At 44.3% G+C, this 142536-nt stretch overlaps 5 protein-coding genes across 7 annotated transcripts; 1 reads left to right on the top strand and 4 right to left on the bottom strand.

The window, feature by feature from the left end:
- Positions 1–63837: 63837 nt before the first annotated feature.
- Positions 63838–70508, bottom strand: PSMG1 (proteasome assembly chaperone 1). 2 transcript variants are annotated; one of them, XM_082278284.1, is made up of 7 exons: positions 70371–70508; positions 70015–70112; positions 68666–68817; positions 68253–68315; positions 66080–66278; positions 65082–65218; positions 63838–64019 (listed from the first exon to the last, which is right to left on the bottom strand). In XM_082278284.1, the coding sequence occupies exons 1-7, from the start codon at positions 70490–70492 to the stop codon at positions 63945–63947; spliced, it is 846 nt and encodes a 281-aa protein (XP_082134410.1). In that variant the 5' UTR covers positions 70493–70508; the 3' UTR covers positions 63838–63944. The 2 variants fall into 2 exon arrangements, with proteins under 2 accessions (XP_082134410.1, XP_082134411.1); XM_082278285.1 differs by having other exon boundaries at positions 70047–70112; positions 70371–70506.
- A 2328-nt stretch (positions 70509–72836) lies between these two features.
- BRWD1 (bromodomain and WD repeat domain containing 1) lies at positions 72837–114050 on the bottom strand. Of its 2 annotated transcripts, none has more exons than XM_082278508.1 (41): positions 113959–114050; positions 113778–113836; positions 113603–113632; positions 113367–113426; positions 110166–110316; positions 109248–109346; positions 108875–109035; positions 108445–108666; positions 106971–107071; positions 106295–106365; positions 105139–105239; positions 104486–104526; positions 103676–103774; positions 102105–102255; positions 101518–101652; positions 100525–100653; positions 99128–99353; positions 98625–98810; positions 97531–97714; positions 96678–96768; positions 95596–95736; positions 94101–94186; positions 93007–93202; positions 91707–91823; positions 91500–91607; positions 91037–91161; positions 90848–90930; positions 90378–90489; positions 87327–87388; positions 86396–86551; positions 85675–85795; positions 84229–84354; positions 83611–83686; positions 83089–83133; positions 82845–82991; positions 82029–82181; positions 81587–81756; positions 79923–80161; positions 78959–79150; positions 77518–78495; positions 72837–75032 (listed from the first exon to the last, which is right to left on the bottom strand). In XM_082278508.1, the coding sequence occupies exons 1-41, from the start codon at positions 114014–114016 to the stop codon at positions 73906–73908; spliced, it is 6915 nt and encodes a 2304-aa protein (XP_082134634.1). In that variant the 5' UTR covers positions 114017–114050; the 3' UTR covers positions 72837–73905. The 2 variants fall into 2 exon arrangements, with proteins under 2 accessions (XP_082134634.1, XP_082134635.1); XM_082278509.1 differs by having other exon boundaries at positions 78959–79147.
- A 3139-nt stretch (positions 114051–117189) lies between these two features.
- Positions 117190–122097, bottom strand: HMGN1 (high mobility group nucleosome binding domain 1). The gene is made up of 6 exons (XM_082277679.1): positions 121946–122097; positions 121615–121647; positions 121471–121500; positions 121337–121387; positions 119377–119508; positions 117190–118076 (listed from the first exon to the last, which is right to left on the bottom strand). Exons 1-6 carry the CDS (start codon positions 121958–121960, stop codon positions 118029–118031), a joined length of 309 nt encoding a protein of 102 aa, XP_082133805.1. The 5' UTR covers positions 121961–122097; the 3' UTR covers positions 117190–118028.
- Positions 122098–122192: 95 nt separating this feature from the next.
- GET1 (guided entry of tail-anchored proteins factor 1) lies at positions 122193–127955 on the top strand. The gene is made up of 5 exons (XM_082278282.1): positions 122193–122352; positions 124223–124388; positions 124876–124943; positions 126174–126288; positions 126938–127955. The coding sequence occupies exons 1-5, from the start codon at positions 122263–122265 to the stop codon at positions 127009–127011; spliced, it is 513 nt and encodes a 170-aa protein (XP_082134408.1). The 5' UTR covers positions 122193–122262; the 3' UTR covers positions 127012–127955.
- A 1067-nt stretch (positions 127956–129022) lies between these two features.
- On the bottom strand, positions 129023–137380 carry LCA5L (lebercilin LCA5 like; the record flags this gene model as incomplete). Its single annotated transcript, XM_082277861.1, has 5 exons — positions 129023–129747; positions 131271–131394; positions 133967–134068; positions 135698–135835; positions 136838–137380. The coding sequence occupies 5 exons, from the start codon at positions 137378–137380 to the stop codon at positions 129023–129025; spliced, it is 1632 nt and encodes a 543-aa protein (XP_082133987.1).
- Positions 137381–142536: the final 5156 nt, after the last annotated feature.

The raw sequence follows: 142536 nt of genomic DNA, 5'->3' as shown, positions 1-142536 counted from the left end.
AGAGCAGTGGGAGGACTCCTGCATGGCCATGGGGTGGGAAGAGGGTGTTGTGGCTGCCCTGTGCATGGCACTGCTCCTCAGGATGGTGAGAGGGGGCCTGGGAAAGACCTGGCTCTGCCCACTGGCCTGGGCAAAACCTGGCTTTGCCCACTGGCCTTTCTGTCCTGGTCAGGGGTTGCTGCCTCTGTCTTTCAAGCAGGGATGGGGGGGGGGGGGAAAGTATCTGGAAAGCCCAGCTGGGACAGCCAAGGAGATGGGAAAATCCTGATTCCCCTGCTGGGACAACTTGGAGCTGGGTCAGGATGCTCCCAAAGACAAAGCAGAAAGAAGCAAATGAAGAGTTAAGTGAAACTAAACTGAAGATGAACAAAAATAGTCCTACACATCTGATGCACCATAAATCCTGTTCTTCAGTGAAATGTGAGTGCTTTGTACGTCTGAACCATCTGTTAAGACCTTTCCCCAGTCAGATCTGGAGGCCAGGCTTGCTCACACAGTGTCCATCAAGATAAAACTCCTCGACATCTGGGTCACTGGGGCTCGAGCCTGAAGCTTGGGCATGAGGAAGGAGCCCAAAAGCACGTCCCCAAGCTCTGCAGGGTGCAGGCAACCACTGACCCAAGTCACAGCAGCACCCACACAGTGACCTGACTCCCTGACACCTAATTGAGGGCCAAGCTGTAATTTAGACAAAGCTGGTGATTTTCTATCATGTCCAGCAGGCTGAAGGGGTTGAACCCATGAGCTCACACGACTTGGCATCATCTAACTGAGCTGACAGCACCAAATGGATGAACTCCTGGTGCCCTGTGCTTCAGCCATGGCAAAGAAAGCTGGAGAAATAACACAGCAGGGTGGGGGTCAGCCTCTTCTCACAGGCACCCATGACAGAACAAGAAGAAATGGCCTAAAGCTGTACCAGGGGAGGCTCAGGTTGGATATCAGGAGGAATTTCTCCATGGAAAGGGTGGTCAGGCCTTGGAAAGAGTTGCCCAGGGAGGTTTGGAGACCCCATCCCTGCCCAGGAAGGCCTGGATGTGGCACTCAGTGCTCTGGTTTAGTTGACAAGGTGGGGATTCATCAGGAGTTGGACTAAATAATCTTGAAGGTCTTTTCCAGTTTTAACCATTCGATGATAGTGTTTCCTGGACAAAAAAGGTGTTGCTGTGACCAGGTAGGATAATCCTGCTCATGGGTCTATTTCTGCCAGATGTGCCCATTCACATTCTCCAGTTCAGTGCATCTCCTCCAAGCCAGCGCAAAATGAATTCCCACATTTCCCCCACACCGCTTCTACACGCACGCTCCATTCCACGCTTCCCATGGGGCGTTTCCCACTGGATCTGCTCTGGTGTAAAGGCAACGGATGGTTGCCAAAAAATATTAAATCCAAGACAAACAAACAGAATAGCCCCAGCAGCATGGCTGGAGTTGGTGTGCTGCAGCTGCAGCACAATGTGGTTCGCTGACCGCTCCATCCCTCCCTGTCATTACTGGTAAATTATTCAATCTGTTATCAAGGAAAATGCTTTAAACATGCAATCATCCATTGTTTATCTCGTGTTCTAAAAGTCTGTGTGGCCCTGCCAGATATGTCCTAAATTCTTTCATTTTATCTGCTCAGTCGTACACAGACGCCAACGTAAATAAGTACCAGGTACACACACACACCTACGAGTAATGTCATGGACTCAATCCTCTTCTGATGTTTCTCTTTTGTTTCCAAGGAAAGAGAAGGGGGAAAAAACACTGTTCCACCTCCACTGTGCTCACACAATCCCATCACCACCAGCTTTCCCTGCTCCAATTCCAGCAGGGATTTTCCTGAGCAATGTGGGGCTGGGATGTTTTTTAGCACAGATTTACCGAGTGACCTTAGTGACTGAATGGCATCAAGGCTTCAAGGGGTGAGTTCCCAACTGGGAAGGTTTTCAAGGGAATTATCTGTATAACTGCATCACTAAACTGGAAAAAAAGAGGTGTGGATATCTTGGAGCTGAACATGTGTGGCAACATTGCTGGAGATGGGGATTCTTGGCTGGGAAAAAAACCAGTTTTTTACTGGTTACTCAGGAGGCCAGAGCAGGTGGCACTGGACCTTCTGTGCCCAGGCTGGTTCTCCCCCTCCCTGCCTGCTTTGAGCTGCCCAAGAGTGATGTCTCCTTGAGCAGCAGGAATTGCTTTCCCCTGGGAGCAGCTCCCAAACACTCCAGCACTTGGAATCATTGCCCTGCTTGCAGAGGTTAATGGGACGGGCTGATTTCCAAGTGGGAAGCTTTGCCCAAAAGTGGGTTAGCAGAAGGGTGGGGAGGAGACAGGCCCTTGCAAAAACAAAAATTCACTTACCCAGCAGTTGTAACTGGGCAAGGCCACTCGCAGTGTGACAGAGGTAAAGCCCAGCGTGGCAGATATTATTTAATATGGGGAAGTGGATCAGGTCACTCATCTGCAGGGAGGAGCTGCTGCTCTGGCATGGGGCTGGTGGGAATCCTGCAGGGACGGGTGTCCAGTTCAGGACAGGGCTTTATAGCAAGGAGCAGGACTGTCCCCCGAACAGGAACATGAAATCATTGAATGGTTTGGGTTGGAAGGGACCTTAAAGATCATCCAGTTCCAAGCAGTGGGCAGGGACACCTTCCACTTGAACAGGTTGTTCCAAGCCCCATCCAACCTGGCCTTGGACACTGCCAGGGATCCAGGGGCAGCCACAGCCACAGCCCTGTGCCAGGGCCTGCCCACCCTGCCAGGGAACAATTCCTTCCTAGTATCCAGTGTAACCCCAGCCTGTGGTAGTGGGAAGACATTCCCTGTGTTCTGTCCCTCCAGCCCTTGGGAATTGTCTCTCTCCAGGTTTCCTGCAGCTCCTTCAGGCCCTGCAAGGCCACACTGAGCTCAGCCCAAAGCTTCTCCTCTCCAGGCTGAACAATCCCAGCTCTCGCAGCCTTTCCTCCCAGCAGAGCTGCTCCATCCCTCTGCTCATCCTGCTGCCTCCTCTGGCCTCTCTCCAGCAGCTCCACGTCCTCCCTGTGCTGGTCCCAGGGCTGGGGCAGCTCTGCAGGTGGGCTCTCACCTGAGCACAGGGACACAGGGGCACCATCCCAATCCCTTCCCTGCTGGTCACAGTGTGGGATCAGCCCAGGACACAGCTGGCTTCTGATCCCAGCACACACAGACAGGCCATGTCCAGCTCTCACCCACCAGCACTCCAAGTTCATCTTTTTTTGCATTGGAAAATGCCAGGGCTCAACTTTGATTTATGCCTGGTGTGAATAAAGTCACCTCATCTACTTCCATCCCATACTTTAAAGTGCTTCCCCACCTCAAGACACCTTCCCACAACCCTTTTTTATTCCTTCTCTTCCAAGTGTATCAGAACATACAGGATGGGGAAGCACTGCCATGACCTCTCTGCAGGTCACTCACACCAACAGAAGGGAAAAAAACCCCACCATTCCTGGAAAACAAGGACTGAAAGTTCTCTTCCAACATGAACTAGCTGCAGCTCCCAGTAAACATAAAATGAAACACAGAATGCCTTTCTCTCCTTTGACAAACACTGCTGCACATGTCTGCTCAGATCTATTTCAGGCATCAGCGCTTGTTCGAGGCAAATCTCAGCTCTGTGTGGGTGTGGCAGGGATGATTCAGCAGAGGAACATGCATGGCTGGAAACATTCCAACAGAAAACAGAAATTTTGTGGACCACCCGCTGGCCAGATGACAGAAATCTCCCCTTTTGTCCTCACAAGGTGGTTCTGCTGTAACCAGCTGCTCCTCCCAGCAGAGCAGGGGGTCAGTCCTGCGGTCTGGCTTCAATAAAAAGTGCCACACGACCTGAAAATACTGATGTCTGTGTGGTGTTTTACTTTCATGGGACAGCACTGAGTTTTTCCACAGCTAAGAACAGGCATCACAGCACTTTGGTGACAGATCTGTAATGTTTCCTTAGGTGTATCCATATATTTACATAAAGAATATTTAATAGAAGTAGGGAAACATACTTATGTAATGCCTTTTGTACCAGGAAACCAATCTATGAGTTTGATCAATCAGTTAGATTTTTACAGTTTGATGATTAAACCAAATTAACTCCCACTGTTACATGCAGTTCTTGCATGAGACGTCTCACACACACCCAAATATATACAAATATTTACTGCTGAGAAGAGCTGACCTCTATTAATGCACAAAGATTCTGTACTACTCAGATTTAAATGTCATATTGTAAAAAAAAAAAAAAAAGTCCTGGGAAAACACACTGCAAATAGCCATTATGTCCATGAAAACATCCCATTATCCAAAATGGAGTTGTGTTTAAAATTGTCTTGTTTATTTAAAGCTCGAGTCCTAGAAATAAATTCCACATTTCTCATTCTCTTCAGATAAATACTCAATTACTTAACTTGTTTATGGCACTGGAGTGAATACTGGAGTGTTCTGTTGTTTTTAGAAAACAAAAATAATTTTAAAAAAAAGTGTTGCAATGACAACCAAAGATTTAGTAGCCATTTTATTTGCTTGAGTTGACCTCATAGGATGTGATCTTGGAGAAAGGCAGGCTTTTAGCAGGGCAGTGATTTAATACATTGAATTCATTGCAAGATAAATAAGCAGGAGTCACACTATTTTCAAATCATTCTATTTGTGCCTATGTGAGATCTCCACAAGGAGTAAAATTACATGGATCAAGAGGCATGCAGCTGACTTGTCACGGGGCACTGTGGGAGAAGCTCTCTCCCCCAGCTCCGTTCTCATTAGCTGTGAAGGGCTGACGCTTGCAGTTTTTGCATGGAGTTGCAAAAGAGAGTTGCTTTTGCCATTAATGTCACAGGGTCCAGATGTGAGGAGATGAGAAGCAGACTCCTCGCCACACTGCAGCTCTGGCAGAGGCTTCCAGCTGACAAAGAGCCTGAAAGCACAGGGTGATGTTTCCAGCATTTCAGGTCTCACACATCAGGAATTCCACCAAAGTGCTCTGAGGATCTTCCGGTAACTGGCAGGGAAGTTATTCCTGTGTTTCCCACCAGATCCTTTTCTGCAGGACTTTGTCAGGGTTAGAAGTGATTCTCCCTGACTTAGATACTGACGTGCTGTAGCTATTTACCTTCCATAACAAAGATCAGAGAATCCCAGGATCCTTGAGGCTGGAAAAGCCCTCCCAGCCCAGCCAGGCCCAGCTGTGCCCGATGCCCACCTTGTCCCCAGCCCAGAGCACTGAGTGCCACCTCCAGCCCTTCCTGGGACACCTCCAGGGATGGGCACTCCAAACCTCCCTGGGCAGCCCCTGCCAAGGCCTGAGCTCCCTTTCCATGAGGAAATTCCTGCTGCTGTCCATCCTGAGCCTCCCCTGGCCCAGCCTGAGGCCGTTCCCTCTCCTCCTGTCCCTGTTCCCTGCGAGCAGAGCCTGCCCCCAAACTTGCTACAACCTCCTTTCAGGTAGTTTTACAGAGTGAGAAGGTCCCCCCTGAGCCTCCTTTTCTCCAGGCTGAGCCCCTTTCCCAGCTCCCTCAGCCTCTCCTTGTATATCCTACTCTCCAAAGATCTAAGTAGATCCAGCACCTTCCCTCGGGGAATCACAGAACTGAGGATCAAATACACCTGTGCCAATCTGGACTCTGGAGCAGAGCATTCCCAGAAGCACTGAGGCATTTGAAACCCCTCTTATGGCTTATGCCTGAATGTGATGCCAACATCTCTGGGAAGACATGTCTACTGTGAAATTGTGATGTTTTTCCAAATTGATTTAAAAACACAAGATGGGCAAAATCAAATTAAAAAAAAAAAATTAAAACAACTTCTTCTCAGCCTCACATTCAGGAAGGGAAGTTGCCACCTTAAGACATCAGCAGCAGCCCTAAAAATGTGTGCAGAGGACAGGACATCAGAAGAGCCATCGCTGGCCATGTCCCCAGCTGCTGGAGGAAGCAGCCAGTGAGCACAAACCCTCTCCAGTCAGCCCTTCCCCTCACTTAAAATTCCAGAATAATGAACACTTCGCACAGAAGGGAAAATTTTCAACTCTGACTCACAGGATTATTGCTTTTTGTTTATAAGACACACCCACTAATTTTACATTGGATGCACGACGGATCCATCCTGAACCATGAGCACGTGACAAGTGCTGGGAGTGCTGGTGTTGCACAGAGCACAACAGGATTAATCCATCCTGTGTTTCCTTGGAGTCTCCTTGGAGCTGAGGGACAGACCTTAGCATGCCATTAGGCTGCTCCTCACAGCTGGAGAGAAAGCTGGCAGCACGTGGAACATGAAACACAGGAAAGTTTAAGTTTTCCAGCAGCTCCAATGCAGAAACTGCAAGCAAGTGCTTCCTTCATCCCCAGCATGTCTTGGATCAGTGGGAGCAGCCAGCAGGCCCAAGGCTCCACAAACTGCAGCAATAAATCCCAGCTGACATTTTGCACCTGGTTTTCCATGCAGCAGGATCACAGAGGATGCTGCAAGCTGACTCAAAACCAGAGGAATTGCATAACACGCAGCCCCATGCGATGGGGATGGCTCCCTCCTGGATCCACGCTGCTCCAAATCCTTCCAACACTCTGGGAGAAGAAAAGGACCCTCAAGTGGGTGTGAAGGTTTGTGCTGCCAGAGTGAAAATGAGAATCAGGCCTGACAGCTTTTAAACAGCACACAGCAGTGCACAACCAGAGGGGAAGGCTGTCCAACTGAAACACCAGGGATTTAGGGAACCAGAAATTGGGAAGCAACAAAACAACTGGTGGGACTGAGGTGAAGACTGATGCTAGCAGATCTGCCAGCTCCAAAAAAAGAAGCAGTAATAACAAAAAACCACGACCCACAGCTCAAATCTTGAGGTTTCTAAACCATAATCCTGACCAGTTAATTTGGTTTATTAACTCTGCAGGCATATTCTGGTCACCAGTTTGAGCTTTCCCCCCAAAATTTGATATCTAGAAGCAGGCTTTGTTGGGACCAGAGGCTCCTGGGCAGTCAGTCACCTGCCTGAGGTCCCAACACACAAGCCACGGCTCCCTGGGTGACCAGGAGCACTGGGTCCTGGGCTGTAGGATTCTTGTGGGAAGCCACTCCCGCTTTCCAGCCCCACTTCCCATGTTCCCACCTGCAATCAGAGGGCAGAATGCCACCTAATGAGCTGCTCTTCCTCCTCCTTTTCCTCCTGCTCTTCCTCCCCACAGCTCCCCAAGCCTCCCAACCCTGCCCTGCTGCAGGGGGACCCACAGCAACTATCCTGTCTCCTCATTTCTATTACAGCTCTGGCAGCAACTCCCAGATTTTCCTGCTCACTTCCAGACTTCCATCAGTGCAGGAGTCACTGCTGCTTGCATGGGAGCTGCTCCTGGCTCCATAATGCCCATTTGGGATCAGCTTGCCCAGTGTCCGTGTCACAGAGCAGGGCACCTCACAGATCCAGGACACAGGCCAAGGAAGCAGGCACAGCAGAGCAATGGGGACCCTTTAAAGTGGCATCCTTGCCGATCCCATTTCCATAGGAGGGTTTTGGCAGGCAGAAACAAGATTATGGAAGGGACATGAGCTGCCTTGTGAGGCCCCATCTGATGTAACCACTACATTCTTGAGATGGATTCTTGGTGCTAATCACGGCCTGGCTGTAGCTGGAATGGAGGTTTGCCCACTCTCCCCAAAACCAAATTCCTGCAGGCATTTCAGGAATCTCCCTATTTTTCTTTTTTCCTTTGTTTTTTTTTTTCCCCAAACCAAACATAAAGAGAACAGGTCTCTCTGTATTTTATTTCTGGAAGTTGGAGACATTATTGAAGCCATCCTTCACAAGGAGGAGGCAAGCTCAGCAAATTATGGAATTCCTCCTCTCCTGAGAGGCCTGAGTATAACAAAAATGCAAAAAAATGCCTCACTGAATATGTCTGAAAGTAACAAGCATTTCTAACCAGTCATTCACCCTTGTCCATGATGTGGCATCGTAAAGGAGCAAATAATGGAGCACCAGGGGAGTAAAAACACCTCTGAGCAACATTTAACAGAGTCTTATTCCTAGGAAATATGCTGGACAAGCAGGAAAAAGAGGCAGTGTGGAAGATGCTTGGAAACCCAAACACAGCCAAGGCAACAGATCCAGGCTCAGCTGACCCTGCTCGTGTTGTTGTAAAATAGGAATGACACCTTGCACAGGTAATTAAAGCACTTAAACCCTCATCTGCATTCCACACAATGCAGCCAGGGAATAAACATAATTACCTCCTTGTCTGGAGCTGCTGCCCAGGTTAACCTCCCACTCCCACCAGCCCAGCAGCCACCTGCCCAGTTAAAATGATTAATATTTAATTTAAAAACCTTAAATCCACTGCTAAATCCAGTGTTCAGCAACTCCCCAGTGGATCCTCTGCGTGCCCAGTTTTGTTGTGGAGGACCAGCAAAACATCCCACACCCCAAACATCCAAACAATCAAATTTATGAGCATGTAGGACACAAGAGAAGGGGGAATGGCTTCAAACTGACAGAGAGCAGGGTGAGATTGGATATTAGGAAAAAAATTTTTACTTTGAGCATGGGTAGGCCCTGGCACAAGGTGCCCAGAGCAGCTGGGGCTGCCCCTGGATCCCTGGCAGTGCCCAAGGCCAGGCTGGACATTGGGGCTTGGAGCAGCCTGGGAGAGTGGGAGGTGTCCCTGCCCATGGCAGGGGGTGGAACAAGATGATCCTTTAAGGTCCCTTCCAACCCAAACCATTCTGGGATTCTATGAAAAAAGGGGTCAATCCAAGGGCAAAGCAAGCTAAAAAAATAAAAAAGATGGATGTAAGAGAAAGCTTCCTGGGAGGAAACCAACCTATACCTTCTGTTGACTAAGAAAAAAGTGAGTTTTCCAACTTGCTTGGGATAATTCTCTAACTGTTCCTCACTCCAGCCAGGCCTGATGTACAGCAAGAACCCAGCTGGCAGTGGCTGGGACAGGGCAAAGTGATGGGAACTTTCCATCCTGACTTTCTTGTGCTGATACAAGTCGGTGCAAGACCACTGGAGCTGGTGGAGGTTGTGTCTATTTATATCACTGGACGATCTGGCTGATGAATCACCCCCTTGCTGTGGCTGGAAAATACTGCCTCACCGGGAAAATCCCGCTGCCACTGACACGAAACCTCAATGGTGAGGGAAAGAGCTCCCTTCCAGCCCAGAGCAAATTCACTTCAAATTAGGCGGGGCCCTGTTCCTGCAACAATGAGAACTCACTCCAGCCCCTCCGTGGCTGCTCAGCTCAATTGAGGCTGTCAAAACATTTCTTACGGGGTCTTTCCTACCGGTGTTTCTTTTGTCTCTGCCTCTCCTTCATGCAGGCTCTTATCTGCCTGCACATGTTCAGCCTCACGAGAGAAGGACCATAACAAACCCTGATTTATGGCCCACTTGGAGAACGCGATGATGTCTCGGGCTCTGTTTGAATTCCTTCACGTTTGCAAAGTTTAGATGTTGTCCCAGGAGCTGCCAAGGAGTCCAGAGCAGGAAGTCAGCAGAAAAAAACAAGGAGGATAAGGGGGCTGCAGGGGCTGGAACAAATCCCCTAACCATGTGTTTTGTTTTCATGCCTTCTCATGGTTTAAAACTGAAGTAGAAAGGCTCTTCTTCAGCTTCTTCTTCCCCTTTTCCTTATCCCAAAAAAACGCAGCCTCAAGCAGAAGTGATTGTTTTCTTAATGAAAATTAGGCTAAGGGAAGGAAGGCACCCAAATTACAGACAGTTTGCATTTGATATAAAGTCTATTTTTTAATTAAATTTGCTAATCATTCCAGAGCCCTGGTTACATCACATCCCACCCCAGGCTGAAAAATCCCAGGGACTGGGAGCTGCATCGGCCCTTGCACAGGTGAGGCGCAGTGGGGCCCCTTGAGCTGGCTCCATGCTGGGGAAATCAGCCCTGCACACAATTCCCCCCTGTCCACAAGGAGAGAGCTGACACACGGGGCACCTGCACCCCACAGATCCCCCCAAAACCCTGCCTCACCAGGCCAGGAGAAAGGGGGCATCCCTTGGATTCACCACAAAATGATATCAGGGTGATGATATCAGATCATGTCCAAGGGAGCAAAGCTGTTAAAAAGACACCAGAATTAGTTCTGGAAGTAAATTTCATGGAATTTATAGCATGACCCTCCCGTGAAAGGAAAACTCATCTTTTGTCACTATTTTGCACTCAAATAGTGAAACCAGCTCTGTGCTCAGCACTTGCTTGGTCTGGGCCATTTTGCCAGTCAAGTGTCTCTGAGTTGACCTTGTGATTGTTTTTTAGAAGGTGGAGGGGTCTTTTCTGAGGACACAGTGTGTGGGCATTGGGCCTTTTCCCAGTGCAACCCAAATGGTAGCTTGACCTGAAGCTGGGATATCCACTGCACTCATATTGAGGCATTTATGTGTCTGTGACACATAAGACACAGAATTTTCCACATTTACCCAGCTGTCCCAGCCCTGCAGGGCCGCAACCCCAGCAGTGCTGCATCCTCTGCCACACTCACCTCACCAGCAGCAAACCCTGAGGGCAGAGAGACCTCAGGCCCTGCCAGGACACTCTGCAGCAGCAAGGAAAATTAATGGACACCCCAGGAAAGCACCGTGGGACTGAGGCTCAGGAGCTTGTGGCACCCACCATAACACACTTGGTGGCCACTTGCCACTTTGCTCGACGTAAGAGATTACCAGAGGTACACAGACAGCTACAACTGGTTTCAAGAAGTCTTCCACCAGCATTTCCCCTCAGAAAGTTGGAGTGAACTATAGAAAGAGTCAAGCACGAAGCGCTTTTTGGTGCAAAGTTTTCTTTGGAGAGCAGATTGTTTGCAGAGAGATGAAAAGCATCGCAAACACGCTGACGATTTGTGAATCTGCATCTGTACACATATTTCCAGCCGTGCTCACGCAGCCTTCCTTCCAGCTCCCTTGCAGGTCCGATGAATCACAGCCTGCAAACAACCCCACTCAGGCAATAGTCACGCTGAGTGGCTCATGACTAACCCCCCCGAGCAGGAGTTTATTCACAAAGTGTATGCAAATAGCAAACACATCTGTAAGCAGCGGCAGCAGCGGGCGCTTACTCCAGGAGAATTTGCAAACAAGAAAAGGGGTTAAGTCTGTCAGCTGATTGCTTACAGAAAGTAGATCACTCAGCCTTAGTCATTTGCATCTCTTTCTGGATTGCAGAGTCCTCCTGGCACAGAATACAGCAGGCCCTTTCATTTGTTTTCCTGCTGCTCGTCCTCCAGATGTTCAAGTCAGACTTGTTTTCTGCAGTTGGTTTTTTTTTATTTAGGACTTCTCAGCCAGATAATGAAACCTACTGCAGTCACTACTTAGCAATATTCAAGCTCTGAAAACTCAAATATATATTTGATTTATTACTTCCAGTGATCACAGAAATGCATTAAGCTTTTCCAAAGAAGAAATTCATAGAAACGTATCATAGAATGGTTTGGGCTAGAAGGGACATTAAAAATCACCTCATTTCACTCTCTGCCATGGGTAGGAATACCTTCCACTAGACCAGGCTGCTCCAAGCTCCATCCAGCTGGACCTTGAGCACTTTCACAGATGGGGCATCCACAACTTTCCTGGACAACTTGCTCCAGGGCCTCACCACCCACACAGTAAAAAATTTCTGCCTAATTTCTAATCCAAATCTACCCTCTTTTCTTTTGAAATTGTCACATGAATATTCTGCTTCAGCAGCAATGCAGGGTGAACACTGGAATTCATCTGCAGAACAAAACAGCAAAGCAAATTATTTGTTTCTCAGCAGCACAATTATTCAACAGTATCATGTTCAGTGGGCCCTATGAAAAGACCTATGCTCAGACTTTAAAAGAGCAAATATACCCCAAAAAACCTTCCAACGGGTCAGAATCAAACCCAGAAATAACCCTCCCCAATCTCCCTTGAGTAAGTGTTTAAATAACTTTTTTGATGCAGTATTGCCCACAGGACTCCACCTATGGAGCCCCAAATTTCAGAAACACCAGTTCTAATTCCACTTCAAGCAAAGGCAACTTCCTGAACTCCTTTCTTTTGGGTCTGGAATGGTAACAGCTGCAGTGCATCAACAAAGGGTTAATTTAGGCATGGCTCTAACTCAGAGCTGCTGTGCCGAGCTCCTGGCAAACAGAAAATGTAGTAGGAGGATCCTCCACCCCCAGCAAGGAGCAGGTGAGCGAGCAGCAGACACTAAATTTGTACGAGATGTGGGTAAAATCGATAGACAGGCACCAGGCTTGGAAGGCTGAGCACATTCCCACTCCTCTGGCTGCCTCTCGTGACTGCTGAGGTGCCACCTCTTGTTTTACAGCTTATGCAACGTCTTCACATTCTGTCAGATGGTGTCTGACTGCTGAGCCTGCTCCTCTTACTGCTCCATGACACCTTTCCTGGTGTTTTCTCAACGCTTAACTTCAGCATTTTTGAATTACAGGCTACCTGTGCACATGCTATCCAAATTCAGTCTCCGTGTCCCCCTGTACTATGAAAAGTAACCTTTTAGGAGCAGATTTGCACTTTACTCTTTGATTTAAATCTGCCCTCCAGAACATCTGTAGACAAAGAATGCCTCTACACACTGCTGTACATCCCATGATTTATTTTGCAGGGAGTTGCCCCTTTCCCTGGATTTGGGAAGTTATCAGGAACAAGAAATGAGCCACTCTAAAGAGCTGCTGTGAATATTCTGTATATCTTTTATTACAAATCCCTCATCTTGCCCAGGTCACAAATGAATAGCTGTGAGCTTCCTTTGATGCTCACTTGGTTAACAATCCCAAGGCAGACTGGGATAAATAATTCCCATATCATTCCCATCATATCTTACTCCATCCTCACCATCCAAGGGCTTGGAGTAGCAGGGGATGAGGTTTCCAAGTAGGAGAAGATTGTGGAAACTCTGTACTCCTGATCCCTCTCACTGGATTTGATTTCAGAGATTTGGGAATAGTAGCCAGTGGGGAGTTTTTCTGGGTTTAGGGAGCAGGGATAAAGGCTACATCCAACTTTCAGTGTACCCTAAAAATGTTCAGGCTGGTGTGAGCAAGAGCTGCTGCCTCATCTCACTGACCCTTTCCTAGCAACATCTTTAAAATAAGCAGTGGTGCTCCAGGGGAGCCTCACTCTCCTCAAAGAAAGACTCACTTCTAATTACCAAATAATAACAAAGCCATTTTCACTCATTTCAGCTGCCAGAACACGTAGATAATGTAACACATACTCATAAATACCCTGGCAATGGAGACACAAGGAGAGGGAGATGCTGAGTGCAGACATGGGTGCATTCCTTTGGAAAGGGTGCTACATCCTTACCACGAGGTAAATGCTACATTATATGAGCCAAAAGTGGCAATAAAAGGACTGTAAAAGTTCTCTGTTTTGTTTAGTATATGTACTAAACTTCTTTGTGTATGACAGGTTTATAAAAAATCAGCAAGTTAGAAGTAATATGAGCAGAGTGTTTATTTTTTGCCTATCCAAAATTGTAATTGTTGATACTCCTGTTTCATTGACATAAACAGCTTTTCCTACCTCTCTTCATTCCTGACTCATTTGAGCATTTGGAAATTATTTTGGACTTGTGTGATGCAGCCAGTTAGACCTGATGATTTTATCATTTTTACTTCTCTGTCCTTTTTCCTAACTGGAATCAAACAGCACAGTGAACATCCAGTGCCAACCCTGCCATGGCAGGGACACCTCCCACTGTGCCAGGCTGCTCCAAGCCCCAATGTCCAGCCTGGCCTTGGGCACTGCCAGGGATCCAGGGGCAGCCCCAGCTGCTCTGGGCACCCTGTGCCAGGGCCTGCCCACCCTGCCAGGGAACAATTCCTGCCCAATCTCCCATCCAGCCCTGCCCTCTGGCACTGGGAAGCCATTCCCTGGCTCCTGGCCCTCCATGCCTTGGGAATTGTCTCTCTCCAGGTTTCCTGCAGCTCCTTCAGGCCCTGCAAGGCCACCCTGAGCTCAGCCCAAAGCTTCTCCTCTCCAGGCTGAACAATCCCAGCTCTCGCAGCCTTTCCTCCCAGCAGAGCTGCTCCATCCCTCTGCTCATCCAGATGAAATCCCTGCTCAGGAGGGCTGCAACCATGCTGTCTGTCCTGGGAAACGCTGTGGAGATGGGGTGGAAAACGCAAGACCCACCAGCTCCAAACCTGCCTTTGATCTCTGCCAGCCTCTTGCGCCAGGGAATTCTCTGGAGCAGCCGGGCTGGCCATGGGGACGCTCACGAACCTGCGCCCTGGCGTCTGTTCTGCATCTGCTCCGGCAGACAAACAGCCCGGGACTGTCACCGAGCAACAGGGAGATGCCGGTAATTTAGGAAATGGCCAACCATTTGTGTGTGTCTGCACGCTGCAAAACGCATCCGGGAAAGGTTAAATCTGCCTCTGCAGCAGCACAAAAGAAACGGGAGCGAACATCGAGCTGGGTGTGGTGCCGCTGGAAGGAGACTGGTGCCCCTGCTGTGGAAAAAGATGCTGCCATGTAAAACCTCGTGTCACATCCTGCAGTGTGCTCGTTTGTCCCTACCGTGTTACAGTGAAGTCCGGAGGTTGGGTTTGGTTTGGTTGTTGTTTTTATTAATTTAAATCAAAAGAATTCTGGAAGTAAATTTCTTCAGATTCCTCACTTGATGGATTTTTTTGGCAGTTGAGACAGAAATAAAACACCACTGGATGCTACCTGAAAAAGTGGCGGTTTTCTGTTTTATGTGTGTTCGGGGGCAAACCTGGCAGTTACTCATCTCATGCTTGTTTTTAAAAGGAAAAATATCATCTCTGACCTCAAGTCCTCCTAGAAGACTCTCGTCAGTGAGGAGGGAAACAGCACAGCTCGTGGCGTTTCAGGCACCAGCAAAGCACAGTTGATACAAGCACTGCTTAAACCATGGTTCTGTTCCCACAGGAATTCCCAGCATGCCCATCTAGCCAGGGATGGAGATGTATCATTAAACAACTGAACTCCTCTCTGGAGGGCAGGGAAAAGGCGATTGGTGCAGCTGCAGGGCGGGATCTCTGTGTGGCCGCAGAGCAGAGCCAAGCTCATGCCTGGGCTGTTCCCCAGGTAAAAATACACACGTGTCCAGCTGTGAGCCTGCTGGACTCACCTCCTTGCAAGCAATTCCTCTGCATATATTTTAAGGGAGGAAATAAAACATGCAGCTGAAGGCACTGAGGTGGATGTGGCAAGATGGGAGACAGGTTCGCCACAGATTATTCTTGGGGCAGATTATTCTTGTCAAACCTGGTATCTGATCTTCTAGAGATCAGATCTGTGATAAACTTCTCCTCCCTCAGTTCCAACAATGCTGCAGGCCAAGGTATGGGTTTACCTGGAGAAGGAGGAGGCTGAGATGGGCAAAACTAAAGGGATGGGGCCTCAGGCAGTGGGGAGAAGAGTCAGAGCAACAGAGGCTCCTTCCCCAGGGTTGTTTCCAAGGCTGATCTGACTCAATAATTGTCCTCATAGCCCTGGCTCAGAGCGTCAGCATGTGCTAATAAAGTTTGCTGATGACACAAAACTGGGAAGCAGCTCCAATTCAGAATGTTAGAGCATGTTACAGTTAAGCCTCATGATCCGAAGGAGCAGAAAAGGGAGGAAGTTCAGTAGCACAAGGTCAGGCATCTGGGAACTACTGATATTTTTGCTGCAAGCAAGGAATTCATCACCTGGCAACAACAGAGCTTTTTCCCCTGAGGTAAGAGAAGTTAGGAATGATAACACGATGCAGATGTGAAGAGAGAACTTCAGCCTTAAAATGCTTCCAAAGAGGTGCCTCTGCTAGGGATCCCTCAGGAAGGGTTGAAGTAGTGCCACTGTACAAGCTTTTGGTCAGATTTCCTTTGCAACTGCAGGTACAATTCTTGCTTCCAGTTCCCAGCACGAATTCCCAAGGGGCACAAAACGGGGATGGAGAAGGGTTATCAGGATAATCAGAAGAAAAAAGGCTTCATTACCAGAATACTTTTGCTAAAAGCTTTGCCTTGGGAAAAGAGCAGAATAAAAACTGAAAAGGGGGATCTGTGAGAAGGGCATGGAGCTGTTTCAGAGGAGGCTTGATTTGGAGAGCAGGGAAAAGTTCTTCCCCCAGAGGGTGCTGGGCACTGCCCAGGCTCCCCAGGGAATGGGCACGGCCCCGAGGCTGCCAGAGCTCCAGGAGCGTTTGGACAGCGCTGCCAGGGATGCCCAGGCTGGGATTGCTGGGGGGGCTGGGCAGGGACAGGGGTGGGACTGGATGATCCCTGTGGGTCCCTTCCAACTCAAGATATTCTGTGATCCTGTAATTCTGTCAGTCAGGTGTTCTCTAAAACATGCTGGGCACAAACACTTGGGAAGAGCTGCCAGGATAATTTCCTTGTAAGAACATATGGATACACACTGGCCATCCATTTATTTAGGATGTAAATCAGATGAAATGTTTAAATCACTGGGATAACCAGATTTTGGAAGAGGCTTCCTGTGGGATCACACAGCCAAATAATCCACCTACTCTTTGATGAGTTAGAAAAGGGAGAATATACTTGGGCCAGGTGATGCAACAAGTCTTTTTAAATCCCTTCCCCTGTCCTAGCTGACTCTTTCTCAGTGCTATCCATCAATAACATGAATGATAAAACACGGAGCTTTGAAACTCCAACTTTTTCTCTGCTTTCAAAAGACAATTGAAGGCATTTGCAAGCCTACACTCCACACCCTGCCTGCAGAGGATTACAGAGTGTGGACTCAGGTTTCTGAGTATAAATTAGCACACGGAGTATGAAGTGAAATTTCAAAGGCAGGTCCAAACCACTTATACTGAAGAAAAGAAATCTGACTACAGCAAGGTCTTTAAAAAACCCCATTGAAAGAACTGGGAGTAGTAAAGGCTTTGAATGCTTTTATTTTTGCATGCTGTCCTTGGCCTTTTTCCACAGCAAATTTTGAGCCCAACAGATTTTTCCCGTTCACCACTGAGTCACCTGCAAGAGGCTCAGAAGTTGTTTCCCATCTGTCTGGTTGCATTGCTGTGGTTCCACAGAGCCCTACAGGTGTACAGTGGTGATAATAGATATAAAAACCATTTTTAGAAATTCTTCCCCATGGACTCACAAAAGCTGGAGTGTCTTGACCTGGCAGGTTTGGCAGGAAAGGCATTTTTCCTTGTGCAGCATTCTTTTTTTTGATGCCTACAGCACTGTCCAACAAGAGGGAATTGCACCGTTTTTCATTCTTTCACAGTGTTCTATTTAAAATAATTACAAACCCCATCCATTATTATCACTCAACAACTGTGACTTCCTGCCCTAAAAGCTCTTTGTTTATAAGTCATCACCCACCTCTCTATTAGTGAATTCTCCGGTAATCCAGTGTATTTGAGGACTACCTGGAATGCCATGACTAATGCCTCCTGCTCATATTTTCCCACTTTCCTGGTAAATCAGGAACGAGAAGCAGCCAGAGCATCTCCATCTGAGCACGGTCCAGCTCAGGGGCTCCTCTTGTTTTATCGTATTTTCTGCATCCTGTCCCTCTTTCCTAGCATCCAGCCCCACCCCGCCCCTCTGGAGTCTTTCGAAAATCGAAGAGAGGCCAGTTTCAGTTTTCCTTCCCTCCCCCAAGACTCCCTCTCTTTCATCCTGGGCTGAGTCATCTCGGGAGACTTTCCTACACCCCTACAACAGCCTGCAGGCCCGCTCTCCTCAGACTCGCACCTTGCCAACCCTTCAGCGCTCCAAGCGCTGCAGCTTTTGAATGGATAAGCCAATGACTCCTGGAAGTGCATTCTTAACCATGCTCCTCACTCAGCTCCCCTGGAAGCAAGCCCTGCCTTATCCCCACGGATCTTGCTGCTGGAGATCAGAGCCCACAACAAGAAGCAGTTAACAAAGTCCCCAGGGGACACCTCAGGTGTATTTTCACTCCTCCCAGCAAGCCCGCACATGTTCATGGCTCCAATTCCAAGCTCAAAGCCAAGCTTTCCCCAGAAGTTTTAATTCAGAACCACTTTTGTTGTTTTTGTTCTGCCTCACCGACATCACATGCAACCACCACCACTTTGCTGATCCTATTGATTTTACAACAATAATAAAAAAAAAAAAAGATAAGAAGTTGTTTTATGTTATGCTGAGAGCCAGGGCTTGTCTGGGTAGGCAGACAGAGGGACCCATCATTTCCCGGGTATTAAACCACTTTTTCCTACTCATCCCAGTGTTCTACAGAGCAGCAACTAAGTCCTTGCTGCTTTTCTCCATTCTGAAGTGTGTTTCTGTCTCCCTGCCACCGAAGTGAGGAGGATTTAGCCCCAGGTGAGACCAGCCAGGAGAGCAGGAGTGCCAACAGGAACACGGCCAGAGGGGTAAAGTTGTCTCATCTTTCATGATCCTCAGCACAGACGGCTCTTGTGGCAGGGAAACAACACCTCTCCTTTCCCTGAAGTGGTGTGGGGAGGGCGGAGGGGAGACTTTTCTTGAAGGGTTCTTCAGCTGGTCTGTGAAGGAGACCTGTCTTATTAACACTTTCCTTAAATACTTCGCAGCAGCACTGAAAAAAACCACCTTTTATTCCACACATAGCTGCCTTCAAAGAAGGATGGTTTGTGGAAAGAGGAAATGGCTTTTCTTAGGTTCCCTAACACAGCTGGAAAACACAGGTGAGGTTTTGGGCACAGAGCCCTTTTTATGGCTTCTTTCTCCTATAATTGCTTTAGGATGTGTAATGGATGTACAGCACACCTACAGCCAAAAAAAAAAATTCCCTTTGAGAATGTCAGCGTGGCTGTGAGCTTTTCAGCAGAACCACCCTTTCCAGTTCTGTGCCAGTCTTCTGCTGAAATTAGGAACTGCTTAATTACAGCTTGAATGGTGCTGGTCAGCTGAACAGGGCCAGGGGAACGTGGGCAGTGCCCCAGCCTGGCCCACAAAGCAAAGAGTAACAGGCACAAAAGGATGGTTTTCCCCATGCAACTACCTCAGGCTCTTTATAGACTCTCTAGGTTGAATTAATTAACAAATCATTCTCAGACACCTCTTACAACGCAAACAAAGGAGCCTCGAAATCTTTCCGGAGGTGGTTCGTAATGCATGCAGAGAAACAGAATTACCATCTTGGCTTTTTCCTCGAATATTTCATCCGAAATATTCTGCAAACAAGTAAATCTGTTGAATTAAGCTGAGGAACGGAACACACTGAAGCCCTTCAAAAACACTCTGGGAAACAATGGCACTTGCAGTGACTTTCCTCCAGCACATCAAGGAGGAGAGAACAAAGGGCCGATTTAAGGGGCTCGTGAAGAATGGGGTTATTGTTCCTTTATTTCCCATACATACCCACCCAAACCGAACCGAGCCCTTCCTCCAAACAACACCAGGCCGTGGCTGTCTCAGCTGATGTGTCTGTGCCACCAGGCAGGAACACAAAGTGCTTTACCCGATTGCTTAACAAGCGCTGAGCCAGCAGCTGTAACCCCTGGCAAATGTGTAGGGGCGGGGGGTGTTTAAGCCAAACTTCCACTTAAGTGTAAAGACGTGGCTCTGACTTGTCTCCACCTTTGAAACCTCGTTAATTTTCGTTTTGATTCATTCATTCAGTTACCTGTTAGCACGTACCATGCTGCATGCTGAAACTTGACCTCCAAGGCTGTTCTAAGCCCAGCCAGGAGGGCTGGCTTGATCAGCATCTCCTTAAACAACAAATTTCCAGTAAGAAGAGAGATTTCTGCATGATGACTGTGGCAGGAGCTGCTATGATGTCCTCCAGTGATGGCTGTACGACTTGGCCATAAATCACCACCCCACAAAGGCTCCTTTCCAGGTCAGGGCTTCACCTCTGGCCCCAGTGGCTGCTCACTGAAGCTGCCCATCCTCCAGGAGTTTCCAGCAGGAAAACATCAAACGTGTGATCACCACCAGCAACTGCTGCTGCTTTTGTGATGAATTGGGCTAGGAACTGTCTGCGTGCTGCCTCACACAGTGGTGTCCTAACCCAAGCCTACCCGGTAATAAACTGCAGCTGCAGCACCAGGAATCCTGGATACCCTCATCTCTGCACTCTGGCCGTGGCTTCCAGCCTGATGGGTAAATCTAGTGGAAAAGTAAAAGCAAATGAAGGCAGAACAAAGAGAGCTACCTCTGAAGTAATTCCTTCGCTTCCCTCTGTGTTATTGTGATTTGCTGTGAAACTCTTCCCACCAAAACGCTCGGAGAACCTTTTAACAGAAAAATCAGATTAATAGGAGGGAGCATGGCAGCATTGGCTTCCTCACAGCTGGCCTTTGGTTTCTGAACCACTGATTTGTCCTCTCTTCACACTGAAATAAAAAATAAGTTGTCACAACTCAGGGATCCCTACAGGCGCTCTTGCAGCATGAGTAAAGCTAACTGAGGTTGTGTTTGCCCAGGTTAGGGGAGGGCACATGGGCAGCTAACACTCAGTAACTAACTTGGGATGGCCATTCATCAACCCACTGGAGGCATCAGTTTATCTGAGCTAATGTCCCTTAATAGCCAACAGAAAGGAGGAGGAAAATCCAGAGGAATTCACCTTACCTTACCGTAAGACAGAAGGCAAAATTAGGCCAGTTGACTCATGCCCATAACACACCCATTTCTCCTGCTGCCAGTAAAGGGAGCCTTGGGTGATGGAGGCAGCCCAGGTAGGTGAGTCAAATACACGTCCACTTGGGAGCCTTCAGCCACCAGAGCCTGGTCCAAATCCTGCCCCCGAGCTGGCTGTGAAAGGAGAATATTCTCATCCCTTCTCACACTTCATAAAGAACAGCAGAGGGTCTTCATTTCCCAAAGCAGACATTCCCACACCTCCAGGAGTCGTGTGGAGAGATTTCCTACCCAGCTCTTGCCCCTCTGCCACCCTCACTGCCTGTGCCCAAGCCTGGCTACTGGGAGAAACCTCCAAGGGACGCAAGGAACAGAAATGTCTGAGATGGCACCTGGTGGCACAGAGCCACTGGGATCCCCTGCAGCCTGGGGCTTGGCAGGCTGTCCCCTTGGAAGGATGTAGCAAGCCAGAGAGGGTGTCCACACTCACTCCGTGCATGTCCCAGCTCTGCCAAGCAGGTGTTGGGGTGTGCACACTCACACTATTAATTAATGTAGGGAAACAAACACTGTACATGAGCCAGAGACCCACTAACGGGAACCTTCTCAGTCAAGTAGCTGAGACTTCAGCTAAGAGCTAGCAGGGCAAGGAGGGGGGATATCACCCAGCAAGCACACTCACCACCACGACCATTCAGCACGGAAAAGGAAAAAAAAACCAGCTGCTGCGTAGTTCGGAAATATAAAAATAGTTTGGCTGCTCCCTTACCCTTTCCTTTCAGTCATCGCTCTGCTGCAGCCCCGGGGTTTGTTTGTCTCAGTTGCCATGGGGAGGCAGTGGCTGCCAGGCCCTGCTGGGGAGCAGCGTCCTGCTCGTCCCTGAGCCCAGGGAAGTGGTTCTGTCACAGCCCCAAGCCCGGCTTGCTCCCTGTCCCTCTGAGTGCCCGACTCGGTGCCTCCCCATGCAATGAGGCATCATCGCATCTCCCCTTCCCACCAAGCATTTTCTGCCCTTTTAGGAGAGCTCTGGTGGCTGGGGACAAGGCTGTTGGGCTGCCCCTTGCTAATAGTGCCACCCACCCCAGGAAATCCCTGTCGCCACCACAGAACTCGTGGAAGAATGTGCACATGGCCATGTCCAACCTGGGTACCCTGGGGAACACCACGGACCAAATTCTGCTCCCTCAGGCTGTGAGTGTGCTGGGACAGTGACCCTGCCAGGGAAAGCAGGACAGGGAATGACTCCTGTCCCTCTCCTCACACTCAGGGCAGGCTAGGGGCTCAGCACAGCAGCCAGCACATCCCACAGGAGCAGTGCCAGCTCCGCAGGGCACGGCGTTGGGCGGTGAAGTGGCGGCACTTGCAGCCCTCGCCAGCCCTGCAGGAGCACAAACACCTCTCACACATCCCTGATAGCGAGTGCCTGCAGGCAAGGGCTGGTGGCACCCGCTGCTCAGCTCTGGCTCGGTTCTGAGGTGATTCCTAGGGCACATCAGCCTCCTTTCCACACTCCCTCACCCCTGCTCAGTCCCCTCCCGACCATCCCGTGCCCCAGATCACCGTGCTGGCGGGGTGACAGATGTGACAGCCCACGCAGGTTAGCCATCCACCTCTCCCCCCAGTGCCACTGGTCAGCAGGGCCGTGCTTTATGGCGTGCCTGCAGTCCATCACCTCCTCATAAGCACATTTTGGCACCCCCTGTATTTGCGAGTTTAAACATTCCTGCCTGCAATAAACCTGTCATGCTCACCCCACAAGTGTCTGAGCACCCCATTTCCCTTTCCTGCAACGTTCAAATATGCTGCCTGGAACCTAAAGGCTCCACATTTTTCTAACACCTTCTGTGTTTGCAGCACTGTGCAGACATTCATTGCCATCTCCCAACAGCCCGGCGAGGGAGGCGAGCAAATATTATTCTCTTTTCTTGGGTGGGAAGACTGAAACAAAGTGAAAGCAGCTTGTCTGGGACCACAGGGCTGAGCCTGGTAGCTCCTGAGCTCCTCTCCCTTTATGAGAGCGCTGTGTTTGCTCATAACCCACGGACCCTCTCACACCTGGAGCCCATCCCTGCTGCTGGCAGAGGCATTTGCTCTCCATGAGCTTGGCTGCTGGGCAGAGTAACTTGTGAGCAGAGCATGAGTAAGAAACGTTTCCTGCTGGGGATTTGGGTTAGGGCTGCTTTTTCATAACCCATGGTATGGAAACACCCAGCTTTTGAGAGCAGCCCCGACCTTCTCAGCCGGCTGGGCTGGAAGTGCTGGAGCTCAGCTTTTTGGAACGCTGAGTGTGAAAAATGGGAGAGGACTTTGCAGAGCTCGTGCGTGGTTTCGCTGCCGAGGGGCAGGAGGGGGGATTTACAACCTCCCCATCTCTAGTCCTGTGCTCCTCCAGCCCTGCCTCAAGTGGATCTAGCCCCAAAAGCCAGGTCTTTGCTTGCTGTTTCACAGAATGAATGGGGTTCTGCACCTTGAGTTGCCTGCCCATTTGAATTTTTAATTGCCATTGCCTAAGGATAAAGTGTCCGCTGACTCAATGAAACAAGAGGAAAGCTGCAGTGGCTGTCCCGCCTCTTCTTACACACTTCCATTCATTTCTGAGCTCTGTGATCTCAAACGCCAAACCCTGAGTACCTCCAGCCCTTGGCAGAGCTGTGCTGATAAGGAAGGTGGCCATCAAAGGGAAGCCAGGCTGTAAAAGGAGTGCTCTGACTTTCTCTAATGGCTCCCAGGCAGGGAAAAAGACCAACTTCATTGTTTTTCTGTCGGGAACAGCGTTTATACAAGCTGGCAAAAGACCTAAGCTCCCATTCCTGGCAAAGCCCCTGGCAGCTGGGCTGGCACAGGTGAGCAGAGCCCAGCTGGCACAAGGCGTGCCCTCCATCAGCACCAAAGCTTCCCTGCTGGGCTCAGAATTCCAAGCACTTTACAGCTGGAAACTCTGAACAGGCCACACTTCCATGGCTTTCTAGGTTGGTTTTTTTGTTTTGTTTTGGTTTTTTTTTTGGTTTTTTTTTTTGTCTTCACGCTTTTTCAGTTCAAATGCTTGGTTTGAATGTATGTTCAAGGGACTTTTTATTTTTTTAATGAGCAACAATCCCACCCTTCCGCACATCACTCTCCTGTAGCTCCCACCCAGGGGTCAGACACAGGTTTTGGACACATGGCTGCAGCCCTGTCCATGAAAACTAAACGGGAGATAATACACCAAATAATGCCCCAGGAAGTTTTTCAGGAATTCTGGTGGATCAGCAGAAATTTGGTGGCATATCCATGCCAGCAATAAATTTACCTGTGCTGGAGTTAAGGGTTTCAGATTCCAGGGCACATTATCTAGGCTGGGGCACTGGTTCAAGTTATTGCTTTTACAGCCTGCCTGTAACTATGGAGAGCAATTTAAATAATTACAGCCTGGCCACAAAGAGCTCAAAAACTCAGGTGGCTGGGAGAAAGGGGAATAGGAAGGTGTGACAGCACTGCTGGAAAAGAGATTAACTGGGGAAGTGGGCCAGAAGTGTCTGGGAGACACCCTTGGCTGCTCAGGGATCTTTGCTGACTGGGCACCTCAGCTGTGCTGTCCATCCATTCTCCCTTTTCCCACCTGGTTCCTCTCTAGGAACTGTGCTCAGGGCTTGAAAAGGGGTGGTGAGTCCTCTGCCAGGGCTCTGTCCATCCTTCCCCCTCCAAGGCTGGGACTCAACAAGCATTAAGCTATTTGTGGAAAACTGGACAAACAAGTAAAAGATCTGGATACAAGAAAAATGGAAACTACGAGGTGGATGTTGAAGAAATCTGGAGCAAAACCCAGCTAAGGTGGCACTGTCTACAGGCTGGGGGGAAGCCTCAGAGAGTTCTGAAGCCCTTCCTGTGCCTGTCTCCAGCCTCTCCAGCTAGATAGAACTCCTGCTTTGCACTATTTGCTTTCCCAAAAAGCCACAGGAGCATGCTGTAGCCATTCCCCACAAGCATCATCCACCTGGGAGGCTCCTGAGCAGGGAGGGTAGCAGTGAATAATCCATGGAGAGAAGTGGTTAAGATTGCAGCTGTGCTGTCCCAGGCCGGGAGAGCTTTCCTTGCCTGGCCATTTCCTCTGCAGTGGCTGGGATGAGAGGGAGGGGACACTGGCCTGGCCAAGGTCACCTGAGTTACAGCTCTGGGTAGTGCCAGCACCTCATCTGCCAAGAGAAAGGCACTAGGACCATTCAGTGGAAAAGATGAGGGTTTATCCTACAAATCTCTGTTTAGGGCAGCATTAGTCATCTGCTGTGGGTGTGATTCAAGGCCCAAGTTAGCTGACCAAGTTCCCTATATAGTCAAGAGAGAGACCAAGAAAGAGGGTGGTGAGATCCAGAGTGTCTCTGTTTCACACCTGAAGTCAGAGTCAATCCTGCCATTGTGGACAGAGTGGTATTTTCGTTTCTGGCTGCAGAGAGGTTTTTTTGTGGAAACTGTAAAAGTAAACCAACCTTTTAATACTTCATCAAAGTGGTTTTCCTTTTTTTCAGCCACCGGCGGGAGGTATTGCACGTGTTTTGCTGGTATGCACTGCCTCACCAATAAACAGCACTATTCTGGCCATACTTGCCAGGTGTTCTTGAAGCTTTCATTGAGGACCAATCCAAAAAACACTCCAGGAGCAGCATTTCTGTCCCCCACCTCCAAAGCAGGGCTGGCAAGGAGAGCTGCAGGGCAGATCACAGAGGAGGGTTTTTCAAAGGCGTTAGAAATCCAATGGAAATACACAGAAATTAAAGTAGTGGAGTGAGGAGAGAGAGGAAAAAGCACAAGAGCCCTCTAAGAATTCAGATCATGGCAAACTATTGGAATGAGGGAACCCCTGGGCAGTCACAGTCACTGCACAGGTGAAGGGAGCAGGAGCCTGGGAGATAATAGGACTTAGGATTAGTGAAACTCAAATGACGAAATAACTGAACCAAAAATACATCTGCAGGGACAGGGGTCATTCACTACCAGCTGCCAAGGGACTGCGTAGGAAAGAGTTCCTATCTTTAGTCACCCATCATCTGAGGAGGCAGAGAAAATGATGCAGTGATGCAGCAGTGCTGGAAAGAAGCAAACACCATAAAAAGTTCATCCACGAGGGAGGAAGGGGCAGGCCAGCAATCCTAACACTGGTGAAACAACAGGCTATCCAATTCCTGAGCACTTCTGCGGTTATAAAGAGCACAGCCAGAAGTGGGATGCCAGTTTCCTTATCAGATTTCCAAATCCCCTTGTTTCCTCCCCCATCAATCATTTTGCCTTCACAGTATACTTCAAATTCTGATTTTTCTTCCCTCCACATCACCATTAACCCCACTGTCCCCCAGCAGAAGGTGTTTGCCTGTTTATGTCAGCTGAAAGAGTGACACCATGACTTTCTATCCTTTGAATAACCATCAACAGGTCTATTTCCATCGATGCTTTCGTGACTCAAAGTGATGCAATCTCCCAGTTAGCATCCATCAATTGTTCTCAAACTGCTCCCTGGGACTATTTGCTGTTGGCAACGAAGTTTTGTTGGTCACATAAAGTTGTGTGCCATTGTTTCCATTTCCTGGCTGGAGGAAAAGGCAAGTCAATGCAGTGCTAACATTAACACTGATTTTTCCATTTGATTTTGCAGATACTGGTACCTGCAGTTTTGGTGGCATTATGGCTCAGCTGGCTGAACGCTCATGACTGGCACATGCAAATGGAAGGCAAGAACAGATCAGCAAATTTCCTTAATTGCACGCCCAAATACGAGTGGATTTTTGGTTTAATACTCTTTACCCAGATCTCTATCACAGTTGTTAGCCTGTTTTCCTATATCTGTGTTCCCTCTCTTTGTTCAGCTTCATTTCATGGTGGTTTCCTTTTCTTCCCATACTCCCAAGATCTCCGCTATTCATTCCGCTACCTAGTGAGCTTTTCTCCTTCCTGAAATGACTTATCCTTGGCAACCCTTAGAGCAAATACTCTCTATTATAAACTCTGTTACTACTTGAAATCTAATCTGCTGTTCGGCAAAGTTTGTTTAGGATGGGTCTGGCGTTTCCCCTGGGATTTGTTTGGCGCACTTTTTTTAGCAGAACATTTTAACCAGTTGGGAAAGACCTCAGCTGAAAATTCCCTCTAAAACAGGGACAGCAGCCACATTAATGAAATCAGAGGTGGCAATGGAGGAAAATTGTTGTTACAAGTAACAAAGCAAGCGTGTTTCACCATCCATTCTGCTTTTGCATCAGAAGGGATCTTGTGTGCAATGAAACCATCTCACTTGGTAAAATGGGCAATTTTCCTGCATGTTTCCTTTAAAAAATTGTGGACAGGAATCTTAAGAGTTAAACATCACTACAGAGGAAATATCTCTTTTTTCTTAGGGGAAGAGGTGTGACTTGCAGAATGAATGCCCTTCAGATAAACACCTTGGATGATGCCCCTTCTTCCTTCCCGCCATGCCCCACCTCAGCAGAGTTATATTTTCTGCCCAGTCAACAAGTGAGAGCTTGTGGCATCCTCTTCCTTGTTCAAATGAGACACTCTCCAAACAGCCTGAGCAGGCAAACAAACCCCTGGTGTCGCGCTATCAAAGGAGAGAGGTCTGCACGCACACCGGTAAAGAACCGCGTTGTGAAATACCCGATGTTGACACACACCAGCTGAAGAAACACACATGCACCAAATGGAAGGAAATCAAAAAGGAATTGCCCAACAGTGTTATCTCCCTGCTCATTCAGCTGTGTTCCTACCCAATCTTCTCCCAATTCATTTACAGTGAGACTCAGTGCAGATACATACTCTAGTTATAGCTCCTTTCTGGATTTTAGAGCTTGCTAAAATAGTTATATTAAAATAAGAGTCTGGTTTAAGAACCGTTTTCATACCCTTACTGCACAGTCACATTGAAATAGTGTCTGGGGATACAACATCATCTCTTTGTATCTTTTATTTATCACAAATTCAACACAGAGAAAAATATAACAGACCTATTATTAGAAATCAGGAACTTGAGACAGCAGTGCAAATCCCCGAGCTCAGTAATGTGATAGGCACTTAGAAGATGCAAATTTGCTTATTTGTTGGGGCAGGCAGTCTGCCCATGACTAGGGAGGCAGGCCAGGGCTGCCAGACCCACACCAAAATTCCCAGTCCAACCACAGCTTCCTGCATGACCTTGTTCCAGTCACTTAATCCCGTAGATCTGTTTACAGTGGGTAAAAGGAGAATGCATGCTTTCCCTATCACAGGGTGAGTATGGAGACAAAATCCCTCAATTGCCGTGAGGAATGAGAAGGGTTTGAGGGCTCTGGCAACCTCTCACTGGATTTTAAACACTTATTTCACTCCTGTGTCTGCAGGAGTGGGATAGATGAACAGGCTTGCGGTCAGGCAGAGCCTCGGGTCTCAAAGGGTGTGGTCAGACACGCTGCTCTGGCTGGACCTGCTGTGGATTTAGAGGTGACCTTGCCACTTTTCAGACTGGGGCAGTTGTGCCTGTGCAGACACAGAGTTCAAGGAGGGCAGTTTGGAGATGCACAGCGCTGGAATTAGCAGTGATTAGTTAAACTGTTGCGCCATCTATGTTCAGACAGGCTCGTGTTCGCAGCGTGCTCCATCAGCCCCGAAATGGCACAGCGAGGTATTTCCCATCACAGCTCAGTTCTCAGCCATGGAGCATGGGGGGGGTGACACCCGTGTGGGGCACCTTCACAGAATCAAACAATCCCAGAATTATTTATGTTGGAAAAGACCTCCAAGGTCATCACATCCCAACTTTGATCCCCACCTTGTCCCCAGCCCAGGGCACTGAGTGCCACCTCCAGCCCTTCCTGGGACACCTCCAGGGATGGGCACTCCAAACCTCCCTGGGCAGCCCCTGCCAAGGCCTGAGCTCCCTTTCCATGGGGAAATTCCTGCTGCTGTCCACCCTGAGCCTGCCCTGGCCCAGCCTGAGGCCGTTCCCTCTCCTCCTGTCCCTGTTCCCTGGCAGCAGAGCCCGACCCCCCCGGCTGCCCCCTCCTGTCAGGGACTTGTGCAGAGCCACAAGGTCCCCCCTGAGCCTCCTTTGCTCCAGCCTGAGCCCCTTTCCCAGCTCCCTCAGCCGCTCCTGGGGCTCCAGCCCCTTCCCAGCTCCGTTCCCTGCCCTGGACATGCTCCAGCCCCTCAAGGTCCCTCTTGCCCTGAGAGCCTGGAACTGGACATAGCCCTTGAGATGCAGCTTTCCTTTCACTTGGGTTATGCTCACGTTTGGGTTGGAAAACTTGCAGGTCACATTAATGCTGTGATTGCCGTTCCAATGCCCTGACCAACATCAGGGAAGATCCATGAGGCTCCGTGGCTGGCCACCTGCAAGAGGGAAGAAGTACAGCTTGATCCATGGAGGTAGAGCTCAGAATAAACAACTGAGGGAGCTCTGCCTGTAGCTGGTAGGAGAATCAGCCTCTCATTCCTCAAAACCAAGAGATACCCAAGCGCATTTTTTTCTCACACCACTGCCCTTCTCACCACCTGCTTTTTAAAGTACTGTGGTTTCATGTTCTCTTTCCTAAAATGCCAGGCACTGCAGGGCTAGGTGTCTCTATTTTGGAAGTCCAGACCTTTTCCTCACTGTCCACCTTCTCACAGCTGAACTCGGATCACTGCAACAAAAGGGTGTGATAAAGGAATCACTGCTTGTGCTGGTTTTGGCTGGGGTAGGGTTAATTTTCTTTACAGTAGCCAGTGTGGGGCTGTGGGTTGGATTTGTGCTGGAATCAGTGTTGATAATTCAAGGATGTTTTCATTATTGCTGAGAAGAAATTACACTTTTTCTGCCTCTCACCCCACTGCCCTGATGAGTGGGCTGGGGTTGCACACAGATTTGGGAGGGGACACAGCCAGGACAGCTGACCCCAAATGATCCCAGGGATGTCCCATACCATATAGCATTATGCTCAGAGTCTGGAGATGGGAACAGAAGAAGGAAGGTGGGTGTTTGGATGTTGTAAAGTATTTGAACCTTGATAGTGTGCCCCAGCCAAACCATTTTTAGTTATTTTTACCAGAGCCCTCAGAGTGGGATCAGGCTGGAATTACCCTCACCAGCTTCACCTGGCCTTTCCAACTTCAGCTGCAGCACATCAGCCCCAAGAGGGTTTTTAAGCTCCAGTCTGAAGGCTTTAGGGGAGAGGTGGGACAGGTTTATACTTGTTCCCTGGTCTTTGCTGTCTTGTTGGTTGGCTCTCCTGGAATAATTTGGCTGCTGATCACTGGATGGGTTTTTTTGCTGTCATCATCTTGACTCTGCTTGCTTGGATCAGGAGCTCCACCTGTTAGAGCCCTTGGGAATTCATCAAGGACTGAAAGGTAAACTCTGCTAAACTGGGAAAGAAGGAGCTGAAAAACTAAATATCAAGACAGCAAGGAATAGATAAAAAAAGGACTGTGCTGCCCTGGATTAAAACCAATCATATTATCAGAAAAGTGTGTGTGGAGCTTGTGGACAGAATAGAGAAACCAATCAAGCAATGTGAAATCTCATGCACAGCAGTTGCAGGGTAAGTTGTAAAATGTGTAAGTAGAGTATCATGAAAAGGTTGTAAGATGTGTAAGTAGAGTAACGTGTAAGTATGTATAAGTAAGTAGTATAATATGTGTAAGTTCTGTTATGTAGAAGTTGTAAAAAGCATAAGTAAGTAAAAAAATACATAAGTAGAGTGATGTGTTCGTGTATAAGTAGTATAAGATAAGCAAGTGAAATGTGTAAGTAGGCAGAATGTGTAAGTAAGGTATTACATCAAAGTTGTGAGATGTGTGAGCACAGGGGTGTTTTAAACAATAAGACGCTTCTGTGTAATCCTATCGATTCATTGATCAGAAGGTGTGAGTCCCTGCAGTTTGGGGTGATGGCATTTGTCTCCCCAAGTCACTGTTAAAGGTGATGGATCCTGGCTTTTCAGGGATGGCTGAACAGCCGCCTGCCCAGGGGAATTGGGGAATGGATTCCAGGATTTGCTTTGCTTGTGAATGTGGCTTTTACTTTACATATTAAACTGTCTTCATCTCAACTCAGAAGTTTTCTACTTTTACTTTTCTAATTCTCTCCCAAATCCCACTGGCAGGGACTGAGTGAGTGGGGCTTAGGCGCTGACTGGTACAGGCTGTCCTTCCCATCTGGGAAGGCAAGGGGTTCCAGCAGATGCATTTCAGAAATTTCCTTCTTAGGAAAGCTCTCCACTGGGTTTTCATCCTGAAAAAAAGGAGGTGGTTCAGGTCATGCCACCTGTCAGTGCTTCATTTTAAGTGTGGACAGAGTCTCTTCCAGGCACATCCCACCCCAAAGCCAAGGTAACCACTTGCAAATACACTCAGCAGAGTAACCCTTTTGTCTCAGGGCTCTGCACACACCCAGAAGTGATTGTGAATCCCATTCATGGAACTAATGACCACTTTACCTTCAAATGAGCAGGCTGGCTGTGGACCTGGCTCCAAGTTCAGCGATTCTTTCTCTTTGACACTGACCCTGGGTCTGCAGCACCCTCCCCTTCACCTCAGACACTCCCTGGGCAGTGGCAGCACCTCTTGGGAGCACACATGGAGCTCTCTGTACTACTCTTGGAGCCACATCCTCCTCCCTACAAACCCATCAGAGAGATTTTGAGAGCAGTGACCAAAAGGAGAAATAGGATAACCCAAGCTGAGTTCAGTGTGCTCACTGTTACAGTGCAGCCTATTCACAGCTGGGGTCCAACACAGCCTCCTCTTGGAAGAGCAGCAACCAAACCACTTACCCCTCAATCCCCTGCTTCAAGAAGAGCTTTTTGCTCCCCTGTCTTACTCTCCCAGCAAATCCTTATCTTGATTTCCAGCCATTTTTGCAAACAGCTTGATCTCACTACTTCTCCTCCCTCCTCCGCATCCCAAGTGTTAGGAGAGCCACACAGACAAAGGAACACCTACTCCCAGATCTCAGCATCTCTCCATTTGACATGCAACAACCTCTGGATAAAATCCAGAGGAACCATTTGGGTCAGCAAAGAGATCCCTAGGCCAGGTGCAAGCAGCAGCAGTGGCTCCTGTCCCACTGTCCCTTGATCTATGGGAGTGGAGCATGCCCGGTGCCTCCAGGCAGAGGATGAACAGACATTTCCAAGGTCACAGCTTCAAACGGAGCCCTTAGATGGATCTTGAGCTTGTGTTTGCCTCTCAGCTTTAGAGCTCCTGCCAAAGCAGTGCCCCTGCAGCAGAGCTGGAGTTGTAAACAAGGCAGATTTTCCATGGGAACTCCCCCCAGCTCCAAAGGCAGTGAGGCACCCAACCCTCGGCGGCTTCCATCTCTGCCCCTTGCTCCAACGTGGTGCATTCCAAGGCATATTTCAAAGAAGGGGATTGTCCTGGAAAGGTACTGAGTCGTTAATTATCCGACAGTGGTTGCAGGGAGGGTTTGCAATCCATTAATGACTGCGGAATCACTCAGCAGCAGCACATCCAAAGCAGCCTGGGAGATATATGAGGTGTTTATGAAAACTGTTTAATTGTGAGAAGTGTCAAAGGCGTCCTTTAAACTGCTCCTCCTTGGAAGGTTTTTTTAGCAATTCATTTCTGTCACACCTCAGGTCAAGCTACTGTAGGTTTTTGCAGCGATTTTTGGGGTTTTAGCATGTTTTTATTTAATTGCTGTCTCGAAGGTTGTTTTGAATCCTGAGGGTGCCCTGTGAGGTGCTGTCTGGGTCCTCTTCCAAGCTGACCTCCGCAGTGAAGCCTGAAACTTAACTGTGTTTCCCTTTGCTAAAGGACCACTGCCACACTCTGGCAAACTTTGAAATATATATTTTCCTAAAGTCCTGCTGATGGTTTGAGGCTTTTTTTCCATCCATCATTTTTTCTTTCCAAAGGATCTGTTTGGAAACAAAATTTCCTTTTTTTTTAAACCAGATTTATCCCTCTGCTGGATTCTACCAGGGATGCTGTACAATTTGCTCTGCAGGTGACACTGTCACAAAAGTTGCAGGTAGGGGGAGAGGTCTGGCATGACAAACAGAGAGTTTACACACAAATACTCCTGGAAAAAAATCAGCAATGACCAGGACAGCCATAAAGGGAATGCTGTGACTGCTCTATGAAAATCTCTGGCTTTCAGAGAAGTTGAGTGTTCTCTGTGTCCCATCAGCTTCTGAGAAAGTCCTGGTGCCTTTCCACAAAGCAGTTCAAGGGTAAGGCTGGTACAGAAACCTCCTGCAGGCTTTCAGCGCTGTCTCTGCTCCTGGGAACATGACTAAATCTGTCTGAAAGGAGGAGATGTTAACACAGCTTGTCAAGAAAAACATCACTCAGGCTTCAGGTTCAGCTTGTGCTGACACCTCTCAGGCATTAGTGGAGGCCAAATCCTGCACTGGTCACAGGGGCAGATGGATGAGGCCGGCGTTTTCCTTCCACATCTCAGCTCCATCATTTTGCTTTTCCTCCAGCTGGGCACTCAATGGCTCTGTGGTCTAAAACACAGAGCTGAAAGCACAATTCTGTTCTCCCTTTTACTACCTTGAGCAAATGTCCCCCCAGTCATAATTACAGAAGTTTGGGTGAATTGGTTTTGATACCCTGGGATGTCCAATTTACATGTGACTATTCTGCTTTATCTGTTTTCCAGCTGGGCTTTTTTCTTCCTTGAAACTCAAGTTCAGGACTTTCTGTTTTGTAAGAATTCCTCAGAGCTGTGTGCTGTTGTGGTTTCCAGTAAAAGCTTAGCCCATAGCTATTGGAAGTTAACAGGACATGGACTTGATGTCCATTTTGAAATATTATCACTTCAGCATCTACTTTAAAGTATTTTCAGGTGTATTGTGGAGTTATTTTCTTCTCCTCAGGCAAGCTCTTTGAGGCTGGAGCCACTTCTTTGCTCCACTTGGGAGAAATTTCACCTGATTTTTAGATGAATTTAAAAGCTGCAGCTCTTCTCTCATTCTCTGCAAACACAGACCAAACGGCTCTGATTCAAGCAGTGCCTCAAGCCTGATTAAATGCCTCTCAGGTAGAAAATATTTCTTCTTCTGTGGCTGCATGGCAACAACTGTTCAAGGCTGCTACCAAAAAGGGGGAAAACTGATGAGAAGTGAGGTTTCAGAAGTTGTTGATTATGCCCCAGAGATTCCAGCCCAGCTGAGTGAGAGGTGGAGGGACCCCTCATGCCTGTGTCTTTGTGATTCAGTACAAGATACACCAAATAACAACTGCAATAAGCTCCTAAAAATAGGAGGTAAGGTTTCTATTAATCACTCCTAAAGACTTGGAACGATGAAGGTATCTTTTATTTCACTAAAAAACATCTTTCTATCCTTTCTTCTCCTTCTTCATGTCTCTCTCATCAAACCCTTGAGCTGTTCTGACTTGCAACTCACCTGCCACAACTCTTTCAAAAGCACATCCCAAAAAACTGATGCTGAGGCTGAGACGTGAGGATTTTTAAAAACTAAATGGTCACATAGAGCTTTTGCTTAATAATTGTGGTCAGCTTTAGCTGATGGGATTTTGTTGCTCTTGTTACAACATTTTTATGACAGCAAAAGCCTTAATATAGAACCAACCCTTCAAGCACACAGAGGATTTACTTTTGTGTATCCTGTCTTGGTCACCGTGTCTGCACACCCACAGGGCTGACTGAGGCAGAAATTTTATGTCTGAATGATCTCCAAACTCCTCAGCTCCCAAAATCATTTGGTGGAGTCAACAGATCTCACGTGCTTGAACCCTGAACTCCTGGAAAACAGGAGCAGACTGGAGGCTTCTTTTCCCCTCTGGATTTAGTAATTTCATTTGGCTATTCATATTTTTCTGTAGCATGTCTAGAAGGCAAACTGCACTCCTCTGCTGAAGACTGTCAATTTTCCTGCTTGTTTTTTCCCAATTTTTGCTACTTCTTGTTTGTGCCATGGTTTCCTGGGAGCCCACTTTCCTTTTGTACTGAAGGACTTTATCCCTTTTCTTTTTAGAAGAATTTTAGTTGAAAGATTTCATTTTTCACCAGATTGTGATAATAGGTGTTTGTGCAGTCAGTTGCTTAATAATTAATTATTGCTGCTTAGTAATTTAAGTAGACAATATATGGAAAGCCCATTTTTCTTGGAAACCCCTTTCACCTAAAAAGGCAAATCAAGGAGCAGATTTTCATGCAGCATCAGCATGATGGGACCCAAATTCCTTCAGCAGCACACCTGGGGTACAAGAGAAAATATCACTGAGATAACAGCAATCAAACCAAGAGAGCTCTGAACTGTTGAAGTGGGAAATTGTTATTTTTTTTTTTTAATCTCGAGTACTAATGGAGCAAAAAGAGGAGAAAAGGGAGCTACAGAGTGTGAAATAACCACCCTCTCACAGAACCATTCCTTCCAGAACCACACATGCCCACACCAGCAAAGAGCAGGGACTATTATTAGAGCCCAGACACTGACACAAAGATGTTTTCCATGAATGACAACACTGCAATTTCACTCAGAGCAGTCTGGATGCCAACGAGAGATGTGCATAAAAATACTCTTAGACCAAGCCCAAGCAGCCTGACCCATCTTGCAGGTCCTGGTCACAGAAATGCCTTTTTTACACATGGCATCAGTACAGTTTTTTTGCAGCATCACTTTTATGCTCAGCTTTCTGAACTCTACCTGACACACCGATGCATTGCTGAACATCCTTTCCTCAGCTCCTTTTGCTCTGTTCCATTCATGCTCAGCAGGAATGTGCAGGCACAGCTCTCCAAAAGCCTCTCAGCTTTCCTCAGCCACGTGGCAGGAATAATCTCCTGCTCGTCTTCCCACATAAGGAGCTGATCCTTTTAGGTCTTTTGCAGTATGATACAGCTTTTTTACAGTTTTCACTGGCTTGGGGTAACTGGGCAGCCCCTGGTGCCAAAGCTCCCTGCCCACAGGGTGAGATGGGAGGCTGTGAAACCTCCAACCCAGCATGTGCAATTTTCCCATGACCTGGAGTCAGAGGAAAGTGCTGGAATAAGTGTTTTAAGCTGGAATGTCGTATCACAACAACATTATTGAATTTAGTGAATCCTGCCTCAGCTCTGTGCCCTGCCTCTGCTGTCCCCTTACCTGCTGGGATAATTTCTAGTCCTTTTTGTTGTTTTATCCTTCTTACAGCATCCACTTTCCCTGCAATGCTCAGAAATCCTCCTGTCTGTCTGTGCAGGAGGCACCTAAATGCCAAATAACAAATTGTTGTGCTGTGCCATGCCAGGACTGTCCCTGGCATTTCCTGAGGCATTTTTTTATGTCTGACTTTTAATTTACTACACTGAAGGCTGTCTGATGCAGACAGCACATTTTCCCTTGTTTCTTACCCTGGAACCCAGCAGAGCACGAGGCCTTTTTACCCATGAGGGGCTGCCTGGGGTGGGAGCTGGATTTCCCACCTGGTTTTGGAGCATGTGCATCTCCATACCTCGCTCTCCCCACAGCTACAACCCAGCAGGGGAGATGGTATTGCCACAGAACTCTTCTTTGGAAGAGTTTCTGCAGAACTTTTTCAATCCTGCTTTGCAGTGAGGTGCATTTTTCGTGAGGGCAGCATGACCGCGGGCCCACCTTTCATCCCAAGCGTTGTGCAATGCTTGGAAGAGCCTCCTGCTTTTATGAGTCTGCTCTTCATAACTCATCTGCCAAAGAGAGCTCAGCACAGCCAAGCTCAATAGAAAATATTCCCCTGGGGAAACAGAGGCATTCTCCAGGCTTTGGGTATATTTGCAGCAGGCAGATGAAATGCATAAATTAAAAGGGTAGGTAGAGGCTCTGAGGAGTTTCAGCCAGCCAGGGTACTCAGACACTACGCACATTTATTAGGGATAGGGTTTGGGGGTTTTTTTGCAGGGAATGTTACTGTTCCACGTCTGACTTTCACAGCTGTCGTAAAACACACGGTGGCATTTTGAAAGCAGCGGGACCGCCGTGAATCCCCTCTCCTCCCTGGTAGGAGACCTTGGCAGAGGTGAAATCCTGGAGCAGACTGAGAGCTGAAAGCAGGCACAGCTAAAAAGCACAGGATTTAAGTGCCGTGAATAGGGAGTTTGTCTCCAAAAGAGTCACACAGGCCTTTATCCAAAGGAGATAGCGTGGAGGCGGTGAGGTCGTTTGGGATCTTCATCCTCTTTTGCCAGCACAAAGCGACTTTCTGCCCCCAGTAAGCACCCTGGGTGCAGGCTGGAGGCTGATCAAAGTAAATCAATAATTAAATAAGTACATAAATGAGCAGTGCCTGTCAATCCCAGCACTCTGAGGGCCCAGCAGCCCAGCTCCCAGTGCCGGGAGCCAGCCGTGATTCCACACACGGCCCGCGGGCGAAATGGAAACCAGACGGGAACCTCTCCAGCCCCACTGGGCTCGCCTTCCACCGGGTCTGCAATTAATTAAGACTGAAGGGGAGGTTTTGAATAACCCCTTTGTGGACCAAAATACATGCAGTCAAAAACCCAGCTGACAAACACAACAAAACTGACTTCATGGTTTCTTATGAGAAAACCATTAATGGCCGGAGAAATGAAGAAACACTTTGTTCAAGGCACTGGTGTGAATGCAGCATATTCAGATTACAAAGCAGTCTTGCCCTGCTGTAATAAATATCATATAGCTTTATCCATGGGTAACCAGGTATCTAAAAGCCAGGAATAACACATTAGGTTTTTAGTTAGCATACAGTACCTACTATTGCATGTTCACAGAGTTCACTCACAAAGAGCCAGCACTTCGATGCCTCTGATGCAGCAAGAAACGATGGGGCAGTTCCCCTGACCCCCCCTGCCATGGCTCTGGCTTGATTTCAGCTCTTTGTCCATGCCCTCCTCTTGTGTCAGCACCCAAGGGAGAGCAGGGCTGCGTGCTAAAAGGAGTATATTTCTTTAATAAAGAAATCTCCTTTACCTCAATGGCATGTCACCTTCTTTTCCACAGAGCTGATGAACTGTGGCAGGTTGCTCAGTCAGGCAGGCAGGAAGAAGTAGGGAAAAAACATCATATTTGGGGAAAATATTTGCACTCTCCAGACCTCAGCTGGGTGACATTTGACAGTCTGTTACGTGGCAGGTCAGAGAAAAGGCTGTGACAGGTTTCTCTCCCTGTACAGGCAGCAAAAGCAATACCCCTTGTTTTACTACCAGCACCCAAAACCAGCTCAGGAGTGTCCAAGCCTGGCTGATTCCTACCACAGATCCCTGTTGCAAAGGTTGGTCAGCCTCTCTCTGTGATGTTTGTGAACCCATGAGCCAGGGAGTGTCGGTCCATGAAGCACAGACCCAGCAAGTGCTGGTTCAGTCTCACATCACGTTCTCCCTTTGGGCACCTGAAATCCCTTTTTGCCTGCATGAGCCCCTCAGCTCTGCCTGGAGGCTCCTATCCTAAGCTGCAGCTCAGAGACCTGCAGATGAGACTGCAAAACTCATTGCTCTTCCAGACCTAATCCAACCAGGAACCCGAGTTCCTCGTGGGAAAAGGCAGCCACCATGGCAAGTCAGCATACAGTCACAGAGCCAGGTAATTTTTGTTAATACCATTGCTAACATCCAGAAACACAAAAATTTTTAAGCTTAGATTCCTAAAATGAGAGAAATTCTGACCAACACACCATATTTTCATTAGGTTCTCAGATAAACCAGCACAGCCCCATGTCATCTCCATGGTTTGACAGCAGCTGTAATTGACTGTCCACATTTTTCTCCATCATTTGGAATACTTTGATGCCCCAAGCATGCCAGGTGGGATAACAAATAATTGGTTCACTTCTAGAACATGGAAGGAATCCACTGCAGTATGAATGAGAAAATCCTGTTTCTACACCTTCACCAGCCCTCAGAAACATGGAAGATTCAACTTGCTGGGATGGCAAGAATGCAAATTCAGCACCAGTTTCTTTGGGCTGTATTCTGAGTATTTTGCTACTTCACAGCGAGCCTTCTTTACACATTTATGACCTGGAGCCATGGCTAACCTTTCCCAGGTGAATCCAATCCCAGGTGAAACCCAATCATGAAGTCAGCCCTGCCTCTTCACCTTGTCCTGCCTGGTACAAGACTAATTCTCTTCAGACCCCTGAAATATGAGATGATGGTACCATCCTCTGGCTAAACATGATGTGCTGAAAGCAACCATGACCATAAGGCTTCCAGTCCTGAGAAACTGGCTCCAAATCTCATTTCACATCTGACCCACTGAGATCAGACCATACCACAACTCTCACAGGCCTTTGCTATCTTTTCTAATGCATGCAGAGAGCTCTTCACACCTGGTAAGAGGTGTCTCCTTCCTCCCTCCCCCTCATTTGAAATGTGTGATCCTAAAGGCTTTGGTTTATAAGGAGGATCAGGTCAGGTCCTCCACTAGGTGTTGTAGGGACAAGGATTTTTATGTGGAGTCCCTGTCAAAACCAGCTGGGATTATTAATATCAGCCTTGCTTGATCAGCCACCTTTGGATTTTCACCACAAACCTCTCCTGGCCTCTCTTGAGAGACAACATCAGCTTGATCGAAAGAGAAGGCCTGGACAGAACAGATGGGGATCACTGCAGAACTGAAAGAGCTGAATTTCCTTCCCTGGAGTCAGCAAATTAGCTGATATGTGGGTGGCCTTAGGAAGATTTCTCACTACCAGCCATCCATGGCTGTAGATACCCAGAAGTGTTAAGGATGAAGCCAAGCTTTTTATGAAATGCCATTTAAATTTGAAAGGGAACACTGAAAAGCCAAAGAAGGAATGACCCAGATCAAAGAGGAGCATTTCTTAAGGAACACCAACACTCTTCTTCTCTACCTAGTGCAGTCTTGGTCTTCAGATCATTTAAGGTGAATGGTTGCAGCTGCCACCCATTGGTGACATGGGACTGCCAGGGCCATTATTCCTCCTCCAAATGCACAAGATACTTTATTTCACTGATTCGCCACTTCGGGCACTTTCTCGAAGTTCAATTAAATTAAGGAACAAATTTCCTTCCACTATTTCTTCTCACTCACCACACCTTCGGTCAGAGCTGTTCTTCTTTCTCCTGGTAAATTTGGGTCTGAGTTTCACACTGTGGCTTTCTGCTCCCATCCTCGAGGAGCCACCTTGTCTTCCAGCCCCACCACTTCTTTAGGCCCTTCAGGGAACACTAAGGAACAGGTTGTTGCTTCTTCCCACTCCACTTTGACCAAACCACAGGTTTTTTCTTAAATATCTGCTCTGGCAATGACAACACCACAGGAGTTGCCTTCTCCTTGGCTCTGACCTCTAATTCTTGGGGTAGGCCACTGCATCATCCTCTGTTATAACCCACTGAATGCAAGGACCTACTCAGCATTTTACCTCACACCGTAGTTTCTTGCGTATACTGTGAGCCAACAGGACACACCCAGCCCTAAGAGAGACCAAAAAACTTGCCAAATTTACACACTCAAAACTTTAAATTAAAGTTTCTGGATAGATCTGCCAGCTCAAGCACACATTTGATGATCAAAGAATAAGCCAAGAATGGTATTTCTGCCTGAAGATTTTAAGTGCTATCCACACACAAAATTTCTCACCACGACCTCTTCACCACAACAGAAAGGATAAATTGTGTTCTGTCTGCTCAAACTTCACAAAGAATTTCCCTTTTGTTTAAAGAGACCAGCACTGAGTATTTTGCTCGAAAAACTAGATGGACAGATCCAGGAACTGATGGGGAACTTTTTCTGTGACAGATTTGTTAAAAGACCAACAGCCTCACTAAGAAGACAATAAAAATGTCTGTACAAAAGTAAACCTCAGTTTTCCCACTGAAGGGAGCGTTGCTTTCTACAGCTCACTGACTCCCCAAACCAGGAGAATGAAACCAGGAGGGAAAGGGAGGAATCTAATAAAAATGTGATGGGTAAAAAGAGGGGGGGAAAATAAAGAGCTCTTTAACTGATAAATCTTAAGGCACAGTAACCTTTACAAAATTTAATATTTTTCCTCTGATCAATCCTTATGCTGTTGAAGACTGAAGAACTGACCTGGGATAAAAAAAGACTTCATCACTTTGTAGAAAAAAGTTCACAAAAACTCCACAAAAAGGGACTTTTTAAACACAAACCGCCACATTGATTTTGTCCAAAGCAGTACCAATAGCACATAAATATTGTTCAGTTTCTGTAAACGCAATAGTTTATTACAGCAATTTCTCTGTTGCTCTGTGTGAGGACATTTCCAATGTCAAGGCAAGAAGGCTGCAGAAATCCTGCTTGGAAGCATTTTCTTTTGTCCATGGATCATGAAAAACCCATGTTCCTTAGAATTTTAATGATTTGATGAGAGCATTGGATCTTAGGTTTGAACACACAGCAAAGTGTGATGACTTTGCCCATTCGAAGCCTCAAGAAAGCAAAGGGTCATCAAAGAGCTCCTGAAATCCCTGCAGGAAAAGAGATTCCCAAGGTCAGGAAAGAGTCCAGTTGCCTGTGGCAGACCTCTCCTTGGGCCTGGGGATTCTGCATCGTGCCAAGCACCCATCCAGGGGCAGCATTCCCTCACCTGGCATTTCCTCTTGGATTGAGTTTGGGCAGCTGTGACAATCTCCACACTGCAAAACTCAACCAGAAAGCACTCGAGCCACCTGGATTTGCAGTCACCCTTACTGGACGTAGGGATGGGGATAGGGGCCTCCAGAGGACCCTTGCAAGAAAAAAATTCTTCCATTATTCCACCAAAACATTGCATTTCTTCTCTTGTATCCAGTGACATTTGAGCCCCATTCGAAGCAAGCTTCCATTGCTTTGAAATACATTTATTTTTTTCCTGAATCAACCCTAAAATATTATCTCTCAGCCCTACCCATTAAAACCTTCAGTTCAACTGAACACCTGCTGCCTCACTGCAATGGAGAGAGAAGCACTGTGAATTACAGGCTGCTGTAAAAAGAGGAAGGGACTGAAGAAAACCCATAAAAAATCCTGTGTGTCCAACTTCTGAGAAATACACTCATTATCAGGCTAGAAACATTAGCTGTCAACTAAATGTGACTTGGACACATACAGGAAAAAACAACTTGGAGCATATTCCGCTGAATATCTGAGGATGGTTATTTCCACACCTTTGAGAGCTGAATCATATTTTGTTTCCTTTTACAAAGCTCCTACTCACTCCAGTAGACAAATATGCTCAGGAAGTGCATATTTTAGGAAAAAAAAGGTGGTTTTTTCTAGACAGGTGAACAGCAAGGCAAGAGGTTATTGATTTGCAAGTTGCCAGTAGAGCAGAGAGAGGTGGACTGGAGACCACAATGAGCTTAGCACCAAGGATTTTGTTCCTTCCTTTTAAGAGGCTCTGCAAAAGAAATCCATTCAGAGATGTGCGGTTTTGACCTCCCTTGATAAATTAAGAACACTGTATTTGTATTTTTACTTGGATATTACAATAGATCGTGTCCTGGTTTCCACCTGTCCATGATCTGTTCAATATGAAATCAAATTCGTCTCAGACACACAAAAGTAAAGAATGATTTCTCTCCCACAACATGGGGTAAGTCATTTTAGGTTTCAGCACAATTAAAGCCATGGCTTCCTTGCTGTTAGGAATTCAGAATAATAAAATGGCTTGGGTTGGAAGAGACCTGAAAGAAAATCTAGTTCCAGCCCCCCTACCATGGGCTGGGAATCACCCTCTGGAAGTTCTGGCTCTCTTCATTGATTCAAGAGGGGGTTTAATGTGAGGCATCACAGTGAGCAACAGCCTTTTGTTGTGACAGCAGAGTCCCGTTGCAGACATTACCAAAACTCCTGTTTAATGTGGTGGTCAGAGAGGGTTTCCCCCAGTGTTGCTATGGGAAATACGGGTTGATGCCACAGCCAGTCCATGAGGAGGATGGATGGATGACTTCTGCAGAATCTCCCGTGGGGCTCCAGCTGAGTCAGAGTTGCTCATCAAGCAGTTCCTGATGGCCAAAGAGGCACTTTCCTCATCCTTTTTTGGGTATGATCTGCACTTCCCACCCCACTCTCCCCAGAACTTCCTCTCTGGGCAGGCTCTGTGGTGCTCACACCACCCATGAGCTCAGCTGGCTTTTGGTGTGCAGGGAAGAGACAGAAATGCCAGCCAAAAGAGCTCCTCCATCGTTGGATAGAGATCCTGATGGCAGAAAAGCAGGAGGAGTACAGGAAATGCTTGCTCCATCCCCACAGCCTGCACTTGCTTGCTGCCTTTTTCAGCCATACTGGGCTGTAGCTGATCACAACAACTGTGCAGGAATCCCAGTTCCTTCTGGAGAGCACACACCTCCCTCTGGCAGAGGGAAAATTCCAGCAGGAGCAGATATCCAGGTGCCTGAGCTCACATGGCTCTGTCAGCTGCTCTGCAGAAGGCCGTGCTTTGTGTTCAGGGATAAAATGCAAACAACAACAACAACAACAAAAGGGCATTTTCAAACAGAAACACCTGTTTCCTACAGGACCACAAAAATCTCCAGGGCTGCTCCCCTCACAGGGAGCTGCAATTCATTAGCAGGGACAGCCTGGCAAAGAGCATTTGAAAACAGATGAGCAGATGCATGAGCAGGCTGTTAAGGTGTTTGGAAAACACACCCAGAAAGGCACTGGTTCTTTGAGATTTTTCATAAAGAGAAAACTAACTTCAGTCCTGAAGCTCACGAGCTGCAATGAACTTGGCAAACACAATCCTCTGCCTCCTCCAGGTGCACTCTGTGGGGAAAAACAGGTTCAGTGTGCAGGGAAGCCCAAACCAGTGCCTTTGGCAGCAGAGTGGGAGTGCACAGCCAGGGAAAGAGAGGGGAGACAACAAAAACTTCTCACGTTCTGCTCCTGTTTCAACCCAAAACCAGCTGGTGGCAGAAGCATTGTTTGTTTGTTTGTTTGCCTGGCGTTTTAAGGGCAGATGTCACAGGTACACCAGCAGAGCTCAGGATCCACCACAACCAAAGCAGTGGCACCTTGGAGGGATTTCCTTGGGACAATCATGGATTCTGGTGGGAAAATGGCCCTTCCCAGTGCTGGTGTTGGGGGAGCTATCACCCAGCTTGCCTCTCTCTGGCAGTTTAGTCCCTCACTCCATGTGGTGCACACGGGGAAGGTGACCCACCTCCGTCCCTTCCAGAAACCGTGTCCATGCTGACATGTGTCCATCTGCCCAGTGCAGGGTCCCCATGGGAGCCCTTTATCCTCCTCAGCCCGAACCCCCAAAGCTCCTGAACCCACCTCACAGTGGGGTTTCCCACTGCCTTGCCCCCAGCATAATGGGTTTTCCCTGGCACATCTCTGACCAGCTCTGCTGCCCCCTCCCCACCACCCAGATCTCCTCAGTGACCCCACACAGCCCCTCACCACAGCTGTCCCCACCAGGACTCCTGCAAAGCTTCATTAAGGAAATCAGAAAGAAGCACAGACCCTTCCCTGGGGTGCCCCAGCATGGATCCCTCCTGGCTGGGATGCAGCATCCACCTTGGCTGCTGAAAGCTCCCGTGGTTTGATGGCCTGTGGAGCCACTGACCTGCAAACAAGCAGTGCCAGATGCTCATCCTGCAGAGGAAAGTCCTAAAAATGCCACCTCTTAGGGGGTCTACCTGGATAGCTCATGAAATGTTCAAGGATTGGGGTTTTTTTAATACTTTGAGGAATAACACTGCTCTATAACCCTGTCCCAACCTCCCTGGCAGGTTTATTTTTGTCTTGAAATCATAGTATCCTTTGGGGAATTGCTCACTTCCAGGAATATTGTCCTGAAAGGGGAAAAATGTGCAGTGAGAGACACCAGACCAGGACCCACCTGTAAAAGAACATCATCCCCACCACTTTATCAGCTTTTAACAGCAACACACGTCTGAGAGAAACAAAAAATAAGAGATGTTTCTTTTTTTAAGAGCTAGGGACCCACAAGGATCATCGAGTCCAACCCCTGGCACTGCACAGGACACCCCAAAAATCCCACCATGTGCCTGAAAGCATTGTCCAAACTCTCCTTGAGCTCTGGCAGCCTTGGGGCCGTGACCACTGCCCTGTGTTGATATTATGGGAATTACATGAATGGCATTTGATGCCAATTTGGTCTCCAAACTGATGAGTGTGGACTAAGAAGTCACACAAGAGCCCTTCCACTTTTCCCAGTGTGCTTCTCTGGTTGGTGCTGTGTCCTGCACAATAGTCCATGAGAAAAAAATAAATTTTTCCCTATTTTTGTCCAGCTGTGGACAGCACAAAACTTTCCAGGGAGACATTTGGGAGAAAGGAATCCTGTAACCTTGTTCGCTTCGTTCAAGGCCTCTGTTGCTTCCCTGCCCAAATAACACGTGCACAACTTTTTAATTGGTTAAAAGGAGTTAAATGGAAAAAAATAAAGGCAGGGAAAGCCCACTCCCAAAACCCTGGGTGAAACTTTAGCAACCCAGCTACGACGAAGACATGCACGCCTTCGCTTTGAGCCGCTAAAACCCAGCTCTGTTGGGTTCCACGGATTACTGCAGCACCCAAATTCTTCCAGGAATCTCAGACAAGTTTACCACAGCAATTAAGCCGTCTGCCATCTGCAAAAGATTTGCCCAAGAGTTTTCCTAATGTTTTCTTCCTCCCCCCGCCCCACCCCGAAATACATTTAACTTAATTCTTTCAACATTTTGCCTATCATTCAAGTCCATGTACATTAAGCATTGCGGAGCTGGCTGGATTTTTGAGGGCAACTTTCCCTTCTAAGGATTAGTTGTGCGCTGGTGCACTGAAATTTTATATACGGAGTAACACTCTGAATATGAATTATTTCTTGTGGAACACTGCGCCTATTCTTGGGGAGTGGAGAAGTAAAAACTTTACTGGGAGTTCCAGCCAAGGAGCTGAGATTAACACCCTTTATTCTCCTCCCAAATGGTGAGTTATTTCGAGAATACTGGCCCAGGCTCCAGCTTGATGTCTCCATCACACTGCATAAAAGTGCCCTGCGAGTAAATACGTGCACTCAGCCAGTGACAATGAAAGACGTGGATCTGAATTCTTCGCAGCACTGGAGAAGGTTTCCACTTTTCCCAGGAACATTCAGCGTGCCTCACGGTCCAAGGAAAACAGTGGTTGGGAAAACTGAAGGGTATTCTTTATGTTTCTCCTCCTTGCACACAAACTGGTTGTTCCCAACTGCCGAATGCTGGTGGGTGTTCTCACTTTTCACTATGGAAACTATTTTTTTTATGGAGCTCTCTAAATACAGATTTGCTTGTGTGACAAATAATCAGCCAGTCTGCAGCACGTTATTTTCTCTCCCTCAGCGTTTGTGCTTGCACGGCAAATTCTGTTCTTCCGTCGTGTACCCAAATATTGAGTTCTCTAAAATAACCTCCAAAAAAGTAATTTGTTAACAATTATAAGGCAGGAGGGCAGGTGGCACAACCTCTCTGTTTTGGAGACTGATTTCGACAGAACTGGGAACAATTTGAGGGCGGTCAAGCACTGGAAGGGGCTGCCCAGGGAGGTTTGGGGTCCCCATCCCTGGAGGTGCCCAAGGAAGGCCTGGATGTGGCACTCAGTGCTCTGGGCTGGGGACAAGGTGGGCATCAAGCACAGCTTGGACTCAATGGGCTGTGAGGGCTTTTCCAACCTCAAGGATTTTTTTTGTGAATTTTATATGTTCTATGACTTTGCAGGAGCACAAGATAAGGTAAGGCCTTAGAAGAATTGAGAATAAGAACTGGAGTTTTAACAAAGCCCAATAAAATACTACATAACTGAGAAGAGTGGCAAGTATGAAAAGAAGTAACTCCACCCCTTACCTGAGTTCAGTGTAGGGCCTTTGGAATCCTTGACTGACAAGATCTACCAGTAAAATGTAAAACTTCGCCTTTGGAAGCACATACTGAATTTTAGGATGATGAATCTGCATTTAGAAACCATCCATCAGCCTCCGAGGAACCATTCTGTGATTCTGTGATTTCATAGAGAATATTTTACATTCATTAAACAAATTAACTACTTGGCTTCCTCTTTCACTTTCTTATGGCATGCTTTTCCTATTTCTGAGTGATGAAGCCCTTTGGAGATCTTGTCCATTCCCCAGAGTCCCAGAATGGTTTGGGTTGGAAGGGATCTTAAAATTCCAACCCCCTCCCACAGACAGGGACATCTTCCACTATGCCAGGCTGCTCAGAGCCTCATCCAGCCTGGCATTGGACACTTTCAGAGATGGGGCATCCACAATTTTTCTGGGAAAGTACCCAAAAGGTGAGAAATCTGGTCACAGAGGAGTAGTGATCTGCATGACCAGCCCCACCACACTCACTGGGAACAATGGGGCAGCAAAACACTGTGCAGAGTCCTTAAACTGGGTTTTGGCCAGCAGCAGCACCCACAAACTCTCCCAGCTCCCTTCCCCACGTCCTCCTGTCCATCCACATCCCATCAGCCCAAACCTCACTGCAAAGCCAATCCCATCCTCCTCCTGCTCCAGGGCTGCCACCTCCTCCATCCTCCACAGCTGCAAGGTGGAGCTGTTTGTTCTTCTTTCTATACAGAAAGTCAAATTTACAGCATTAAAACAAGGTGTCTCCCCACCCTCCTTTACAGACACTTTCAAAAATAGTGCTGCTGTTCAAAGTAGTGGATGCTGGGCACCAACAAATAATAACCAACAGTGTGGAACACATTATTTCCATGCTATTTTTTTACAGCCCATGGGCTCAGTGCTGGTCAAAAAGAACACACACAAAAATACAGCAAAGCCCTCAGAGAGGCCATCAACTCCAGCAGCCCTACAGGGGAGCCAGGGCTCCAACCCCCCTGCCATGGGCAGGGACACCTTCCACTGTCCCAGGCTGCTCCAAGCCCCAATGTCCAACCTGGCCTTGGACACTGCCAGGGATCCAGGAGCAGCCCCAGCTTCTCTGGGCATTTACTGTTGGCAGGGCCTTCATGGAAAGGAGACACAGAATTTGTGTTTTACTCCAGGGTGCAGAATAAGGAAAGGCTACACAAACACCAAGTGCCACCCACCACACTTTAGGCCAGATGTTTTCTGTCAAGAGTTGCTCCTTCAGCTCTCTGGAGCCACCCATCATCTCCAGCACAGCAAGGTCCCAGCTCAGGGAAGTGTTCAGACCATGCTTACATCAAACAGCAGCCAAGGGGGAAGGGGGAACCCTCGGGGAACAGGGATTGGTGGGGTTACCACAGACACTGTGGCCTTAAAAACTGTGGGACACAATCCGAGGAAAATGAACAATCTTGTCTGAGGGTCTCTGGGGAAAGGCAGTGCCTACAGCACAAATAGTGAATCACAGCATCCCAGAATCATCTAGGTTGGAAAAGACCTTCAAGCTCATCCAGTCCCCCATCACCCAGCACCCCCAGCATTATCCCAAAGCCTGTCCCCAAGGGCCACATCCAGACTCCTCCTGAACACTCCCAGAGACAGTGACTCCAGGGAATTTTCTAATCTCCAACCTGAGCCTGCCCTGGTGCCATTGGAGGCCATTTCCTCTCCTCCTTTCCCTTGGCACACGGCAGCAGAGCCCGACCCCCCCTCACTGCCCCTCCTGGCAGGGACTTGTGGGGAGCAGTGAGGTCCCCCCTGAGCCTCCTCTGCTCCAGGCTGAGCCCCTTTCCCAGCTCCCTCAGCTGCTCCTCATAACTCAGATATTCAAGAGCCTTCTCCAGCTCCATTGCCCTTCTCTGGACACGCTCCAGCACTGCTGTGGATCCTGCCCTTCTCACTAGACCTTCTCCTGGCTTGAAATGCCCTGCCCAGAAAATCCAACTGCTGCGCTGCCTCTCCCCCTCTCTCCCCTGCTCTGTCTGCACCCTGGGATTTTAATGGACTCCTGGTCTCTCTCTATATCCTGTGTATAAATTTCCCAGTTCCCCAGGCAGCTTTATTCTGCCACAGCCTCCAGTGGTCTCTGCTCACAACCCCTGGCCGCCAGGCCCGTCACTCCAAACTTCTCACCACACCTGGAAAAGCAACAGCCAGAAGTCCTGAACTCAGGAAACGTCTCGAGGTGCCAACACCCCATCCAAGCCCAGAAGGATGAAACCTGGTGCTAAAAATCACCTTTTGCCACTTCAACTCGGAGCTCATTCTTTGTGCCCACCTCAAAATTCACTCACCAAGTGCAGGACTGGTCTCCCTGTGTGGTGTGAGGGAATTATAGCCAGGTTCATGGGATCCCTGAGTGCCCAACCCCAGGTCATTTGGGCAAACATACATTCTTCCTGATTTCACCAGCACTGAAGGGAATTGAAGCAGAAAGACAGCAACAATAATTTCAAATATTGGCTTTCTGTTTCTTTAGGAAGTGAATCATTTTAAAATTGACGCTTTGCAGCCAGCAAAAAAATGACAAAATAATTCAATAAATCAGCCTAATATGCCTTGGCATAGCAGGTATGTGCTTAGGTATGTGTCTGCACACAGGCTGGAGGTCTGCTAGTTGAATTCATATATTATTTTTAAAGTGAGCTAAAATGCTGTCATTGAACAGCAGGTTATTTATTTTTTCTCCCCAAATGAAGCCTCTGGCAAAAGCATATAAATGAAGTAGATCCTATTCTATTTCACATGTAATTTCTGCATGAAATCATCCCTGGAAGTGTCCAAGGCCAGGCTGGATGGGGCTCTGAGCAACCTGGTCTAGTGGAAAGTGTCCCTGTCCATGGCAGGGCGTTGGAATGAGATGATTTTTAAGGTTCATTCCAAACGAAACCATTCTGGGTTTCTATGGAATTCATTTTGGGAACAGTAGGAAAGAGCACACTCATGGTGACAGCACTGTTGCTCAAAAGCATCATCAGAAAAACTTCGAGTCGTGGACGTGAGTCGTAAACCACGATTTCATGTCACAAAGAAGCCGCCCCAGCGGGGACCCGAGGCTGAACTGGGAGCACTGGGGCTGTGCTCCGCAGGGTGGTTTCCCCAGCGCAGGGCTCGGTTTAAAGCGAAGCAGCAAATGCAGAGCGCTGAAACTCGAACAGCGTGGCAACACTGCCCTCCTGCTTCCGAGAGATCCCTGCCCTCCGCTCCGCTCAACACGCGGATGCTGAAGGATGCCCCAGCAGTTCCCCCCACCACAAGAGTGTCTGGGGCTTGCTCTGTGTTTCCTTCAATCTATTCAAGTCTCCCTGTGCGGGCAGCAAAGAGACGGCTCCGTAGGGAAAAGAGGATGATAAAAGCCCAAACCTTTAATTTCGTGGTTTTTTCAGGGGGAAAACACTATAAAAAGCTATAAAAGCTATAAAAATCACCTCGAATTCCGCTGTTTGATTTCTGGGTTTGGCTTCAGGCTTTATAACTGAGCTTAGCACTTTATAAGTGAATTGGCAACAAATAATAACTAAAATAAAATAATAATGAATTATAATTCAGCACAGAATCACAGAATAATCAAGGTTGGCACAGCCCTCCAGGATCACCCAGTGCCACCCCAGCAGCAGCAGCAGCATCACCCCAAACCCTGTCCCCAAGGGCCACATCCAGACTCCTCCTGAGCTCTGGGAGTCAGAGACAGTGACTCCAGCACTCCCTGGGCACCTCATCCCAAGGCCTCACCACCCTTTCAGTGAAAAGTCTTTTCTAATGTCCAGTCTGAACCTCCCCTGGTGCAATTTAAGGCCATTTCCTCTCCTCCTTTCACTTGAGACATTGCAGAAGAGATTGACACTGCTCTTCCACCACAAATAAAAATGGTTGCTATCTGTTCTTTTCATTAGGTTAAACATAATGGAAAATATAAAAAAAAAAAAAGGGGGGGAAATGGATTGTTGGATTAAACTAATTCTGTTCTTTTGGCATTCCGGTTTTGGGGGATGGCACAGAGGGAAAGATGCAATATTCTAACCCTGGCCAGATTAAAATATAAATTAAAATTAATGTAAATTAAAAAATAAATTAAATGTTGATTATATTATTAATCCCTGTGACCTGTTCCTACCTGCTCCTATTGAAATACCTGTCCTGGGCCAACAAAGCTCCTGAGGAAAGTGAGAAGAGAAGAGAGGACATGTCCTGCTTCCTGCACAGTCCAGGCCCTGCAGCCAGGCACAGCTGACTCAGAGTGTTAATTTAAGCATCTGATGAAGAAGGTAATTACTCATTTACCTGGTCTAATGGGACGTGTCCCTGCCCATGGCTGGGGGTGGAATCAGATGATCTTTAAGGTCCCTTCTAACCCAAACCATTCTGTGGTTCTGTGATTTATGATGCTGCAAAGACGATGATGGAAACCTTTGACTCTGTGTGATACTTTACCTGAGCCTCTGTGGTTTTTTTCATTCCAGAAAGAAAACCAATCTGAGATGTGCAAATAAACCAGGAAAACTGGAGGGAAGGAAGGAGCAGCTTGCAAGGCAATTGTGAAAAACAAGTAACAGTGGTAACGAGGAAGGAACAGAAAAAATCTCCACAAAGAGAGGACGTGGGTCAGGATTTAGAAAAGACTAGAAAGACTCAAAAGGTGCAGGGAAAAAAAGCTTGAAAAGGCTGATTGAACCCAGGAGGTGAACAAGACTGAGTAACAAAATGAGAAAAAAAAGAGGTTTACAAGGAAATAAATCCCTTTGTTTCCAAGTTCCCATGAATCAGGCTCTGGGTAGTGCTGCTGATAAACACAAGTCCCAGGTGTTCGTGTGACCCAAACTTCCCTGGAATTCTGTCCTCCTTTGAAAGCTGTCACATCCATATTCACACTTCAAAGGTAACGGTTTATCTGGTAAAAACTGGCTGTGTGCTGATCCCCTAGGAAAGATATTTCCTCTTCCAAAGGAAGAAAAATAATTATAAAAAGCAGCTATAGGCACTAGCCCCAAAGCCTTATGGCTTTCTGATTTGAACCCAAATCATTACCAATTTGTGAATCCCCACACTGACAACTCCACCTCATATCTCCTTCACTCTCCCTCATCTCTGACCTGACCCAGAGCTTTTTTTGGTCGGGAACACACTCAGGAATCAATTTTCACTGGTGCAGCCCATGGGCTCTTCCTCGCACACCTTCCAGGTGTGTCACCACCAACACCTCCCAGCACCATCCCCGTGTCCACCTCCCACCTCCCACGAGGAGAGCTGTGTGTGCAGCACCGTATTTCCCTTCCAGAGGCACCAGGGAAGAGGAGCAGGATCAGGGAGATGTGGGAGTTTCACTTGTGTGTCGCTTCCCCCACACTCGGTGGAATTTTGTGCCAACTCCGCAGCGGAACCGTCCGACATCTCTTTTCACTGGAATATTCCTGCTCACTCAATCAGCATTGATCTGCACTCCTGCCCCATGCTGGCTGTCACTTTCCAGGCTTCCCATACCTGTTGGGTTTTCGTGACATGTGGCATTGCTTTGATGCCCAGGAGCTTGGCTTTGTTCCGTGCTCCAAGGTCACGCAGAGAGCTTTTTTCAAAGCATCCTTCAAGCCAGCTCCCTGACAATGACAAATCTCAGTTTATTGCCTTTCCTAAGGCCTCACAGTATTCCCTAAGACATCCTAGTGGTGCTTTCAAATCCATCACTCTCCAAGCCGGATGTAAAGTAACCATGGAAAGCTGTACACAGCCATCAAACCATATGAAGGGTTTTATAACTCCTGGCAACCCACTGAACATTAAATATTGGATTAACCTTCAGCAGCTCTGCTGGTGCTTCCTGCACTTTGGCAGAGAGCTCTCTCCACCAAGGAATGCTTGTGGAATGGGCTACAACTCTCACTCAAAAATCTGGAAATGGAGCCCTTTGTTTGTTCTACTCTCAACACGCAGCCAGAGGGAAATGGAGCAGCACAACAGGATCACAGGCTGGGAGATGAGGCTGCTGCTGCTTTTCAACCTCTGTGAAATTGCTCTGTAACTCTTGACTTGTGTGGCTGGCCCAGGGAAAAACGTGTGCTCAAGTTACTACCAACCCAAACCTACTCTCTCATGAGTTTTGGTTCCCTCTCCTCCCTGCACTCCCCTGAGTGAGAGCTGTGATCCCTTTGGGATCAGGCGTGGTTTTCCTGCGTGCAAGGCGAGTCTGCCTTACCCTTGCTTGACCTTCTCTCCCATAATGTGAGTGCTTCTCCAAGCAGGAATAATCTCCCCTGAGAGCTGGCTGCTGGTCTCTGCACTCCAGAGATTCAAGCACAAGTCCAAACATCACCTTATACCTCCTGCCAGCTTTTCACCAAGGAATTTCCTCAGCTCTGCAGGGTCAGGAGCCTTGTGTAGGGCCAAAGCTGTCTCTGTGGAGAGGAGCTGCAAGACCACAGGCACCAACGGGACCTTGTTACAGCTTCACCTCCATAGGGCACAGGCAGAGGAGCTGCCATTAATGTGACAATCCTGCCAAGACACCTCAGGCACTGCAGTTGTCACCTGCCAACTGTTAGCACAGATCAGGGCAAAATAAATAGACCCAAAGGAGCTGCTCCATCCCTGGAGGTGCTCAAGGCCAGGTTGGATGGGGCTCTGAGCAACCTGTGGAAGTGGAAGGATAGTGGAAGGTTCCCTGCCTATAGCAGGGGGTGGAATGAGATGATCCTTAAGGTCCTTTCCAACCCAAACCATTCTGGGATTCTGTGTTTCTATGAAAGGTATGGGGAGAAGTCTGATCCCAGAGGATGCCAGGCAGCTCTGCTGGAGAAATTCCTTCATACACATTCCTCCCGACTCGTACTTTACACACAGACATGGGCTGCAGCATTCTCAGAGGCAGAAGGGGCCTGACTGATGGACTCCAGCAAGCAGAACGTGCCAGCAACCCCGTGACAGGGGTAATCACCACGTCCCAAACACCATTTAAAGAAAGGCAACCTGTCAAGTTTGCTTATAGTTTGAGGCTCAGCCCCAGAGGACTCTGGCGAATTTCCAACACATCGAACTAATTGTAGTTTACATTCGCTCCACTCTCCATTACCGCTGCTCCACTTTCCAGGAAAGCAGCGCTTGGCCAGCCAGAATTTTCTGCAGGAAACCCAAGCAGGGCTCTGGGTACCAGGCAGAGGGAAGCACACACACGATCTGTGGCGTGTCACCCTCAGCATCGCCACACGCCCAAAATAATCCCAGCTTCCTCCGCCCCGCTGGAAATAAAACATATGGAGTTAGCACGGCCGCTGATTGGATTTTGATTGCTCTGAAACACTGCCAAGTTTAAAGTGGGGAGTGCGGCCTGAAAGGAAATACAGTAGACACCAGACAATTTATTTGTTTCTGAGAAGGGACCTGGCTGCCGGGCGGCTCCGAAGGTGGCTAACGAGAGCAGCATGTTCCCATATGGAAACCAGATGGCGGGATCGGGCGGGATCTGGGAGCGCGGCACGAGCGGCGTTATCGCGGCAACGGGGAAAGCAGAGCCCTGTGAAACCTGGGCCAACCACAACAGCAAAGTGCTGATAAAGGACTGCCACGGAGAACATTCCAGAGGGGTCGGGATGATGTGGGAGGTGGGGAGGGAAAACGCCCCTGGAGACAGGAAAGGCAAGAGAGGGGTGATGGTCATCGTTGCCATCAGTCATGGGCAGAGCTCTTCCAGATCGTCACGGCAGCAGATCCTACAGATTGGAGGGGCTATAAAACCCTGGAAAAGGGAAAGCAAATCCCCCAGTGCCACGCCCCTCAGAGCTCTCCCACCCAGCCCCACCCTGCCCACAAGCAACACCACCCAGGGCACAAAATGGCACAGGAATGAAGTCAACAGAATTCCCTGAATTCCTGAATTTAGCACAAATTCATCCATCGTTTTGACAGAAGAATGAGGAGATATCAACCTCCTCCCCCCACTTTTTGGATGTTTTAGACTGGAATGCTCTCACACCTTTATATTTCTATTTTTCTAAACAGTATTTTCATGATGGCATACCAAAAATAAGGACAAGTTTGTCTGGATTTAAAAAACAAAATTAAAAAAAAAAACCCACCCAATTTTGAAAATGAACGCTTAGTCTCAAAACCAGGTAAACGCCTCAGTCAATTAAAAAAAAAACCAACACAAACCCTTAAAATTCTATTTTTCCTTTTCATTTTGTTGAGATTTTTTGTCATGTTTCCCAGACCCAGAAGAGCTGCTTCTCCAAGGTTTTTTTGCTTCAGTCAGTGAAGGGGAAAATAAGAACTATCCACACTGTTTCAACTCTGAGGGCAGAAAAAGAAGGAAATAATTGACCATGTCAAAGCACGGTCCATCCAGCAACCTGACAGTCACCACGGCCACGTTCCCCATTGCTCATTAGCTGCTGAAATGCTTCCAGGACAGGAGCATTTTGTGGAAAAGCAGCATCCAGAGAGTCAGAGCCCATGACTAAATAAAGGTTATGCTGCTATGCTCTGTTTTCTCACCTCATGAGCCACGAACTTTTCATTTCTTGATTTCATGACTTGAAAGATACAGGGAACAGGGTTTTTGAAGCCGTTGTCCATGGAAAAAGCATCAGCTTTTCCACATTAACTGCTCAGGATTTACAGCTCTCCCGTTTGCTGGTGACAGTCCGGGAAATGTTTCGCCGGTTCGTTGCAGTTCTACACATTCCCTTCGTGTCCTCAGCCATATTCAGACCAAAGCAGTGATTTTGTGTTTATTAAATTCATGTTTGATTTATGCACAAGGGAGGCCGTTCCAAAGCCCAGCAGCATTTACAGAGACGCTGAGGAAAACCCTCTTGGGACAGGAATATATTTAATGACAGCTTTGAGCAGCCCCAAACTGAGACTTGGGTCAGTCTCCCTGGAACACTCCAGGGTGCTCCTACCCCAGGTCCTTCCTGCTGCTACTGATGCTGCTGAAAATACAAAGTTCCTAAAACACCATACTAACCCAGAGCTGACTCTCGGAGAATTTCATGCCCTGTCCTTTTGGTTCCATGATTGTCTGGACACAGGTGCCTGTGAGTGTCCTGCTCAGAGGGTTTGAGCACCAAATCCAGAATGTTTAAGGGAAATCAGAGTAGAAGGGATAAGAGAGATAGGCAGAGAAACCCAAACAAGCCACACACCCATCAGAGATGGAGTAACTCCTGAATGCTGACAGAAGCAGGCAGAAGCCAAGGGGCTCTACGGTCATGGAATGTCTTTGGAGTCATGGAATGGTTTGGGTTGGAATGACTTTAAAGATCATCCAGCTCCACCCATGGGCAGGGACACCTCCCACTGTGCCAGGCTGCTCCAAGCCCCAATGTCCAGCCTGGCCTTGGGCACTGCCAGGGATCCAGGGGCAGCCCCAGCTGCTCTGGGCACTCTGTGCCAGGGCCTCCCCATCCTCATAGACAGGAATTCCTTCCTAACATTTAATTCAATCCTGTCCTCTTTTCAGTGGGAACACATTCCCCCTTGTCCTGTCACTCCATCCCTTGTAAATTGTCTCTCTCCAGCTTTCTTGTAGGTTCCCTTCAGATACTGGAAGGCTGCAATTAGGTCATCCCAAAGCCTTTTTTCACAAAGAAACTCCAGTCCTCCTAGTTACAGGGTAAATAAAAACCTCAGGAGGCAACTAAAAACACCCCAAAACATACCCAGTTTTTAAAAGTTGATTCTAAAATCAACTCAGAGCTACCTACACCAATGGAGAATATATATATTTATATATGCATTTGCTTGCCAGCAATGTTTTCATCTTTAAAAGCTCTTTAAAAGCTAATTCTCTTGGCTACTTAAAGAGATTTGTTGCCCAGTTACATCAGAGTAGGACTTTTGTCTCTTTCCAGCAGGTTTTCCATTTCTGGCTCTCAAGCTCCAACCATAAGGATAATTTTTCAAACATTAGAGAACAGGTTTGGCACTTAGGATTTAGTGCCCCATAATGACATCTTTAAAGTTGGAGAGTTGCAGTGTACTAAAAAAAAAAAAAAACAACAAAAAAAGAAAGGTGGGCCAGAAAAATAACAGCTGAGAAACTTACTGGAACAAAATGTATATAATAAAAGGCTTTTTATCTTTTAAACACTCAAACAATTTTGTCCAACTGTAGTAAAGACCAAAACTTTTTTTAATCCTCTCACTTGGAGCACACCTTTAAAACAAACCACAACAATGGACGGAGCTTCCTGCATCCACTTCCTGCTATGACCCACTCTAATTCTTTGAAATAAATATGTTTCAGGTTATTTTTGTAAGGGCAATGTTTAGTATCTGTCCCCCAGTGTGTAAATGTGTAGAATACACCAAAGATTTAACATCTGCTACAAATAATTTTACAGAGGATCTCAAGTTCTCCTAAGGTTATTAGGATATTGTACAGGTGGCCAAATTATTAAAATATGGTTTAAATCCAACACTCATGCATTTTCATAATGTGTATTGGATTTGAGGGTCTGGAAGCCACATGTCAACACCAGAAAACACCAGGCTGGCTCCCTGGAAGTCCCAAAATCAAAGCTACTTCCCAAACCTTACAGCTGGGCTCTGCAGCACCGCAGCTGCGGCAGTGGCACCCCCGGGGTGGAGGGGATGGAAAAGCCAGGGCAAGCTGCTCTCCTTTCAGACAAGTGACCTTTCCTATCAGCATTACAGCATTACTTTCTCTACCCCACGCTGATGAAGTCAAGACCTCCTCCAAGTGAGCTGAATTTTAACATCTGACTCGGAGCACACACCACAATGCAGAGTGAAGGCTGAGGCACACAGAGCCAGAGAGCTTCTGCTGGTCCTGTGTCTTTGTTCAAAAAGTGAACATTAAATGAGGGAAAACTAAATAAACGTGATATTAAAAAGCCCTGCTCGCTCTTCACTGGTAACACTCAGTATTTATTCCTGTTTTGAGGTGCTTTGTCAGGAATGCCCGGGAGCCTCTCACCTGCCGTGCTCAGTAGTGCAGAGCTCTGGGAATTTGGGTCCCAGCTGGGAGGAAGGACATGGACACAATTCACACCAGCATGTGCAGCATGAGAACCCCTTTCTGCAGCCTGTGCTTTTGCTGAGCTGCTCTGAAGACCACAGAAAGTGGAGTTTCATGCAAAAACTCTTATTTAAGGGAAGCACTCGCTGTATTGCTGCAAGGGAGAAGTTCCCGTAGTAATTCCGTCTGTCCCATGGTGCAGAGGTGGATGCCACTACCTCAAGAAGCACCCAAAGCATCCCTGAGCTCCTCAGGTCTGAGGAGGCAGCAGGATGAGCAGAGGGATGGAGCAGCTCTGCTGGGAGGAAAGGCTGCGAGAGCTGGGATTGTTCAGCCTGGAGAGGAGAAGCTTTGGGCTGAGCTCAGGGTGGCCTTGCAGGGCCTGAAGGAGCTGCAGGAAAGCTGGAGAGAGACAATTCCCAAGGCATGGAGGGCCAGGAGCCAGGGAATGGCTTCCCAGTGCCAGAGGGCAGGGCTGGATGGGAGATTGGGCAGGAATTGTTCCCTGGCAGGGTGGGCAGGCCCTGGCACAGGGTGCCCAGAGCAGCTGGGGCTGCCCCTGGATCCCTGGCAGTGCCCAAGGCCAGGCTGGACATTGGGGCTTGGAGCAGCCTGGGACAGTGGAAGGTGTCCCTGCCCATGGCAGGGAGTGGAAATGGATGACATTTAAAGACCCTTCCAACCCAAACCATTCTCTGATTCTATAGTTCTACGAAAAAGAGGATTTACTGCTTTACCTCAAAAAAATCAGAGACAGCTGAGCCTGAACCAGAATAGAGCTAAAAACCACCTCAAAACTGACCTGATACTAAATTTGATCTCCAGCACAGACTTGAGGAAATATTTTTGCCCAGATATTTCTCAGACAATTATTAAACTGAAAAAGTTAGTGAAAAATTAAAATTTACATGAGCCTTAGAAAGCAGCATTGCCACAAATGGGCACCATAGGGCAAACCAACCTGCAGCTTTGAGTACCTGACCTCAGTCAGCTCCATACTGGGATGCTCAGGAAAGCTAAAAATAGGATTATTGTCCAGTAGGACACAAAGTAGAGCATTCACAGAATCCCTGAGGCTGGAAAAGCCCTCCCAGCCCATGGAGGCCCAGCTGTGCCCAATGCCCACCTTGTCCCCAGCCCAGAGCACTGAGTGCCACCTCCAGCCCTTCCTGGGACACCTCCAGGGATGGGCACTCCAAACCTCCCTGGGCAGCCCCTGCCAGTATTTAACAACCCTTTCTGTGAAGAAATGCCTGAAAGAATTCAGTTAGAGCCAACAAATTCTTCACTGAACTTTATGCTCACACAAACCTGCACCATCCAGAATTCCTTTCCTTGCCAGGCAGGGTGTCAGCTGGGCACTGTGGGGATTCTTATTAGGGTTCAAATCATAAGATCTCTACCACAAGCCTTGCAGGAGATGAAGTTCATGTCCAGAAATATAGGAAATGTGCTTCCCACAACACCTGGGAATAAGGTTATTCATAAAAACCCCACAGACTATTTTTTTGTTAAAAAAACCTACTAGACTTTAATAGTTGTTAAAAGTAAATATTCCTCTATACACACACTCTCACGGGGAAGTGGAAGAACATAAAAAAGTGGAAATTCTAAGGGCAGGTGCAGAATCCACTGCTGGAGAGCATCTCCTCAGACATGGCACTACCAGGTTATCCCAAATTATTTCCCCCCAGCTGTAAAAAACCCCACAGCAACCTGATGGAGCTACACTGGGCTCTCTTAGTTCTGGACTCAGGTTGAACAGCTCTGCACCAGCACTTTCTAAGGAATGGACAAAAGACTGGCTTGTTTCTGACAGCATCCACAGGCATTCTTGCAAGTGGCCTCCAGGGTTTAAGGGTGGAAATAGCCAGGCAGAGCATTTTTTGTACTTCTCACTGTGCTTATTCTGCACAAAAATATCTTTATAATCCCACTTTGGAAGCGACTTCAGTGGGGCAGCACAAAGGCATTCTCTGGGAATGCTTCTGAAGGCAGCAGGGAGCAGCAAACCCACCCCACAACCTGCTTTGGCTCCACCACAACCCTTTCAAACTCTAATTTTATAGGATGATGGATGCTGAGGTTTTCTCTGCTGTGCTCTCACCTTTCCACAGTGGCTGCCTCTGTTCTCATACAACCTTTCCTCCCCCACGTTTGCTTTGGGGTTTTAGTTCTTTAAATTAAATGAGGCTGTACATTCTCTGTTCATCTGTTCAGTAATCAAACTGCTGCCTTCAGTGATCGTGACTCTATTATTATTATTATTATTAATCTCCCCTTTTTTTAATTCCCCATGAAGCAGCTTTAAAGTCTCTGGACCTGACAGAAAAAAAGCTGCTTTTATTTCATGAAAAGGGATCCAAGTCAAACCTAAAATAAGAATTAAAATATCACTGCTGAACATGAAATATGGAGTTTTCAGTGTATGAAAGCATGTTGGAATTCTCTGATTCAAACACAGAGGAAGAACCCGAGGTCTTCTCAATAAATGCTTTATGTTAATTGTCCTTTGAAGGCACATCACCATTCTCATGAAACATTTCCCACTTTAAAGCAATGGCCCAAATTTCCTACACAAAGAACTTTTAAGCATTTGGTTATACAATGGTTCGAAAGGAAAAAACTTTTAACCTTCCACACACACAGTTTGGGGTCTGTGGCCTTCCCTCACCTCAGGAAGCCTTGGTATCAAAGTGAAACGAGTGCTTTGCATTTTTATCCCTGTGAGTTAATGGTTTCCCACAGTATTTATTGCATGGCATTCTCAAGTACCTCTGCTCATCAGCTATTCTGGGAGATCTCTCAACAGGATCTCAGTGTTTTCTCTAAAGGAAAGAAGCCTGACCTCAGAGCTGTGATCTCACTTGGCTCAAGGAGGTGCCTGTAGGTGCTGGTTGCTGCAATGTGCAGCTGCTGTCAAAACTTTCAGTCCAAAATATTTAAAGGGGAAGAAAAAGTGCAGATCTGACGGCACCAAAAAAGAGTAAAATCATTAATCTCTTTTACTTTCATTTTATTTTTAGCTCATTTAGATCTGTCAGCATTTTAGACACAGAACATTAAAAAAAAAATCAGAAGGAACGAGATAGAACAAAATGCTTGCCTTTCTCAGTTTTTTGGCATAAAAACTGTAGAATTACAGTCAGAATGGCAGAAGTGATGTTCTTCCTCTGAAGCTTCGGCAACAAAGCACTTTTCAGGGTAGAGCCAATGTGAGGATGGAATCTAGGAAGACTTGAATTGTTTGCTGGAGCTGTGCAGTGAGATGAGACCTTTCCCAGGAATGGGAATGATGTGAATCCTGTCTCTGCATCCACAGCAGAGTGGGCAGCAGGAAAGGGATTGGGATGGTGCCCCTGTGCCCCTGTGCTCAGGTGAGAGCCCACCTGCAGAGCTGCCCCAGCCCTGGGACCAGCACAGGGAGGCCGTGGAGCTGCTGGAGAGAGGCCAGAGGAGGCAGCAGGATGAGCAGAGGGATGGAGCAGCTCTGCTGGGAGGAAAGGCTGCGAGAGCTGGGATTGTTCAGCCTGGAGAGGAGAAGCTTTGGGCTGAGCTCAGGGTGGCCTTGCAGGGCCTGAAGGAGCTGCAGGAAAGCTGGAGAGAGACAATTCCCAAGGCATGGAGGGCCAGGAGCCAGGGAATGGCTTCCCAGTGCCAGAGGGCAGGGCTGGATGGGAGATTGGGCAGGAATTGTTCCCTGGCAGGGTGGGCAGGCCCTGGCACAGGGTGCCCAGAGCAGCTGGGGCTGCCCCTGGATCCCTGGCAGTGCCCAAGGCCAGGCTGGACATTGGGGCTTGGAGCAGCCTGGGACAGTGGAAGATGTCCCTGCCCATGGCAGGGGTGGAATTGGATGCTCTTTAAGGTCCCTTCCAACCCAAACCATTCCATGACTCTCTGTGTAACATCAAGGATGGACTAACAAAAGAATAAATCTCTTTTCTCCCTCATTTCTGCTGTGCAGGGGGAACACAGAAGTTCAGGGAGCACCTTGCCAGGTAGGAGGCAATCACCCAAAGCAACCCTCAGGATCTGAGCTCCATCATTCCCTGCTTTAGTGCCACAAGGTTTGGGCTCCAACAGGAACATTCAGGCTCATTTTTCTGTGCACAGCACTGCTGCTTCTGCTGGTGGCTCACAGCAGGAGAAATGGAACAGAAAGAACTGGTACAACACTGGTGAAATCCAGAGGGAACATAATGGGATAGAGGAGCACTCGGGAAGCAGAGCAGGGCCTGTTTTCATGCTGCATTTTCAACAGACTGCAAGAATTCTACAACTGGAGCATCAGAGCTGTGTGTGACCACAACCACAGGGAAAATGAAAGCAGAGTAGCAGCAGTACCATTGTTTTGGCATCCAAATGTGGCCATTTTGTAAGAAATTCAAGTAAGTCCCAGATTTCCTGGCTTGGAATTGACCTTTGTCTGTACAGCCCTGCTCTCACACCTGTGGCCTGCACTGCACAGACTCCAACAGGTTCCAAGGCAAAAGCAAAGGAGCCTCCATAAAATGCACCTTGAATCCAGGACTTTTAGGTCAGGCACATCACCATGGGAGTCAGAGCCTTCAGGAATGGGAAAACACCTCTGCCTACCAAATAAATTCTGCAGTGTGACAAAGGAGAGTGGACTTAAGAAGAGCCCTTGGTTTGGAAGACATTCAGGAGAAGACAGATCAGTGTAATTGAAAAAAAGGTAAAAAGTGGCTTAAATGGTTTTAAAAAGTGGGAAAAAACCCCTCTCTTCCAGTCTCGCAGCTTACTCTGGTTTCACAATTTGCATTTAGCAAACACCTCAAGAAACCAAGTCTTACACAACCACATTTCAAACTTCTTCCCCCAAAGCTTTGAAGCCATCTGCCACATTTGACAAGTCTGAAGTTTGTGAACTCCTACAAGGATTAAACCCAGCAGCTGTTAGGAAACAAGAAAGCCTCACTGCAGGCTCTTGGTAGATACTGGAGAGCACAGAAGGGAAAATAAAAAAGGCAGCAACATTCAAATATGGAAAAAAATCTTCAGTCAACACTCACATCTTATGAGAGACACAGTTCATCATTAGTTCTGAGGCTTCCACAATATTTAAGGGGTGAATCTGAGCTGCTTCCTACATCAAACTATGGGAAAAGACAGAATTTTAAATTAAAATCTCTTATTTCACTGCCCTACAGTACTTCCCTACCACATCCTACATAAACATTTCCTGCTATGGAGAGCTTCCAAGCACAAAGAGTGAACCCTTGAAGAATTCTGCCAAAACACCAAGTTTCAGTCTGATTTCATCTCCCAAGCTGCCAGGGTTTTGTTTGCCACTTTTATTCAAGGTGTTTAGGAGCATTCTCACACTCCCAGCATAAACCCAGGTAGTAAAAACTGAATTAAATGTAATATAGTAACTGTTTTGAAACATTGCAAACTGCCTGGGTGATCACACCAATACAAGAAATTCACAGTTCCTCTGAGGGTCTGCATAATTTACTGTTAAAGGTATTTCTTGTTATCTGCTTTATTTATTATGACTCAAACACGTAAAAGTAAGAAGATGGTGCAGCCAACTTTCAGAGCAACAGAATTCTCAGCTCAGCTCACACATGAAACCAATTTTTGAATCAGAAGGATGGACAGAAATGGGGAAAAAAACCCCAAGAAAGCTTCAGAATTTGTTCCAAAATCCAGTTCCAAAATCCAGCACTTTAGGCAAGATCTGCTTATCTGTTGCCTGAAGTGAAATTTAAATCCATGACAGTTCTGTGAAGGAAAACACTGTTCAAAAATATCCACTGAGCATCCAGTGTAAGTCAAAGTTACACTCAGCAGAGAACAGAATTACCTGGGAGCAAATTAATACCTTCTTTAACAGCATTTTCTTCAACAAAATGTTAAATTAAACAGAGAGTACAACTCAGAGCTGCACCTCAGTCCTAGTTAATACTTTATATAAACTGCTGAAATTGTTACCAACTTCCAGAGAATTTTTTGAGACACTTTAAAAACTTTTACTTTCCTCTAAAATTCACATGCTCTGCCTAAAAGATCTTTTATTTTTCCTACCATTGCCCAAATTTTGGTGTTTTTAAAGTGGATTAAATCAGTTGGCCCTGGCAAATCCAGCTGAAGCAGCTTGTGATCCTGCCAGCCCCTTTGTGCAGGAGATTATTTTCCACTAGCAAGTTTTAAAGGCATTTACCACACTTGAATTACTGTATTTTGTATCAATACATACATTAAAAAGGGCATGTGAAGCCATAAGTAAATGCAAACAAAATTCTCTGTATTTGTGGATGTAAAAGGACAGAGTGGATTTTCTCCATCACAGACAAATCTTTGAAGAGCATCAAATATGAGAAAAACCTTCAGGTCTCAAAATAAAGTAAAAAAGGAGAGTTCTTATTAGATACAGACAGAATTCCTTAACTGCATTTCCTCTTTTACATATAAAAGGAATACTTTCAGGTAAGACAATCCCTTCAGGAGGAGAAAAAGGAGTTGCTTTTCATGCCCAAGATGTCTTTCCTAAAATCACTCTGGAAGAAAGTCTCCCAAGCCATGCAGGAGGGTGTTTACAGTGATGAAGTTAAAAGCAACAAAAAGGAGTGGAAAAGTAAGAATCTACTGGAATTTATTCTACTTTTAAGGGACAAAAAAAAAGTTCCCAGAAGTCCTCTAGAGAAGAAACTGGAGTCTACAAAGTGCAGCATAAATGTCCTTGTCAGATGTAGATATTATTGTGAGTTTCACTGCTTGTCAGGAACTTCTTCAAAACCTTTGTGCTTTCAGAGGCATCCTGGGGAAAGGAAGAGAGGATCAGCATCACCCACACTGCTGGGAACGAAACAAGAGCTCCTCCACTGGCCTCTGCTCCCCTTTTTATTATTCTGAACATCACTTTTATTAAAATATTAACTGTGAGCAAAACTCAGGTCTTCTGAATGAAGTTATCCACAGGAATCTGCAGTTCAGCAATAAAGTGGGATTTATTATTTTGCATTCCTCCTAACCTGGATATGAAGGGGAAAGTCTCTGTATTTGTCATTGTTCTCCTGCAGAGTTTAAATACTTAATGTTTTAGTCAGACTTATTCAGCAGAACAGAATGAGCTCTACTGAAAACTGACTTTGGAGCTGAAATAAACACCTCAGTACACACAGAGCTCTTTGGCATTTAAATCTGGGTTCAAAATGTTCTCAACCAACTAAAATTCAATTTAAAACATTTCAGAAAGAGCAAAACATTCATTTCAGGAGCTGCAATGGGAATTTATGGGAGTAATGGGATTTACTGTGAGGCCTTGGCACAGAGAAATTGTGGCTGCCCCATCCCTGGAAGTGTCCAAGGCCAGGCTGGATTTCACAGCTGCTGGATTAGTGCAAAAATGTTAAAAATCATCTTCAGAAGTTTGGTCTTTTAGTGGCAAAAAAGTTATAGATCAAAATGGGTATTTTAAGAAGCTTTCCTGTATGCCAGAAGACAGGCAGATACACAACTAGAACGGAGCCATCTGGTATTTGAATGTAAAATTTAAAAAAACCACACAACAAAAAGCTTAGAAGTTTTAAATGAGACAACTCCAAAGGAAACTGCAGCTTACACAAGCACAAGAAATCCCTCCCTGATATACCACTGGAAGAGCCCAAAAAATCAGAATGAAGTTTTGAGGGAAGCTGTGGATTCATTCTTTCTAAGCCACACAGATGTTACAGCAGGTGCAAGCACTGCCATTGAAATCTGCATTTTTCTGCCTCTTCAGATGAAATCCCCTCAGAGGCACACGAACAGCAGAATGCAAGAGATGAAAACAGACAAAACAAGCCCACAGCTCCCCTTAATTTTAAATAGGAAATTTTACCTTGGCTAAACTCTTCAGGAGTTCAGAAGAAAGCAGAGGCTTGAAGGCTTCAATGGTAACCGTGTCCAGCTTGATGACATCAGTGTAACACTGATACAGCACTGCAGGGATCTGCCACACCTGGCAGTAACTCAGGACTAAGCACAAGTCAAAGGAAAATTTGTGTTATATTCAGCAGAAAAAGGAATCTCAGTTCTGGGTACAAAAATCAGAACTTTAAACCCATGGAAGTTTCTAAATTAACTGCTCAGAATCCTGACTGCTGGAGCAGCCACCCCTCGTCCTCCAGATAGACAAGGAAATAAAACCACCAAAAATTAGTTAAATGCAGGTATTTCTTCCTGGCAAATACCTTAACTGGAAACTGTACTGTTGGTAAATAAAAATCGTATCAACAGCTGAAAAAAACCCAAAAAAGAAACCCAAACAAAAAAACAAACATAAAAAAATGTGAACAAGAGAAAATCATCCACTTTTAGCTCCTGCCAGACAAGTTTTTCCTCACGCTGCTACCATTTGGGATTGGAAAACGAAAAGCTCGAGGATTTTATTAAATTAGGTAATAAAACTGAATCTAACTTTCCCATGAGGCTGATCAGCAGCACTGTGCAACTTTCCCTACCTGTAATATACAGAAAGGATTTTATGAACCTTTACTTTGGATGCTCAGATGAAAACAATTCTTAATAAACCTTACTTAATTTGTAAGTAAAATTTCCAAAAAACTCACTGTACAATATGCTTTGTAAGGCTACACTAAATAATTTTCCACTACTTCTGTCCCACACACAAAGGGTAAAAGGATTTGTTTGGAAACCCATCCTTATTTTCCAGGGTAAAATGTAAGAAGGGAAACTATTAGGAAATAATTTTTAAAGAGCTCACTTGTCAGCCAGCTCCCACAATCAAGCAAAAATTCTAATTGCAGTGGGATGCTCCTCAAAGGGCATTTTGTGTTACCACCAGCAGCCCTGTAAATAATTGGAACTGCAAAGTACCAGCAGCAGGAAGATCCCTCACAATGTTGGGCTGCTCCAGCAGCGGGCAGCAGACCTGGTCTTGGAATTCTTTGGTCTTCAAGGCTTTCAGGAATGGAGATGCAAGTGTTAGAGTGGATTCCTGAGTTTTATAATCAGCTACAGGACATGTGGAAAGGATGGTTACTTGCAAGCCTTTCTTCTGCATGGAGCCAAAAACCTGAAATTAAAAAAAAAATACATCAGCAAAGTTTCTCTTTTCACAATAAAAGCAGAGAAACCTCAAAGATTCGTTTCAATTTCAGTGCAAAGGGCACTTAAACTCAGGTCTGCAAGACTACTAAGGTTTGATTCACAGCCTTCAGGTAGAAATTTCCCAGGTATTGCTCTTGGGATGGAGATAAAAAGCCCCAAAAGAACAGCTGACATGTTTACCAAGTCTAGTGACCTTCTGGAGAGGTTTTAGGTCTTCAGCACTTTCCATTCAATATATTATGATTTACTGCTTTAATTAATGGTGATTACAGAAACAAAAAGGACTGCAAATAGAAATAGGGAGCTCACTGAGCTGCAAAACATTTGAAATGAAAATTGTGCTCCCTGGATGTCCTACAGTAATTTAAGAGTCTTTATTTTAAATACTCTGATTTTAGTTAATTCTGTTCAAGTTGAATTGAGAAAGAAAGTTTAAGGTTCTCTTTCGCAAATCCAAAGAACAGAGTTCTGAAGTACAAAACATTCTGGCCATCACAAAACACCAACAGAAGTAAAGGAAATAGAGACTTTGGAAACTGTGACAGAAACTTGCTTGTTTCTGTCTGTGTACCAATCCCAGAAGGGAAGCTGCCTGTTCCCTCCCATCACTGTGTCACCACTGTTGATAGACATCTGACACAAATACTCAGAAGCCCACATATTTTCCACTTGCTTTGCTGGGAACACTGGCTGGAATGCCTGGCTGCAAAACTTCAGCCTGTGTGCTCTCGTTTGTCAGTGATCCCTTACTGAGAAAACACACCCAGGTGTAAGGATCTGACTCTTGGAGATGCTCAGGAAATCAGGATTTACTACCCATAGAACAGGTCTACAATCCACATTAAAAGCCAAAGATTGCCAGCACAAGGTTTCTGCTGCACATTTAAAAATACCAATAACCACAAAGCCCAAAAATACTCAGGAACATTGCCTTGGTGCAACCACACTCCTGCTGTTCATGAACACCCACACTTGAAATCACACATAGCCACAAACAAATGGGGAAGACAACAACCCCCCAGTCAGCTTTCTTCTGCAATCCCAGTTTAAATGAAGTGCAGGAATGTGTGGAATACAGCAAAAGCAAAATGTCTGAGGTCTCAGGGTTTCTGCACTTCGAAATGAACCACGATCCCCCACCAAAGCTGTACTTATCTCTAACCACAGCTTTAGCACCCCTGCTTGTCCATCAGCTCAGCAGAGGTTTCAAGGCAGGGAGGGAGGGAGCAGACAGACAGCAAGACAAAATAAGCCACACTTCCCTCGAGGCAAAGCAGTGACCCAAATCCATCAGGAAAATCAAGAGGCGGAACATTCGCCCCCGGCTTTATCTTATTAAAGTCAAAATGATGATATTTGGAGGGACTTCACTGAGCCAGCAGTGCTGCTGTACCTGGATGATGCTGGGGTGAGGCACTGGGAATGTTAAATCTGGGAACAAATGGGACAAATGCTGCCTGGGAGGCACTTTCCCCTACAGCTCTCCCTTGGGAAAGGCACAGAACACACCCAGCAGCTGACACCATCCACCACGAATTCCACAACTGGTTTGTCTGGTGATCTTTGGCAGCTGTACAAATTGCTGCTGGTTTTTTTTTTTAAGGAAGAATTCTCCCAGAGCTAAAATGCAGCTGAAATAAGCCATAGGAAATGAAAACCAAGCAGGAAAAAGGTCTGGGAAGTGGTTAAGGGCCAACAAAACTGAAACTGTCCAAAAGGAGTGACTGCACTCAGCTGGGAGGCTACAGCAGATACAACTGGCAGCATCTAGAAAGGGATTTCAGAGACTCTGCAGAGAGGAAATTTATCTGGTTTTGAATATTGCATGAAAGAAAACCACAGGGGAAAGTTATTTAACACTGTCATGTTTAAAGTACCAGAGAAGAAGATCCCCATCCTTCAGATTTTATTACTCCATTTATTTCCCTGCCAGTTTTACCTTCTCAAGCCACTGGAACTGCTGATCCTCAGCAACGTAGCAACTACACTGGCACAATAAAACCTTAAAAAAAGTAAAAAGTCATGTTAGCAAGTGGCTTAAAGAGCACAACAGCAGCTCAAAATCACCTGTAAGGATGATATGGCTGCAGACAACTTGATCAGTTATTTTGGGTTTCTTTAACTCTGTTTCAACGAGGATTTTTTGCTCACGAATGCACTGAAGCCATCAGGCTGTGACATCTTTGTGCTGAGCTTCACACACCAGAACTGCAGAGAGTTTTAGTGAGCATTAACCCTTCAGATGATTTATGAGATTATTCCATGATCCTACAGTGCCTTGTCTGGGGGTGGATGAAGGCTCTCTTCTTCAGAAAGCCAAAACTCAGAGGAATTAATGCTCAAGTCACTTACTGTGGGATCTGATATTAATCTGTAGAACAAACAGAAAGAGTCTGTGGGGAGGATGTTTGTGGTGCTGGATGTCCTGCACCACTCATTCCACAGCTTCACAACTCCAACCACTTCCCAGCACACAGAATCCAGGATGAAAGACGACAGGAAAGCTGCAAAAATCCAAAAAAAATACTGTTAATTTATGAAGAATAAAACCTCTCTCTCACACATAAATAGCTGGACTAAAATAGATTATTCTTCTGCAATGTGAAGGAAGAACAACTCATTTTTATCCACTTCAATTTATTGTCCAGATCCAGGAAACATCAGCAATGTGAGTAGCCCCACTGCATCCAAATTTAAAAAGATGAAGAGCTGCTCAACATATACAGATCCCTAACATAAAAATCACTTGTTCTTAAGAATTATATCATTACAATCAACTTCAATTTCTTTTATATTAATTAAGGATGTGAAATAGTAAGTCACTAATACTTTTTGACACAGCAGATACAACAGATTAAAAACAAAAATCACAGAAACAGCAAGGCAGAACTATTACATTGATTCTAAACAAGGCAAGAGTGTTGCAAAAATGTTCATAAATCAGATTCCGGTCAAAAGCTACAGAAGACAGATCCAAAATTTCTATTACTATTTTCAAAGGAAAAACCTGAACCAAAAGCAAACAAATTAGCAAAGTTACCTTAGATAAAATCTAAATGCCATCTAAATGCAACTTAATTGCAAGCAAGACTTCTCAGTGCTATTAGAACAAAACTTTTACCAATTAACAAACAATCCCGGAGAGTTTACCAAAGAAAAGTCAGGTAAAGGAAAAGGGGGATTGCCCCAACTAAAACCCCAAATTAAAACATACTTCGTTTTTCCCGTTCAACTGAAAATACATCAATTTTCAGGAGGAATAAACAGCTGTAACAAAAACCACGTTTTACATGTACGGAGGACCTTCAGCTTTCTCTGGAAAACTCACCTGCCTCCAGGTTTAACCTCTGCTCCTAAAGGAGGAGCTGCACAATCAGTAAATAGACGAGCTTAAAGAAAGCTGGAAAAGGATTTTTCACAAGGTGTTGGGATGACAAGACAAGGGAGAATGACCTCAACTCAAGGAGGGCAGGGTTAGATGGGATATTGGGCAGGAATTGTTCCCTGGGAGGGTGGGCAGGCCCTGGCCCAGGGTGCCCAGAGCAGCTGGGGCTGCCCCTGGATCCCTGGCAGTGCCCAAGGCCAGGCTGGACATTGGGGCTTGAAGAAGGGAATGTCCTGGCACACCTACACCTCCCTCCCACCTTCTGCCTCCTCAAATTTGCCCCCCAAACCCCAGCAGCATCTGGTTCTGCACGCACCCGCAGCGTTCCTTCCTATGGCCACAACGAACCTGGAGCACACCAAGGGCTCCTCGGCACAGCCGCCCGACTTCCAGGTCCACAGGACATCGACCTCCCTGGGAAAAGAACCACAGAACAGCCCGAGCTGGAAGGGACCCACAGGGATCAGCCAGTGCAAGCTCTGTCCCTGCCCAGCCCCCCCAGCAATCCCAGCCTGGGCATCCCTGGCAGCGCTGTCCAAACGCTCCTGGAGCTCTGGCAGCCTCGGGGCCGTGCCCATTCCCTGGGGAGCCTGGGCAGTGCCCAGCAGCCTCTGGGGGAAGAACCTTTCCCTGCTCTCCAGCCTGACCACCCCCGAACAGTGCAGCCGGTACCTTTTCTTCTCGATCTCCCTGCGGATCTCCCGGTCCTCGGGCGTCTCCTCCCGCGCCTCCTCCTCCTCGTCCAGGCCGGCCCGGGACGGGGCCACCACCACCTCCCCGAAGAAGGTCGCCATGGCCGCCGCCCGCGCCTGCGCGGCCCCGCCCCGCCGGAACAGAGCCCGGGCGGCTCCGGGGTCACGGCGGGCGGAGAGGCGGCGGCAGCTCCGTGTGCCACGGCACCAGCACCGCCCCTCAGCGCGGAACCGCGGCCCCAAAGGCCCCATCCGGACGCCTCTGGAACGCTCGCAGAGATGGTGACTCCATCGCCTCCCTGGGCAACTTCATCCAAGGATTAACCAGCCTTTCAGGGGAGAAAATCTTCCAAATAGCCCATTTAAACCTCCCCTGGCTGAACGCGATGCCGTTTTGTCCTATCCCTGTTCCCTGGCAGCAGAGCCCGACCCCCCCTCACTGCCCCTCCTGTCAGGGACTTGTGCAGAGCCACAAGGTCCCCCCTGAGCCTCCTTTGCTCCAGCCTGAGCCCCTTTCCCAGCTCCCTCAGCCGCTCCTGGGGCTCCAGCCCCTTCCCAGCTCCCTTCCCTGCCCTGGACACGCTCCAGCCCCTCCAGGGCTCTCCTGCAGGAGCCAGAACTGGGCACAGCCCTCGAGGGGCCTCTCAGTGCCCAGCACAGAGGGACAATCCCTGCCCTGCTCCTGCTGGACACACAATTCCTGACCCAGCCCAGGGGCCAGTGGCCTCCTTGCCCACCTGGGCACCCCTGGGCTCGTGTCCAGCCGCTGGCACCAGCACCCCCAGGGCCTTTCCCAGCTTTGCAGCCCCTCTGCCCAGCCTGGAGCTCCACGGGGCTGCTGTGACCCAAGGGCAGGACGTGGCCCTTGGCCTGGCTGAACCAAATAAGAGCACAGTGACATTCCAGGTGTATGTACAGCTTTACTTTGGTCCACTAACACATGTACATCATCAAAGCCTTTAACACTAAAGAATCTGATTCCCTTACAGTTCTGTCCTGCACTTTAAATGCTTCCCTCCGTTCATGCTGCCTGATCACCTTCACAGATGCACGTCCTGCTTTGAAACAAATCAAAACACTCCCTCAAAGTCACATTAAATAAAGATATACTTTTTACAGGTCTACTACTTTACTTCCCTGAGTACAGCTAGACCAAACCAAGAATGCTCACTTAAAGGAAGGTGAAGGGACTCTCTTCTGCCAAGGCTGAAAAGAACCAGTTCTCTAAGTCATCATGCTCCTTCAAATAAATTAAAAATAAATAAACTCTTAAAGGGTGAAAGAGTCAAAACACCTTTCCAGTTTAGTAATTTCTCTTCCCACTGTCTAGGTGTATAGAATTAGGAAATACAGACCAGCACATGCTTTGCTTAGAAAATAAAAGTGTTTAGGGACCCCAAGGCAGTGGTACCCTCTGGGATCTACAGATCCAGAGGCCAGAACCTTCTCCAGCTTTCAGGGATCACCATGAACATGTGGGTGCACTATGACAGAATACAGCACCTGAAGGAAAACCAGCTTTGTAAATCTAAGCCTAGATTAGAAATACAAACTGACCAGCCAAATTTTAGCTGTTCAAACTGAAAATTAATAAAAACTCTGACGTTCAGTTATTCCCAAATTGGAGGTTGTGCTCCAGAGAACACTGAGAATAAGCAGCTGCTAAACAATGAAATTTGTGGAAAATATAAAAGAATAGTGGACTTACTACCTTGTAACAAAGGTTGCCCCTCGAAGAAAACACAAAGCCATCCTCAAATTTCATCGCTAAACACAACTGTGTTCGTATTTCAGAAACCAAATAAAGAATCCAGACAAACATTTATCTTGAATTTACAAAATTCTGCTGCATCCTATTAAAGACTATCCTCTAAACAAAATTTCCTGGGACAAGAATGATTTAAACTTATATTTGGACTTCACATGGAAGTTTTAAGGGGAAAAAAAAAAAAAAAAAAAGGTGTTTCTCTAAGGCAAAGTAATATCCTGGATAGCAAAGTGATGGCAAATACAGACAATGTCAGTGAGGGGGATGGAGAAGTGGCTCCCACTGATACCAGCTCCCTTTTCCATGATGCATTTCCATTTGTACAAGGAGTTCTGCCATTCTCCACTGGGATTGTACAGCCACGCTACATTTTTTTACCCCCAAACTCTTCCAGATCCCACTACCAGTCCAATCTGCTGGCAAAACAATTCCCAAACTTGCTATTTCTGTTCAAATGAGCTGGGTTAGGATAAATCTGATATTCTGCCACATATTCTACTGAATGATGAAATCAGGAATCACCAAGTTCTCCCAAGGGTGAGAAAGGGAAGCTGCAGAGCAGAGGAGGAACCCCGGAGTGGGGAAGGAGCAGAGATTCCCTGGTGTTGGGCTGAGGGCAGCTGTCGTGAGGCTCCCAGCAGCACAATTCCAGGGAAAACTAAGAATTTAGAGTTGCTGTGTGTATTTGTCGTTGAGATGTGTTCAATCAGGAACTTCCACATATTTTCCTGAAGAAATTTTCTTTCTTGTCAACAAGAGCCACCTCAAACATTGTGAAAACAGGAGATGCACTGCAATGCTCAGAAACTGGTAAGGTTTAATCAATGGGAAATCCAACATTCAAACACTTTAAATATGGAGAACAACAGAAACGTAGCAAAAAAAGGTCTGGAATGTCGGAATCCTGCACCTCAAGCTTTCCACGGATAAAGAAAACAGAACAAGTGTTTTGTTTGTTTTTCTATTTTATAAAGAAAACACACAAAAACCCTTAGGCCCAAGAGTTCACCTGCATTTCATAATCTTAAAGTTTACAGTATAGAAGTCACATTAATGATGTACTACCTGTCAGCAGAACCCTCTCTTCACCAAAGCCTCTGGAATTGGCAAATAAACTTCTTCACTGGTAACTGCTTATCAGCAATGCCAGTACAGAACATTTCATACCTGCACTGAATCAAGTTGTGAAGTTACAGCCTTTTCATTCCTCTTTTGATGCAATGCTTGCATCCACCAGGTTTTTAGAGTGTGTACTATTATTTAGAAGCCTGTTTCTATTGTAGATGATTTCATACAGCATTAGAGATGTTTGAAATCTGTTCTTGAATGTTGCATGACCTAGGTAGTATTTCATTGCAGCACCCATAATGATAATACTCAACATACTGCTATTAACCTGTTTGCAGTGTTTTAACATTTTTTAACTCTTGTTTATATGTAATAAAATACCAGTAAAGACAAAAAATTGCCCCTATAATGAGGCACATTTTGGCATCTGTGCTAAATGCTGCTACATGGGCAGGCAAGTGCAAGTCAAAATATGAAAAGGAGAAAGTCATCATCTAATCACATTCATAACTTTTTCATAGAAAAATATAAATATATTCCCTGAAATGTAGGACAAAGAAGAGCCAGCATCCATCAGGAGTTCTAGTGCTATTACCATTTAAAAAAAAAAAAAAAAAAAGAAAAAAAGAAAAAAAGAAAAAAAAGAAAAAAAGATGGGCTGGCTTTCCTTTTGTTAAGGTTACGTTTCGCACTCGGCGTCCTCGAGGGCTCTGTCGTCGTCGTCGTCGTTGTAGCGCACAGTCCGCCGGCCGCCGTTGCGCGTGCGGATCTTGGAGCGCCGCTGGGCCCGCCTGCACTCGCCGTACTCCACGTCCTCCGAGTCCTGCTCCTGGCTGCCTTTCCAGCGTTTCCTCCGCTGCGGCCTCCTGGAAGGCTTCAGTGAGTTGAGGTTGGGGATTTCTTTCCTGGTGGTTTTCGATTTCCTCTTGCGCTTCCTCGTTTCCGTGGCGTCGCTGCAGATGGTGTTATCAGTTCCAGAGTCCGAGGAGAAACAGTTGAAGTTGGCTTTGGAGCTTCCTGCAGTCCCGGGTGCTTCCACATCCTCAGAGACAGAGTTTTTCTCCTCTTTCTTCCCTCCAGTGTCGGATTCTGCTGTTTCTTTGAAGTCATCCACCAGTTTTGATCTCTTGAAAGAAGCTCTGGATTTTTTATTTGCTGCTACTCTGGTACTTTTAGTTTCAAGTTTAGCTAAGTCAGAATCTACCTCCTCTTCAGAGTTACTCGTACAATGGTTGTGGGCTGAAGCTGCCTGCCTAGAAACTCCCCAGTTTCCCCCATTTTCTACCCTGTGGTTTGTGGAATTCTCCTCTGAGGAGTCGTAGTCAAAACTGTTCAGAGCTGCAGCACAGAGGGGTTTGTGTGGCTGCTTGTGGTTATCGCTCTGCTTCTGAGTCTCTGTCTCCGAGTCAGTCCTTTCATTCTCAGACTCAATAATGTATTTCCTTTTAGAAACAGAAGACTCAGGGCAGGAAGGCTTTTTCCTGCCAGAAACCTGTTCTCTCTCATTTTCAGACTTGGAACAAGCCTCCACCTCCGAGCTGTCGAACAGCTTCTTCCTGCAGGCTGACGACACACTGCCCTGGAGCTGCCTGCGGTTCTTTCTGACTGGGTAAACACTTTCTGAGCTTGATAATTCCTCCTTTGCATCGCTCATGATCTTGATCTTATTGGCTGCCAGCGTGGCACATCTGCGGGGGTTCTTCTTCTCCACCACGTTGGACACCTTGATGTGTTTCTTGTAGTTGATGATGCACGTCCTGCTCCGCAGCACTTTGGCACTCTGGCCAGCCTCCTCTGATGCTGGTTCTACAAAAGGAAGATGAAAAAGTTCTTTTTAATGTCTTACATTCCTGAAATCATTAGTTTATTATGCCCAAATGGTGGCACCTTTAATGAAATACACAAATACTGAATTTTATTTTGATTTCAACTGTTAAGTGCAATTTATCTAAATTCTTCAATAAAAATTCCATCAGTATCCCAAGGATACCTTTAACTCTTGAGATTGTCACTTTCAAACCATTTCATTGTCTCAAAAGTGCATTCTTTAGCATCACCCTGTTAATTAGCTCAGAAATTACAACTTACCTAGCTTAGCAAACAAATGCCTTCATATTATTAATACTTACATCATTAACAGTTGTATTTTTCTTACTAGAATAAAATTTGCAACACTAGTTAGACTTTTAGATCTTTTTAATCTAAAAAGGAAACTATAATATTTCATGTAGATGCAAGTTTCACAATTTTAGATGGCTTCAGGTAGAGAACACTGAAACCTTTTAGCTCCTTAGTGACTTTAGCATTTCTGTTAGTAGTTTCTTATTTAATACATAACTTGCTTCTTATGTTGGGTTTTAAAACAGATATTCAGTCTGTAAATCATGTGAATGGTGCTATGAAGATCAGTGTTTCCCTTCTAAATAAAACAATTATTCATACATATGAATTTAAAAAATCAAAAGCAGAAGTTCTTGAAGTAAATAAAAAAAAAATACTACGAGGGAAAAATCATGAGACAAATTCCAATGTCCAGCTGAGTACCAGTATTAACAATCTCTTCATATACCAGATTTGGTCCTTATTTCAATATAAATAATTTTATGTACTACTCCAGTATATTCCTATTTTTATGCTTTCAAAATTAATTTTCTTTATTTGTTAAGAGTTTCCAGAAATGACAGATAAATATTACTACTTGTAGTAGTTGTACTGTGTGATTTTATGGCCAAAGCACAACACATTTCTGCTGAACACTGCAAAATACTGTATAAAAGGTGAATTAATCCACAGACTAAGAAGAAGAAGAGTTAAATCTTATCTTATGCACTGTCCTCCAATACTATTAAATAGCTGGAACACAAGGCTAAAGAATGAAACAGTCCAGCCTTTCTGCAACACTGCCAGAATATTAAAATTATATTTGGCATACGAGATCTTAACTTTGGAACAAATCCATAATGAAATGTATGGGAATTCCCCACTGAACATCCGGAATTAAAAGCTGTAAAGGGACAGCCAGGTGGCACAGGCAGAGAGAGGGAGCATTAAACCAACTACCCGCAAAGACACAAAGATGCAAAAGTCTGGTTCAGCAAGGTGTCCTGGGGTTCAGGCCATACTCCAAACCTGGAATACTGGGTAGGAAAATCCAGCCTTAGCTCCAATCAGCTCAGCTGCAGGGGGCACTACAGCCCACAAAGTATTGACACAATTTATCTGACAAGTTTGCTTTCAATCTTTTCAAATATATCAAATCCCTTGCTAAACACTACATATCTATAATATAGATTATATAATATACACTAAAGAACTATATAAAGACTTCATTTAATATCAAAATAGATTATGTGTTATTTATATCATATATATTTAAAAAATAACCAAGGCAAAGCTTCCATGTAAATGATTTAGCTGGCTAATTGGGCAGTGTGCATATACATACATACAGTTATATATATAAAACACATACTTATTTGAAAATAGAAACTCTATAAATATGTCCCTACATATGTATTAAAAACTAAGATCTTGGTACAAAACAAGTATATATTCCTTGGGGAAAACTGTCAATACAAAGTCACCTTAAGAGACAACAATTTTCTTAAGATTCTTAAAAGCCCAGTGACAGGTTTGGAAGGATAAAACCAAACCCCAACCTCTGAATAGTCTTTCAAATTCCAAATCAGGACTAATTCCCTGATTATACAGAGGCACAATGTACATTACCCAGTTTAATAAACATCAGCAGCATTCTCACAGGCTTAAAAAAGACCCAAACCAAAACAACTGTCTAAATCACGATCAGCCAGCACACAAAGATCTGAGTGACAGATAAAATTATGGAATAAAACCCAAAAATCAAAGAATTTAACTTTCTGAAACAAGTGGAATGATGAATTTTACTTCTGCCAGGTGCTTCTCTGTCTTAAGGACTCTACACATCATTGACACAAAATCTGGAAGTCAAATCACGTTTCAGGCTCTGGTGCACACCACGGACGTGAGAATGTAATACAAACACCTTTCCATCAATCTGATTTTGAAAAACTTATCAATAAAGCTACTTTAAACTGAAAATAGCTGTTGTAAATCAGCTCTAAATCTAGCACAGAAAATCTCAACAGAAAATTAAGGGAAGTTAACAGAACTTCAAACTAGAGGGTTTTGGTTACCAAAATCCTCAAAACAAGGAGCAGGACAAAGGGAGAGAACACTCTGCTCTCTTGGAGATTTTCTCTGTCATCTACTCAGTATTAAGAAACAGAGGAATTAAGTTTAACAACGTTACCTTTTCTAACGATTTTTGTTTTTCCTTTCCTCTTCCTCATCTTTGCTTTTGCAGAAGTTTCACAGTAATTGCTGTTATTGGAGTCACTCTCTGAGTCCGAATCAGAAGAGCGATGGAAGCTGGAGGCAGCTCCGGGTTTGGAACTCTTTATAATCCTAGTGGGCACCAAGCTCTCCCACACAAAACTCTCCCCCTCTCCTCTGGCTTCTGCTTCAGATTCTGCTGTGTCCTCTAAATCACTCAAGACTTTTGCTTTTTTTAAAGGAGGGGCGAGCTGCAGCCCAGAGACTTTCCTGCCATTCCACCTGTCCAACTCAGAGTCCGCCTCATCCTCAGAGTTGCTGACTGCAGCCTTAGCATGTGCAGATGTTGACTGATCAGAAACTTTTTGGCTGCTCCCATCCTCAGAATTATGGCTTTTGGAGTCCTCCTCTGAAAAGTCTAAGGTGGGACTTTTCACTTTGGGAGACAGAGAGCAGATGGGGCCCCGGAGCTGTCTGTGACCATTGCTCTGCCAGCTCCTCTGCTTCGTCTGCGTGTCTGGCTCAGAATCCGAGGTTCCATTCTCAGACTCACTGACAAATTTCCTTCGTGGAGCAGAGGAGCCAGGCTGAGACAGACTTTTCCTCTTGGTGAGCTGCTCTTCTATTTCTTTGTCACTCTCAGACTTTAGGCCTGCCTCATCCTCGGATCCCTCCAGCAGCATTCTCCTGGCGGCGGCCGAGGCGTTCCGGTGGGGCAGCTTCCTGTTCCTGCATATTCCAATACTTTCTGAGCTCGACACCTCCTCCTCCACGTCACTCATCAGCCTCAGTTTATTGGCAGCCACAGCAGCGCTCCTGCGGGGGGTTTTCCTGTGCCTGCCCGTGCTGTTGCCGAGGGACTCGGATGTCACCGCCGAAGTGTTTTCAGAGTCACTTCCATATAACTTCTTCCTGACCGTTTTCCTCGTATTCCCATTCTCCTGAAGAAGCGTTCCTGTGAAGGAAAGCAGAGATTAATATTTTAAATATATAATGGCAGCTTTGAAGTCTTGTCAAAACTGGGAGAGGTTCAGCCCACAGACATGATGCATGAAATATATTCCTCGTGACAGTCGTGCTTTTGCTGTCACAAGTTTCAGATGCGTGCTGGTTTTGTGACAATTAGAACTTCTTTATGAATTGCTGCTTTTTTTCTTAAAATATAAAATATTGCAAGACGTTCCCTCTCAAGAGGCTCTTGGTTTCCACCCTTCTCCCTTAAGTCATGAAAAAAAATCCTTTTAAAGTTGAGTGTAGTATTTGAGAGCTTCAAAATTAGCACCAATAAAAAAATGTGTATCTTACATAGGCAACAATTAAAAAAAAAAACTAACTACACTTATTTTTATAAATATATATAAAAATACATATAAATATGGATGTGCCTTGCTGTTCACAAGAAACTCCTCCCACCATACCTGTCTGTTTCCTCTGAGCAGCTCGATTCCGAGTCAGCCTGCGACTGCTGTTCCTCCTGCACACCCCGTTGTGCAGGGGAGGGGACACAGCAGCCCCAGAACAGCCTTTGCTGTCTTCTGAGCTGCTTGAGGAGGATGAAGATGATGAGGAAGTAGATGAAGAAACCCCAGAACCTTCTATTTCACTCTCTGCTAAAAAAAAAAAAAAAAAACCAAAAAAACCAGTAATTGGTAATTAGAATTCTAAACAGATTCCAGTTAAGAGTTACATTTTGCTGATCCTGGAAATATTCAGTTTCCTCACATTATCTTAAAATACATTCTCATGCCTGGATATCTTACAGGGATCAAACTGATGTCACAACAAAATCCATATTCATGCAGTGTTCAACGACAGGAAGCCTCTTTAATCTGTATTTAAGTTTCAAATAAAATAAACCAGCTCTTTTCAAACACCAGATTTAAGTAAAAAGCATGTTTAAAAAACACCCCAAAGAGAATATTTTCGAACAGATTTTACCAGGACTTGCATTTTTATCCTTTGAAATAAGCTGAATTTTTATCAAGGTGAGATTTAAGGGAAAAAAACAATAAAGTTTTTAAGTCTCAGAAACTTTTGTCACTTGCTAATTGTGGGTGCCAAGTTTTATATAACATATATATACACACACACACACATATGGGCATATAACCTGTATTTTATACAGTATCAATTATTAAATATTCTACGTTTTCCTGTTGACAGATTTTTTGATTAACAGAAGTCAACTGACTGTGTCCTACATGATTTCAAAGAAATTTTATAACCACTGTAAATAACAAAAGTGTCCAAAATCCAGTAAAATATACAAAACTCTGCATCATCACACAAAAACCCCAAACCTTGCGTAAAAAATTCCACGTTAGGAACGCAAAGCTCATTGAACAACTCAGAATGCAAACTGCAGCAACTACAAACTCTGACCTGATGATAAAGCAGAACAATTAGTAGTTAGTGTTGTGGATCTGGCTTTTCCATTCCTCTCAAAGGATGCCAGGCAGGCGGAATCCGAGGATTCTCCCGAGGAACTCTGGTTGTAGGAGCCAGTGTTGGGTTTATGGCTTGAGACACAGGCGGCTCTGCTTGAGGTAGGCTGAGGAAAAGGATCTTCTTGCTCAGATTCAAGTTTGGCCTGAGACTTCAATGGTTTCTGTTTCAAATTTCTAGTGAGAGCAAAAGTAGTAAGAGCAACACAGGTAGTAAAACTAGGTGAGATAAGGCAATTACGTATTTTAACAACACTTAATAGGATTTTATATTTCTGGGACGGTAATTTATGAGCTAATGTGGTGTAGGACGATTTTAACTCTGACAAGGATAAACATGAAATGCTTTCATTAAAGTAACAGTCTGCACTCCTACTGAAGTTACACAAGAGGAGACAATCTTTCTCTGCTCTGAGAAACAGAGAATTTAATGGTGGATGTCCTCTAGACAATTCTTGTTGTCTTATTTTCACCAGGAAGCTGCAGCAGCAGCCTCAGTTTCTGTTGGGTTCCCAGCCTCTGGATAATTGCACATAAGCTTCAAACGAAGTGCTCTCCAGACTAACATTATTCCACAATAAACCTGAGTTCCCAACACACACAGAAGGTGGAACCTTACAGACAGTTCACTGGTTAAAATAAAGAAAACCTCACTAATTTGATTCTTCCTTACTACAGACACCTGAGCGCTACCTGCCATCCTGCTGTGTCAATTATTTCCACCTACAGAACTGTTTTGTCAGTTTTTTCCTTACACTGCAGGTTTTCAGACATTCATCCAGGTGTACAAAGTGTACAAGGCTATTTCTGTTATCCCAAACCTCCCTTCTGCTGTGCCCACTGCCTTGTAAGCAGTCACACACAATTCTCCAGAGAGGAGCACAAGTGAGGTTCAAAAAGACAATTTCTGCCTATCCTGGTGTGTGGTTATTTTAAAGTATAAAAGTAAACCCCTGAAATCAGATATTTTTTCTAAAAACTTATTCCTATTCTTTCCCTGCCAGAGAAAGAAGACTGGACAGCAGCAGAAGGGAAAAAGCTCAGTTTCAGTAATTTACCACATTTAGCTTTTGTATTTTGTCTCACTTTGTCCCACATGCAAATTAAGAACAAGAGTTAATTGTGCCAAACAACAATTGTGTCAAAAGTTTGTTTGCCTTCAAAAGAGAAAAGGCAAATCTAGATCCCAACTGAAAGCTCCAGCAAGTGACAATTTCTAGAAATTCCACAGGACTGACTTTATTCTTCATGTGACAAAATATGTACTTTATGCAGATTTTCATCTTTGTGATATATCCTGCAAGTAAATCTTTGTTTCATTCCTCATTATTTCAGTTAAACATTTATTTTCTGACTCAACTATTAAAAAAACCCCAACCTTTTCTACTCTTCTGTCTCTTCCTATTTCTCAGTTTTATACAACAAAAAAGCCCCTATTTTTTTTTTAACATACTGTTCCTACAGCATGAGAATTATGAAGTCTCACTGGGGTTACAAACCATTTAAAAAACCAATTGTTCCCCTCTTCACAGACTTACTGTGAGAGTCAATATGAGTATCAGTCAGCTGAGATAGATCTTTATACATTCCTAATTGAGTTACCTGAGCATTTTGGTGGGCTGCTGCACTGAGCTTTGATTATTAAATCTTCTCGTGTACCTCTGGTTTCTCCGTAGCTTTTCATTCTGTTTCTGACCATTTTTGAAATCTGAAACAATTCTTCTGATTTTCTCTTCAAACAGGGCTGACAATCTCAAGGTCATACTATAAATCTAGGTAATGAAGTGGTTTATATTAAAAACAGAGCCTTTGAGCCAAGACTAACAGTTGTAATATTAAAAACTGTACAGAAAAGCAATAGGAAAAGACAGGCAGTCCTATGGCATACTAAATAAACAGGAAATGATCATATTAAATATTTTTGTCATATTTCTCCTCACTATCTACCAAACCAGCAGCTTTACCAAAAGTACTGATAAACAAATTGCAAAGTAAAATTTAATTTCATTAAGACATTCATAAACCCCCGACTATTAACAGCTACCTTTGACTTTTTGTTTGGAGTGTAAGATTTTGCATTGCTAAATATCAATCTTATATCTTTGCACAGTTCCATTGGAGTGTCATAGTTTCCAGCTTCCAGAGTTTCCTTCACCGTACCAAAATCCATTGGAGTGTCTATAATATGCCTGTAATCCTATAAAAAACATATGAAAAAAAGACTTCTGTGAAAAGTATAAAGCAAAAAAACACTTCTGAATTTCATTTCTGTCATTTAGGAGTAGCTAAAATTACACAAATTATCTTCACTGGCAGTGGAAAGAGAAGCACCGCGGCAGAAAGCAACACTTTTGCTGACACTGGTTGATTTAAAATCTCCTTTTCATTATCCCATGAATTTTATCAAGAGAAACAACAGACCTGGTATAAAAAACAGCCAGAAAACCCCCAAAACACAACAACCACAAAAAAAACCCCAAATCAAACCCCATCAAAACACCTTGATCTTTTTTTCTCTCCTGTTCATGTTTTTTTTTTTAGAGAACCTCAAGATGTTTTTAAAGCCTGAAGTGAGACTCAAACTCAAAATGTGAAGTCACCAGGAAAAGTTATGCACTGTAAGGAAGTTTTTTTTCCTTTAAATTAAGTTTGTTGGGGTTTTAGAGAAAAAAGAGACTGAAGGGGTAGGAAGAATACCATGAACAACTGAAAGAGGGAAATAAATCAAACTCATAGCTCAGGCTCAGTAAACATATTTAAAGAAACTTTAATTAAGAAAATACAGATTTATGTAATTTCCCTACAAGGCACAGTAGGACAGCAAGAAAAAAAGAATCTATCAATGTTACTAAGAACTTACCGGATACTGATCCAAATCAACTGGCTGCCTGAAAGGTTCAGAATCCTCACACTGGAAAATTAAATTCACCAGTTCCATGCACTGCTTCTTCCAACAGTTTTCATCATAGCCACTTTTCAGGCTTTTTCCTCTTTTAAAGCCCCGTCCCTTGGGGGAAAAAAAAAGTTAGGAAAAGCATTCCTGAAATACAGCAAGAAAAAATTCCACCTAATTTGGGTTATAATGTAAAGACTGGCCAACTCACTTTTCTTCTTCTGTATGATGTTCTTGGAACACATTTTTCATCATCCTGCACAAAATAAAAACCAATGATCTTAAAAATGAAGTAGGAAAAAACAGGTGATGGGGGCTAAAAGTATCCTTAGATTTGACACTGGTAAAATTACATTTTCTGCTCAATTCTTTCAATAAGACAGAAGATGAGCATAGAAAAAATATAACACAGCATCTGGGAGACTTGGCAAGCAATATCCTAGATAAGGACAAGAGTTGGGAGTCTGGAATGTTCAGTGGTTTGAGAAAAGGAAAAACCACAATCAGAATTGCAATTACCCAACAGCTTTCAACTTCAGTGACTAAATATTATCAGTAATGCAATTCACTGATAATAAATGACATAAAACATTCATAAAAGCTTCTTAATATAGTCCATTTTTGTACTAGCTATGTAAATAACTCAGCAATTTTACCAACAATATTTGAAGTTTGGTGGTATCTTCCTACCACCATAAATTACTGGAATTTTTTACAAAAAACCCCAACTTACCAGATCAGCATCATGACAATCTTGTTCATCATCTGTTGTGCTACATAATTCAAAAATGTTTGTACAGTCCTGGTCACTGCAATGCAATTAAATCTCTGTTACTGGAATAGCAAAAGCAGAGCTGTTGTTTCCTAAATTAAACTCAGCCACAACCAAGTGCTACATATAAAAGGGAAGACAGTAACTAAGTATGAAATGGAATATAAAAATCAGGATCAGGGATTTGAAAGGGGCTACCCAGGTGCAGGAAGGCTGCTCACACTCACTTTCAAAATAAACCTCTCAGTTTATTTTAACCTTTCAATTCAGTCAGACAAGCTACAACAGGAATTTCTACACAGGACAGCACAGAACTTACTTTTTACAGGCTGAGCTACTCAACATGCTCAATGTCAAGTGGTATTTTGGGACAAAAAAATACCAGGGAAAAAGTCAAAATGCCTCTAAGCTGAACATTTCAGTTTTCAAGGTAACACTCAGAATTCTACACCTGTCCTTACAGTGCACTGAAAACAGTCAAAGCAGGGCTCGCCACAAAGGGATATTGAGCTGTTTTTACTCTCCCACTGTGCAAAAGCACGAGGATTCAAGCACTATTTAGATTAAAATGCCACTTACTTGATAAACTTTAAGAGCTGGGTGGTGATTTTTTTTGCAGCTCTGGCAATAGCACTCCCAGGTTCATTGAAGGTTCTGGCATTGCTTTCAATGTATCTGACTTCCCAAACCAGTGCTGAGATTCTCCTTCAAATTAGAAAACATTGCATCTTTAATACTAAAGAAAAGCTGAAAACTAGCAAAAATTTTATCTTTGTAATTTTCTGTCCATATTAGATTTAGATGTCTTTTGTTTTATGTCCCTTTAGAGCAGTCTCAAACTTTTCCTTCACATGGAAACTCCAAGGAAGCAAACCCAACAATGCACATCTTTCATCACTCATTTCCAAACTCATTATTGATAATTCATCCTCAGACAGTTTGTGATGTAAACTCAGTTAATACAGCTGGCCAAGCAAGCACTAGCACCTGTTACCACTAAATCATAAAATACCACTGAAATTATCCCAAGGAGCATAGATTTCCTGGAATCTTTAAGAACACGAGCATTTTTAAAAAGCTTTTATTTGACTTATTCAAAAGGGGGGGAAGTATTATTTAATCACTACTCTAAATTATCACATTTCTTCTGGAAATATCAGAAGCTGCTTGTTGCAAAGCCCTGAGAAATGGAACACGAGTCATATCTGAGGAACTTTTAATTAATAAATACAAAGCACAAGCAATTAAAAAGGAGTGACAAGAAGCTTTGTGTAATTACATTTTTAAAGACATCTCAGCTACGATGTCCCTTTCTGTCTTCCCTCAGACCCTGCTTTGAGGCCAACTAACTACTCAAAGCAGTGCCCTCTGTAAAATGACAAGATTTGAGGAACAGCTACGAACTGAAATTATAACTTGATAGAAAGGAGCAGGCACAAACATGTAATTTTGGGGTTTTTCTTACAATTCATATTTCCAATTCCTTATACCTGTGAAGCAGAGATGCCCCAAGTCTGCAGTTCTTCACCTACAGAATTTCCAATTGTTTCCCAAGACATTTTTTCCATCTTATACAGGAGAAAAATCACTGTTAATGACTCTTCACTGTATTTACAGACACACTGAATGCAAGTCCAGATGAAGAATATACTTAAATATATTTTCAAGCTATGGATGACCAGCACACCCAGCAAACCAGAACTCTGTCATCACTACACTCCTCCCTCTTTCTCTTCTATAAGTTTTTATCATTTAATAAATGCTACTCCTAATACTTAACATTTCACCTCTCCTGCTTAAGCTCATTTCTGAAAATAGCAAGAGCTTAACCTTCTTCAAGTTCAAAGTAACTGAAGGACAGCCCTTCAAAATCTGAATTATCATCAGCACTCAAGTAACTTCAGACTTTTTAGTATTTGGTGATTTCAAACAGCAGATTTCTCAAAGAAAGAATGTCAGGGTTTACTGTAATTCTGAAAAGAGTGCCAAAATGAGTTTCTGCCTTGCTCCCGAGGCAGCACTGACCTGTAGAATCTGTTGGCCAGCCTGGTGCGGATGGTGTTGAGGTCCGTGGGATACGCGATCACCGTGCAGTACTTGGGGTACGTGCACAGGTCCACTGGGCCAGCAAAAGCTGCTGACATGTCTGGCAAAAACAGTGAGAAGAACAAAATTTTACTGTTTGACCTTATTTTTGGTCTTCCAGTGCCTGAAGGAGCTGACAGGAAACATGGATAGAGAATTTCCAAGGGCTGGAGGGACAGGACACAGGGAATGGCTTCAAACGGACAGTGAGCAGGGCTGGATGGGAGATTGGGCAGGAATTGTTCCCTGGCAGGGTGGGCAGGCCCTGGCCCAGGGTGCCCAGAGCAGCTGGGGCTGCCCCTGGATCCCTGGCAGTGCCCAAGGCCAGGCTGGACATTGGGGCTTGGAGCAGCCTGGCACAGTGGGAGGTGTCCCTGCCATGGCAGGGGTGGCACTGGATGGGCTTTAAGGTCCCTCCAACCCAACCCCTTCGGTGATTCTATTTCAAAGCTTGCAGGCACATGACAAATGAGCTGAGTATTATAAAACCAATCATAAATAAAATTATAAACATCTCACCACAAAGAACTGCACAGAATAACATATAACTGCTTAGGTACTTTATCACAGGGAATTTTTTAAAGGATGCCAGCGATATTCCAGGATCTGTTTATAAATGTAACACCAGGAGGAAACTACCTGATGCTCAGATCACACTCACCAAGAGTCATGAGCTGATCAATCCCACGGATAATCCGTTCACAGGCCTCATCACGGGATTTCATCCCCCACTCCCCTTCCTGGGGTTTGTACAGGAGCTTCTCCACCTCTTCCAAAGTCACAGAGACACTCGCTCCTAATTCTTCAGGCTGATCAACTGAAGAGGGCAAATTGGGGAAGAAGTGCAAACAAGATGAATTGTTGAGCACTCACATTTATTACATAATTGTATGCTTGCAACTGACAAAAATAATCCTTGCCTTGAAGTACAGTTTAATGCTAAGGCTGTGGGAACAAAGTATTACACAAAATGGATACAAACAGCAAATTTTTCTAAATTCTGCTTTTCTGCACTTTTGAATTAAATCTATTATCTTTTTGACAGCTTATTCAGTAACTGCTCTCTCAGTATGTCCCAAACTTTCCTTCCCCCCCTCCCAGCTAGTACTGACAAGCACTGGAAAAGCAAATTGGTAAGAAAAACCAGGAATCCAGCTGTTTCATTTACAGATAATTTGGATTTCACCAGGAAACTTTGTAACTGTTGGTTTTAAATGATGTGAAGTAAGGATTTGCTGACTGGAAATTATTTTATATATATTCTTCTTGCACCCCCTTGTATTATAATGTACTACAACAAATTCATAGTTTGAAAATTGAGACTATTTTTGAAAGCTGACATTTGGAAGTAGCAGATTTTATTCTGTAAATCAGAGTTACACACTGAAAGTTTTTGGTTGGTTTTTTTTTGCAAAATTGCCCTGGAAGATGCAAAAGGAAAAAATACAGGTATATTCAAACTATTTTACTAAATCTGATTCAATACTGTCTTTAAGACAGGAATCACCTGAGGTCCACTACCTGCATGAAACAAAGGAAGTGGAAAGAGGGAAAAGCACATTCAGCTGTTTTATTAAAGGGTTTCTACCTACCATTATCAGGGACTGGTTCCATGTCCCACGGGCTCAGCTTTTCAATTTCACCATTGTCCCATCTGATTCACCAAGTAAAAAAATAAAAGAATAATTTAAAGTTCCTTGACTCACAAGTGTTCCCTCCAAGCACATTTAAATTGCAGCTATTTGTAGGTATTGACAAAATACACTGTATAAACATGTACATGAACAAAAGCACTGCTTTGCCATCAGCAAAATGGAAACATTCTTCATAATCAATTTCAGATTAAAATTGTGCTCCTGATTTTGGCTGTATGCAACTTACCCAATACATAAATCAATTTTACAAAGCCTGTATCAAGATGAAGAAGAAAAATAAGATGCACACTTGGAAAAGTGAGATAACATCAAGGGGAAGATTAGAGAAAAATATAGGAGATTTTTTTTGCTAATCACAACAGGAGTTCTGCAAGTCCATGGCTTAAGGGAAAACATAAGTGAGGCATTTCATACGTTAGCATTTCAATTTATAAAGCAGAGGACATTACAACAAAGAAAAGGATAAATATAAAATGAAGAAACTGCAGTTAATTTAGGTCCAGGACAAAGCAAAAGCAAAAGCAAGTTTGTTATTGATATATCTCTATATTCCCTCTGATACTTAATTATTAGGTGTAAACATCATTTTGAGATACCGCCAAAACCTACCACATTTGGGCAGATTTTTACATGTTTTTAAAAACACATAAAACACAAATGAATTTCTCTATTTCCAAGGTAAGATATGTCTGACTGGAACAGCTGATCATTATTTTATTATTGTTCTTTATTAGAGGCACATACCAGAAACAAATAGATCAGCCTGCAGTTCACCCACTTCCCTCCAGAGCTTTGCAGCTTTGCCAGCAGTTTCCTGTTAGAGTTCCCCAAATTCCTGGGTCTACTTCTGATGCCTTAATAAACTCAGATACTTGGTCTAATGCCTCCTGTGTGGTTATTTCAAACCAACTGGTAACTGAAATGATCATGCTCAGAGTATTTTAAAACTAAACCTCTGCTCTGGCAAGAGCAGCTCTCCATTGTTTTGGATTTCTAAATGACTTAGGAAAACTTTGATCATTCAAGCCTATTTCATCTTTATGAACAAAGAGAGTCCTAGAGGTTCATCTGTTCAGCTCTCCTCCCCAGTTATTGTACAATACTTCCCAAGTTGTGGATATTCACAAATGGATATACTAATTCATAATTTTGCATATAAGACTTTATCAAGAGTTTAGTACAGCTTAAGGCCAACTTGGTTCTTCTTAAGGACCATTCATCCAGGTAATACACTTTCATAACACTTCTACACAAACACCTGTTATTTTCTGGCCAATAAAATAACAAAAAAACGAAAATTATCTTCAACTCATTTATTTTCTATACAACAGTAACAGTGATAAATTGAGGTAAATGTGACAAGAAGAGCAACAGACCCAGCCAAGTCACAAAACCTAAATACAGCTGCCAAACACTCCGGATGTTTTTATACACATATCTGAAGACTCTGCTCTACAAGAGCTGTTTTGAGGCCAGGTAGAAAAAAGTCCCTTTGGAGAGGGATCTTAAGGAATACAGCATTCCCTCCCTGCTCACTTCAAAGCAGCTCTAGGCTTTTCTGTTAAAGGCTGGTGCACTTAAATATCGAAATATCCTTTAGGTCTTACAGAAGAAAGGAGCCCAGGAAATTGGCACCAGGCTTTTATTCCTAACTGAAAACTTGATTTGGAACTGGCCAAGAAAAAAACCAAAGCCCACCTGAACTTGCTCCTAAGGAACAACTGTACACAACAAAACACATGGAATGGATGGAATATGGAAGGGAAGGTAATAGGCAAGAATTTCAATCTGGGAGTTAACTTCCACCTTCCCACCAAGGAAAATCATTCAGAGAAAAGACAAGTAGATGAGACAAGGAACTAAAACATAACACAATCTTGGCAGTCTCACTGGATTGTCTAGTAGCTATAAAATTTCCCTTCTTTGTGGCGAGCAACAGGTTCAAAAGCCTTTGAGTGAAAAAGAAATTACAAAGTCCTCCAACAATAAAACTGTGACTATTAAATGTACCATAAAAGACATGCGAACTATCTCTGGACATGATGGAAAGAGGAATATTAAATATTCACTGTTTATTCTCCTTACAGTCCTCCCTCACTGGGGGAATCCAAACCAAGCAAAATTCCGAAAGTGTCCTTTCAGTGCCTAAAGGAGGTGACAAGAAGGCTGGAGAGGGACCTTCACAAGGGCATGGAGTGAAGGACAAGGGGGAATGGCCTTAAGCTGCAGGAGGGAAGGGTTAGATTAGATACTAGGAAGGAATTCTTGACACTGAGGGTGGTAAGGCTCTGGCACAAGTTGCCCAGAGAAACTGTGGCTGTCCCTGGATCCCTGGAAGTGTCCAAGGCCAGGTTAGACAGGGCTTGGAGCACACTGGGATAGTGGAATGCATCCCTGCCTACTGCAGAGGGTGGCACTGGGTGACCTTCAATGTCCCTTCCAACCCAAACTATTCTGTGGTTCTATTCCAGACAGCTTGGACAGGGCAGGACAAGGTCAACACCCTGAGTCTGAACGCTGAAGTTCAGAGATATCTTTGCTTACCATTCCTCTCCTTTGTGTGAGGGCCTCTTTGTTGGTATCAAAAAGGGTGCACAATGTGCAAGACCGAAGTGTGAGAACTTGAGGCATAAGGACCTTGATGTCAGCAACCACAGAGGAGATTCAACATTCCCAAACCAAATATCAGTGCAGACCAATAATTAATGTTCACAGAAATCTGCATTGCTTGCTTTGTGTGAAAGACCCAGCATTAGTCAGTACAGGAAATGTGAAGAGATCAACTTCTTTTACCATATTGCCACTCATTAACAAGTTGCCACAAGTTATTACATTCACACTGTGCTACAAGAGCAAATTAAAACCAGTGACAACACAACCAGTAAAATAATTTAAGTGCACAATTTATACACTCTCATAGCAATGAGGCAGTTGTGTGAGAGCAGAGACACACTAATAACATTGGAAATAAAATCTTTTTGTACTTACTTGACACTGTAACACTGGAAGTGACTGTCTGGATACTGAGGCTGATAAGGTTCCTGACCCAGCACTGTCCCAAACCACCAGGCATCATCAATAATGGAGCGGAACCTGTCAGCTGCAGCAAACACAGATATTCTGCTGAGAGAAGTATTTAACCGTGTGGCTGCCACAGGAAATCAGAAAAACTTCTGATAAATGTACTGCTTGATTTCTCTCCATAATTAAAGTTCTAGACCTACTGACATATAAGTCTTTTACTTAGTTTTAAAATTAAAAAAGGGAACAGAACAGTCTTGACACGTATTTTGGTGACTGTATTTACATCTACTGCAGTCCCTCCACGGTTCAAATTTCTACCTCTTGCCTACCAGAGAACCCTCTGACCCTACAAACAGCACATGTAGCAATTAGGACAAACAAGGACACACTTGTGATTTCAAAACTGTTCAGTCCAACACTCAGCAAACACTTACAGGCCTGCCAGTTCCTCTGCCGCGCTTCGTCATAGAACTGGCGTAAGATAAGGAAGTCGATAACATCGGGCATGTCGTGGTACCTGGATAAAAAAAAATCATCATTCACGTGTGCCTCAGGGCTTTAGGAACATTAAAGAGAAGCATATTCTTAAATACTTTTCAAGAAACTAAAAAAACTGCACATACCTGATGGAAAATGATTTGTCTGTGTGTTTTCCAGTGGCGTGATCTATAAAGGCAAGCTTGAGGCAACACAATGTGGGAGGACCAACTTCGTATCTAATTCCAACAATTTTTACCAATTCCTGATCCTACAGGGTAAGAACAAACAGCTTCAGCAGGTTTTATCTCAGGGACCATGCACAGAACTATGAGTTTAACATGAATTAACCAATTGTACCCACATGCAAAATACTGGAATTAGACTTGAGATTTCAATGGAAGACAGTGTGTTAGCCTTAGGATTTTCACACAGCTATTTAATTTGGTCCTCCCACAGAAAACTCTGAAGACAGTCTGGTAATTGCAGACACTTTCCCCATAGGCAAATAGTAGTAACCTCACAAATCCATGTTTTCCAAACAGTGTAGTAAAAGTCCTCAGTCCCAGTCTCTGTATTGACCCCACAGAACCCTTAGTGCAGACCTACCCTAAGCACCACTTTTCTCCATGGCTCCTTGTGTGGATTCAGTTCATAAATGTTATTTCTTCTCACTGCTTCAATGTAAGCTTCGTGCCCTTGTCGGAAATATATCACCTAAAAAATACCCCAGCAAGCCCCAAGCAGTGAATGTTTTCCTGTATTTAGCAATTATAATATTCACAAGCATGGGAAGATTTTAACCCATGTTCCTACCTCATCACCCATCTGAGGGACAAATGGAGACCTTCGGAGAGCCGTGTCCGTGATCCAAACTGGAGGGTGCCAGTCATAGGACAGCTCCAAGTTTAATGGTTGTGCTGCAGCATCAGCCTTCACAAAATCAGACATAAGGCACATGAATTCAAAACAAATCATTCCACTTTGATTTGGTAGACAACAGCATAACTTATAAAGGACTAATCTAGGGCATTTCCAAGCAGTAGCAGCAAAATTCCTCCAAGGGTTTGCTTGAGTTGTAACTGTATTTGTAATTCTAATACTAAACATTCCTGTCTGAAGATTTGAGTGAGCAAGTCATTATAATGCAGATCTTAGCAGAAAGTTTTATAATTTACATGACAGTCTCAATACCCACTTAAAAATTTATCAAGCTGCAAGAAACTATTGATTCTACTTGGAAGAAAGTGAAAGGGTGGAGAGAAGAACATACCAGATGTATCAAAATTACCCCAGGCTTAAAAAGAGAATTTGTTCGCTCCTTTATGGTAGAAAACAACTCACAGTAGCTGTTGTAACTTGAAAAGGGTAATTAATGAAATTAACTTTAAAAACTGGGTAGCTTAAAAAAGAGAAATTATTGTAACTTATAAAAAAATTTAAAATTCAACCGAAGTATAAATGGCTACCATGAGTGCAGTGACTGTGCCCCTTAGGATTTAAAACAGGTAGAGAACCAGACAGTTTAACCAAGTTATAGAGTCACAGAATGGTTTGGGTTGGAAGAGACATTAAAGATCATCCAGTTCTACCCCCTGCCACGGGCAGGGACACCTTCCACTAGGCCAGATTGCTCTAAGTCCCATCCAAGCCGGCCTTGGACATTTCCAGGGATGGGGCAGCCACAACTTCTGTGGACAATGTGTCCCAGTGCCTCACCATCCTCAGAGTCAAGAATTCCTTCCTCATCTAACCCTGCCCTACTTCAGTTTAAAGCCATCCCCCACCCCTTGTCCTATCGCTCCATGCCCTTGGGAAAAGTTTGATATTCTGTACTGATATTTAACACATTTCCCCTTTAACATCATCAACCTTGGGAACCCATTTTATTTGGAAAATGAAAGTGCTTTCACTTGGAATGCAGATTCCTCCCTACAAATCAGCAGATCCCTCACACTGGGAATGGTCTCAAATTAACTTCATGTACCCTGTGTGTAGTGACAGTAAGATCCTTGGCTAATGGGAGTAACTATTGTTTTAACATTTTCTAATGAAGAGATGTAAAACCTAAGAGAAATTCCTTAAAGACTGAGTAGAAAAAAAATGAAATTTATACCTCCTCCTGCTTTTTTGGTTTGGGTTTTTTCCTCCTTTTCCTCCTTCTTCTCTTGGGAGGAGAGGATTTCTCAGCTGACACCTCATCCTCGGAGGTGCTGCAGTACCTGACTGCTTTCCTCCGCGAGGTCCGCACGGGGGGCTGCAGGTTGATCCCGGCATCTGCGATCCAGTCGGAATATCTGCTTGAGGAGTCACTGTCCACACAGGGCAGGGAAAACACAAACAGAACCAACTGTCACCATTTCAGAATTCGGAACTCTCTCAGAAAAATACCAGGAGATAGCAAATGTTTTTGAAAGTAACTTCAAAATCACTTTGACCTGTTGTAAGCATTACTTCACTTGAAGCTTAACATGAGTTTTTGGGAGAATCCAGTAATTCAAAGCACATTTCTTCAAACAACTGAAGTCTGGTGAATTCCAAAATCAGTCATTTTATTCCAGAAAGTTGTGCAATGGAATTCTGGACTCATTAGAAGCCCTCCCTAAGGAACACACAAGCCAAACACAGCTTAAATTCTTTACACTTATACAAATCTCGGCTACACATCCACTTTCTCTCTCTGAGTATTTTTTATTTCTAGTACTACAGAATTCTGAAAGAATATCTAAAATAGCCATATTGAATATCTAAAACAGTTCTACATAAAACTATAAACTTCCAAAAATTCAGATTTTTTCAAAAATTTTTTTAAGAGGAAGGGAAAAAAAAAACAAAACACCCCAACCAAAAAATTGCCAAAAACCAACTTTGGAAAAAAAAATTCCCAAATGAAATCTCTCACCCCTCCAAAACCAGAACAAAACACACTACAGAAATATTCCAAACTCTCATCTCTCTTTGCCATCTGGCAAAACAAGCAGAGGGAACTGGAGTTACATTAAAAAATAGGAATGCTTTGGTGAAACGGAACAGTAAATAACAATACAATGTGTCAGTAAAGGATATGAATTATACCTTGTATGGTTATTATTTATATGATTGTTATTATTATAATATGATCACATCTGAAGCACAAGAGAGCTTTCATACAATTTTTAATTTGTCAAAATTCAAGTAAAAATGATTATGGGATGTGTTTTTTCACTTTACCTAGAACTATTACTGTTGCTTTTCTTGTCACTTCTCCACTCTTCCTCTTCATCAGATGAACCAGAGCCCTCACTTTCTTCAGCTTCCTAAATTTAAAATTACACAGTAATTTTTTAAGGGTCTGAAACTAAAAAACCTGATGTCCACATAATCAAACTAAAAAGAAGTTTGGTAAAAAGTTGTTAAAATGGAAATGAAAGTAATAAGGTCATGTAATATACATAATAAAATCTGACTGTCAGGGAAGAATTTACATTGCAAAAGGAACAGATCAAGAAAAACAATCACATCATCTCTCCACACACAACAAGGGGATATTCTGTCACTGCTATGATTTTTTTTTTTATTGCTTATGCAAGTTAGAATCAGATGAGGGCTTTTTCCCCTTGCTTTAGTATCAACTGATTGACCAAGTACTAATTGGAGTACTCATGCATGTATTTAAATGCAACACTAAACAATAGAGATACACCAAAATATATTATGACTTTAGTTGTTGCTCATCAACTTATTTGCATTAATATAATGTTTTACATGTTTTTTCATAACTGAAATGACTCAATATGATGCATGGCTCACAGGTCAAGTTGTATGTTGTCAAGCAATAAAAAAGAAAAAGAATAGAAAATCCCATGAGATTACAATTGTAGCTTCAAATGTTTGAATTAGTCCAACTGTCATTTTCAGAGTAACAAAGCTCACAGTCCTCTCACGAAAACCTGCTCATACACTGTGGAGATGGACAATACTCACTGAACTTCTCAATCAGAGTGATTGTTTTTAGCCACACTAAAATTCTTTATTAAGAGGCAAGAAAAGGAGAGCCAATTTCCAAGGAATACCATTCCTCATCCTACTTGCAAGATCTCCGCCTAAACATCCTCCCTTTTGTTGACCATTCTTCCTTAACAAAGTTACTGGCCCAACAAGTCTAAGCTTCTCTGCTCCTTCCACTTCTCCCTTTCCCACTTTAAAATTATTTCCTTGTGGGCAAGGCAAGACAAGGGCAGTCCAAGCAGTCCTACCACCCATTTAGAGAGTCTGATAACACATCAGACACAACAAAAAAGCTCCTGCTAGCCACAGAGTCCTGTATCACCCTGAGCCTAGAGAAACAGACCCTGTGGAAGAATCACGTTAGCAAGAGCCTTCAAAATTTCCATAGAAAAAAATCAAAACACATCTAAAATCTAAATGTCACCTGACCAATCTCAGCATTGTCCATTATTGCCTTGGGCTGTGCATTTGGTTTAGAAGATTCTCAGCAAAACCAGTTCAGCCGTTTATAAATGACAGGAAACACTGTCTTTATTAAAGCAACGTAACAGGTTTGAGACGTGCTAACAATAATGGTGCTTGCAGAATTACTTTCTCTGGAAAAAGAAGGGGTGGGGGTTTTTTGTTTGCATGTTTTAAGAGAGAAAATACACATTTACACAAAATTTCATTTATTGAGCAGCTCGGGCTCAAAATCCAAACTCAGAAGAGAACTTACCTGCTCTATCAAGCCAAAGCAGTTGTCCCTCTCCTCCTCAGAAGACTCCAGCTGCTCAATGTTATTCCGTGTTCGGTAGTTGGAATATTTCCGTCTGTGCAGTCGACGCTTCGATTGGATCAATGAAGACTCAGAGTCACTCTAATTTATAAAGAAGTGAAAAAACAGGGGCTAAATAAAAATATTTATGTGGCAAACTTTTATGAGTGGTAAAGGGTGGCTAAAAGCACTGCTGAATGCAAAATCTGAAACAGCCTCATTACGTTAAAACCCCCTTTCACAAGAAATAAGTTCCATGTAAGCCAATAGTTTTAAATTTGCTGTTCCAAATTTATTAGTTGCTGTAAGAAACTGCTCATTATAAATTACAGCGACAGCTCCACTCACATGACTTGATAAATAAATGTATCTACAGAAGCAAGACATTAACTGCCTACAATGTGCAATTATACAATCAGAGAAGGGCTCGAGTTGGAAGGGACCTTAAAGATCATCTCGTTTCAATCCCCCAGCTCGCCTCAGTAAAGGGGATCATGCAGTAGAATTCTTGCATCAAATTGTTTTGTACCACAAGACACAGAGAATCGGGCCACGATCTCATAAAAACAGCACAATAACCAAGTTTTGCTTCTTGCCAATCTCTCCCACAAAACAGGTAATGAAAAAAGCATTTCAAAGGAGGGAAGTCTGAAGAAGTTTCCCCATACAAAACAATGTCATCTGAAGTAAAGTGACAAGGGAACAAACAGCACTATAGCCTGTGATTCCTCAAATGCAGGACCTTGAATGCTCTCACTTGCACCTCAGTGCTGTAGCAGGACCTGCGGTAGCTGTGTCTAACTGCAGTCAAACCAGAACAGCCTGAAAGCCATCCTGCCTTTAAAAATTACTGTCAGATACCTCACATGGAAGCAGGCAAGACTGAAAGCAAAAAGAATTCTAAGTATCCATAAAAATAAATCAAACCTTGTCCCACAAGAATCATCAGGGTCCTTGAAGACTGTATCAGAAAACTCTGCTTTTATTTTCTACACCACCACTTGTCCCTGAGAATGCTCACTTTCCTAGAAGCTGCCACATACCTTTTCCAGTGACTCAAATGACTTTTTCTTCTCTGTTGCATAAAGATCTCTCTCTTCTTCCCCTTTTGCAATACGATATTCTTCCTGTTTCCTATAAGAAAGCCATGAAAATCTCATTCTACACCTGTTTTCACAATGCAGGTCTCTTTAAGGGATCTCTCTCAAAATTCCTTACACCTACTTCCATTCCATTTTTAATTTCAGATGTTATTGTTGCTCAAATAATTCTAAACCATCCTATCATTTCCAGGTAAGAGTAAAAAATATGGATGCTAAGAAAGTCTTCCTTCCAAACGTCAATATATAACCCACATTTTCAACCTCCTTTTTATTTCACATTTTTCCCTTTGCAATCTCTCTACCTCCCAACACTGGGAATGCTTCTTAAAACCCTCAGAGATGTGATAGCATTTATTGTTGTACCTTTAAAAAGAGATGTTTAGTTACTAATTCTACTTTCCACAAATGAATACTGATAGTACTTTTGAAAGCAACTGGTTTAGCAATTCAAGTGGCTGTAACTCATCCCCTCCAAAAGTCTCACAGAAAGCACAATCTCACCCAACTCTTCCATGGAAATGAATTTAACCTGCATCTTTTATTTTGGAGAAAGCAAGAATCTAGGTGATCTAGCTGTCCTGGAAGATGATTTAAAATATTGAAAGAGGGGAGAATCATTTAACTGGACAACTTCCGTTTCTTCTCATTGAACGGACCTTACAATTAAGGGTTTTTAAGCACATCTGCCCACAACGCTGAACTGTTCCAACAGCATCCATTCTACCTTTGGTGTAACAGCCCTCAATTTAGACAAACCAAGCTGCTGTGCTGTCCCTGCAGGCTGCTAACAGACCTGAGCAGGCTGGGGGGGATCTCTGGCACCACGACCCTGCGCCTCCAGGCCTGCAGGTCCCTCTCGGTGGCCATCTGGCTGCGCGGGGCGTTCTGGTGCATCTGGCGCACGCCCTCCACCTGCCCGCTGCGCCGCAGCCCGATGTTGGGCGGGGACTGGATGTCCAGACTCGGCCTCCTGAAAGCTGGAACACACAAAGAAAAACATTTCTGCCACGCTGCAGAGAACTGGAAGTTCATTGCTTCTTGCTCTAAAGATAAAAAAAAGGAGTAACTGCCGTATTTTTATCTCTGCGGTTGTAAGTACGTGACTGGAGTCTTCAGGGGATTATCTGGCTTGTGGAAAACACAGATTACACAGAGACTTTCAAAATGCTGATTTCTGCTACTGCTTTCACAGAAGCACAGAGTCATTTAGGCTGGAAAAGACCTCCAAAATCCAGCATTTGACCAGTGATCACCCTGTCAACCAGACCAAAGCACTGAGTGCCACATTCAGTGGTTTCCTAAACACTTCACAGTGAAAGGAATTGTGGTGTGACAGAAGGGTTTTTCTGCACTATTTCAGAGAGCTCTGATGCCAGTGAGACTCTAAAAAGCATTCTTCCAAGAGCTGAGAGCATATAAATAAATATATATTACGTATTTACCTAATTATAGAATAAAATATAAATTTTTTCATCCATGTTATATAATTATGTAATTAAACCTACAAAGACACAGCTCAGGAAAGGATCTTGCTTAAATTTGTACAGAAGGAAGAGGGGGAACCAGTTTGAATAATGGCACAATACTCACTTTGCAAAAAGTAAGGAATGCAAAAATAACTTGTATTGGCAAATATTTGCAAAAAATTCTATTGTATATATTTTGCATGTTATTAATGCCCTTTTCCTCTTAAAGTGAAAGACTTTTTAATTTAATCACAGGAGCAGGAGTGTTTTAATGAATAAAATACCTTAACAAGATACCACAATGTTAAAGGAATCTTAGTCCCCTAAACAACATTAGAGTTAAAACCCATTTCAGTATTTCACACAGCACAATAAAAATGGAAACAGAACAATTACTGAACAATTTATCAGCAGTCCTAACCTCTCCTGGGTGTTCCCTCCCCATTTTGGGGGCCACTTGGAGCAGATTCTTGATCAGCTCCATTTCTCTGATCCTGTTCCAGCTGTAGCTGTCTGATCATCCCATCCAGAATGCTGGGCTCCAAGCCTGGCTCCTCCTGGTCAACCGTCTGCTGGCCAATCACCTGCTCAACAACTTCTCCATCACCTTGCAAGTATAAAAGAGATCAAATGAATGAAGTTATTCCAATTATTTATTCCAAATGAGACATTTATGGAATGTACAATCAAACACAACTTGTGCATGCCACTGCCTACAGAAAAGACCTGCAACATCTATTTGAACAACTGATCTTTTTTGCTCGTTTAAATCGTATTCACTGTGGGACCCTCCAGCATCTTTAGTGAACATAAATACAAAATATCAAGTGAAAAAAAGGTGTTTTTACATTGCTGATGGCCTCTTAAGAACTAGTGCATAACACTGAAGTTCTGAATGTTGAGCTTTAATGATTCTGTTCTTACTTGTTGCTACATATCCAAGCTGAGGAATCAAATGTTCATCTGCACAGTTCTCTCTTCCAGGCACCAATCTTTGATATTTTGTTGGATGAGGGTTTCCATCCACATCCACTAAGAAGGGAGGGGGCATGAGGTGAGGGGCCTGCTGAGTCTGCTCGTCCAGCACATAGTTGTTGGAGTCTCGGATCAGAGGCCGATAGTCAGTGTGGAAGAACATCTGATCAGGAATCTAAAACGGAATTTTATTCTTATGTTAGCAATTTGAAAAAAAAAAAATGCTGGAAGACAGAGAAGAACAAGCAATAAAGTCTCTAAAATCTCCTTAAAGGTAAAAGAAAGGGCAAGTTCCCAATGAGAAGAGTTATGTGTAACTTCAATTAACCAGGATGGGCACTGCAGTACTGCAACTTCTGATAGTGCTTTTGCAGGCAACAAAATTCTTTCAGAAAACAAAAAGCTGAAGTAACTTGAAGGGAAAGCACTGTTTTACATTTCAAAATATTTCTCTCTCATTCTACCTTTTTCCCCTACAATTACCAAAATCACAGACTATTCAGAGTTGAAAGGGACCCACAAGGATCACCAAGTCCAACTCGTGAGTGGCCCCTGAAGTTTCCTTGCAAGGAAATCTTTGGCTAAAGCTCATCAACAGCTCTCAAAGTTTTCTTAATCATGAATTCTTTCTTAATCTATGTCCACCTGAAGTTTTTTCTGCAGCATCCATGAGGCTGAAGGAAAATGGTTACATAAATATTAGATCACAGTCAGAATGTTTGCTTCCAGCAATGATGGGAAAGATGAAGAGAACGAGTTTCAATTTCAGCTAAGAATGTAGAGCAAGGAAAAAATAATTCTTTAAAATGACACACATGGAACTACCATTGCAACCTGAAAAAAATTGAGGGGAAGTGAAGAAAAGAAGGAATGTGTATTTATCAAAACAAAAAGGAAGCAGGCTGATAGATCGAAAAAAGCAAAACATTTATCCTGTGCACATTTTTCTAGTATTTCAAAATCCATGGCGTTGGATGAATAATTTACTTTTGCTTAATTTAATCAACTGTAGTGAATTTGGACTTGAGTGAGAAAAAGCTAAAGAACTGCAAGATAAACCAGCAGAAATCAGAAGCATTTTTGAGGTTAAGCAATTAACATGAATTCGCTGTCTCCAAGATGAAAATTGTACTCTAGGAACATTCTTAGGAGCTACTCCCATGGGAATGTTGAGACATTAGTTTTTCCTGCTCTGCCAGGATCATACAAGCAAGACAACTTACAGACATCAAGGAATCCATCATATTTAGATCCTGTAACCACACAAAATATTTCTTCCATATGAACTTTTAAACTAATTCACGTAATTTCAGTTTGAAACTTGACACAGAAACAGCTGAACTTACCTTTTCATATGGCCTGCTACAGCCAAAGCCAAATATCAACAGATGTCCATGAGAATCTGTGCATGCAAAATGCTGGCCATCTGGTGAAAATTTACAGTCAAAAACAGCTCCATGTCCTTGGCCTTCAATCTGGATTGAAGGAAAAATAATGTAAGATTATTTGACCATTTTTTTCAGAGCAAACCGTAAGCATCAAAAACTAATTACTCTCTCAAAAGCAATCATGCATCTCCCTAAATACCTCCATTAAGGCACAAGTAATTTTTTTACTTCAGTATATTTCTTTTCCCCTTGACATGTGAATTTAAGTCCTGAACCAATTTTAAAAGATGCACTAGAGGGTATGAAAAGTTACCGCTCAGTGAATAAAATAAATAAATAAATGTGTTTTTCTGAGGCTTTTTAGCTGTCAGCACACTGCTTGAAGTAAACTGGAGCTAATATACATTGATTTTGTTAAACAGCTTTCAAGATAAACTCCGAGAATCTTAAAATGTAAAAAAAAAAAAAAAATCTTTGCTATTGACTGACCAGAAAAAAAAAGGGATTAAAAAAGTCTCAGAGAAAATAACCTAATTTAAAGTGTTAACAATGAGCTGTCAAACGGAGCCCTCAAGCACAACTGTGCCAACGGATAATAAGATTGTAATTTTTAAGACAGTGGAAAATGCAAGTATCTGTCCACAAGAGTCTTGAAACAATGGTCCAAAACAGAGCCTTTCAGATGGCACCTCATCTCAGCCGAGGAAAATAACTGAAGTGAACAATGATCTTTAGTAACAAAGGATGGAAAAACTGCAATAACCACGAAATTCCAAGGTAAAAAGCTCTAAGAAAAAATGAACTCATAAATTTTGCTGGTTTAGGGTTCTTCTGTTTGGTTATTTTTTTTTTTTTCTAAAGGTGCAGGGGGGTATGAGTGTTGGTGGCTCTTAAGCTGGTAGTGAACACACTCATGTGTTGAGAACAAATTGTGTTTAAAGAAGATCTTACCATGTTAAAATAATGCTTTGTTTTTGTGCCTTTGGTGATGTCCCATATGAAGATGTTGCCATCGTGACCTGCAGACAGCATTATCCTGGAATCAAAAGGATGGGTCTCCAAGACAAACACTTCATCTGCATGGCCCTGCAATTTAAAATTGCACATCAGGTGCAAACAAGGAAAATCCACATCAGCAGGATATTCACAGTAGAGCCCAAAGCCTGTGCTGTTCTCTCTGGAAAATTAAACCCCAAGCAGCCACAAACACTTGAGCATTCCAAAGGTAATAATTTTCTAGATTCAAGCAAGAGCTGTAGTCATACGAAGCTTTTGCCAAGGGATGGTGAATTATTCAATGGGCAAGTTACTGCTCAAAACCTTTTATTTATTCCACATTTATTTGTTCCTTTTATTTACGAGGAAAGCCCAAAGCAGAAGGAAGCAGCAAATTTTGGTTAAAAGAATTCCAGGAACACCACACTTGCTGTATTATTCACACAAAGCTTTCAAGACTAATCAGTACTAATTATCAATTCAGCATGCACATGTCACTGCAATTCAAGGAAAACATTAAAAAAGCAAGGAGAATTCCATACCAGCAAGTCATGGAGCAATTGCCCTGTACTGGAATTCCAAACTTTGAGCAGATGATTATTCACAGCCGTAACAACATAGTTGTCGTTTTGGTTCCAAGCTATCATGGTTACTTTAGGCTTCATGAATTTGTCTTCTTCTGCACAAGTGTCACTATTTTAAAAAAGCCAAACAGGTCAGAAACGTATTTTAAAAATATTCATGTATTTTAATTAATCCATTTCAATATCAAAATACAGAAAAATAACCTGTTTTCCTGTGTTAATAATCAGACAACAGAAAGGAAGTGAAGAATTAAACTTGGGTTGAAACTTTTGTCCACAAAATTCTTCATTTAAAGCAAATCTGAAGTTTTAAATTTTAAAGGACTTGATAATCTCTTTCCCATTTGAGATGCAAGGCAAAAAGGCTTTCCTTTTTCATAGAATCTTGGCTCCTCTACAATTAAAGTCCTAATACAAATCCTTTAAAATTTTGGACTTTTTACAGTCAGCTTTTCCAACTAACTGATTCCCAAGCCAATCTCTACATTAGCTAAGCTTTTTTTAATGAGTTCCAACACAAATATAGTAAAGATAATATTTTATTTTAACCTCCATCTATTTCCTCATTCTCTCCCCAAAATACCTTTATAGGATACTGTAACACTCCCCCTCAGCATTTTAGTCAAGTGAAGGAGTAAGTTTTCCTTGAAACACCTTCACATGGGATTATGTGTTCCACTTCAACCAGAGGCCCCTCTTACAAAGGCCCTCAACTACACAACCACAGTCGAATCTCAAATATTATTAATAACTTCTTTCTTTGTAAAATCAGAGTTTTTTCATGTTTTTTTCCATGGTCTCTTTCATCACAGGAAAAGCCTGAAACCACCTTCCAATCAAGTTGTATACCCAAGGTTTGGCTTTTAATTTAATCACCCACAAATCATATAATTAAAATCTCGTTTAATCACCTACAAATTAATTTCTGTTCAGTTTCTGTGGAAGGTGTCTAAGCTTCGGTACTCCTGTAAATCACTCCCTCTTCAGGTTTACCCAACACCAAGTAATATCCTGATTTTCATCTCTAATGACATTATTCAGAGTAGGGTGGGTGCCACCCGCATTTCATTAATTCACTTTTTATAAAAGTGGAAAATGGGAACAGCCAGCAAGATCAGTCCTTGAGGAAAGCCACCTATTCCATGTCATAACCTCTCCTGCAAATAGGTCACCACCTACTTTATTTTTACTAATCTAAAAATATTTCTCCCATGACACACCAGGTGTCTGACTAAAACCCAGAGAGAGAAGGTAGATTGCACTTTCTGTTCACTTTCTTCCCTGAAAAGAGGCAATAAAATTAATTTGGTACTGAGTACGTTTGAAAGTTTTATGAACACTTATGAATTTATGAAAGCGCAGACTCAAATTCAGCAATTATTACAGCACCAGAACACTCCTTTCATCCCCTCCCAAGGCCACAGAACTTGACCAGAATGTTGCTAAGGCTTACTCTCATTTGAGTAATTGAGTTATTCAATCTTTCTGAATTTACACAACAGGAAATAAGAAATGAACATTTCACCTACCCCAGCAGTCGATCAGACATATCCAACAAAATACTCCTCCATTCTGCTTGCTCAAAACGCCAGATCCGAGCTGTCCCATCTCTGCTGCCACTTATGAACCTGAACAAGTATTAAAAATCAGTTCATTTATCTTCAAAAAAATTTGCTTTCAAGTGTATTTAGAGTTACACACCACCACAACATAAACTTTGTAGTGGAAGACTGACAGAAGTGAAATCTTCAGTTTGTGCTCAAGAGAATTCTGTCCATTAACTTTCTTTCCAGAATATCAGGAAAGAATTTTTTTGAACTGAAAAACTGAATAAAGTTGTCAAAATATGAAGAACAGAGAAGCAAGTTCCAAAGTTTAACTCAATTCACAAATCCATCCTCAACTCCTCCTCAGCACAGTATTTTAAGTAATTCCAGAGTTTCAGATACTGAAGTAGAAGCAAGAACCAATCAGATGAAAAGGACTGTAATTGATTTTTAACCATTTTCACTGCATTTTTTCCTACTTCCTATACAAAACTTACTGACAATTAAAGGAAATGAGAGGGAAAAGGAGATTTATGAAGCCACAAACACATTGGGTATATTAAAAAGTGGTAACAATTCCTCCAGGTAAATATAACCCCAGCCAGGCCAAAAATATCATCTAACACAGCTGGAACAGCTGAAGCTTAATTATGCTCCTGCATCAGTCCAAATTTCCCTTCTAAATTTCCCTTCTAAATAAGTAGATTTTTCTTACTGGAAACATCCAGTAATAGATTCTTAATTCCAAAACAAGTATTTTTCTTGTCCATATTTTAGCATCTTTCAACATACCTGTCCCCACCATTAGAAAACTGAATGCTGTCAACTTTGTCCTGTAAGAAAAAGTACAGTTTGTTAGAAATTTTATTTTTTTAAACAGGAAATATGTTTGTTGACAATTCTGAGTTTAGAAAAATCTGAATTAATGCAAAAATAAAATGCTGCATAATTTCTAAGAGTTTTAACTGCAAGGCAAACCAAGTCCAACAAACACTTCCCAGAATTCCCTAACCATTAATGCATTTAAAATGCATCTTTTAAAAACTGCCTGAATTAAATATGAAGGATTAACAGATTAAATAACCTGGTTGACAACTGAATCATATTTAAATAAATTCCCAATACAATGGAATAAGTAATAATACAATAAATAAGTCAACTACAATGGTGAGGAATCTGTTGCTCCTACTCTTACTTACACTTTCCTTAAAGAAATAAAGTATTATTCATTTTTATCACAATAAAAAGTGCAGGGGAAGTAAGTAACACACTTTATCTTCAGAGCTTAAAGTCTTCTGATCAAGCCTTATCAATGCAACAAAAATAAAGTCAGATTCAGTACTAGAGAAAAAAATTTTTAATTAAGAGCACTGCTAAAAACCCACTCATACTATCACCTTATGACTTCAATACTGCTTCAAATTGCTAATTAACTATCTACTTACAGCATGACTTTCCAATTCAGCTATTTTCTCAGGTGTTTCAGAGCCAAAAAAATACATCCTGATGACATGGTCAGTGCTGCCAGTTGCTAAAAACATACCACCTGTAAAAATCAAGCAATAATTAACCTACGGTGTAAGAAATTAAAACAGGTCACCACCATTTCTCAGAGGCCTGCTTTAAATAAAAAACCTCCACAACTATTTGAAGAATGACACATTTTTTATGCTCTTCCACTGACACACATGTGGAAGGAAATCCCTTTCTTGCCCCAGAAAGTGTTCTCAGCCACAGTAAAAATAAATTAGTGTTACAAAGATTTTAAAATACGTAATTAGGGCAATACTGGAACTTTTAATATCAAATTGCAGAGAGAAGCCTTCAATGGTGGGGAATATGGCTCTGGATAATCAGAATTATGTAGATGACTCTCCCTGTAGCCTCTGCCTCATTTGTGCAAGTGAACTGCATCAAAATTGGGTTGAAATGTGAGTAAACCAGTTAAGTGATGAATAACCAGTATAAGCACACCAGTATTTAGCTGATCCAAGCTCCGCCTCTTGGCACCTCTAAGTGCTATCAAAAAAACCCAAAACTAACCAAGCAAAACCTCTAAAAACACCCTCCCAACATAAACCAAAGCTCTATCCTGACAGTGTTAACAAGCTACACTTTGATTTGCTTTTTATTTCTGAAATTCACATGGATTGAGTGATACAAGCCAGGAGTGAAGTATGTTAAAGATATATTTCTGGATCCTCAAGAAAGAAGGATCCTCATGACCATGACTGGCACTGGATCAGGAGCTCCTGCTGGCAGGAACCACTTCCACTGCTGGTGACTGTGGGATCTTGAAGAACACATTTTGCCAATCCTTGACATCTCACCAAGGGATTAAAAAGGCAAGTAAAGATGGATAAAAGGAAACAGGCATCAGGTGACTTTTACTTCTGTGAAATCACCAATTTCTTCAACAGCCTTTCCCTGTTAGCTAAGGAAGTCCCATGATTTAATTGTCACAGCTAACAATACACATCTGTGCAGTTCTTTACTCAGAGCTGCAAGTTTTGTCCATTGTAAAGCTGTCACAACCAAGTATTACAAGAACACTTTAGAGGAAGGGAGAGAAATCACAGTGCTAAACTCCATCTGACTTACCCACACTGAAGGAAGAACAAAGCATCTGAACCCCTGGTCTGGGTTTCTCTGTGAATTTCACTGGCTTGGTGCTTAAAAAGAAAAGATGTTTGAAATAGGCTGCACCACCCAAAACTTGGCCTTTTAGCAACATTTGAAATGTAAAGAGATGCTTCTTCAAACATGGATCATTTTCTACCAACTACCATGATGTGGCACACCACCAGACACACAAAGATCATCCCAGAGCCTTTCTTTACGGTAGTAATTAATTTTTTTTGGTACAAACAAAGAGTAATCACATATTGAACATTCAAAACTATCCTGAACATACGTATCCTGCATGCAAGTTCTGTAAGAAACATCCTAAAACTACAGGACTGTTGGAAAACCAACACCAACAACAAGCTTTATTATACTTTCCAACATTATTTACATTTCCAGCCATTCCTCTCGTACTACATTTGTACTTTTAGTGACGAAAGAAATTAACGTATTTCCCAACAAATCTCCCAAGTCAATGGAACAACATAAATTTATAAAGGAGAGCCAGTGATGGTGCTTTAAAATAATGATGGAATACGTTATTTGCACAGCATTTTTATTAGCACAAAAACCCAGCAGAGTGTAAAGCACCTGACTTATTTTACTCAAGCCTAGGATGGCATAAAGGTTAATCAGCAAACCATACACATACTTGAATTTCATGGAATCTGTATCCCACTGCCAAAAGCAAACAGTTCCATCTGCACCAGTCGAGACCATGTATCGCAGGGAGCCTTTCACCATGGGACTGAACTACAGAGAAGAAAGTAAAGCCAGACACAGAAACAGAGATTTAAGAACTATTCACCAAATTCTCAGAAAGTTAATGTAAAACCTTGATTTACTTTGGATTTTCACCCCAAACTGCTGAAGCAGTTGTTGGTAATTCTCGTTTTTAGTGTTTACAAAGTAATATCTCCCCTGCACTAAGGTAAGTTTGTGGTCTATGTTTCAATTACTGCATTAAAAAAAAACAATTCCTTCAGTGGTTTGGGCTTGATGTATTCACTAACCACAATCATTCACTGAAAATCCTGTCAATGAATGAAATAATGAGCAGAGCAGACTGAAAAAAAGGGAAGTATGACTAGACAGGTGTACTTTAAAAATCCATAATTAAGCAGAGCATGAGACATGAGATAGTTTGAATGTGTAACTCAGCATCACATGTAATTTTATAGAAATTTGATAGTGATTCCTCAGAAATACTTCTTCAAGACATGGATTTATTGCTATGCCCACAGCTACACTTCAGAAAACTTTACAGACACAAGTTTGTTTAAACTGCTCATCAATTACTAACGCTGGAAGCAGTCATAAAAATTACAATTTTGTCATTATGGTATTATTAAGAAAGCTTAAATTAAAAAGCCCACACACTACAATAAAAGAAGCACCAAAAATATTTTGGCATTAAAAACCAACCAAAATTTAAAAATACTATGAATGCCACAGAAAGTGCAGCTATGAAGATTACTCTCAGAGGCAGCATTATTGAGAAAAATGCAAAATTATTTGTTTGTACTGAGCTTCACAAGCCACTCTTCACACCTCAACACAAGCTGTTGGTCTCACTGGAAAACACCCCAAACCTGGATAATGAGCTACTAATTTCTGTGTTAATTAAGGAATTACAAAGGCCAAAACCAGACCGAATCCAAAGGACCACCAAGAGCACATGGTGTATGAAACCACCTTCAAATTTAAACACACTGCATGTTACACCTTTGTGCTTCTGAAATAACTCCTATTTTTGAGATTAAAACAAATACCCACATCATAGAAGTTGTAGCAATCACACAGTGGATCAGGAACTCCTCCACACAAACCAGCGTATCATGTCTCCAGTAAGATACAAAAGGAGGACATGGTATTTCCCAGAAATTCCCTTTGGTTCCAACAACTCAAATATTATAGGTAGTGATCTTTAGGGGAAGAATTCCTGGCATTATCTTTGGTTATTCCAGAGAGACAAGGAATTTATTTGTTTTTAAATAGGTTTATCCTGTGATTTTATTAATTTTTGACACAAATATTTGCATATTCAGATTTCACTACTCCCACACGCAGCCACACAGAAACAATTTCAGTTTTTAATATGCAGAAACACTGAAAAAGCCCCATACCTGCAATGAGGTGATGGACCCTGTGTGCCCATGGAGGACAGCAACCGGTGCACAAGTCCTCAGACACCACACTCGGATCATCTTGTCACAGCTCCCAGCTGCAATCATGGTGTTCTCATAGTTCACAGCCATGTCAGAAATCTCTGCTGAATGTCCTCGTAAAGTGGCAAATAATCTGCCATTGTGAGTGGACCAGATCTTCACCAGACAGTCATCTGAGCCCTAGAGAGAAATATTCATTAAGGACAGCTTCTGACATGCTTCTGACATTTAATTACAGCAAATTGTTCCACTTAAGCACAGCAAGGGAGCTACATTTAACAGCACTGATATTTATCTCCAGAAGTTTTAGCCTAACACCCATTTCCAAGCTCTTTTCCTTGTATCATCTAAAACTATATTCCGAGTTGGATATATTTCATCAACTTACAGTAAATATTCTGTGTCCAGTCCTATCAAATGCAACACAATATACAGAAGAGAGATGGCCAAGGATCCTTCGGTGCATCTTGACATGCTGGTACATACTTCCTGGGAATGAGGTGCTGAACTTGGCATACCCAGTTAATTGCTTTGCTCGATGCACCTCCACTAGAACACAGAGAAATCACATCATGTTTCAAACATGTCTCCTCTAAAACTTGGGTTTATTCAACTGCCATTAATATTAAAGAGTTATTAGAAATTACTTTGAGATTTCATAAATTTTCATAAATTTTCCTTGTAACTGAATTTTTTTCTGTGTGTAAAAACAGTATTTTAGATGTGCTCAGCAGCAGTGGGGAGAGGTGAGAGGAGCTTACCAAGATTTGGTGGGGTGCCATAGTTCACAGGCATTTCAGGGGGTCTGCCTCGATGAAGAGCAGCAAATGCAGAGCCCTTCCAAACAGTGTTCCTGCAATCTGTAAAAATGGTTGAAGTTCATTGTATTTGTTAAAAATGCCAAGAGAGCTGCAGTTCCAAAACAGAGCAAAGAGCCCATCTAAGATGGTCTCAAACACAGGATTGAATCCTCCAAAAAAACCAGGCACCAACTGCCCCAAAACTTCTCACAAACAGTGCAGACACAAAGAGAAAAATCCATTTAATAGTAACAGAAGGAGGAGAAACCAACACAACCAACCACCAAACTTTGAAATTACTCCTAAATGATGGTACCCCTTCAGTTCACATGCCACAAAACCAACATTTCAACTGCACTTTAACATTTTCATGAATATTTATTCAGAAATGTAAGGAGTATTTATTGGTATGAAGTTATTTAATGAGATGATTTCAAGACCCTTTCAGTACCTACAGGGAGTTTACAAGAAAGCTGGAGAGGAACTTTTCACAAAGGCTTAGAGTGAAAGGACAAGAGGGAATTGCCTCAAGCTGAAGGAGGACAGGTTTAGGTGGGATATTGGGAAAAAATTCTTCCCTGTGAGACTGGGGAGGCCCAGGCACAGGTTGCCCAAAGAAGCTGTGGCTGCCCCTGGATCCCTGGCAGTGTCCAGGCTGGATGGGGCTTGGAGCAGCCTGGGACAGCAGAAGGTGTCCCTGCCCATGGCAGGGAGTGGCACTGGATGATCTTTAAGGTCCCTTCCAACCCAAACCATTCTGTGATTCCAAGAGGTCACTTGCAAAGAGTCAGTTCTGCCTTTCTTACACTATTCCCCAAACTTTAACTCTGCACACACAACAGTGTATCACACCCATTTCAAATAAAGAACAAATCATACCTTTTGCTGTCCGTAGCAAGGACTGTCTCCCTGCCCCAAGTAAGGAATTCACTCTGGAAATGCTGGGTGGGATCTCCTTATCCAGGATAGGGCCAAGACGTTTGCAAATTTGTAATAAATGATCTGGAGCCACATGTTTGTTGGATAGCACCTGACAGAAATTTAAGGTTTAAAAATAAGGATAGCACATCCAGAACAGATGAATCTACAGGCATATCAGATTTTAAGTTCAACTTACAGAGAAAAATCAATTCTGATAAGCTCTGATCTAGTAAATTCAGTGGGTACCCTGCAAGCTAGGAAGTAGCTGTAGTAAAAATAACTGGAGTAAAGTTACTCACTGCACATCAGTATTTTATTACTGGAAGTTTGCAGGAATCACCCCTGTGGCACCCACTTGTGAGGCACCCTGCACTGAGCATCTCTGCCCAATTCGCCCTACTATTTGTATTAAAAATAAGACGTAAAATTCAAACCCTCATAACTCGAGATCACGGAAAATGTGGTTGCAATCAAGCACAAGAATTTATGCAGCTACTACTTGTACTTGTTCAGTGAACTGCAAACCAGCAGGTTTGAGTACAATCTCTCTGGAAACAGTTTCCTTGAAGAACCAGTACTACATAGCCTAAGTCTGCCCTACTTCCTTAAAGCAGAGGATCAAACCAGTCATCCCTACACTCAGGAATGATCCCACACTCTCTGCATCAAGCAACCTAAAAAATACACCCCCACACACACACTCAGATGTCTCAGACAAGAACAGATATGTGCGAGTTCTGATTATTTTTCCCCCCCTTTTCTTTCTGGGAGTTCAATCTAAAAATTCCTTATTCTTATAAAGACAACCACAATAACGCAGAAGTTAAAGACACAAAGTAAGAATTTAAACAGTCTTGAGTAGAGCAAACCATCAGAATCACAAACTGAAGCTACTGCAGAGGTCTGAAGCAGTGGGGATAAAGAACCCCATGCTTCCTCCACTGTGACCTGGCCATGAACAAACCAGTCAGCTCCAGCAGCCACACCGCTCCTGCAGCAGCCAGAGCATTCCCAGCCAATCCATTCAGGAGAGGCACAGGGCCACACCAGCTCAGGTATGTGGCCTCTTGCCCAGGTAGCTGAGAACACAGGCAGAACTAGCTTGTGCTGCTGATGCTGCTCCCTTGGCCGAATGACTGAGCTTGGATGAGCAAAGTGTCCTAACAAGGCTGATCTCCTCATCACAACAGCGGGAATAAAAATACCACACGTTGCCAAAAAGTTGCCCAAATGCACACTGAGAATTCAGAAGGTGCAATTTAAGTCACAGTCTTACACTTGTTTTTAATAATAAAATCCAGGTATAAAGCTTGTGGGACACAGGTTGTATTCCTGGTGGGGTGGGAGGTGATACATCAGTAAAATAGTTCCCATTACCCCACAGGTAAATCTATCCAAGCAATCAGTTCATCAGATGCTTCAGATTGATTACAAGAAACCTATCTGGTAGCCCTAAGATTACAAGATGCAGTTTGACATCATTTCTTTATCAATTTTGACTCTTGAATTGATACAGAGCAGTACCAGCCACAACATTCAGGACAGAAAGGTCAGCGTGCTTTCTGCCAAACATTAGAACTCTTTCTGTTTGCATGCCATCAGCAATAAGTATATTTTCCAAATGCAACCCTCGCAACTCCTTTCCTTTTCAAGTAGTTTTTCTCAGATTTTGGAAGGAACAGTTATTTTAAAGATTTGCAATTCCATGATGAGCAAAGTGGAATAGAAATAATTACACCACATGATTGCATTTGTCTGCAGTCTCTGCAAATTTAGAGTGAGAGCAGTGGGACAAGAGGTTCCCAGAGCCCCTCAAAAAGCAGAAACTAAAACCTTGAGAAGATTAATTTAGATATTCTGAAACAGTACTACCCTGTGCAGAGATTTCCTTTAAATTGTGCAGGAAAAAGAGGTAGAAGCAGCACATATTAAAGAATTAATCTGACAATTGTATATGCAGAACAATCACAGCTAAAATCCAGCTCTGAAATCAGAAGAATCCATATGTGGTGTCTCCCAACACCCTGCTTTTTCTCAGAAGAAATGGGGTAAAAAACCAACAATGAACCAACAAAAAAAACCTCCCAACAATTCTTTTTAAGCTTAATCCTACTTTCACCTTTGCTAAATTCAAGTCAGAGCTTGAAAATATTCCTGTTTAGCAAGGCCAGGCTTCTTAGTGACTTAAGAAAAACTAATCCTAAATCTTCGTGCTCAACTGACCACAACGACAAGTAGAGGAAATGAAATCGAACTTATCATTTTAAGCAACACTTAAATAACTAAGAAATTGGTTTAAGCAACATTTAATTCCTTCTCTATGCAAATATGATCCTGAGATCTTTAAGTGCTTCACAAGAGGAAGTTCACTGCAACAATCAGTCAATTAACCTGGAATGCCTGAACCTTAGGTGAGAAAAACCAAAGAATCAACACCTCTTTAAAGGAAAAGTATCAACTACAATAAAGCAGGATAAAAACCACACCGGGCAGGGCAGGCACCACCAGGCCATCACTCCCTAGGATTCAAACTCTTTGCCATTTAAGAAGCTGCAAAATTTAAGCCCCAAAACACAGCTCTGCCTCCTGTAAAAACAACTCAGAACATAAAACGTCAGCCGTGGAAGGGCAAAAAGCACATTTTGTGGAGAGATCAACCCCATCTTTCCAGCACGTTAGAAACAAAGCCATGACCAGCGAGGAGCCGGCGATATGAGCACATTCACAGGCACCAGAACCGCCAACCCTCGGTTTCCGAACAGCGATTTCATTTCCTAATCTGTTGGAGGGGGCTGAAAGAAACCAACCAGAAAATAAATACCGACAAATCACAACGTCCCTCACAACCTGGCCCCTGAAACGCCGAAATGAAACCTCGCTGGAGATTGGCTCCTGCCTGCATGTAGGCAGTGGCATGTACCACTGCACAACGCCAAGCTCCACCTCTGCTATGTAAACAATATCCTCAATTTAAACCACCGCTTGTGTTTTTGTTAGTCTAATGTAAAGAAATTAAAGGCCCTTTCTGAAGTAACTCCAGTGTTCAGAGCCAGAATGGTACTGAGGGTGAAGCTTTGGGCCTACTCTTAAAGGTAGAGGGTCCAACACCAGTGCTATCACCGTAAATAAAAGGGGTTTTTTTAAAGAGAAAAGTCTCACCAATTCTTCATAACTTCTATAATGCTCATTTCCTTGCCAATCCAACCTTTTAGGAAGCAACTAAATAAAGGAAAAATAAAAAAAACGTGAGCGGTTAAAGGGGAAAGGAGGGATTACAGACCACATCCAAAACAATGTGTGTTGAGGGGGGAAAAGTTGAGACAGCGGCAGAAACTTGAATGACTTGCAAAGGAAACTTTTGACTATAGCAAGATTTCATCAGAGCTCACACAGACCTGGTGTTGCTCCAGCTCCTGTACCAGCACCTACAGAGGGAAGGGAAAAAACACAAGAGTCAGGGACAAGCCACGATCTGGCTTCTCCAGAGCGGGGGGCGCGGCTGCTCCCACCTTCCCCCGACCCTCTGCGGGCAGCGCGGGGTCCCCACGCCCCGGTGAGCCCCAGACTCACCTTCAGTGCTCTCCTGCAGGGCCCGGTGCTCAGGAACCGGGCGATGAGAAAGTAAAGCTCTGTAAGAGACACGGGGAGAGACAGGGGGCATGAGCCGGGGGGCGGCCGTGACCCATCCTGAGGGGGGGGCAGGAAGATGGCGGCACGGGTGGCACCTCCTCACCCCAGCCCGCGGTGTTACCTGATTCAATGAGCGGCAGAGACGCGCCGGAGCTGGAAGAGGCCGCAGGCTCGGCCATGGCGGGCTGAGGGCGGCGGGCCCGGCTCGGCACGGCGCTGTCAGCGCCTCCCCTCCCTCCCTCCCCTCACGGCCGCCCCCCCGCTCCCCTCAGCGCTCCCTCCCTCCCTCTCCCCCCTCAGCGCAGCCTCGGCGGCGCCGCCGCCATAGCCGCCGCAGCACCCTCCACGGCGCCGCGACACCTCCGCCGGGAGCGCCCGCGGGGGGGTGGGGAAAATAGTGCCCACTGTACCGAGCGCTCCGGGCGCGCCGGGAGAACAGCGGTGCGGGCGTGGGGCCGCGGGGATATAGGCGGAGGGCGGCGGGGCGGGCGGCGGGGCGGGCGGCGGGGGGGATGGCGGGGAAAAGAGCCCGGGGAAGAGAAGGGGAGGAGAAGGTGCGGAAGGATCGCGCGGGGAAGGCGGCGGTGACGCGAGCCGAGGGCGGGGCTGAGCGCGGCGAGGCGGCGGCGCTGAGGGGTGGCGGGGGAGAGGCGGCGGCTGCGGAGCTGCTGCGGTCGCCCCCGGGAACCGCGGTGCTGCCGCCGGCGCTGCCTCGGCCCTCCCCGGGACCCGCGGCCAGACACCGAGAGTCGGTTCCAGGGGGCGATGCGGTGACGGAGCGGACGCCGTGTGCCGCCAGGCCCAAGGCCTTTGCCTCGAGTGCCGTGTCCAGTTCTGGGCCCCTCACTGCGAGGAGGATATTGAGGGGTTGTAGCGTATCCAGAGAAGGGAATGGAGCTGGGGAAGGGAGCTGGAGCGGCTGAGGGAGCTGGCAAAGGGGCTCAGGCTGGAGCAAAGGAGGCTCAGGGGGGACCTTGTGGCTCTGCACAAGTCCCTGACAGGAGGGGGCAGCCGGGGGGGTCGGGCTCTGCTGCCAGGGAACACGGACAGGAGGAGAGGGAACGGCCTCAGGCTGGGCCAGGGCAGGCTCGGGTTGGACGTCGGGAGAATTTTTTTGCTGAAAGGATGATTAAACATTGGAATGTGCTGCCCCGGGAGATGTTGGAGTCCCTGTTCCTGGAGGAGTTTAAGGAACGATTGGACGGGCTCTGGTCGTCGACAAGGTGGTGATCAGTCAAAGGTTGGACTTGATGATCTCAGAGGTGTTTTCCAAACTAAGTGAATTTGTGATAATGTGATTCACCGGTGCCCGGTGTGCCCCATGCCAGCAGAGAACCGGGAGCATCAGTGCTGTGTCTGTGTTGGAGCTTGGGGACGGCCCAGCCTCCTGCTGTGACAGCAGAGCTCCATGGGAGACGCTTGGGGGCACCTTGGCTGCCCCAAACACCAGCCTGAGGAGGGACATTTCCCACACTACTCGGGCAGTACTGCTGCCTTGGCATCACTGATCCAAAAAAAAGCAGCTCTACCCGTGTCCCTGTGCCACCTCGAGCCTGGCTCCTGGAAACAGGATTTTGGGAGCCAGGATATGGACCTGTTGGAGTGAGCCCAGAGGAGGCAGCAGGATGAGCAGAGGGATGGAGCAGCTCTGCTGGGAGGAAAGGCTGCGAGAGCTGGGATTGTTCAGCCTGGAGAGGAGAAGCTTTGGGCTGAGCTCAGGGTGGCCTTGCAGGGCCTGAAGGAGCTGCAGGAAAGCTGGAGAGAGACAATTCCCAAGGCATGGAGGGCCAGGAGCCAGGGAATGGCTTCCCAGTGCCAGAGGGCAGGGCTGGATGGGAGATTGGGCAGGAATTGTTCCCTGGCAGGGTGGGCAGGCCCTGGCACAGGGTGCCCAGAGCAGCTGGGGCTGCCCCTGGATCCCTGGCAGTGCCCAAGGCCAGGCTGGACATTGGGGCTTGGAGCAGCCTGGCACAGTGGGAGGTGTCCCTGCCCATGGCAGAGGGTTGGACTGGATGAGCTTTAAAGTCCCTTCCAACCCAAACCATTCTTTATCTTTTTTCTTTTCACAGTTGTTTCTCACCTATGCTCAGCATCAACTCTGATAGAAACAGCAATGGCTGTACTTCTGTTTTAAATCCAAGCTCTTCTTTCCCTGTTTCATTCCCCACCGTGGTACCTTGAAATGCATTTTTAGAAGCTTGAAGTAAAATATTTTTATGCATTTTTCCCTTGACCCAAGGATTTGCAGCATGCAAAGACAACTGAGTATCTTCCAAGAAACAGGTTTTGTTCTTTTCCTTTTATCTTGAATCAGATTGTGCTCTATTGGATGCAAATCTACATCAGCTCTCACTCCAGTCCTTAGTTGCACAGCAAATATATCTGGTATCACACAGGACAGTGTAGTATCAGGGAGAAGTTACAATAAATTAAGCAGTGGATAATAGATGTTAGGGAGATGCTGAAAGTCCACAGGATCACAGCCCCAGAGACCCAAAACACATGAAAAACAGGCATTCTGTTAAAACAGGGAAGAGTGGTTATTTTGGGGGATTTACCTGCAAGTTTATTACTTACTCAACTGATGGGTTTAGCTTGCCAAAACCAGAGAGTAAATAATACCATGGAACTACATCGTGTTACTATTAAATTAAACCAACAAACATGGTACCTGGAAGGGTGTGTTGGGGGAAGTGAGTTAGAAAAGTGGCATCAATTTCCAGTTTTGAAATATCCAAGAACTTGAAGCCAAAGCTAGGTGTGCTCTGTGAGGAACACACATGTGATGGAACAGGAGCAGGTTGTGGTTTAAGGTTGGGAGACTTCCTATAGAAAAGTTAAACATTGCTTAAATATTGAAGAGAGAAAAATGGTTAAATTCTTTCTGAAATGAAAGTAGTGATTAAGTTAAGAGGTGAAACTAAAGTGGGTTTTTTTTTTTAGAAATAACTACAACAATCTGAAAAAAGCACTAAAAATGTACAGGAAGCAAATACTGAGCTTGCAGGTGTTACTTAAGAGCATAAACAAGTGCTGGGGTAAGAGGAAAAAAAAAACTAACAAAGAACAAATGTTACTGTTTGATCGTGACTCCTCCCAGGACAAGGTGACAGTTGTCTGGCTGGCATCTGATGCTTACTAATTATTGACTTTTTTTTAAAGCAAACAGCAGCAGCACAAAGCTCTCAGCATTCAAACTACAAGTTTAGATTAACACTGCAATTCTCCACTCCCTGAATTGCCACCCTTCTCTTTAGAAGTACATTTTTAATGCTCTGAAGGACACAGTTAAAATTCCAAACCACACCACTCAGATTGTGAGTTCACAGTCAATGCAGGAGCTACAGAAACATCCTTTCATAATCAAGATTTATTTGGCTTTTGTTTTGATCACAAACACTATCAACAATTTTACAATTGTTTTTATTCACAGAGCTTTTTTTCATCTAAAAACTAATTGTTTTTTTTTCCTAGCACTATTTCAAATATTTTTCAATCTTTGTAGACAAGCTGTCCTTTAAAACTAGATGTGAAGTTCCAGTATCTCAAATATTGACATAACGAGTTCCATCTGCCAAGCAGAAACTTTTACTTAGACAGTATTTAAAGATATAAAATAAAAGTTTCCAATCTTTTGCATCACAGCTACAAAGTTGTTGGAAAAAAATAAAGCTGCAACTACCAAAAATAACTTTGTCACTGATATACATCACTCAGCAAGAAATCCAACACTAGGGAGCAGTTTTATTAGATAAGCAGTTCTACTGATGGTACAACCATAGATAAAGATAAATAACTAAAATGTTAAGACATTCTCAACACATCGTTATGAATTCCAAAGTCTGATCTGTGCTATGCTTCATTTTATAGGATAGAAAACTGTCCCTCAGAGTCTGTGGAACATGAGGCTTAATCAAGGCCTCAAAGCCCTCTCCTTAATTAACATGCCATTAATTTCTGGTTTCATAGAAAACAGACAACCAGTACATGATTTTACCACTTAAAAAAAGCATTTACACTTATCTAAATATGTAAAAAAATGGGTTGAGTCGGGATTCTCTCCTTTTTAAAAATGTGTTTTCTAGAACTACTAAAAAACTTGCATTTACAAAATAGTTGATAAAAATATTCCTCTGAATTGTACAAGAAGAAAGGTTTAAGGACCACCAGTTACAGATGTGGGAGCAGGTGTCACTCAGACTTCACTTCTTTCTCTGCAGCTGCATCAGGTGCTGGGGTCTGGAAAGGAAAAAAACCCAGAACACTTCAGGAAGTTTTTAATGGCTCAGACTTAGTTAGGAGTGGTTTTAATGCACAAAGTGACACACAGGACAACCCTGACTTGTTCCTGCGGATTTCTCTTGAATCATAACCTGCTAAACCAAGCTGTCGCAAAAAGCCTCCTTGGATCCATCAGGATGGACTCCAGGATGTTGATTTGTTACTAACATACACTGCAAAGGATTTTTATTGGAATTACTGCCTTTATGACAGAAGACACTTTAGCTTTTACACAGCTGCAATGACACATGAGGTGTTTAGAAAATACATGAGGTAACACTTCATGCCTTTAAATTTCAGTGCCACACTTAAAATACTCTCAAATCTTAACCCTGTTTTAATTCTTAGGAAACAGTAACATCCAGCAGGATAGACTCTGCCTCTTCTAGACTTTGGTACATTACACCTAGAATTTTGGGTGGTGTGACCAAGTCACCATCCATTCCTGGTAAATTTACATAATCTCTACACCAGTGAACTAAAAAGACCCCAGATAAGAATGGTGCCAAATTTGGTTTCATTGCTGAAATATTCCAAACACAAAAGACCAAATTGTATGACTGCGATAATGCCAAAAATTGAGTCAACTGAAGAACTCGTAGTTATAGCACAACTTTTTCACATTGCAAGCTTGCAAATGACAAAGTGTTACCCCAGAGTAAATCCTCTCGTTCACTTAAGTACCATCCTGTACCTTCCTTGCCCACCAAACCTCATCACCTACCTGAAACCAAAATATTCCACTAAACTGAAAATGAGTGACACATTCACTGTCACAGAAACATGAGACCAACTCTAGGCCTGTTACCACACTTGCGTTTCATCCAGCTGCCCTGGTAAGAGGCACTGCCTTTCCCTACAGATCTTGTCCTAAATTTGTAACTGAATTACATCTGCATTCCAGGAAAATAATACAGAGTGGAGGATGCTGTAAGTTACCTGACCAGTGACTCCAAAAAGTTCAGCCACAGGGCCACTTTGGCACTGTGGTGCAGCCAAGACTGACCTCGCACAGTCACTTCTCCAGCAACTCACTGACAGTTGTACTTTGTCCCTGCACCAACCTGTCTCTTCTCCCAGCAGTGTCTGGCAATGTCACCTCAACTTTGGTCAAATCATTTCAACTCTGGCCTTTCACTGAAGACTCTTTCCAGGCCCGAGAAAAAGGAGTATTTCATTTATCAAAAAACTTTTGTAAAAAGCTTCTCAGTAACAGCAAATGCAGACTAAAACCCAAACCCAGCCCTCCAAACTTTACCTCCTCAGTTTTAGCTTCCCCATTTTCTGCAGGCAGGTTGTCCTTTGTCTGTTCTTGGTTTGTCTCTTCTGTCTGTTTTCCTTTAGGCCCCTTCTTCCCCTTTGACTGAGCTTTCTTGTCCTCGGATTTATCCTACAAGGAAATACATTTCCAGTAAATAAATTATGACCTTCCAAGTAAACCTTGGAAATAATAAAAAGCACAGAAAACCAAGATGGATCTTCTAAGCTACCAACAACTCCTGATCACCCGCTTACAAAATATTTCAGAATTACATAACTGCAACACATTGACTTCTGTACTTTGATTGCCAAAATGTATTTTTCTCCACTAATATCTGTTAAAAAAGCCCACTAAGTAACTCCATAATGAGCAAACTTCTCCCAGCTGGAAAAAAAACTGTGAGGAAAGGTTTAAAAAGTGACAAAATTGATGCAAAAAAGGTTTTTTTGATGAATCAAATAAAAAATCTATGACTGTTAATTAATAGCTTGAAGTAGTCAAGTATCACACATGTCAGTCAACATCAATGAGCAGGAGTAAGTGTAGATGCATTTCAGACGCTGCAAAAAAAGAAATTACAACTGCAGTAGCATTGGAAAGCTTCCCCAAATTCTTCAGGCTTACAGCCTTGAGAGTGGGAACACACTGATACTCAAACCACTGGAATGAAGGTGCATTCCTGATCAGTAACTGCTCAACAGGATTAAAACAATGAAAACATCAGGAAGTCTGCAAAGAAGAGTATTAGTTTATCTGAAATCAGAGAATCACGGAACAGTTTGGGTTGAGAGGGACCTTAAAGATCATCTCATCCAACCCCCAACACCTTCCACTGTGCCAGGCTGCTCCAAGCCCCAGTGTCCAGCCTGGCCTTGGGCACTGCCAGGGATCCAGGGGCAGCCCCAGCTGCTCTGGGCACCCTGTGCCAGGGCCTGCCCACCCTGCCAGGGAACAATTCCTGCCCAATCTCCCATCCAGCCCTGCCCTCTTGCAGTTTGAAGCCAATCCTCCTATCCTGTCCCTCCAGCCCTTGGAAATTGTCTCTCTCCATCTTTGTTACTGACTTCCCTCAGGTACTGAAAGACCACAATTAGGTCAGCCCAAAGCTTTTAATCCATAAATCACAAAGAAGAGCTTATGATGACAAAGGAACACTTAACAACACAAACAGCAGCAAGCCAACAGACACAAGGCCAGTTTTAGTTCTCCCCAAAACCAAAGAATTTTACACCTCACTTATTGGCACTGTGAAAGCTGTGCTGAAAAATTCAAAGATCACACAAACCCACGTTCTTACACACAGACAAATACCTGAAAGCTTGACCACACAAATGGAAACTCATGTGGTTTTTAAGTGGCTAACACATTTTTTTTTTCCACTGTCTTAACACACTGCTTTAAAACACGAGTCTGTGTATTTTATCCCCTCGTTACAGTGATGAAATACAACCCTATGCACAGAATCACAGAATCACTGAGGTTGGAAAAGTCCTCCAAGATACTCGAGTCCAACTTTAACTGAGCACCTGTCAACCAAACCAGAGCAGTCAAACAACATCCAGGCTTTCCTTGGACACCTCCAGGGACGGTGACTCCACCATCTCCCTGGGCAGCTTTTGCAATGCCTGACAAGCCTTTCTGTGAAGAAATTCCTCCTGATGTCCTAACCTAGAGTTGCTTTGACAGTCAAGTAGTTCCACCCAATACAAAACCACAATGTAACATGCATGGATCCATGCCCACGTTTCCATGCAATGCTTGGAGCTTAACAAGGATCTACACACACAGTGATGGAATGTACCTGTAAATACTGGCAAAAGCACATTAAAACAACACTTCAGCCAAGTGAGTGTTCCCACCAGGAATAAAACCATTCCAGCACGGTGCACCGAGGACACAACGCGGGATGCACCCAGGCACCACCACCATTCCCTCCCTTTTTCCAATTCACTCTTACCTTAGCCGGTAACTTTTTGGCTTTCGGCTCTGCTTTGGCAGGCGCGGGTTTCTGAGGAGAGAGAACACGTCAGGCGGGGATCCAGCCCTCGGGGACCCCCTCCCGGGCATAGGGCCCCGCCGCTCGGCACTTACCGCGGAGAGCCGCGCCGATCGCCGCTTGGGCTGCGGGCGGGGAGAGACGACGGAGAGGGGAGAGAGAGGGAGAGAGAGAAGGGCGTGAGGGGCGGGCGGGCCGGGGGCAGCCCCGCCTGCCCCGCCGCCCTGCCCGCTCCTTACCTCCTCGGGGGCGTCCCCGTCCGCCACCGTCACCTGCAACACACACGGCGCGTCAGCGGGGCGGGACCGGACCGGCCTCTCGCCGCCCCCCGCCCGCCCCTTCCCGCCGCCGCTCCCGGACCGCGAGTCCCGCCGAGCCCCCCCCAAGCCTCCCGCTCCCCCAGCCCCCTCCCCGGCCCGCGGAGCCGCCCGGCACAAGGGGAGAGCGCCGGTCCCCGGCACCGCCCGCCGCACCGGAGCCCGCGGCGCGGCCGCTTCCCACCGAGCCCGGTCCCCGCACGCCCCCGTCCGTCCCCGCCCGGCGGCTCCGCTCGCTGCCGCGCGCCTTCACCTTCCTCTTCGGCATGTCGAGGCTCCCGGCCGCGACCCCCGCGGCTGCGGCTCCCCCGGCGCGGCTGCTGCGAGCGCTGCTGCGGCTGCCTGCGAGCCACAGCCCGGCTGCGCAGGGACGCCGCCTCCCCCCTCCCCATCCCAGCAGCGCCAGCGGCGCCGCAACAGGATCCAGCCGGATCGGCGCGGGGCGCGCCCCGCCCGCCGCGCGCACCGCCTCCTCATTGGCCCGCCCGCGTCACGTGGCGCGCATGGCCTCGCGTCCCCTGGCGCGGGCGCTGCCGCCGCTCCGCCGGTGCCGGGGCCGGGGCCGCTTCCATGGCGGAGAGCGGCGCCTGGCTGCTGGTGCTCAGCGTCGTGTTCCTCTGCAACGCGCTCAAGATCCTCCTGCCCTCCTGCTCCTCCATCGTGAGTGTGGCGCCGCGCCCGCCCCGCGCCCGCCGGGGATGGGGAAGCGGGAGGGGGGCGCGGGCCCGAGGATGGCTGGGGGGGACCCCGGGTCGCGGGCAGGGCGTTAAGGGGATCCCCCCCACAGCTGAGGGATGGGGGAACTGCGCGGGCAGCGGTGCCGGTTGGGGGGAGCTCCCGGTGCCCCTCCCGCACCCCCGGCTGTGACGGGCAGGGTCTGGTCCTGCTCCTGGCCTTGGGAGAGGAGAAGCTGATGCTGGCCGTGGTGGAACACAGCCCCGTAGCTCGGTGGCTCCCGTAGCCCCGGCTACACCGGGCGCTGAAGTAAATTTATCAGGGGTGAATTACCGGTGTCTTTAACGATGCTCCTGAGCCTCCAGCCCTTAGGATGGATCACGAAATCATGGAATGTTTGGGCTGGAAGGAACCGTAAAGATCATCCACTTCCAACCCCCCTGCCCTGGGCAGGGAACCTTGCACTGGGCCTGGCTGCTCAGAGCCCCATCCAGTCTGCTCCTGAGCAGCTCCAGGGATGGGACATCCACAGCTTCTCCGTTTTCGGGAATAGGAAGGACAGCTTTGCTCGGTCTTGCATGTTTTCAACAGATGGACATCCCCATTGTTGAGATGGGAGATCAGTGGATATGGAGATTAAGGTGTTGAGCCTTTGTAGGAATAAACCTTAAGTCTCAGCCACTAATCAGGATGCCCCTGTTCTGATCTGAAGCATTCCAGTGGAAGTGTGGATAATGGAATTGAGGACAAATAAACTCTGTGACTGCCAGACAAACTCACATGTGTACAAAGATGCTGCAACCCCTGTTGCTCTGCTCTTCCATGGACATAACTTCACTGGCACAGAGATCAATGTGCACTGTTCAATAATGGACGAAAATCCTTTAAAACTTAAATTACCGTCTGCAGTTTGAGAAGCTGAACTCAGTGTTACTGGAGATGACTGATGAAACAGCCCTATGAGGGGTGCCTGAGGGCGTTTGGTTTGTTCAGTCTGGAGGAGACAGAGGTCAGAGCTCTCTGGGGCTGCAGCTCTTCCCAAGGGACAGCTCTGATCTCTGCCCCCTGTGACCAGGGACAGCAGCCAGGGAGCGGCTGGAGCTGGGCCAGGGCAGGCTCAGGCTGGAGAGCAGGGAAAGGTTCTTCCCCCAGAGGCTGCTGGGCACTGCCCAGGCTCCCCAGGGAATGGGCACGGCCCCGAGGCTGCCAGAGCTCCAGGAGCGTTTGGACAGCGCTGCCAGGGATGCCCAGGCTGGGATTGCTGGGGGGTCTGTGCAGGGCCAGGAGGTGGAATTTGATGATCCTTGTGGATCCCTTCCAGCTCAGGAAATTCCATGATTCTGTGAAAATCTGTGCTCAGCTTTCTGCTGTGGTTTGAGACTGAGGGTGGTGTTAATGCTCTCACTGACTGCAGGCCTGAGAACAGCACCTGTGGGGAACAAATTACTTGTGTCTTGGGAAAGCTGGAAAGATTTGCTAAGGAACAGCAAGAAAAAGATTTTGTGTCCTTTGTGCCTTCATTCCTATGGCAAACAGAGTTCATGAACCACCAAGCTGGTGGTGCCTCAAGAAAAGAAATTAGGAAAGTAAAAGAAAGGGAGAAGACATTGGAATACTTGGCTGCTGGAGCTGGAAATGGGAATCATTTAGGTTGGAAAAAACCTTCACGATCACTGAGTCCAGCTTGAGGCTGTTACCTCTCATCTTGTCACTTGTTCCCTTGTTACCCAAGGATTTCCTGCGTCTCACTGAAAGGGTCTTTTTTATGGGAGGCTTTTGAGATCGCGCTTTATATGCATTAAAGCAAAGCAGTGGAATTCTGGATCAATAACTGATAGATTTCTTCACTTCTTAGATATCCAGACTGCTACAGAAGGATGCAGAGCAGGAATCCCAGATGAGAGCTGAGATCCAGACCATGAAGCAGGAGCTTGCCACCATCAGTATGATGGATGAGTTTGCCAGATACGCCCGGCTGGAAAGGAAGATTAACAAAATGACTGACAAACTCAAAACCCATGGTACAGTTCCATGTCTGCTCCCTTTTCCAAAAGGAAAAGCATTTTCTGGTTCTGAAAAACGTTCTGTCAAGAGTGGTTTCTGTTTTAAGTATTTATCTTTCAAACTTGCCTTCCCCATATTCCTTCCTTCCTTCCGAATTCCTTCCTTCCTTCCGAATTCCTTCCGAATTCCGAATTCCTTCCGAATTCCTTCCTTCCTTCCTTTTTCCTGGGCTTCCCTGTGTAATTATTTATTCTTTCTGAGTGATGCTGATCACTGAGTCCTGTTTTGAGTAACTTAAGAAAGAAATGGCATAACTACCGAATACAGAACTGGCAGTTTGTTGCAGAAGGGTGTTTTTAATATAGCTGTAAGTCATTTGGAAAGAGATTTTTAAACAGGGTAATGTCCGGCCTTCATTAGTGAAATATTAAAAAATTACTAATTTTATGTAATTCTAATTCACTATTAGAAGTAATTGAAAGTCGTATTTTTTTTCTTTAACAGTGAAAGCACGAACTGCCCAATTAGCCAAAATAAAGTGGGTCATAAATATTGTATTCTACATATTGCAGGTAAGTAAGTGTTTTGTTACGGATACAACTTAACCCAAATCCTCAGCAGTGTTTCAGTTCTCTCCTGGTTTGTTGGCCAATGACTCAGGGCTCCCCCAGCACAGGGAGGACGTGGAGCTGCTGGAGAGAGGCCAGAGGAGGCAGCAGGATGAGCAGAGGGATGGAGCAGCTCTGCTGGGAGGAAAGGCTGCGAGAGCTGGGATTGTTCAGCCTGGAGAGGAGAAGCTTTGGGCTGAGCTCAGGGTGGCCTTGCAGGGCCTGAAGGAGCTGCAGGAAAGCTGGAGAGAGACAATTCCCAAGGCATGGAGGGCCAGGAGCCAGGGAATGGCTTCCCAGTGCCAGAGGGCAGGGCTGGATGGGAGATTGGGCAGGAATTGTTCCCTGGCAGGGTGGGCAGGCCCTGGCCCAGGGTGCCCAGAGCAGCTGGGGCTGCCCCTGGATCCCTGGCAGTGCCCAAGGCCAGGCTGGACATTGGGGCTTGGAGCAGCCTGGCACAGTGGAAGGTGTCTCTGTCCATGGAAGAGGTGGCACTGGATGAGCTTTAAAGTCCCTTCCAGCCCAAACCATTCAATGATTCCAATGACACAGAGCTTGTCAAACAGAAGGAGTTTCTGGAACTGGAAGGGAGATGCTGCTGATAAAGTCTGGTAGTGGAGGATGGAAGGAGTTTGGACTTTAATCACTGGGTTTTTTTTTTTTAATAAATGACACCAAATCCAGGGAAGTTCTGCTACATGTAAATATAAATCTGGTTTTGAAAACAAAATACACTTCTGCTGAGGATGCAAATCTCCACCTACAGCTGCCACTCATTTCCCTACAGTGCCTCATCAGAGTGTCTGTGGAGTTCTGACTTGCTGCCGAAGAATTTTCTTCTAACAAGGATGGCAGTGGTCAGCCTGAAGATTTCTTTAGGGGACTGTTAAAGTGAGTTGCATCTGTGGCAGGCAAAAATTCAGGCTGAAAAGAGTCATCAGAATTTTACAGGTGCTGTGAGTGTGTTTGCTGGGCTGGAACCAGGGTCTTGAAAGAAAACAAGTTCTCACTGCTACCTCCTAATATTGTGTATAAATTTAAGGTCATACTGAATCTAAAAATATTTTGAAGAAGATAAAATAACAAAAAACCAATTCCCTTTCATCAGAACTCATTATTTGCTGTTTCCAAATAGCACTGGGAATGTACTTTGATGTGTATTATTACCCAAACTAATAAAAATGTCCATTCCAGGCTGCCCTGATGATCTCTCTGATCTGGAAGTACTACTCTGAGCCAGTCACAGTGCTTCCAAGCAAATGGTTGGCTCCCCTGGAGCGCCTGGTGGCCTTCCCTACAGGAGTGGCAGGTAAGGAAAAGGACATTCCCAAGCCCCAAAGCATCCATGGATTAACAGCAACTCCCAGAGCACAGCGGGGAGTTCAGATATTTGAGCAGCTCTTCCCTGTGTGCTCAGTTCTGGTTTCTTGAACTGATCATGAAATTTTGTCATCTTTATTTCCACCCAAACAGAGCATTGCCCTTATCTGTATTGAACAGAGCCTGGGGAAGATTTAAATTAGAAAATCAGAAAATCCCCCAAAAGGGAGTTTTCTTCACATGAACTGCTGTGTACGTAAAAAACAACTGATTGCAATTTCAGAGGAAATTTACTTCTTACCTCTCTCAAATCCTAAATTTAGGTTCAAGCAAAGTGTTCTGTGACTTGCCAGATGTTTTCTCTTGGGTCCATAGCAGATGGTTTTAGCTGTGGGGTGCACTCACATTTGTGTATTTGGTACTCTTTTCTCAAGATAAATGGGTATTTTTTTTGGGACCAGCATGGATTTATCTCCCATCTCTTGAAGAGACCCTTTTGTATATAAAGAGTTTTGTTCCTGTTGGCCTCATGAATTCTCAGTTTCATTTTTTACGCTTCCAAGGTTGTTTTCAGCTGCACAGGTGCCTCAGGGTTGTTGATCCAACAGCTTCAATCATGGTTTCTCCCTCTTTTCCAGGAGGTGTGGGAATTACCTGCTGGCTCGTGGTCTGCAATAAAGTTGTAGCTATCATGCTGCACCCCTTCAGCTGAATGAATCCCAGCAATCCACGGAGTCCTCAACTGCATTTGCATCATCACGGTTTTAAATTAATTAAAAAAAGAAATAAAGGGGAGAGTTGTCTTTCATGAGACAAGGTCTGAAACAATTCCTGTTACTCCACTTGGATATCAGTCAGTATTCCTTTTGATTTCTCTTCCCAGAGTTTGTCTTTCAGTTTTGAAAGAACAGCATTGCTGGTTATAGAACCTCATTTTGGGTTTATTCATGGCAGAACCATAAGGTTTTGTCATGGCTTGTTGTCACCAACATCTAAAAGTGTTGGATTTGTGGTTTTAAATTGGAAATGCGCTGGCATTAGGAATCAATTTGGGAGCTTGGCTGCTTCTTTGCTGTAAAATGTGGTAGCTTCACCCCAAGGTGGGATCATGTCTGGTGGTGCCAGAGGGCAGAGGGAGGTGGTTTGGTTGACTTGGGGCAAAACGGTTTCCTTGTGATTTTTTTACCCCAAAATTGGAATATTCTTGGGCTCTCCTAAAAAAATAGATGTGTTTAATTGGGATTTCATCTCTTAAGAGGCTCCTTCAGCTGCCAAACACAGGCTGCTGTCAATGAAGCAGAAGACAGTGCTGTTCCTGCAGAGGTGGTGCTGGTTTAGCTTCCCACTCTGGAATTCCCACAGAGGAATGATCTGTTCTGCTGTTCCAGGGCCTTTGCCTCCCTGCAGGAAGGAAGGGGCCAGGAACCCTCCAAAATTGGCACTGCCTTTAAAAACCAGTTCAAAAGGTCATGTTGTGTTGTGTGTTTATATGGATTAAATGGTTTTTGTTTGGTCTTTTTATGTTAATTTAAAAATCGGGATTTTGTATTAGGGATACATTTAGCAAACATAAAAATAAATATCAAGGAAAAAATGTTGTGGTTGAATGTGATGTATAATTGTGATTTTATTAAGGAAATAAAGCTTTTCAACCCATCTTAGGTTTCCTCATCACTTTTTTAATGTTAACTGCAGTTTTTCTAAAAAACCACAAAAACCTCACAAAACCCCCAAACAAACAAACCAACCCAAACTGACAAACCAAACTCACCAAAATCCAAGCCAGAACACCCCCCTCCCCCGTGTTTGTGCATGAGGAAATACTGTTTGAATCAACTGAACTAATTTTTTTTTTTAATTATTTTTCTAAACTTTTGAAATGTTGCTGCAAGCAAGTTCAGCTCTGAATGGCTTTATCCTCTTCAAAAGCTTTTGCAGTGTAATTTTTGCAGTTTTTTAAAGTGCTACTGCCTTTAAAAATTAACAGAATACCCCTAATTTTTCTGAACTTCACATTAATTTAGCAAGTATTTCATTAATTACTGTGAGGAACAAAACACAATCCTCCTCCCCTTGCTTACATAACCTTAAACAAGGATTTTTAGAGGCTTTCTGGGGACTGGCTATGCCTGACTTCTCCAAAACAATACTTTCCTCTTGCACATTCATCTCTGGATGTCAGCTGGGGAAGTTACCAGGCAAACTGCTTTGATAAGTTCTAACAGTGGGAAAGAATGAGGCTTTAGAGGTTTCTAATGCTCGTGAAAACAATGTAAGAGCAAATTATTTTTATAATCTGTGAATTCTGGAAGCTGTTTGGGGAGTGAAGGAACTAAAAAATGTTTTCTTTAATGGCATTGTTGGTCCTTGTCCAACAGTGAACCTTATGAAAGCAGGCTGACAACCACCCAGCTTCCAAATTCCAGCTCTCTGGGAATGCAAAAACCTGGAAGTTACCAAACAAGGACTAACTTTCACCTGGTAACAGGTAAAAATGTTAAAGAATTCTTAATACAACACATTTTCAAGGATACACAGCAAGCACAGAATGTTCTTCTGTTGTTCTGGAAAAATCATGGAAAGCAATTGCCAGCGCTTGTAAGGTTTAATAAACATTCAATGAAAATAAAATGTTTTTTAACAGTCTTAATGTTGAAATTTTCTAAAGGTAAATTGATGTACTTAACTATCAGAAATAATTTGTGTATTCTCAGGAGGTTGTTTTAACGAGGAGCATTGGGCGCTTCCCACTCCGACCCCGTCACGGAGTTTGGGATTTGCCTTGTGCTCCCCCCCCGCATCCCTCCCGTGTCTGCCCTCGCCCCTCTGGTGCTGGACCCTGAGGGGTTGTCTCCTTGCAAACAGCCCTCCCCAAAGAGCTCCTTCGTCGGGTCTTTCTTCCTCTCAGCCAGCGTCAGGAGGCTGCAGCGCTGCGCTCCAGAGGCGCTGTCCTGCCTGGCCACGGGGATTTGCCCAAAAGAAGGTTCATAAGCCCCGAAGGAGATTTTCCCTCTGGACCCAGCGGTGTCCCTGCAGCTCTGGCCCGCCTGTCTCTGGCTGCACAGGCTGCCTGCTTTGGGTTTGGTACCTGATGTGTGAAGCCCCTGATGCAAATTCTCAACGGCTTCTGAGAAGATGTATTTACTTTTCAGCCTAGCAGGGATTTTCTTTGGAATTGCACCTTCACTCCTGGCTTTCTTCTTTTGCTGCTCATCTGGTTTTTTCTCTTCTTTTTCAACTTCTTCCACTGCATCTCCCTCTTGATTGTTCTCTTTTACTCTGTCACTTTCAGGATTTTGTTCAGTTTTCATCAGAATTTTCAACTCCTGTTTGAGAAACTCTGTCTCTTTTTCCATTTCTTGCAGAAATTCTGAACAAGCACGTTCTTCCATCAGTAGTTTGCCCCCTGAAATATTGTGGGGTTTAAGAACATGAAGAGTTATGAAGCCTTAAAGAGAGCAAGTATCACATCCTTATTTCACTGTTCCAGTTATTATTGATGGTACTTCAAATACTATTTATAATAAATACAACAGGGTGGGGCACGATCTAAGCAAGATCATTCTGCACTGAATCCAGGTTAATCTCTTTACTTTTTTCATGATGTTGATTTAATTAAATGAATTTAGCTGCAATTACAATCAGTGATGGCTAAATACAGTGCCAGAAAGGTCATGTACAATGCAACAGAGAAATCCGGTGAGATCTGAACTCTAATCGTCATTTTCTGATTTTTAAGTGGAACTTAGAGATATGAGTGATTTCCTTTCCCTTAATTCACAACAGAGTTGCTTGTGTGGAGCAGAATATACAGCAACTCTCTCACCTGGAAATGAGGGGGCTCCACTGTTCAGTAGGAAAAGGAATGTGTGTACAGTAATGCCATTTATCTGTGCAGGGGACGACTTGTAATGGATCCTGTGCTCTGCAGAGACTCACAGAATACCCCAAAATGAGACGTAATCCAAGCTTTGAGGAGAAATAAGAAGTTTCAGGAACTAAAAAAGCCAAGGAAGTCTTCAATAAAAGTCTAATATCAATGAGAGAAACTCAGATTTCACTGATTTTTCAGAGATTCATAGGGAGCATCTGAAGACTTGTGTTTTCTGTCAGTTTTAAAAAGGCATTTCAAAGACAAATGATGAGTTTGGTTATCTGGGGGCCTCTGCAAAGGCTGCAGGCTGAAAAGGCAGAGTACAAACCTCAGGAGTTAACACATCCCAGCTTCCAGGCTCCAGGAAGTGTCCAGGCATCACCTGTTTCACCTGGGTAAATGTGTGACCTGGAGGCCTCCTGCCACTTGTGACATATTTAGAATGATGGCACTCAGACCTTTGCTCTTCCTACAAGCCTCAATGGAAAAACCAGGAATATTTCCAGAAAGAAAAACTTGGATAAGTGAACAGCACTGGCTTTTTCTTCCCTCTGTTCTATAGAATTTCTTCAGAATAAAGATGTTTACAGATGAGTCCCTTGTATGTAACTTTTCCATGAGAACACAGTGGCTGAGATTGACACAAAATCTCTTTACAGGGATCACTGTGATGAGGAGATGCTTCCCAGCCCTTGCAGTCCTTTTCCTTTCCCAGCCATGGAAAAGCACCTTCACACCAGCTGTGATGAAGATTCCCAGCTATCCCTTTGAGATCAGTGTTTGATTAGTGTGGATTAACAACTCTTAATTATCCTGTTACACACAGAACACTGAATTTCTATCAGCCTGACCAGGAATTACTTTGGGAAGAACAGCAGGATGGAGATATCACATCCTGCAGAGCAGCTCTGCTGTCAGTGCAGCACCACCAGCAGCTGCATTTTCCATCCCAAATGGTTCTGTGCCTTCAGTGACACTTCATACATCATTTGGAACCAGTTCCTGTCAGCCAGGTGCCAGTTAATGGCTGTCAGACCACATAAATTCCGGTAATTTGCAAAGATCAGGTGAGTTTCTGAGAGAAATGTTGAACATACCTCTGTGTGTCCTGTTAGAAGTTTCTGGCACTGGTATTTTCTTAGTTGCTTTCTTTTCTTTTCTACACTGGGCATTTTCCTTTACTTTACCTTCTCCACCCTTATCTTCTGAAGGCTTTTTCTCCTACAATTGGCCATTAAAGATAAAAATAATGAGGGAATGCTTGTTTAGTGACTTTTAAAAGAACACAATCAGTGCAATACTTATAAAAAGATTAGGAATTTCTATTGCTGTTACATTCTTATTTTGCATCACAGCATCTTTTCTGTACTGTAATTACACTCATCCAAGGTGATGGATCAGGCTATCCAGGCATATTACTGCAACTTAGGGAACAAGATACACCTTGGCTGAGAGTTTAAACAGGGGATTGGGTTTGGATCCAGATCTTTCCCACCTTTTTTAGCTGGATTGGATTTTTTTCTGTTTCCTGGTGCTGAGACAGCAGCAGCTCTCTAAAACTCTCTTTATCTACTTTTACTGATCTGTCTGCTCTCAGACCTGTTGAATAGGACAAGCATTAGCAATACAGTAATTTCTGGAGTTAGGTTGTTGATATAAATAAAAGATATCTCTGACAACTGACAATACGTGACCAAGAATTTAAGCATTTTTTAATGCATATCTTAATGCCCTTGAATAAAAGAAATTATTTTTTCTGCCCAAACTATAAATGCTGAAACTGGAACAGAAACAGCAACCTGGACTTCTGAGCCTTTTTATCTGTACATCACTACATCCTAAACATACTTACATGCATAAATATATATAAAAATATACTACAAAGTCCTGTTCAGACAGAACATGTACAGTCAGACAGGTGTGTATATGCCCCAGAGCCCACATGGGCTCAATTTTTGGTTCCATTCTAGTGTAAATTTGAGAGGTCTGCTATGAAGCCTCAGAGTTCAGTTTCCTAAATGTGGATCTTTATGGAAACCAGCTCATCATGGGAAATGTTTAACACTGTTTGAAATATCTATGGTCTTTGGAAGAGATTCCAAGGGGAGTGACTGAATGAGACATTTAAAGAAATAGCTGGATATGAGATGGAGAAGATTAGTATATTGTCCCTTTACTGTATTTTTGGAATAATTTTGACATGAACACAGCAGCTGAGAAAGTTGCTACAACCACAACAGCAAAAACAGGATCTTACCCACATCCACATTGGCCCTTATTCCCAGTTTTGAGCTCAGAAATCAAAGGATAAAATGCATAAAAGTGTTGCCATCCCAGTGCTCGCAGTTGCGCGGTGAAAGGGACGCTGGTGACCAGTCTGGAATGGCTCTGATGCTGCGGGGGAATTGGCTCTCCCAGTTGCTCCAGGAGTTTTCCCAGCCGGATCCGCGAGGCGTTTCCCGGGATCGGGACTAGGGGGCGCTGCACCCCCAGGTGAGCCGCCGCCACCTGCCCGCGCCCCGCTCCCAGCCCGAGCTCCTGGAATTCAGGGCTCCATCCAATAAATCCATTCCAGTTACGTGTACAGAGCTTTCGGACCGCCCGAGGAAGCCTCCCTGCAGCCATTTATCAGCAGTGTTTAAAAACTCAGCTCCAAATTTCAGGATTTGTTTCCTGCTGGCTAAAAAAAAATTTTTGTGGATGTTGACGAGAAAATAATGACCTGAAAAAGCAACTCTTTAGGAATCTGCTAAAGGAAAATTCAAGTCAAGAGTGAAAAGGAAAGCAAGTTGTCAGCAATTCCAGCTCTGGGTTTCCAAATCCATTGACTGGCAGAGAATGAAACCTTTATTGTAAAAATTCCAGAGGCTCGAGCAACTTTGCTTGGAAGTTTTCATTACAAAGTATCATGTCTCTCTCCAGCTAAGCTCCCTTATCTTGCTTAAAGGAAAGAAGAACATTTAATTATTTAAATAATAACAGCGATTTAAGTACCATAATTGAATAGCAATATTGTACAAGGCCATAGGTGAGTAAAATTTTTAAAAATGGTAGTTATGTGGTGTAACTGAAACAGGAATTTGGAGTTTCATTAAAAAAAAAGTCTGACTTGGGAATATGATTTTTTCTTAATTTTCCACCTTGAATTGCCAATCTTTTCCCTGTAGATCATGGCGGTTAAGGCAGAGTTAATGGGTTTGCAAAGGCAATGAAGAGGAAAGAAATAAGCAACTGAGTGTGATAAGATTTTGTACTGCTGCCATAACTTAAGGAATTCTGTGGGCAGCATTTCCAGCAGACACTTTACTAAGTGCTCTTTGGTACCCATATCAAGGAAGTCCTGATTTCTGCTTCAGTTTAGGAGCAGGAATATCTGATCAGTGTTTTAAAGAGGTGCTTTACGCAGGGAAGTCCATGTTCAGATCATTCAATCTTAAATTCTGGGCGTACTTGAGGCAGACTGGGGCATCTCAAACAGAGCTGGTTGGCTTTAATCAGCTGAATCCCACTCCAGGCAGCTGCCCTTGGAATGTTGGATAGACAAGGCTGCATGTAACAGATATTTCTCCCCAATATCTATCTGAGCATCCATGTGAAAGAAATACTCTAAAGAGCTCTTTCTTCCTTGGTAGAATTTAAGTTACATTGTTCTTTTCTATCGTTCCAGCCTTTAACCTTCCTGAACCTTTTCAGCCCATACGAAAGCACTACTTTGGCATTTAATTCGGAATATACCTCCCCGTTCTGAAAGAGTGGAAGTGTCCTTTAACTAAACAAAAAGGAAGATGATTACAGACGTACTTTGGTCATTAGGTATCCAATCACTTCTGTCCCTCAGGGCTTTTGGCATCCGATTTGCATAAATATTCCTTATGTAAAGTTGCCGATCCTTTTCCTAAGAAGAAAGAGACACAATTAAGCTTCCAATATGCATTAAAAATTACTCCCTAGCAACTCAATTTTCCCATGCTGGGTGAAACCCATCAGGGATTTCACCTTTTGCCAGACCCACGTGGTGGCTTTGTCGTTTACATTTTTTCCAGACTAAACATTTTTTGCCTTTACTTCCTCTTTTTTTGTTGATTTTTTTTTTTAACACATTTACTCAGTGCCCTTGTCAAGTGCTCAGTTGTTCCACAACCTGTTGCTCTGGTGGTGACATAAACTCCAGAGGCACATTTTGATATTTATTTAGCAAGATTCCTCTTTCCTTAATGAAATCTTCCTTAAAAACAGAAGACAGATCTCAGTAACACTCTCACCACACCAGTTTTCAGTGGGGAAAAAAGAGGAGCTTCATTTACTTAGGAAAATTACAAATTATCCTGGAAGTGGAATGGCCTGAAATAAGACAGGTGCCTAAAACTATGAATTTGTAAGGATAAATTCTGTTCTGGCACAGAAATAAGGTTAATAAACATCTGGTCTTCTTTGTGCAAATCAATAGAAGATTTTGTGGATCTAAATAGAAAATTCAGAGACCTGGAAACACAGAAAACTGTGTGGAAAAAAGATGAAATAGGACTATTTTAGAGAAGTGTTAAGGTGAGAACTCTACTTTAGAATAATTTGCATTTGGGGACAGTTTTATATTAGTGCCCTGAGACTACAATTGTTCTCATCTCCCAGTTCTGCACATCCAGGAGGAGATCAGACTCTGACAGGGAAATAGCACTGCCAAGTACCAGAAGGAAACTTCTGCACCTGACACACAGGGAAGAGGGATAAATAACACCCCTGTGCAGAAATCTAAACCTCCATGAATCCTCAGGAATTGCCTGTCCTGCCCTTCACAATATCTGGGAAAACGCCCCTTAATGTCTTTCACAGACATTTGATTCCATTTGGGAAGAGAAAACTCCCCCATGGGATCACCTTGACACAGAAATGCATAAATAAATGTATTTTAACTGTGTTACAAACACAATTATGAAAAAGCCACAAGGGATTCCAGGTTTTCTGGAATATGTACTGGTTTTATTCATTACAACTCACATGACATCCCATTCCTGGCAGTTTTGGTTTCATTTCCTTTTAGTTTTCCTGTATGTTTGATTTACAAGTATTACACAAAGTGCTGAACTGGACCTATTTGTCCCAAAAACATTTGTCTAAAAACCAAACTGGAAATTGAGCAAACTCTTGAAACATTTCCATGCAAAGCTCTAGTTTTGCAGGTTGTAATATTTGTATCACTTTGATTTGTTCCTGTGAGGGAGCTCATTTAAAGTGAGTAGATGAATCTATTTGACCCAGAAGTAGCAAAATGGTAGCACACTGGTGTGGATTTGGGTTCGATTTCTGAGGCATTAATCTCTGTTTCAATTCATTACTGAACTATTTCTAACAAATAAGCCCTACAGTAATGCCAGAATTGGACATTTTTGGCTTTTTTAGTAGATACAGACTCAAGCAGGAAACCAAATTCCGTTAGTAAATACTATAAAAGAAGCAAAAGGAATAGGCAACATTAAATACTTGAATTTTCTTGTAGAGACAGAAGCCTGGATAAAATCTGGAATACCTTAATTTTTTGCTGAACAATGTGAATTTCCATTAGCAAGTTCTTTGTGATCATCCCAGCTTCCAGGAGTTTTTTACTCTCACTTGCCAGCTGACGACTAAAGGTGCTGTTGTTCAGCTTCAGCTGCATTTCCAGACTCTTAAAAAGTGACAGATTTTACCATATGGATGGACTCAGTGTGACAGTTGAAAAATTTCAGTTCTTGACAGACTTAAAATGTAAGTGTGATAACATAAGGAAATTTAAGCTTATAATGATATATAATAACAGTTATTATCTTTTAATTATAATAATATAAATAATATTATAAATTATATTGTAAACAATACCTGAAATTATAATGAAGTATCTGAAAAATTGCTTTCAAAATAAGAAAAATATAATTTAAACCCTAATTTCACTAAGCAAAGGAAAAGGTTTTCTCATTTAATCACAAAAAATACATTACCTTTCTTTGGATTAATAATTACAACCATCTTTGAGAAACATTAAGGCTTTCTATTCACAGAGACCTATGAACTGTGGCAGAATAAGGAGGCTTAGAGTAAATGAAAATTTGGTAATTTATTGAGTTCTTTATCTTCAGAACCCAGTGCCATGCACTGGAATTCTAGATCCTAAAACTGTAGGGTGGACACCCAACCCTGTGTGCTTTTTACAGCTGCTCATTAGGACTCCTGGAAACAGAAAATTTTTAAAAGAGGGTCTGAATTCAGCTCTTAATATTTATGGTTTCTCTTAAGATTTCCTGGCTCTTTATTTAATTCTGTGCATAATGGACCCCATAGAAATGAGAAATTAATTCCTGGGGGACCATGGAAATTTGACTCTTTCAGTTTTGTATTAAAAACTGTGTTCCTGTGTTTTTTGTGCCAGGGTCAGTGAGAGTAAAGAAACATGAGCTATTAAAAGGAGGTGAATTACCTCCTCTTAAACTTCCTTACACTTGGGAGAGCACTGGATTAAACAGCATCCAGTGTTACAGGATTATATCAGAACCATTCATGTGATAAGCAGCCAAAAATTTTCCACTATTCCTGCGCCAAAAGCTCTCCTGCTCAATGGTCCTTGTGACTCCCTCCCAATTTAGGATATTCTATGGCCCTATATTCCACAAATACAATTCTTTGCAGGCATTACCTGTATTCTTTCATCCTTTACTTCCAGTGTTTCATTAAGGACTGACAACCTGTGATCAAGTTCCTCTCTCTCTGCAAGAGCTTTGTCTTCTGACAGCACAAGCAAGGTCTTCAAATCACCTTTAGTTTTCCTCAGCTCCGCTTCAACTTTTTTGAGCTCCCTGGCTGTGTTTTTCTCGGCCTCCTGAGACATCTTGAGGAGTTTCCTTAGCTCCTTCATCTCGTTTCGATGCCCTGCTAGCAGCTCCTGCAAGTGGCTCTCTGCGTTGCAGTACCTGTCTATGGCCTTGGCGTGCTGGCGCTTGAGACCTTTCAAAGCCTGGTTCTCTAAGCTCGACGCCTCGATTTTTCTTTGCAAGTCAAATACTTCGTTCTTCAGCTCTTTGATTTTGTGCAGCCTGGCTGATGATATTCGCTGGGCTGTGGTGTTTTTGTCCTGGTAAACCACCCCGCTCTGCAGGGTTAAAAATGAGGAGTTCAAATACGAGGTTTTTGCAGCCGGCCATTTCTTCCCTCCTGCATTGAGATCAGAGCAAATGGGCATTGATACAGAGAAATCATTTGAGACGAGCCAATCCCTGTGTGCCTCTTCTGCTCACATAAACTCCTCCTACTACTTAACTACTACTCCTAAAATGCTCACCCAATGACATAATTGTGGTTTCCTTACAAAATGCCTCAAAACTCTGATGTTCAATGAGCCGCCTGGTCTAGGACAAGATTCCCTGCCCACAGCAGGGGGTTGGAACAAGAGATCTTTAAGGTCCCTTCCAACCCAAACCATTCTAGGATTGTGTGATTCAAATAATTCACAGATAAATGCATTAAATATTTTATGTCTCTGTGTATTTCTGTGGCTGCAGCAGACCACAGCTAGCAGCCAATGGAAATAAATCAATGGAAATCAATTTTCAATCTAAGTTTTCTCCCTGTAAATCATGCACTTCACTAACATAGCCACAATCTGAGGAACCAAATTCAACCCATCAGGACCTACACCTTGAATACGGTGCATGGTAAGAAAACCCCAAACAACAGAGTATTCTACAGATCTGCAAGGACTCAAAAACCAACATGACCCCAACAGCACATGGTTAAAATCCCTGCAGCTGGGATTTCTAACCAGTTTTCTACAACTTTCCAGTCAGCTTTGAATTAAACTACATTTTTAATTAAACCTTAAATGCTCTTTGCATAGAACAGGTGTGCAGTTGTCTACATGGTTTCTAAACAACAGCTGAAAAAAATATATTCATGGGCTACTTCTCAGTGTGTTGTTTCCATTTCCCTCTCCTTACGGCCAGGATTTTGTGTGAATTACTCTAATTTTCTTTTCCTGAAGCAGAATTACAATTTAAAAACAGTCAAGACTATAAATCTGAGTGTGTTCCCCTCTTTCAGGCATATATTCAATTTTACTACAGCTCTCATGGCATTTCAGGAAGTATTTTGCTGAAAAACTTATTATAATTTATAGATCACCTCATATTTTATGGATAAAACAGGTGAGGTCCTGACTGAAAAAAACACCAGAATAAAAGGACAGATCTTTCCAAGAATTTCTGTTGAATCCAATGTTTTCTGTAACACAGTTCCACTGCAGGAAAACTACAATAAGACCACAAATATTGCCACACAAGTATTTACAAAATTACATTATCTTACTGTTTTATTTTGCCAGAATGGACTGAGAGGATGGAAAAGAAAAGGGCAAATACCTTCCTGCAAAAGCTGTCAGAAGTACTGTGAAATGTATTTAATTTCCAGTAGTCATGGACAAGCAAAAATAAACACTTTATCCAAATGATGTATGCCATCTACAAATATATACAATAAAGTATCCACCACAGGTAGAGGTCAACAATGATTTTTTGCTGACTAGATTTAAAAAATGTCATTATTTTTTCTGGTCTGCTAGTTTCATGCCAGTATAGCTTCTTGACAGCAGCATATAATAACAGAGATTATAACAGAGACAATCAGTGGCTCTTCTCTTGTTCTTTTGATTGATTTCCATCTTGTAGCTTTGGTAAATCAAGATGAAATTTTGAAGCTCAGCAGGAAAAGGGAAAAGGGTTGCTGGTTTTCCACTGATTTTTGTCGATGTGGCCTGGTAGGATTTAAGAAAGGATGGGTCTAGATGAGAAAAGATGCAGATATGGAGGGATTCCTCACTGTTAACAGTGACATGGATTCAGTGTACATTTACGTATTTGTCCTGTATGCTCATTCCACTGAAGCACAAACTTCATTTCACATGATACACCATGCCCAAGCTGGCCACAAAATGGCTGTTTTCTGGTCAAAACTGACACTTTTGTGCATGATTTTTAACCATTTTCTCATGGAAGGTTTTTTCAGACTTGCCAGGTGATGCATGGTCAGAAACCAAAATGTGGGAGTGCCATTTTCAGGTCCTTGGGGTAAAGCTGAGGAATAAGGATTGCCAAGGGGCTCCCACATGCCAGGTGATTATCCCCTTGGATCAATGAGTATTGTGGGATAACACAGTCAGGAATCTCTCTCTCTCTTCCCTTCCCTTACTGGTGTTTGAAACAGAATTTATTATATTCTTTCCCTGAGAAACTATTGTCCCTGTCCCTAATTATTGGGAAAAAAAAGCCAAAGAAAGGGAATAATGATATTTCTTAAGAGAGTCTCATACCACCAGAAAACAAATTACCTTTTTTATCTCCTTGGCCAAAGAGACGCTGACCACATTTCTTTTTTTCCTTTTTTGTCTTATCCTTTTTCTGTGTTTCCTTCTCTTCAATTCCTGGTGTTTCTAGAGGTTTGCCTCCTCTGACTCTTTCAGGCTCAGTCACTGACAAAGCCCTTGGAATCATCACTGTGAGAGTGTTCACCTGTATCTTCTCCAAGAGGTCACTACCCTACCTGTGATTTCATAATATTTCATGTCATAAAAATACCATTTAGTCACATTTTTCAACAATTAGACAGCGAGTCAGACCACAACATCACAAAATTAACTAATCCCCTAAAATAGCACAAAAACCACCCTGGCTACCATATTAACAGTAGAAGCAGAGGATAGAGAAGAACCTAAAGCAATTTCAATATGCATGTAAAAAGCAGATATTTAGAATAAAATAAATCATTCTAACTAATTTTCTAGATCTTTCTCAATAACTGTTATGCTTCTCTTTTTTTTCCTTCCCCCCCCCCCCCTTTTTTTCCCACCTTTATTTTATTTTATTTTATTTTCCTTATCAAGGCTACCGGGAAGTACAAGAACAGATCAGTTTATTCTCCTGGCAGAATTATTTAAACACTGTAGTTCTGGTAAACATTATTTCTTGGGATATGGCTCGAGATCCATTCCATTTTCTTACTGTTGTGTTCCAATCCATTTCAGGTGAGGAGAGGCAAGTTTTGCCTTGAGCCACAATTGTGGAAAGAAATTAGGTTCTAAACATACCCCAAAAGTGAGATTAAAACACAAAAGAGGTTAAATGTTGGGATAAAAGCAATAATTCAACTTTTATTTTTTGCATAAAAGAGGGAAAAAAATTTGAAAGTGGGAAAATATATACTAATAGAGGCAAGGTCACATTCACCTCATAGCAACAACAGGGCCATGAAGAAATTAATCTTTCCTCCCTTAAAATTCATTTATAGGCAAAGAATCTTACACAGTAGGAGAATAAGTTGTATATTTTGGGGGTCTAAAAGGAGCATGGCAACTGTAGAAAGGAAATTTGAGGGGGTTAAAGTGCTGTTTTAGTTCACATGGGCTTTAACACAACCCCTTCACTAACAAAATATGAAACTATTTTCTTAGAACCTTCTAACTCCTTCGTTGGCATTTTTGCTTTGTGCTGGCATTTCATTTTATATTAAATTTAATCAAATTTCCTGAGGGGGAGAGGGGAATCACATAGCTCCCACAGAAAATTAAAAAACGTAATTCAGGATTGCACGGAACATTTTAGGCTGAATCACAACAGTTTCATTACTCTTAATTCCTTTGCATGAACAATTTTTCCTTGTGCAATACTGAGGAATGCCACAGTCCTGCTAAATAACCCACAAGAGATGAAAAATTATACTTTGAGCATTAGGCAAAGCCCAGGTTGGCACATAGAACGCTATTTGTGTTTAAATTTGATTTGGCACTGCCAAAACTTTCTAGGCAAATTGTCTTTAAAGTAAATTACCTAAAATTAAACTTAAAAACTACTGCTTTGTTTTGATGAGAAGTGTGGCCTCATCCAGAGCAGGTGTTGAGAAGTAAATAAAATAGAAAAGGAGAAGACAGCAAAACCAAAAGTGAAGGACAAGAAACAGAGATATTAAATGAAAGATACTACAATAGAATTAAAAAGGCAGTAGCTGAAACGGGGCTGGAATGGACAAACTCCAGGAGAATTTATGTTTAAAAGGTGCAGGAATAAAATAATTAGGACCAAATCCCTGTGTCAAAGATGAAAATGTCCCACCTGGACACACAATCCCACACCCAGCCCCATTCCCTGGCACCCCCTCAGTGTCCGAGATGGACACACAATCCCACACCCAGCCCCATTCCCTGGCACCCCCTCAGTGTCCCACCTGGACACACAATCCCACACCCAGCCCCATTCCCTGGCACCCCCTCAGTGTCCCACCTGGACACACAATCCCACACCCAGCCCCATTCCCTGGCACCCCCTCAGTGTCCCACCTGGACACACAATCCCACACCCAGCCCCATTCCCTGGCACCCCCTCAGTGTCCCACCTGGACACACAATCCCACACCCAGCCCCACTCCCTGGCACCCCCTCAGTGTCCAAGATGGACACACAATCCCACACCCAGCCCCATTCCCTGGCACCCCCTCAGTGTCCAAGATGGACACACAATCCCACACCCAGCCCCATTCCCTGGCACCCCCTCAGTGTCCAAGATGGACACACAATCCCACACCCAGCCCCATTCCCTGGCACCCCCTCAGTGTCCCACCTGGACACACGGTCTCATACCCAGCCCCATGTCCTCCCCTCACCCCGCCCTGTTTTCCCTGTCCCCCTGGCACCCACAGGTGAAGGATCCCACCTTGTTCCGTGTCCTCTCAGGGAATCTCTCCCCACTTCCACCCCAGTGTGTGCTGTCCCCTCACGGCCTCACGAGCCGCCATCACCAGTCTCCATCACTGTTGCTGTGGGAAATGGCGGCAGCACCCTGGGCGCGAGGTCTCACCCTTTTCCTCCCTCTTCCCTCCCTCTTCCCTCACCCCAGACCTGGCAGAGGAGCCTGTGTGTGTATTTTCACCCTCATATTTCAGTACAACACCGGGGTTTTAATGGCAATTTGGCAATGTGGGTCCCACTGTGCTCTGGCCATGGAGGCGCCTCACGGCCTGGACATGCCCTCAGAGCGCACAGGCCGGACCCAGCGGGCTCCAAACTTGGCACTAAACTCAACATTCTTATGTTGAAAAAGGGGAAAAATCCCTTCAGAATGAAGTCACGTTTTCCTTCGAGGCTGCACACAATGGGAATCATGATCCAAAGCCCTCACCAGCCAGCCCCCGGTACGCTGGGGCTTTGGGAATGGCTTTTCTGTGAGTGGGTCAGTGAATGTTTCAGGGATGAAGCCGAGCAGTTGAGAGAATTCATTGGCAATTCTGTCCCAGCATTTGACCATGGATGTTTGGTGATATGAGTATTTACTGCCTTGAGGACATGGTGTGATTCTT

Source organism: Coloeus monedula, assembly GCF_965178545.1.
Source record: "Coloeus monedula genome assembly, chromosome: 3".
Taxonomy (NCBI): Eukaryota; Metazoa; Chordata; class Aves; order Passeriformes; family Corvidae; genus Coloeus; species Coloeus monedula.
The sequence above is the reverse complement of the archived record's forward strand: the minus strand, read 5'-3'. Positions and strand labels throughout refer to the sequence as shown.

Excerpts from the sequence above, each read along its gene's own strand:
- PSMG1 (XM_082278284.1), bottom strand. The coding sequence starts at position 70,492 with ATGGCGACCTTCTTCGGGGAGGTGGTGGTGGCCCCGTCCCGGGCCGGC. Across the intron at positions 68,818-70,014 it reads CATAGGAAGGAACGCTGCGG|CTTTCCTGTCGTCTTTCATC; the intron begins GTGCGTGCAGAA and ends GGATTTTTGCAG. Across the intron at positions 66,279-68,252 it reads AGTTCCAGTGGCTTGAGAAG|GTTTTTGGCTCCATGCAGAA; the intron begins GTAAAACTGGCA and ends TTTTAATTTCAG.
- BRWD1 (XM_082278508.1), bottom strand. The coding sequence starts at position 114,016 with ATGGCCGAGCCTGCGGCCTCTTCCAGCTCCGGCGCGTCTCTGCCGCTC. Across the intron at positions 99,354-100,524 it reads GTAGCAGGCCATATGAAAAG|ATTCCTGATCAGATGTTCTT; the intron begins GTAAGTTCAGCT and ends ATTCCGTTTTAG. Across the intron at positions 90,490-90,847 it reads GCAGAGGAACTGGCAGGCCT|CTGACAGGTTCCGCTCCATT; the intron begins GTAAGTGTTTGC and ends TGTTTGCTGCAG.
- HMGN1 (XM_082277679.1), bottom strand. Across the intron at positions 121,388-121,470 it reads GATCGGCGCGGCTCTCCGCG|AAACCCGCGCCTGCCAAAGC; the intron begins GTAAGTGCCGAG and ends CTCTCTCCTCAG. Across the intron at positions 119,509-121,336 it reads CCAAAAAGTTACCGGCTAAG|GATAAATCCGAGGACAAGAA; the intron begins GTAAGAGTGAAT and ends ATTTCCTTGTAG.
- GET1 (XM_082278282.1), top strand. The coding sequence starts at position 122,263 with ATGGCGGAGAGCGGCGCCTGGCTGCTGGTGCTCAGCGTCGTGTTCCTC. Across the intron at positions 122,353-124,222 it reads TGCCCTCCTGCTCCTCCATC|ATATCCAGACTGCTACAGAA; the intron begins GTGAGTGTGGCG and ends TTCACTTCTTAG. Across the intron at positions 124,944-126,173 it reads TTGTATTCTACATATTGCAG|GCTGCCCTGATGATCTCTCT; the intron begins GTAAGTAAGTGT and ends TGTCCATTCCAG.